Below are 137,516 nucleotides of genomic sequence, written 5' to 3'. Positions count from 1 at the left end.
TTTTTACATAAATATTGAACTATTATAATAAACATTGAATACTTCATTAGTGCAAAAAACACTTTTAAAGTCGACAGAGTGTTTCTGTCATGCTATTTCCTACTATTACTCACACATGCAAACAGTGTTTCCGTGATGCTTGTAGTAGACAATTTCATGCAGTGTAAGTATGCTGCAATGGCGTTGCGGTATGTTCGTGGAAATACGTGCAAGAGGATTCGGGTTCGAGACTGGTACGTCAAGGGTACTTTTTTTTGTCCTTTTTGTGTTATCTTATGTTTCTTATACCTTTTATTCTTCGAATTCTTGTCCGATTCCGATATAACCGAAATATATTTCAGTGATATCGGAAACGGCTCTAACGATTTCGATGAAATTTGCTGTAAGGGGTTCGATCTAGCTAGGTCTTATCTCTGGGAAAACGAGCATTTTTGAGTTTTTACTTATGTTTTCTTATTCTCCCAGATATTCAGTATTATTAATAAATTAGTTTATAACGTTTTATAAAAATATGTGACGTTTTGAACTAAAAGGTACCACATTGTCGGTTGTCGATTAGGTTGATTTCATTTTGAAGCTTTATGGAAATATGACAACAATAAGTAGGTACCCGTTTGGTTGAAAACGCCCACATATATTGAAAACCTGACTTGCACAAATCTCACCTTTTTGGGTTCTTCCAACTCAGAAAGGATGGAGAATACTGACGATTCTTAGTAGCACTAGCCCAAGGAAGTCCAGGTTTGTAAGTGTCAGGTATCAGTTTTTTTTTAAAGCGCTAAATATAGTTCTACAAGTAAAGCAATCCCTTACTGCCCAGCCTCTATAGTATTTTTCAAACTGGAAGGGTACGATGATAGATTTCATCTCCATACAATTTATAACCTAATAATGCCAAATGTTGCAAAATTATATTGAATTGAGATCTATCATCGTACCCTTGCAGTTTGAAATAGTTATTTACGATACAAGAGCGGAAAAGAGAAAATTCGAAACGAGTGGCGACAGATTAAAACACGACCGCAGAGAGTGTTTTAAATCGACACGAGTTGCGAATTACCTATTCGCACGTGTATCGTACAACGTTTTACAGTACATATGGCCCTTTAAACTTTCGACATATGCATGAAAAGTGCTCTTTACGCACTAGGGCGAGAAAGTTGCACCATATGTACTGTAAAATACTTTTTAGTACATATGGTGCTACATATACGTTACCGCCCTAGTGCGGTAATTAGTTACGTGCATATGTCGAAAATGTAAAGGGCCATAATTATGTACTGTAAAACGTTGTACAATACACGTGCGAAAAGGTAATTCGCAACTCGTGTCGATTAAAACACTTCCTTCGGTCGTGTTTCAATTTATCGCCACTCGTTGCCAATTTCCTACTTTTCGCACTTGTATCGTAATGTACTAATAATAAAGTAGTAATTGTAAAATAAAATTAAAACTTTTTATATATATTTTTTTTTTGATTCAAGTAGGTACAGTGAGTAACAACATTGCATGGCCTTCTAATTATAACTATTATAGAAAACGGGATATTTATCATGTTTATTTATATTATTTATTTCTCGATATTTTGGCCGGTCTTGCAAGACCAGTCGTTGTGGAGATCCCTGGGGAGGCCTATGTCCAGCAGTGGATGTCTTGTTGGTGTAGATGGATTCACACAACAAATGAAATAACATTTTTTCATATTTGTTATCCGTAGTTGTCCCTGTACCTGAAAGAAAAATAATATCATGATAGCACAAAATCTCTAATGTTATAGGAAGAAAGATGATGCAACAATATGGATTCTAATAAAGTTATCATTTACTTACCTAGTAATAATTGTGTTTTAACATTCATAGACAAAATTCCATAATTTTCATCCCCAGGAAATGTTTTATTTTACTTTATTGCAGTGAGGATGTCCTGATTTTTTCTGGCTAATGAAGGAAAACATTATATTTCCAAGAATGCCTCTTCATTTTGCACAATACCTAAAAAAACCTAGAGTTAGTGACACATTGACTATTCGGCAACCAAAACAGTAATAATTACATTATATAGGTATTGTTCACTGCTTATATCTACCATTACGGAAGAAGTGAGAATTATTTTCTAAAAAGATCGGCACGAGAAAATTACAATGTACAATGAAGGAATGAAACTGTACCTACCTTACGAAACTTCACCATCATGAATTCCGCTTCAATTGAGTCTGAATTTTTCTGGATTTTCGCGGACTAGAACACCGATGATTTTTGTAACTTGATTTAGACGTTGCTATCATTTTCAATTTATACAAACAAATTGATGTCACAATAAACATGACCCTATGTGTCAGTGTCAACACTGTCAAATAATAATGCACTAAACATGACGGCACTGCAAATCCTGCCAGGTCGGCCAGGCAACGTCGCCAACGTCATAGAGTGGCAACGCCGCACGCAACGTATTTGTACACGACATTTGTGACACACACATACGTAAAATTGATGAAAAAATTACGTTGATTTATGTATGATTTCTGTATGAAACAAAGTTTTTCTATTAATTTAGCGCAAACGAATATTCGAAAGTAGATAAATGAGCAAATATTTGTGTAGTAATAGTGTGTAGTGCCTTAATTAAAGCAGATTGAATTTTGTATGAAAATCGAACCACCTTAATAAAAAAGAAGAGAAATATCTGGGGGCACGGCCGTGCCCCCGCCAAGACGAGACAAAGGGCAAAAGGCAGTGCATATCTTTTCTCGGCACGTTTCACCGTATTTTCGAACCCTCGTAGTTTCGGCTTGGACAATGCTAGAGCTGAATTTTTTTGTATACTATGTACTCAGTAGACTTATCAAAAACACCAAGTTTTATTAAGCTACCTATTATACTTAAAATTTTATAGTACCTTAATTTTCACTGTCCGAAACACATGAAATTGGCGTCATAGAAAATACAGACTACTTCCTGAAGTCTTAGAATGCTGAAATTTGGCATGTAGAGATGGTTCGGTATGCAATCACATATGGTGACCAGAAATCTGTAACTTTCGCCCTGCAACCCCTTAAAATGGGGGTACCTAAAAATACCCATAAACCTGGAAACATTGGTTCCTGAAGTCCTAGAATCGTGAAATTTTGTGTGGTAGCAGTGATCGGAATGCTAATAAAAAAACAACGATAAAAAAAGACAAAAAGTTTTCAAAGTACAGATTTGAACCAGGTAGAACAAAAACCAGCCAGGTAGCGCCCTCTATATTGGCGCTGTTTCTTGCACGAATTAATAAACTAGTAAATATGAAATGACAGCTTTTTAGCGGCATACATTAATAGCAACTTTCCATTCCAATAGGGTTTTACCGGTTGACATTTTGAGAATGAATATCAACTGTAGGTAACATATACCACGGTCTAAAATATAATTTCAAAGTTATGAAACATAATCTGTTCTTTAATTATTTCAAAATAGCTCGCCTAACACTAATCTAATACAGCTACTCAACACTAGATGACGCCGTAATAAACTTTAAAAAATATATTAAAATCGCTTACTTATCACACGCGAGTGAAGGGCTAAACAAACCGGTATAAGTAAGCTCTCCGATTACGCTTATTTTGTTACGGAGCTTACGGTCAGGTTACACTGGTGGGTCCGAGATATCTACACGCCTACGAGTAGCCAGTTGTTGAGTACTCTGTCTGACACACCAGTGACGGCAGTGACGTCCGAAAATAAAAGGTCATATGTGAATGTAAGCTTCCTATCATGATATGACTATTTACCGTTCGCAGTAGCATTTGAGAAGCGTAAGTTATTTGACATTTAGGATATCGAATATTTTAAACAAATATAAAGAATAACGACCTGGTGGCCTAGCGGTAAGAGCGTGCGACTTTCAATCCGGAGGTCGCGGGTTCAAACGCCGGCTCGTACCAATGAGTTTTTCGAAACTTACGTACGAAATTATATTTATCAGTCGCGTTTCCGTGAAAGAAAACATCGTGAGGAAACGGGACTAATCCTAATAATGGCAATCGCTTTCGTAAAAATTTGTGCCTACGCTTATTACCTATTCTTGGAATTAGTTGCCAAGCGAACCCCAGGCTCCCATTAGCCGTGTCGTGGCTAAAAATGCCGGGATAACGCGGTGACGCGAGATGGTGAACTTTAAACACAAGGGAGGTTCTGTGAGCTGTAGAACCTCGCGAACATAGCCTAAATAATGAAATGAAATGAAATGAAAATCTTTATTTCAGGTCTGATCGGCCCATATTTTGTTAGTTTACAGTTCTTAAAAATATATTAGTAAACACACATAAATTGTAAAATAAATTAATTAAAAATTAATTAAATAAGTGTAGCCTATTAGAAAAAAACATAAAACTGTACTTTTTGTTTTCGGATGTCACAGTACCATCAAACAGTTCCCAACGATTGTTAACTCGCGCCGTGTAGAGATCTCGAAACACCAGAGTAACGCGGCCGTAAGATCCGTAACAATGTATGCATATTCGGAGAGCTAATTTATAGGTATATACCAGAATTTTTTACGTCTTGACTTGCGTCAAAATTGCTTACAAAATTTCGCGAAAATAAGTTGAGTAATGGAACGGCGCGAACTTCGCAGTCGCTAAAATCAAATTTTAATTAAAAAAAAAAATGTCAAACTAATCGTCGCACTACAAAGCCGCGGTTTTCCAACAGCACCACGATAACACGTAGGTATGTACCTACACACCAAGGTATCTAGATCCCTAGGTGAAATTTGGCTACTTATTCTCCATTAAGAATTAAATATCTAAATAGATAAAATTTCTGCATTAGATGTTTGCATGTAGATAGAACACGTCTTAAAAAGAAAAAAAAATGCTGAATGATATCGTAACCGCTACTTCTTTAGGCGCTGATCTACAATGACTCCGTCTTAGTCGTAAACATAAACACAAAATTCACAAAAATCGATTGAGTGAGCTGAATCGGAGACCTTCACTAACGCTTACTTCATTAAAAACAATTCCGATTATGGTAATAATGCTTTAAAATTTCTAGAAACATACAATTTATAATACATAAAATTCCTGACTTATAATTTATATAGGCCCTACATATATAGCGCTAGCAATACATAAGTTTTATAAAAATCTAATGTTAAAATATTTTAAATTATGCCTGTTTACATGATTCTGTATTATCGTAGATTCTATAAACGAATAATTGTCATTTCTAGCTGGTATATCAACTCTTACAAAAATGAATGGAATCCCACCAAAAACATTTCATGTAAAGTGTTGCCAAGACTAGGCGCATAAAGCTTTTACACTCAAAAGCTATCAGATCCCGTAGTAGGTACCAAGACTTACTCTGCAAGTCCTAACTTTATAAGCTCTAACTGTATAAAGCCAACATCTTGGTCAAACGTACAGTACGGCTTGGCCGTTTCGTTGCAGTCACATAAACACTCCCTCGGTGGACTTGTTGTACAAAGTAGTAACACAAGTCTTTCAAATTCTGAGTGTCAGTAAGGGATTGTCCAAATTGTCCATTTGACAGCAACGAAACGGCCAAGCCGTACTGTACGTTTGACCAAGATGTTGGCTTTATACAGTTAGAGCTTATAAAGTTAGGACTTGCAGAGTAAGTCTTGGTACCTACTACGGGATCTGATAGCTTTTGAGTGTAAAAGCTTTATGCGCCTAGTCTTGGCAACACTTTACATGAAATGTTTTTGGTGGGATACAAATTTCATTGAGTACCTAATACTAAGATTTAGAAAGTTAGCAATGTCACTTTTTTCACGACTAGTATGCGGAACCGATCTAAGGGTCATCAGAATCTGTCAATGCCATTGCCAATGGCAATGTCATTGCGTCTCACTCTCTCATTAATCAAAATGTGAGACGCAATACACATTGGACAAAGATATTGGACAGCTGAAACAGCAGCGTAAGGAGCAAGCTTGTGGTTCGTGACTTCCAAAATCTGAAGAAATGTGCCTGAACAGTAACTACTAACGCCATCCAGCGGCAAGTAGTGCAAACTATTAAGACGAAAGTGGAGGACGTAGTCCTCACTTTCCTCTCTGGATATTAATATAATTGAAAACATTTTGACACAATTAGTTGTATATCAACCACAGCAGAGCTATGCCCCTACGTTTCATTTTTTTTAGAATTTTTAATTATTATAAGTTAGAAGCATTAAAAGAAAAATTGTATGAAATCTGTTTTTCGCTCCTAATTTTTACAATAATCGAAAAATCTAAAAAAAGTCAAACGTTTCTAAAAAAAGTCAGCGTGTATGGAGAAGCGGCCGTCCCCTTTCCTCTTAAAGGGCAAAGTTAGAGTCAGACCAAGATAAATTTGCCGCGATTTTGATAGCAGACGCAGTGCAAGTGTTATTTTAAACTTCAAACTTCTATGAAATGATGACGTCCTAATAACACTTGTACTGCGTTAAAATCGTTGCGCCCCCTACGCAGAGTTTCGGGTAACATTCCCTATTGTAGTGCATGGCGGTGACGATTTTCAAAGAAGAGGAATTATGGCCAGAGCCAAAAATTTGTTATATTTTTTTGACATTCTTAATAAAACTTGATAAGAAACTTTTTAAAGATTTATTTACACATATTACCTTATTTAACTATAACTTTATTTAGTATTTAAGTATTTACATCAGGGACCGGACAACCCTTTCCGCGATAAAACCCTTTCAAAGGGCGACACTTAAACACGGCTAACACATTGAAAGACTTTCCCTTTTGAGCTGCAAGCACATTCATACCCTTACCTTTGACTAACCCTTACCGAAAAGCTAACCAAAAATAAGGCTAGCTCTTAATAAGGGTTACCCTTATCTTTAAGCGCTTTTTATAAAGGTTTCCCTTTGCGTGAAAGAGACAGGATTAGTATATATCTACGGTAGTGTATGAAAAGGAAAGAAAATACTTGCCTAGTCAAAGAACGCCGCCGTCGCCGCCGACGATGGCTCGGATTCGAAGTAATGTATGCTTTATGAACAAGGTAGACGACTTAAATTAGCACGCTTATATGCTAAAAGGGAAGCCCTTTATAAGGCTAACCCTTATAAGCAATATGCAAGGTGTTGGTGAGCGGATGATAAGGGTTTTGTAAGGGTATTTGGGCTACCGATTACTCAAATGTGGTAGCTTTATATAAGGGTTTTTAAAACCAAAACAAAGGGTTTCGTCTGGCAAAGGGTATGGTGAGTTAAGCCTTATGCAATACCCTTATAAAACCCCGATAAGGGATAGCGGGCCGGTCCCTGATTTACATAATGGGACCTAATCAAGTTAACATTTGGTATGGCTGCGGCTGCGTGTATGCAGCACTCTCTATAACTAGGACACCTGCGGCCGCCATATCTCCACGCGCCGCGTCCCGCCCCCGGCTTGCGGCAGCGCTTCTCATTTGCCGCTCACGAACGCTGTCAACATGGAAACATTTTTTATCATAATTTTTTGCACACGACCATTGGTAAATTGGTATATCAAATACGGTTAGGAATTGTCAGTGAAAAGAGGGCCCACCGCGAAGCACGAATAAAATTTTGCCTTCCTGTCGCACTTACGTAAGAATTTGAAAGTGCGTCAGAGGGGCAAAACTTCGCTTGTGGTTCGCGGTAGGCCTTGTGTTCAGTGTGTACTATGGAACATGGTACGCAGTACGCACAGCTGGAGAGGTGGTGATGTGTCTGGTGCAGCGAGGCCAGCGCCTCCAGGAACGATCCGAACAGGCCGAGTCCGGTCGTCGTGGCGTTGTTAAGCTGGCTGCAAACGAAACACCACACACAGATCACTCATTTAGCTATCATTATAATATTTAGTATTTTTTCATCATCATCTTCCTAGCGTTATCCCGGCATTTTGCCACGGCTCATGGGAGCCTGGGGTCCGCTTGACAACTAATCCTAAGAATTGACGTAGGCACTAGTTTTTACGAAAGCTATTGCCATCTGACCTTCCAACCCAGAGGGGGAAACTAGGCCTTGTTAGGATTCGTCCGGTTTCCTCACGATGTTATCCTTCACCGAAAAGCGACTGGTATAAATATCAAATGATATTTCGTACATAAGTTCCGAAAAACTCATTGGTTACGAGCCGGGGGTTTGAACCCGCGACCTCCGGACTGAAAGTCGCACGCTCTTACCGCTAGGCCACCAGCGCTTCTATATTTAGTATTTTTTATTATGTTTTAATTGGATTCCACAATTTTTGGGGCACTTTTGAATTATTATAACATTTAGTTAGAGAGACTAAAGATGATGATCTCATCAACTCATGTAGAATAACTATCGGTATATGGTGTCTGCTATAGTCATTGGCCTCTCCATATAGTGCCTAATTGTCGACTCTTAACAAGGCTTCTAGAAACAAGGCAATAGAAGTGTTATTTTTAAGATAATTATATGGAGTATATCGTGTAATGAATGTCCGGCGGCTAGCCCCCCGATGAGTACCCGTACATTCCACTGTTGAACTTTAATTTGTTATTTATTATCAGATATAATTATGGCAGTAACATGTCAATCATTAGCAATCTTGTTGCAATTTTCTCTGGAAGTTGTGTATTTTTACGTGAGTCGGAGTCGGTGAGAAATTTTTTAAAGTAAAATGTTTGAAGTTGAAGTTGACAATGGTGACATTTCTGACGATGTGACGATTAGTTTGAAATTGCATCGACTCAACTTGTGCGTTCAGAATTATATTCAACATCATAATAAAAATAAATGTTTCTTATGGAATTCTAAGGTTTATGACTTAAAATCATTAAATGAAGCTAAGGTATTTTTTATTAATTTAATATCGAACGAACTATTATTATGAGTTTGGTAGTTTTGTTATCTGTCAAAAGCTACTTAAACACGCTCCATCCAAGGTCAAATTACTTTCCACACTAGTGGATAAAATGCGTTTTTACCCGCTTGTTTTAAAGGATAAAAGAAGGCTTTCCGAGCTAGTGAGGGGAAAAGTACTTTCAATTTATATAGGAAGTCGTTAAACGATAGCGCTCTTTTGAAAAGTTCAACGAAAATTCCCAGAGCTATAACACATTAAACGTACGCATCCTGGAAGAAGGACCCGGTGCCGAAGAAAGCGCGCCCCTCCGCCTGAACCTGAAAATGCATCGGATATAATCCCAAAATGTAAATATTGCAATTATACAGTGATCATCAATATAGAATCCACTAGAAATTTCATATTATTGTCACTGTTACAAGATATTAGGGGCATTGAAAAAATTTGAGGCATCAGTCTAAGGGCCACTTGCACCATCCTACTAACCCGGGGTTAACAAGCCTGGAGTTACCATGATTATCAATACAATTTGACACTGGGTTAACGGTTTAACCGGTTAAGTCCGGGTTAGTGGGATGGTGCAAGGTAGCGCTAAGATAAGTAGTCCAACGAACTTTGTAAATATTAAAATCCCTAAAGGTGATACTGGATGATTCATACTGCATGCACCAGGTTTACTGCTTCAACAATGCGGCATGACATTGGTGTCGACTGCATTGCTGCCGCAAATGTCGAAAATCCAGATAATAACATACATTTGTAGCAACATCAGTAACGCTAGTAAAGTCAGTCGAAGCCCGAACGGTTCCTACGGACAAAAGACTTACAGCCAGGAAAGCTATGATGAGAGCCAGCGCGAGGCAGGGAAGCGAGTTGAGGCGAGGCATCGCTAAGTGGCGAGGTGTAGTGAGTGGCTCACGACGCACAGTGCAGTGATTGAGGCGCGTAGCTTACTTATAGGTAGTGCTCGATGTAGGGAGGGGACACGGTACCAATCGTTATAAATATATACTGCGTAATGGCCGGAAAACTCGTCACTTTTTCCTTTGATTTTAGACGATTCAGCGGTCCTTATGTTCGATTTTAGAGAATCAATCATAATCATAATCGTTTATCGCAACCATGGTATTACAAGGTGTTGGTTCTTTTATTAGACAGTACACACATGGACCCTACTAGGGCGTGGCAACATTTTTAAAAACCTTAATGAATCTAAAACTAAGTTGTATACAAACATAAGACAAAGATAGAATATAAACATGTAATGTAACATATTGTACAAATCACATAAAAAAGTCGATTAGGTTTGTTTTGAGCAGTACCTATTACCTAGAAATAAAATCGAATTATTTTATCTGAAGTGGAAATATTGCAGCATAACGAGAGTTCTCGATCAAATTAGAGTCAGACTAAGCTAACTTTGTGTCATAAAATATCATTTGACATTTTTGCATGTCATTACAGTGTGGCAATGTTATTCAGAATGAATGAACTGTACGTTCATAATAATAAAACTGCTTGGTTCTATTCAAGTCGGGGCAAAGTTAGTTTAGTCGGTCTTTAACACCCTTCATTTTCTCAACTGCGACAATATAAAAGACACTATTTTAAATCGTATCACACATACGTTGATTCCCATCACATGGTCTAAGCCTAGGTAAACAAAAGGGGTTGTTTCCAATTTAGAGTTTTTATTTAGTTTGTCTTTAGTTTGTCTTTAATTAGTTTAATCTAATGCATATATTATTTCAATATATCGCAGCATGTACAAGTATATAGGTACCTACAAAAAAAAACATACAGTTGAAGAAAAAAATATCAGTCTAAAATACAAAAGCCAGAACCAGATCACGCGAACATTGTTACGCATCATAAAACTCGTATGTTACAAAAGTCATTGATGCCCCATCTCTACTGCACATTTACATGAGAATGGGACGCACCGCACGCGCACGCGCACGCGTCTCGCGCTTATTATATGGGGGACATTACTGTAGCTGCTCACGCCGCGCCCAGTATTACGTCCAACTTTACTCATACTTATTTTAAATATCAACTTAACCCTTAATTTGACAACTTTCAAAATACTGGAAAGACAGACAGATAATCCTCTAACCCTCTATTTGTACTTTGTTCCTAACCATAATCTTTTCAAGTAAAATGGACTCCAAAGAGGTTAGATCGCACAATATTTTCTATTTTGTGTCGAATTTCAATGTCATTCATAGATACATTACAAACGAACATAAAATCATCTAACCTATTTGACTAAGCTTTTTTTTCATTGCTCGCTGAGAGAGACTGGAGTCCGTTTGGCAACCTCACTCCTCCTTATGCAGCTGCTTGAAGCAGTTGGCAACGGAAGCGCTAGACAGGAGCTACCCTGCCTCGCATAACTCTGTCTTCCTGCTCTGCTGCTGCAGTTGATCGTAACATATTAAGCGAAACGTCATCAAAATTATACGAATGATCCGTTTAAATTTTACGCATAGTTTTAAACCTCGAGGTCTCGTAACATTGATTCGCCACAAATAACAAGATGGATCTCGTTATATATCGTCTCGAGCAGTGTTAGGGAGTATGTAGTGAAACACCTTAAGTGTGATAGCATAAGAACGTATATTCTCTAGATACCAGCCTATATATACAAGTTAGGTTGCGCTGACACAGTGTGTTACTGCTAGACTCTGAAAGTGGCTACTTGCCACATTACAGCCCGAGGGTAAGACTCATTGGAAACACAACAGCGCAGTAATAAAGTTGAAGAGTGGTTGAAAACGAGCGTGATGAAAGGAGCGACCTCTGCTCCTACGATACTAACATGCATGCAGCCCCCACATTCATAAACAGTCTACTACTGCTCCGTGAGATTGACAACTCATTCGAGGTTTGTTTACATAACTAGTTTGCGTAGATAGTCTTTTCTTCATTATATTTAGGTGTAAAATAATTCATTATATATTCGAAACTTACTAAAGCAAATATATACATCATATACATATGTAAAAAAATTAAAGATAGCCCTTCTGTGGACAATAGTTAACAGTTTGTGTACATATAAGTAAAATAAGCGTTCAATAAGGAAATTGCCTCTTATAGAAATCAAGGTTTCGTTATCAAAAACCGGCCAAGTGCGAGTCGGACTCGCGTTCCAAGGGTTCCGTACATTACACAATTTAAACAATGTATCTTTTATGTGAAATGTCTTAAAAAAACCCGTAGGGGTCGGATCAAAAAGTAAGTAATTAAGTCCGACTCACGCTTGACTGCACATTTCTAATAGGTTTTCTGGTGATCTATAGGTAAAGATCTATTTTGAGTTATTTTTTTCAAAATTTTTGACCTAGTAGTTTCGGAGATAAAGGGGGGAATGTTCGTTTTTTGCCTATTTTCTTGAATAACTTCTAAACTATTTACTTTAAAATTATAAATAAAACATATTTGAGATTCTCACAAAGAGCTCTTTCATTTGACATGTAACACGATATAATTTGACAAACTTTATTTTTTAATTTTCTCATTTATCCCCCAAAAGTGGCCCCCGTGTTTAAAATTAATATGTTTACGTTACATGTCCATCTTTGGGTCACAAACTTACATATGTGTACCAAATTTCAACTTAATTGGTCAAGTAGTTTCGGAGAAAATAGGCTGTGACAGACGGACAGACAGACAGACAGACAGACGCACGAGTCATCCTATAAGGGTTCCGTTTTTTCCTTTTGAGGTACGGAACCAGAAAAGAAGAAAAAGAACCGCCCCAAATGGTAGCTAGGTACCTGGCTTAAATGTCTTCGTAATTGGAAATTGGAAATCAAAGTTGTACTGTGCTTTCTACTACTGACGTAAACGCCTTTGTGAATTACATCCCATTTAAGCGTCCATTATTACCATCATTTACATATAAATACTATTCGCTTCATATAAACATAAACCATTATATAAGCCAAGCTCGAGATCCTTAACGAGTCTGCGATTTCAAAGACCAAAATAACCTGGTTACAATGATGTAAAGCGAATATTCAGCGACAGTGACAGGATTAGGGTGACCACACATCCCGAATAATTTGCTCCCAATTATCTGCTATGAACGGATTTTGGCCATGTCCCAAAATTTGGGAAATCAAATCCAATGTTCCGTATCGGTACATCTGTATCCCGAAGTTGGATTGTTAAAACAAAAACCTAATTAAACACTAAGTAATTTTTAAGAAGGCTATAACTACAAAAAAAATGGATGAGAACAAAAATGTTCATTTCGTTCTCGATTACTATGGTAATGTCTCAAATGGGAAAATGCATATGAGTCTTAACGAGGTACTTTTAAGTAAGTTGTGTTGATTTTTTTCTTGAAAAATATGTTGATTTCAGGTAAACACCACAAAATCATTGTGTCCGGAATTCAAACTGTGAGTCCCGAATTTCGAATGTGGTTTCCCCGTAAAATAGGAAACATGGCAACCCTAGACTGGCTTAGAGAACAAAGCCTTATTGGCTGTTGTCGCTTTCATCGACGTTTGTTTGTTTACTTGTTTGGTTGTCGTCGAGGTCGGCTCCATTTGACGCGGTATTGCTTACCTATTGTTAACCTCAGACATTGACGGAAAGGTCGAAAGTAATTTATGCGAGGAATAATTACCATCTTATTTGAGTACAGCATATTATTGAAAATTCTGCGAAGTACGAAATTAAACAAGTGGGCAGTCTGTTGAAGATAAAGTGGGCCGAGGACAATATGCCAAAGTTTTCGATTGGCTACCTAGTAGGTCTATCGAGCAAACCTTCTGGAATCATGTGACTGTAAGTTCGCCTCGGCTTACTTTAACACAAGATGCAGTTGCCATATTTATCTGTTTAACGGCAAACATTATATTTTTGCAAGCTTATTGACTCCCGATATGCTTCCGTGTGTTCCTTCACTAACAAGGACTATAGTTGATTAAGTTCCAAAAACTCAATAATCGAACTGGAACTCGAATCTAAACCCTCCGATTTGGAAGCTGTATAATTATATCCCGCCAGTCCAGCGCCGGGCTACCAGCGCTTTTGAACATACCATCATACCTAAATATCATTTATTGAATGCCGTCGAGAATCAAAAGTAAATGTAAAGCTGCGGACTTATTCAAATAACTATGCAAAAGTTATCAGCGGGCTTCACAGGCGGGCTTAGACTACTTTGAGTAGTAGCACAGACACGTGAATAATACAGCCTTTATTTAATTCTTGTAGATGACGCCACTATCAATCAGTTTTACATTGTGTTTGTTAGAAAGACAAAAATTAACAGTAGTTAGTAGGATGTTGCTAAGTTTTATGAATGAGGGGTAAAATATCGCAAAGAAGTGCAAAATATTCCAAATAATATCACGGCTGAAATCTATGGCACGGTACCCAAAGGTTGTCAAAAAAAGATCGTTTTTTAGCGATAAGATCGGCTGTTGTCTACCATACCTAGTTTTATTTATACGTATAATCTGTGTATCATCCTTGATGAGCGATAAGGAATATTTGTATTGTATTTTATTGTATGGTACCTATATTACCCTGTCCGATTTCTAAGATAAAGTTCGCAATAGATTTACTATAGCGAACTTGATCTTAGCAAAACGGACAGACTATACGTTTGGTTAAACGACTCACGAATTGCGTTGAAGCCATATGGCCAAGAGTTTAAATGATGACCGTCTATCTGTATGGAGATTAACAGTCTTAATTATTGAGCAGTCTCTGACATTAGGCTTTACATTTACACCGCGCAGCAGCCCCCCGCCCCGTTAATGATTTACTTGTAATTGTATAAATATTCCGCGGCATTAGCATCGGCGATGAGTCTCGCCAGAGGGCTACCGCGAACATCGACAGTTCAACTTTCGTGTTCTGCCTCTCTATCGCTCTCGCGTATGTACCTATTCGGATAGAGAGGTAAATAGACGACCGATGGAGGGAAGTGGTTTGTGGTGGGCCCTCGGTGTAGTCGCGTTAATAATTCATGAGAGCGGCTTGTCTGAGTCGTGTCGCGGCTGTTATCATTTTTATCACGAATTTAACAAGCAGGATTACGAGTAAGAGGATATATTATTAGTGCTAACTAGGTACCAATTATATTAGCATAAATAGGTACCAATAGGTACGGTAGAGCGTAAGTAGTGAACAACCACCAATTAGCCACCATAGCCACCACAGGAAGGTTCACCCTTCATGGCCTTCATACCTTCAAGAAAAGGGCGTATTTCCATGTTAAAGGCCGGCAACGCACCATCAGGCGATTCGTCCGCCTCCTGCTCCTGCCTACTAGTTATATTATCCATACTTACTGCTGGCGGGCTGTGATCGTACGTTCTAAATAGAAATAGGTTTACCCTGGATTTACGTCCATAAATATATGGATGAAATTTTGTGAAAGACTGTCAGAAGAAATTCAGCAAAATCATTAAATTAGGGTTTTGTAAAATATATGATCTATATTATACAAAATAATATAGGTATAATATAGGTTGGCTGAAAAATAAGTGCATTCCCGTTCATGCCAGGGGGGTTTTGGGATTATACTGAGCAACTTTTACTTTGGGATCTAGGACCCACCAAGGAATCGCAAATAAAAATTAGGTACCTACCCTCCTGAAAATGGACCAGCCAAAATGTATGAAACAGCTAAAATTTTTTTCGCGATTTCGGGGTTGGTCCCATAGTAAAAGTTGCTCAGTATAATCCCAAAAGCTCCCTAGCAATGGGAATGCACTGGAATGCACTTATTTTTTAGCCACCGTGTATAGACAGACTGAAATAGGCAAAAAATAATACACTTAATTTTTTATTCTATGCCAAAAGATTAATTAATCTTAGCATGCAAAAAGTGTTCTATGTTCTCGATTCCAGTAAGGGGAAATATTCATTTTGGTGGTACATGACATGATTAGCAATGTCAGGAGGTGTTAAAACAATATCGAGTAGCGGCCCTAGATTCGGAAGCGCCATCGCTAACTTTACAATCGTTCATTTATCACAGCTCTTCCGTATTTAATCTTAACCGTAAATAAGCCGTATCATCTACGCCATAGGTATCAATTTTGAACCATCCCCGAATGTAAGATAGGTCTTTTAAGAATTCGGGGGAGGGAAAGCATTTCTCTTAAAGTAACTACACGTGCCAAGTTATTCATTTCTGTACCTTTTAAAAAAAACACAAGGTTGAAAATTGAATGCGTTAAATTTTGCAGTTACTGCGCATAGTCTGAGCGCAGACAGGTCAGTGTCTAACACTAGAGAGAGCATTAAAAGACGTCTCGCGCTCAAGGCTGTGTCTCCACCAGAAATGTGCGAGGATGCGTTAGCGAGGAATGTGTTAAGAACCAATATAATGTGTTTGATGTGTTAAGTCCACATACGTAGTTCAGTAACGTCCACAATGTTTATGACTTAGCTGCGCGTAAAAACATCATCGAAATCGTGTTTAAGGAATGCAAAATACAACATGGACCATTGCATCCTTTGTCAGCAGAGCTGTAAGTTGTTAACTGTTAAGTTTACTAATGTAGGAAGTGAGCAATGGTGAGTACCTATGCAACGGTGTGGGGTGCAACAGCGCAGCTCATACTCATGGCATATCGTATAAAAATTATATATCAATCAAGCAATTACGAATAGGTAAACAGCTAGGCTTACGAGAAATGCGACGTACATTTTGCTCATAATTTTAATTAACACAATGACATAACATAGGATATCTTTTATTTCGAGAATCTTAATGATAGAAGTAAAAATAAAAAGGTCTACTACCTTACCGTAACTATAGAAGTAGCAACGGAAAGCTGTCGATTTAGTTATATGATTTCTATACGGGCAAAAGCTTTTAAAGCCATGGGTCATATTGAACGATATATGAAGAACGATTATGGAATCAATCCCGAAATATTAAGAATGGCTAATTGATACATTTTGGCCAATCCGATCTCAAGTTTTCTATGAGATTGGTTCGCAATGTCGGTATTGGAGAACACCGGTTAGTATCCTACATGTTCAACTCGCGGGATATGGCTATCGATTGAAAGAACAGCCTGTGTGATTTAATTTATTTCGCGAAATCTATCGGGGCTGATCTCTAAAGCGGAAAAAAGTCTCAGCTGGGTGCTTGGGGTGGCGGGGGCCGGGGCGGGGGCGGCAGTTTGGCGAGCGCCTGCAAGCCGGGCGGACGTGCGCGAGTGCTTGTGACGTCATCCCCCACTGACATGGATCTCGCTGAAGTATGTGCTCTTTTACTACTCTACCAGGTTTAGAGGTTATCGTAGTGAGGTTTGGTGAAAGAAAATGCATTGAGAATTGGTATTAATGCTTTCGTGGTTTTCCCAATTTATTGAGGAAGACGTAGGAATTGGTGGAATAGGAATAAAAACGTATGTAGCAGATGCCTTAGCGCGTAAGTAGGTACTTATTGATCACAGGGATTGGTAACAAATAAAAAAAGTGACGAAATTCTATTCATTATACGGAAAAGGTCCCTGTAAGTACTTAGTTATCCACACGGAACAGATTATCTTTGATAATCGGAGGGAACCTCGTGTCGTGTTGACTCGTTCAGCGCTAATCACAACAGTGTTGAATGTGTCGTGACAACACATTGTCGTTTCTCAACTACGAAGCATTTTCGATACCCGCAGAAGTACTTACATGTTGTCGGCTACGATGTTTTTAGTAGTTTATGTATACAATACAATACAATACAATACAAACCACACCTAACAAAGAGAATACAGCAACTCAAGTAGTGGTAAACAACCGGCGGTATGTATGTGGGTGGGTATATTTTGTATTGCGTTCCGTGGTAGCATCAAAATTACAAATTGTTATTAGTTCGCTTGATAAGAACTACATTTTTGAATCTTTACAGAGTAGTCGGACCAACACTAAGCTAACTGCATGGCATTTACAATGTCAATTATGAAATGTCATAATTAATATCAAATTTAAGTAAATATGAAAATGACGCTGCCTTACTTTGTTCTATTCAAGTCAGTATAAAGTCAGCTTAAGCTTAGACTAGTTAAGTAAATACGCTTAGCACTTTTAATGATGACTTTTATTTTTACTTAAGTGCTTTTACATATTAATAACTTTAACACTAACGCTTAACGTTAAGCAAAAAAAAATCGCCTCCAAATGTTTTTAGGCCACGGCCTAACAACAGATGGTTTACTTTACAAAATACTATTGAGAAAAACTTGAAACCATACCAAGTACTTATGGCGTAGCATTTCAGTGAGGATCGGCGTCGGCGTCGGCGAGAGGAACGCATTAAGGATAAGAGAGGGATGGTAATAAGCTCCAAACTTCTTGGAACAGAGGATCACAAATTTTCTAATATCGTGGAAAATATCTTATTACAATAGATCTGCTTGCAGCGTTAGTGCATTGCACGTATATTATATTGCCGTTTATGTACCTATCTACTCGTATGTGTACTTGTCAAGCATATATATACGCTGATTTAACCCAAATACTTATGGTAATAAATATGGTATGTATGTCAAAAGACAAAATGAAAAAACCGGCCAAGTGCGAGTCGGACTCGCGCACCGAGAGTTCCGTACATTACATAATTTTAACAATGTATTTTTTGTGTGAAACGTGAGTGAAAGGTAAATTGCGGTTTACGATTTATGACGTATTAAAAAAAACTACTTACTAGATCTCGTTCAAACCAATTTTCGGTGGAAGTTTGCATGGTTTTGTACATCATATATTTTTTCCAGTCTTATCATTCTCTTATTTTAGAAGTTTCAGGGGGGGGGGGGACACATTTTACCACTTTGGAAGTGTCTCTCGCGCAAACTATTCAGTTTAGAAAAAAATGATATTAGAAACCACAATATCATTTTTGATGACCTATCCTTAATAGATACCCCACACGTATGGGTTTGATGATTTTTTTTTTATTGAGATTCAGTTCCAAGCATGGGGAACCCCAAAAATTTATTGTTTTTTTCTATTTTTGTGTGAAAATCTTAATGCGGTTCACAGAATACATCTACTTACCAAGTTTCGACATTATAGTTCTTAGAGTTTCAGAGAAAAGTGGCTGTGACATACGGACGGACGGACAGACAGACAGAAAGACAGACATGACGAATCTATAAGGGTTCCGTTTTTTGCCATTTGGCTACGGAACCCTAAAAACTGCTAGTAATATATGTACCCACTATTTCACCTCGATGACAATTGAATTGACACTTAACTGACACTGACAATTTATTTCTGGGCCGATAAGTAACGACGGTACCTAGCGTCAAATTGTAATTGGTCGGACATGCAATGTGCGGCAAATGTAGGGGTGGTGAAACAGGCGAGAGCTATTCGTGATAAGTATCACTTTGTTGTGTTATGAGAAAACGTTACAACTTGCACATATGTACTGTACCAGTATATACTAGTTAAACAGAGGTGATGACCCCCGCCCCCGCCCCCTTACCCCCGCCCCCCGTGATCACCACTGCTCGATTGGGTACTGCACTGTGCTGTGTGCACTCAGGTTTATTTGCAATATGCGATGCTAATGCAATCATTCGTTTCTGGCGAACTCGTGTATGAGCACTTTAGCAGTATAACACTACAGCAGTACGTATACAGGTTGGTACAGTCAGCATCTAAATAGCATTCTCTGATTGCTTAACAAAAAGACATATGAAAGTATATAATGCTTTAAAGAACAATTAAATTATTGCAAATACTTTTGAACTGTCGGATTATATTTCTATTTTGAAAAGTGTCCGAGGGTGGAAGATACTGTTGGTGCGTTAATTACGTACCAACGTTAACCGTCCTAAAGTAAAAAAAATCGGCTTTTTTAAGTTCGTATAAACGAACTTAAAAAAAAACGTCTTAAAAATTACTCTTAGTGCGCTATACCAATTCGTAAATTTTGAAATAATACGCTAAAGTTTAATCAATTATATGACCTTCTTGTAAATTAAGGGCTATGCCTACTAATAGGTCTTAGTGAGATTTTCATTTGTCTTTTGCTCCTGACGGTTAAGTTGGGAGTCCCCTTGATGAAACAAATGCTAAAAATTTTAACTAGTTGAGCCCAACACTACGGGTACATCGGGACCGATTTTAAAATGAGCCTCTGTTAAACTGTTGGGGAACAATAAAGACAACAATGTTGTGTGTGTTGTTATCTCTTCCTTTCGACCAATGAAGGAACTCAGTAATGTCAGAATGCGGAGACGCTACGTACTCGTCTCGTACGCCGTCGATACTATTTTCATGAAAGAACCCCCGCGACGCGACGGAAATCCCCGAGGAACGTTATCGTAATGAGGAATTGGTGATTGGGGGGATACGCCATTTATTTTCTATTTTGGTTTCTTTGTCTCGTCAACGTTTACAACCGACAACAATGAAACATTAATCAATTTTTTATTGACTCTATTTAGTGAGATGTTTTTTTTCCATAAAATGTAATCCTTGAAAGGAACTAGTATTCTAGAGCAGTGGTTCCCAAAGTTGACTGGGCCTCGACCCCCCTAACAGATACTGCCAGGGACCTCTACTTGGCCGTCTTCAAAAGGGGGCATAAAATATTATTGATAATAACGCTCACTCAAGATTCCCTAGTAATTTCAGGACCCACTCAATATTCTCTCGCGACCCACCAATGGGTCGCGAACAATAGTTTGGGAAATGCTGGTCTAGAGGAAAGGCGTGTAAGTTTTAAACTAGAGGTTGTTGAAACCCCTACTCGTACCAATGAGTTTCTTGGGACTTATGTAATGTACTTTATTTCTAAGGCCTGTTTTCCTTACTGGTTAGAAGGTCTGATGGCAGCCTCTGCTGTGAAAACTACTTAGTGCGAAGTGCCTGGGACAGTTCTTCAGGTAAGGTTGCAAGAAGCGGGCGGGGAATGGGGAAAAGGGTTAAATTAGAAAATAACATAATTTCAAACATGTTACGAAAATTTGTAACGTCTGGTAACACGCGTATGGATCGAAATTTGAATAAAGAGCTTCCGTGACGGAAATCCCCACGGATGGATATCGTAATGAGGAATTATTATTATTAGTGATCGGGGGAATCAAGGGGGAATTGATACCACGGTTTATTTTATTTTGCTTTCGATTCGATGTCGACACTTCTTTAATGTCAATGCCGAACACAAGGGAAAATAAATTAACAACTAAAGAATACATCAACTGTACTTCGATCCGGGTTATTAGGTCCTGTTCCCGAAAGTTGAGAAAATCGGTAAAATAAATGCCCACATTTTTGGTACAGTGGAAAAATACCTCGTGATTGGTTATGGGCGATGTACTTACTTAAGTTAGGCAGTATCTATCCTTTGATGTAAGACTTGTTCAAAGGAATTAATAATTTAATAACTTCAATCATTGTTACGCGAAAATAGCTACATATAAATTTACGTTATGATTTTCCTTCAATGCTTGCATACTGAAATGCAGATAATGCAGACTGAAATGAAAATACAAGAATAATCTGAAAATTTGTGGTATTCCCCCCGATTGTCAAAGCACAGCCAACGAAACTGAAGTTACTGAACATGAACACAAAGACTTGACGCAACAATATCCAAGCGCATATCGTTAGATACTTCGCTTCGTTCCTAGTCGCATTGTTCGGTAGCTACCTACCCTAGCCTAGGACATGAGAGACACATTGATAGCTATCTAGTGTAGTGTAGGGCTAGACAATGCAGCTTACTAACGCTTAGCGCAGATTGTCCCCGGGCGATGTCGCCAACTATCCGATACTAGATATTTAATTATGCCGGAAGCTACTTCAAAGCTAGAGAATACGTATAAGCTAGGCAACTGTTTTTTTCGTAGGACTTATACATACAGTAAAACGTGCTTATTATAGTAGCATCATTGGCATCATTGCTTTCCGAACTATTTACGCTGTGCGCAAAAGTTGGAAGTCCAGTCGAGTCGGCCACGAGTCCACGACAGCCCCCTCTGCAGGATCGATTCCGGCGCGACGCACCGCCGCCGCGGAAAACTCGCCGCTTCAAAATCGTCGCGCGGCCGTTTGCTATCTTAGCCAATCAATTCCGGCATTAAATGAATAAATGGCTATGAGCTGTGAACTGATCAAAATTGTCACTACACTTATAAAACAAAGTCCCCCGCCGCGTCTGTCTGTCTGTAGGTTTGCGATTAACTCAAAAACTACTGACCGGATTTTCATGCAGGTTTCACCTATCAATAGAGTGATCCTTGAGGAAGGTTTAGGTGTATAATTTGTTAGTTTTGTGTAACCCGTGTGAAGCCGGGGCAGGTCGCTAGTTTTGAATAAAAGTTAAAGTTGTCATAACGTTATTCTATCTGAGTAGTGAAATATTTTCGCAGTGTACAAAACTGCGAGGTAAAGTTTGTCGCGATAACCCTCTGCGAGATTAATCCCAACGCCACACACTGCAACTGTGGCAAATACGCCATTTCCGAGCCGCTGATACAATCTCAGTCAATCAATCCCGGAATTGAATGGATGCAAGAGTCGTCGTCAACCATTCAAAGTAATTTTAATTACAAATGTGTTTTACGTAACATTATTGTATACCTATCTGTGCTTAAGTGATGTGCGGAAGTTAGAAGCGTAGCTGCAGCATTCTATTAGTCTCACTATTCTATTACTCTCTGCTAAATTACTTGAAATTGCTTTGGCTTGGAAGCCGAATTTCGGCCTGATCGACTGATGGTATATTCCATAGCCTGGATTTAAAAATGTTACAATGTTTTGGTTTTGGTTACTATTGTTACAAAACATCTATCCACTACCACCATCATAATTCATAGAGAAAACAAAAGAGTTGCGTTATCAAAACACATTTCGCTAGAATGCTCTAATTAGACATCGGTTACACGCTAATTATGGCGTCAGTTCAGTCATAAGTCTTATTCGAGTTTTCACTGATGCCAGAATGATGGAAAATGGACGCGATTACACGATCAGTCCAGACTGACAACAGACTGATAAAATAACGACACAGTCGCTGTTTGGACACAGAGCGCAACACAGTACCTTTAGTCTTGTGGTCTAATATGGACATTATAAAAAAAGGCCTGTGCTATGATAATTATCGCTTTACTGTTAAAAAAATGTATAAAAAGAAAATGGTGGATGAGAAGCTATTGTTTATGAATAAATGAAATGAAATGAATGAATGAAATGAAATTTATAAGTTTAAATAAATAAATATTAAATATTATAAGGACATTCTTACACAAATTGACTGTCCCACGGTAAGCTCTATAAGGCTTGTGTTGTGGGTACTCAGATTATATGTAATATAACAAATACTTAAATACATACGTATTCTTTACTATTGGTATATTTCGCGTGTAAATGTTAGAGAAGTCAGATTTTGTTTTGTGTTGGACGTTTCGCTATCATCACATGAACGTAAGGTGAAATATGTATTCACTGTTCATTACTTTATTGTTTTAAGTAGGTACTGTACTGTAGGTACTTGTAGTAACGAAACGGCCAAGCCACATATTTTGACTAAGGTGTAGAGTTTGTGAAGTTAGGGCTTGTAGAGTTAGAAGCTTGGCTCTACATGTGATCTGATAACTTTTTGACAGTGCAAGCCTTATGGTTTCGTTTTGGCAAATATTTTACATGAAAATGTTTTTGGTGGGATTTAATTTTCATTAGTCCATCAGTTCGTGTTACAATATAATTCTCTCTTCATCTGACCAGAATGATGGACTGAACTGACGCCAGGATTAGCGTGTAACCGATGTGTTATAACTAGTCACCTTTACGCTACACGGATCCCGCCGGTAGGGATGGTGACGACGCTCCGCCCGCCGCCGCCGCCGCCGCCGACGCCGAGCCGGAACTCGCGAATAATACGCTGTTTCCGAGCGGTCGGATACCGTCGCCGATACCGTCCCGGCCAATCAATTCACCCCGCCATTGGTGGGGTCAGGTTAGCTTATATTATTATAATAGTCCTTTCAATTTCACACCGAAATTAGCATATCAGTCAGTACCTAGAGTGATACCGGTGTAGTTACCGTTTCTGCAATTTTTGGGGGTTTCAAAACTGTGTGCAATTAGTGTGTTTCAAAGTTTCAATAATGTTCTTAACTTCTTGGAACACAAAAGTTACATATCAATATTAATTCTGTACGAAATACCAAATAACTACCATTTACGAAACGCCACACACATATATATACCTACGCGATCTTCCTAAACTCGAAGAACTTCAACATCCCATCCTATAGATTCGACAGTCCCTCAGAGATGAGCATGTGCGACGCATACAAAATGAGCAACTGATTTAATTCCTGGTTTGAACCTGGCGCGGCGTATAGAAGGCAACTTCTTTCGTCTGGTTCCATATAAGTTTAGCTTGCGACATGCGCTTGCAACACGCATAATCAACGAACTGATACGAAATAATGTTAAATAGCAACTGAAATCGCATTTAGAATGGCATTATCAAACATTCCATACAAGAGCATTTGAACGAACAACTGTTCTGATTAAAGTCGGTTTGTTGCCATCGGCCTAGCAGTAGGTGATAATCAATTCGATCTCTGTCGCTCGGCTGCTGTCTGTACCTACCCATGACCATCCTTTATTTTTTATTTTTTTTGCTGGTTTCAAACCAGCGTTTATATCGTCTGAAAAGCTTTCTTAGCATATGGATGCCTGCAACTGTATAGGCATGCGCTTTCCTGACCATTTAGTAGAAACATGTACAACATTATTTTATTAACCCCATACTGTAGTATATTTAAAGGGGCCCACTGACTATCAGTCCGCCGGACGATATAAGCCTGTCAGTTAGAACAAAAATTTGACAGTTCCGAACAACTGACAGGCCAATATCGTCCGGCGGACTGATAGTCAGTGGGCCCCTTTAGTAGCTAAACAATTTTACCAAACTTCCAACATCCCATAGATCCGACAGCCTGTAGCAGAGATGAGCACATGCGTCGCATACAAAATGAGCAACTGATTTGATTGCGCCCTTTGAGCCTGCTAGATTTGTCGTGTAGTCTTATGCATTCAGAATTCCACCTTATTGCATAGTTAACAAAGTTCAAATTGGAAAGGTTCAAATTGGAAAGAACACCGACTAGACTATTCGCAGACAATGCTCAAAAGGCCTCAGTGTCGTTTGTGAGGTTCATCATAATTATCGTCATCTAAGCCGAAAGACGTCCACTGCTGGATAAAGGCCGCAGGCGCAATGGCCGCATGAGGTTAGCTAGGTTATTTATTCACTTCATAGATAGTGCGTTCGTAAGTACTGTCGTCCAGATTGTTAACTGACAATTTGAAACCTTATTGCAAGGACATAAGGGCCACTGTTGCTTTGATAAGAGTGTTGCTGTTAGAGTTCTATAATACTTGGCTTTTGTACGTAAGGAAAGCGCGTCGATACGGAAATATTGCATCGTAGTTGCAACTGTATACCTAGAGCTTGCACTGCTTGCAGGCCAGGCAAGGAAATATAGGCATAGCTCATTGCTTCAGTAGTATAATCTAGTCTCATAATATATTTATTGTGACTATGGTGTGTCTCGTCAGTTTTGACTATTTCATTTTTCTAGACATATTGACCGGGATATAGACCGTGATTACCTTTTGTATTATTTATGAGCTCCCGATATTTCGACGCAGTTACATGCATCATGTTCACGGGTGGCTGAAGATAGCGGGTGGAAGCTAATCTTGCAATAATTACACTTAAATAAATATTTGATAACATGTCAATCCATGCAAAAACGAATACTTAACTAAAAAATAAAGATACCTGGATAGTACCAATATTACGTATACGTACGACGTAATAGAAAAAATACTAATACCAAAAAATCTGATGCCTATTTCCAATATTTACATACAGTAATCGGTTTTCATTGCCCGTGAGTGTATTTCCGGATAATATATCAAAAAATCGCTTGGAACAAGTCGCTTGTCGTCCTATCACGGAGTGACGGATGACCGCGACTAAATAAAAACACGACACATTCTCGCCTCATAACATAACCTAAACCTAAACCACTGACCAACGGATAACATCATATCGCTGACAACATGAAAGAGAGACGAACGCTCAGCTCAACCGAAATACAAGTAAGTGAGCTCTCTCACGATGACGCTCATATTATACTAATGCAGTACTAATTACTCGACGTATATTACCGTCATAAGTTACCTTTATAATACCCATTGAACGTCATATATTGAAAATGTAACGAGTAACACTGTCTTTCTCTCTGTTACCTCTTCACGCTGAACCTATTATAGATGACATTTGGCATGGAGATAGTTTGAATCCCGGGGAAGGAACAAATTATACTTTTTATATCAATCAGTTATCATCTGCGGTGTGCGGACAAATATATTGTAAATATAGGAATAAATGTCTATTACTTTTTCACGGTAAAACCGCTGAACCGATTTAGTAAGGAGTTTCGAAGAGGAGCAAGTGATAATTTAATTTTCATCCCGAAAATCACCATTCCATACAGACAAAATTGCGGGCAGAAGCTGGTCGTGTATAAATCGCGAGGTATAATCGACTCGCAATGGCAGACGCAGTGAATACATCATAAACTAGCCTTTTTGCCTCAACCACATGATACGTTAGTTTTTGCACAGAAAGCCACATTTTCTGCAATATATTGCAGGGTTGCGGACTTTGATTTCCATCGCGCGAACACAAATAATGGAATATCGTTGGCACGATTGAGTGACCATACGTAAACCTTATTGTATAGTGATAAGGTCGGTTATTGGTTAGTTAACGTTGTACTCACAGGCGTATAGTGTTGATAATCTGGGGATCAATACAAAAGGTTTGGATTCTATCGAACGCTGTGCTTTACATATAAATGGACCAGTGGTTTTTTGGTATAGATATAGTTAAGAATAGTCAAGAGAATTTGGGACGGGTACCTCCGTGACCCGATGGCCTGTTGGTCAGGGCCTTAGCAGCGTAATCTAAAGAGGCCGGTTCTATTTCGGCCTTGGCAACTAGAAGACTTGGACACTTTTTTTTAGTTTAAGATATCTTTTTCTGTTTATGGTTACTGTTTTCCTTATTGTGAGGTTTGATGGGTAATTGGGTAAACTTTTATATTATGATAGAATAAAGCTGTTCCACGGAAGATGGGAACCCATTCAAGAAAATATTGTAATTTTTAGAAAAAAAGAGTTACCGTCAACCGGGTTAAATAGGGATGGCTGGGGTGAATAGGGACAAAACTAATTTTGTGATTTACCTGACAATGTCTTAAAAAATACCCACTCAAATTGTATTATTTGAGAATAATAGTAGATTTTGTATGATACAATTTGTGTGGGTAGGTATTAGGAAACAGTCTGATAAATCAGATTTAAAGTTTTGTCTCTATTCACCCCAGCCATCCTTATTCACCCCGGTTGACGGTATTAAAAATTATAATGCATAATTATCACCTTTATTATCAATTTAGCTCGACGTCATTTTAGTTATCTCGACGTAAAATGTTTCCAATTTGGTACCCTGTTCCATTGTATCAACCCAAAATTCTATACATATTTCTCCCTTGTCAAACATTGTGTGGATAGACGCCGGGTCGGATGTCGATGGTGCTGCAATTAATTTTATTTGCTTCCGTCGTATCTCTCATCTCCCCTCCGCGGACTATTCGCCGTTATTGCTATTTCCCCTTAGTCCTTCCTTTACTATCGCCTCGAGAGTGGGGTAAGTGTAGACACTGTAGACTTAAACGAAAATGTAACCTATACGAGTTAGTTATTACATTTATTCTAAAATGTCCATTCTTAGACTCTCTGTCATAATCATAAACTATCTCGTGTCCGCAATTTGATTTGCATGGAATGATGATGATGATTGATAATTGTGAAAGATAACTATTGTTTGTCTGTTACCTCTTCACGCTTAAACTGCTCAACCGATTTCTATAGAATTTGGTATGGAGATAGGTTAAGGCCTGTAAAAGGACCGATAGAAAAGTTTTTATTGCAGTAAAACTTCTTTAGCCGCGACTAGAGTACGAGTAGACTATACACCCCAGGCCTGAGTATATCGGTTCAGAAGAGACACTTCAGCTATGGGTTTTCCTCCAGAAGTTCGCAACGAAAACTATTTTATTGCAAAAGGGGAAGCTAGCCGGTTTAATTGGCTGACGATCCGTCGACAGTGTCGACACACACCCAGTCCAGACAGAATGGCGCGCGCGGATAAAGGAAATAAAAGCTTGTAAAATAATTTAACTCATGTATGGTTAGAGCTTACTCAGCAAAGAGTATATAATGGAAGAATCCTTCGCCTCGATGATGAAGTCTAGCCTGTTGAGGATGTAGTCCTGGGGGCCCTAGGGCCTAGCCAATTGACAATCGTTTTTATAGAAAATGCCAATCGAAACTTAACGAGTTCGCTTACCATTTTTTGCTGCAAATTGTACTATACAATATTAAAATAAATAACCAAAGAAACTTCGATCTTTTACTAACTTTGCAGTTTGAATTATTCATAAAGGATCTAAGAAGTTCCTAGACGCAAGCAAAATCTGTTATTTTAATTGTCTACCTGCTAACTTTAGCACGAATCATAGTTTAGATGCTAAGTAATTTAGTTCAGCGTTCAGTTAGATTTTAAACATCTTGCAATCGGCAGAGAACCGTGGACGGGGTAGGCGGAGATGACAGTCGACTTTTGATTCCTTACTTTCAAATAAGTAGGCGAAGAAAAAAATTATAATAATTGCAGTGCAAGTCTTATGTATATTCTAGAGCAGTCTTGTACAGATAATTTTGAGATCATTCCTTGCAATATAATTTCTCTTGACTGTATATTTCTGCAGTCAAACCTATCTTTCCACCCAGACATTAGATAGACCCAACATAGACAGTCCCACTCTATTTATATGTTGATTACCGCAATCGTACCTACGACCGGGACATGATGAATAAGATAACGTCTAGTTATTCCTTAACCCCTGTCCAGTTATGGCGTAACCTCGCCACCTTAACAACTGTATGTGACTGGGGATCTTATCAACTGGTCGCCTGAGGCTTGCCCTGTGAGATGGGAATGGCTTGATAGTGCTAAATTGTCTGGGGACGTACATTTTTACGATGCCAGTAAAAGTTGTGGGCTAGACAATGTTTCTATTAATTTTGTTTCATGTCTATAAAGTAATCAAGTTACATTGTGAAAAATTGTTTGCGTTGCTTCATTTTAAGCTTCACGAAACTGTTATTTGGATAACGATTTAATATAAAACAACCTACAGATAAACTACATCTATTCGTCTATCAGTTTTCCTTGCGGTGTAGGGTGTGCGGTGCTTACAAATACGATTCTAAAATTGTTTAAAATTCTTGAATTTTCCTTTTGATTTTATAATTTTTTTGCGCAATTAGTCTCTTCACGTACTTACCTACTTAGCACGGAAGTATAACAGTTCACTAAAATAAAAACAGAACTGGGATACCATCTGCTTGTAAATTCAGTCATGTTGTGTACATATAAGTATTTATGTTTAATTATATGAACGGGTCTACCGCGATCTAATTTCATTGTTGTGTATCAAAGTTCATCAATTACTGTAGACCCGTTCGTATAATTAAACATGTGCTCAAATCGCGAGAGTTTATATTTAAGTGTTATACATATATTTAGTTATAACGCGAACTAAATATTCCATAAGTAGATGGGCTCCTCCTGTGACATGTAGAAGGACAAACAAATGTTTGACGAATCAAATTTTACTTTACTTCATTATAGTTTCATCAAATCCGTCAAGGCTTCCATTTTGACACCACTAGAAGCTTTGTGAACACCAAAGGCAATCTCCGCCAATACAAATGATCCCGCAATATCTCTCAAAGAACTGCCAATCTTGCTGCTTTCTTAAACTCTATTGGCTTAGGAATAAGAGTGACAGCTGGTAGATTTAGATAGCAAAGGCAAGCGAGTGCTATATTTGTCACTGAACTCTATGGCCTTGGGAATAAAGACGGTTGAGCAAAGGCAAGTGCTAGTCAATTACGATGGCGCCCGCGGCACAAAGGGTGGTTTCGGGTCCCTAGCTCCCTACACACACGAACATACACAAATTGATACGTGTTGACAGCATCACAATCAGAAACACACCAATAACTTGATGACTGCAGAAGTAGCACTTTAAAAAGAGTAGATTTTGAAACAAGCAGTTGGGTTATTTATGGGTTCTTTTTAGGATTCCGTAGCCAAATGGCAAAAAACGGAACCCTTATGGATTCGTCAATGTCTGTCTGTCTGTCCGTCCGTATGTCACAGTCACTTTTTTCCGAAACTATAAGAACTATATTGTTGAAATTGAAATTTAAGTAGATGCATTCTGTAAACTGAAACTCAATTTTTTTTTTCTTCAAACCCATACGTGTGGGGTATCTATGGATAGGTCTTCAAAAATGATATTGAGGTTTCTAATATCATTTTTTAGGGTTCCGTACCCAAAGGGTAAAAACGGGACCCTATTACTAAGACTCCGCTGTCCGTCTGTCCGTCTGTCTGTCTGTCACCAGGCTGTATCTCATGAACCGTGATAGCTAGACAGTTTAAATTTTTACAGATGATGAATTTCTGTTGCCGCTATAACAACAAATACTAAAAAGTACGGAACCCTCGGTGCGCGAGTCCGACTCGCACTTGGCCGGTTTTTTTCTAAACTGAATAGTTTGCGCGAGAGACACTTCCAAAGTGGCAAAATGTTTGTCCCCCCCCCCTGTAACTTCTAAAATAAGAGAATGATAAAACTAAAAAAATATAATATGATGTACATTAGTTACATTACAAGATTGGTTTAAACGAGATCTAGTAAGTAGTTTTTTTTACCTTTCACTCACGTTTCACATAAAAAATACATTGTTTAAATTGTGTAATGTACGGAACCCTCGGTGCGACTCGCACTTGGCCGGTTTTTTTATATTTTACCTATACATATAATTGCCAATATTAAATATTTTTTCATACCTCGACAATTAATGAGTAAAATTTCAACTGCACACGCAGAAAGTTATAAAACATTGAGTAATAGAGCCTTATTTTATGGAGGTCACCTACATCTCCTAAAATCGGACCAATCATTTGACCTTTTGGGTTGTATTTTTATTAAAGTTCTTAATTTTGGGTACCAACACGAAACAAAGTTTTGGCCAAAACTTGCTTCCATATGATTCACCTACATAAAAATTGAAAGAAAATGATTAAATAAAAGTTTCGCCACATTGCTTATTTGAGATAAACGTTAAAAATATATAAACTGATAGATGATCAGTTCGGGGTCTCTCATACACACACTCACACCGAGGGTCGAAAACACGTCGACACGTGTCAAAGGCACACATCAGCGCCGTAAGTGTCGGCACGTGCAGGCTTGTGTGTTGGCAAATACGATCGAATTAAAATATTACCGACGCGTCCCAAATCTAAACCCAATCGTTTCTTTCCACGTCCTACATTCTCGCAGAAAAAGGGGGATTTTGGCTAAGAGGGGTAATGATAAATTGATGATTAGGCTAGAGATGACAGTCTGGAATTTTAAGTGAATCGTAATTTTGGGATCCTTGCTTTATTTGCCAATTTAAAGGCCGACAATAATTACGAGTACTAATTACTTAGTTTTTCATCCGACCCCTACGGGTTTTTTAAAGACATTTCACATAAAAAATACATTGTTTAAATTGTGTTATGTACGGAACCCTTGGAACGCGAGTCCGACTCGCACTTGGCCGGTTTCTATTACAAGTTGTGATTATTATTCTACCTAGCGTTATCCGGGCCCCGGCCTTTGCCAGGGTCCGCTTTCCCTACTTGCCTTTCTCCGTTTTGCGCGATCCTGGGCGTCCTCGTATCTGAGCCCGTTATTTACACTCATATCGGCTTTCACGACATCGAGCCATGGCTTTTTTGATGTGCTCCGGGGTCGGGGGCCGTCAAGGGCTAGGTTAAGGCATAATTATGTTTCCTACGTAGTCAGCTGGCCTGTGACAAACGTGGCCGAACCACCGGAGGCGACATTCTTGGAGCTTCTCCGCTACGTCACGGACTGCGAGGCTGCCACGGATGTACTCGTTACGGATGCGGTCAGCGCGCGTAACGCCGTAACGCGTAATTTTCAGCTCTGTAACGCGAAGCTTCTGAACGTGCCTCCCAAGAACCGGCTATGTCTCGGCGCCATAAAGCAGGACTGGACGGATAAATAAACACATATATAAACTAGCCCTTTGAGTATTTTGCGATCGCATATGACTCCTGTGACCTCCCGCCATTTAGACCAAGCCACGCTGATTCGGGCCCGGATATCGTGATCAATGGTACCGGACTCATGCAGATCCCAGGTACTTAAACTTGCCCGTTTTCCTTGGTGAACACCCACTGTGATCGGGAAGGGTTTTGTATCGCCAACGGACGTCCTTACTAAAGAAACCGTATCGCAGTACGTGCATGTCTCGGATAATGTCAATGTAGACTTTTGGCACGTTCTTCACCTTCAGTGCTTCAGTCACCAGATCATACGCCGTAGGGGAACCAAGGGGTTTCGCCAGAGTCCCGTTAGTTGATCAGCAGGATCACCGCGGGCAGATTAGGTTGGGCAGATCCTAAAGTTGTCGGTCGGACCTCATACATCCCTTTGTGATTATGTATTCTTTATTAGACGGTCATCAATGTCACGACCCACTAACCATGTTAAATAGAGCCCCACAGAGAGCTTCCGTCCATCAAAGCGCGCGCGCGGTGAGTCGGTGACGTGACGCGCTTGCATTTAGTTTTACTATCTTTTTATTGCCTCCACACGTCGTGTTACTTCCCTCGTATAGTGACGTTTTACTCCTTTTAGTTCCAATATTAGATGTATGAATAACGGAATGTTTGCATGAGTAAGTAATATATAATGTTTACCTTGAAAGACTCCTTGTTATGAGCTATTTATAATGTGCCTGCGACAGTGCACTGCTCGTCTTCATCTTACCGAAAACCTAATCGAAAGTTTAAACCAACCAGAAAACCTGTAGGCGCTAAGCCCACCTATGCTATGCGTTAGCTCAATTAGGTACGACCATCTACAACCTGTTTTATAGCTTCTAACTCTTATACGTTTGTACAGTGAGCATCAAAAGTAGCGTATCAAATTACGCGTCAATAATATCTACTTTTCTCTTATAGCTTAACAAAAAAAGATATGTCAAATCATCGAGGTATATCTGTATTTACTTGGAAAAGTATTTGAGGGTGTCAGATACTTTTGTTGTTTTAAGCGCTTCTATTGATGCTAACTGTGTACATATTCCACTTAAAGAAGGTTGGTAGAGCAGGAGGAGCGAAGCTCTTTCTTTCTAACTGTTGGTGAGTGACCACAGCTAGTGCAACCGGGCTGAAACGTCGGAAAAAAGGTAAAATAAAAAGACTTTTTATCGCGTTAGACCCGTTAATGGCATTATTTATGTACAAAACGCGAAAGTTTAAAGTCTCCTGAAATTGTTTACAAAATTACAATATTAGGTACCTGCCGATGACCCAACTTCACGTTTAATAGGTTTCTGTTGTTGTTCTACAGTGATCAAGTACTCGTGGATTTATATTTACTGTAGGTAGGACGTAAGCAACATATTTAAGTTACAGAACACAACAATGATAGCTTTTTCCACGTTTTTTTCGTGTTAAAGTATCCCTATTCATTTGAAATGATATGAATCGGTTTCGCTCTTTAAGCGTGCAAAAATAAACAAACAAACGAACAAGATAAAAATATTAATAAGACGTAATTCTTTTGAATTTCTTATGTTGTCTTAGTATTCTGGTATTACTATTACGGAGTTCACACCACGGCTTTCGATTTCAAATACCATATATTATTATAATTCTTCCTACTTTCGTTTTTCTTGTAATAAGGCAGAATTTAAACGATATTTCACGACAGAAATCGGTAATACCTACTTTACAATTGTGAGCCAGAATGCGTGAAACGGCCATAGTGCCTTCCAATTTCAATTTTCGGGAAATAAATCTACGTTTTTAGGGGTTCGGCCCTCATATGTAAAGCGGGGGAGCTTTGAGCACCCTCTCGAGAAAATTTGTTGGAGGCAGTTTGAGCACTTATGTGAAATTCGAGGGCTTGTGCGTTACTATTAACGTATTCCATTCATTTTCCACGACTATACGGTTTTTTTACCATTTTACAAATGATCATGAGCTTTTTGTTGCCAATATGAGCAGTCTCCACATTTTATATAAACTTTCGTGTCTATTTTTTACAGTACCTAGTATTGAAAATGGATTGTCCATGTGCGATGTGTTCTCAAAAAAATGCAGTTGTCGGAAACAGTTGGTTTCGAAATTATTTCTTGTTATAAACTATTATTTATAACGATAAGCTGTATTTATTTATTTATTTGGAGTGAAATTCCCTAATTGAAATGAATAAATATTTATATAGGTATATGGTGAGCCAGGGTTATTGGTTGCAAATTATAAAGAGTCTAGAGCTAGAGCCGCTTGTATTCGTGACACACACATACACTCTACTCTCGAGTCATAAAAAAAATCATCCATGGTATAAGTGGCTCTAGCTCTAGAGTCACTTTTTGTATGTTTAGAGTAGTTAAATTTGCCCCATAGTCGCAAGTAACCTGGCTAACGTTATGTAATTTAAACACCATTGCATTACTATCATAGCATTACTAAAGTAAAACTCTGCTAATCCATTTCCGGAAATGAACATTGAGTCTTTTAAACACTGAGATCACCTCTACAGTCTATTATAGTCCACTCTCTACAGTCTACTAGTACTCTACAGTGATGCACTCGTCGACTCGTCAAAATGCTCATCGTACTCCTGCTAGAGAGTTGAGTTGAGACTAAGCAACTCAACTCTCAGTCAGGGTTACCACATTAGGGTTACCACATAATTAAACGTGTAGGTATTAACATAGCTTTAGTTTTTAATTTATATATGGTAGTGTGACTACTTAAAAAACACAAATCAAAATATTTATAAAGTTGTTCAAAGCTTTAGGTTGTTTAAAATGTTGGAAGTCATTATTCATTAAAGAAAAAAGGACAGTAATACAAGTAGTTGGGGAAAATGACTGTTTATTCCTAATTAAACCTGTATTTTATAGCTATCTCTGGTAATACGGAAATTTTTATATGGTGATAAAGAAAGAAATAATATTTGGAACTGAAAAGAAAACCGGAAATAATACTAAGTTTACATTAGATTTACTAAATTGACCCATAATCTACCACTACTTACTTTATTATAAGAGACAAACTGTTCTTAAAATGGATTACAGAAAACATGTATTTTCATTATGATTAAATTATACCCTGTCGTTTTCAAGTACATAGAGCCCTAATGGCGACTGTAGTACCGTACGTTGAGTTAAAATTAATAGCCAATTGTACTTAAACCCGCACTTAAAACGTCAGGGCCGTATAAGAAAAATCACGAGGACTTTTAAAACTTGGTGACCCTACGTCCCAGCGCGGCGTAATCAAGTGCCCGGGATTATCCCATCCCTGCCCCCCCCCTTCAACCCCTCCCCCTGTCTCGTCGAGAGATAAAGGCGCCGCGTGAGTTATCACTGCGCAATTCACAAACGGTTGACGACCGCTGCCGGAGTAGGGAATCGGATTTGGGCCCCTAGAGAGTTTATTTGAAAATTTGACGTATTGGTATGAAATAAGGAGATTTGGGAGCATATTAGTTAGTTCACGTCCACAAAGCACCTGGGGTAGAAGCTAGGGGAAATATGATGATTTACGTACTTCTAACTACCACAAACTTTAAATTAAAAAGATAATATTTGGGGTAGGAAGTTATTATCCAATTTAAGTTTAGTTTTAAATATTAGTTAGTTACCTTCCTTCCTAAAATTAACCACTTTCATTTCATTTCCTGAATATTCATTGAGGAACACGTTCCTCCTTCGGATGAAATGTGTAAAGTTAAATTATAATATAGCCGTGCTCAGGGGTTGAAACGTTTGATGAATAGCCGCTCGGGGCGATGGCCGTCGGACTTTGAAAAATAGGCGAAGATTGCAACGAGAGTGGCGTTATGGTGTATCTGTATCTCTTCACACACAGTTGCGTTTGGTCGCACATCGCCAAACAAAAAATACACTGAAAAGGGGTGACAACGGGTCTCTTTCATTAACCCGACTTGCAAAGTGGTCGTTTTCGCCCCGCCCTTACATACGGTGCTGAATGCTGGCCAGTGAAAAAAGTCCATACCACTAAAGTGCATACGACGGAGATGAAGATGCTGAGATGGGCGGGAGGTGTCACCTTGTTAGACAGGGTCAAAAATGAGTTCATCCGTGGCAGTTTTAAAGTCAGACCCATTGAGGAGAAACTCGCTGAAACCCGTCTAAGGTGGTATGGACACGTAATGAGGAGACCCGAGGATCATATGACCAGAAAGGTCCTCAGTATAAACACCGGTCCGAAGAATCCCGGTAGACCCCTTCAAACTTGGATGTCTGTCATCAACAATGACCTAAAGAAAGCCCAAATCAACGACACGACGACCCAGAACCGAAGAGTGTGGCGAAGATTGACGAGGAGAGCCGACCCCAAATGAAATGGGACGTGGCTAGGCAAAGAGAGAGAGACACTTGAAACTCCAGTGCCCTTTAAATTTAAGAAGCGGATATTTGCTGACCTAAATAAGTTAGTGGTCCCGAGTTTAAATCCTGTTAATATCAAATAAGTATTAGCAACTTTAGAAAATAAGCTCAGCTGAGTGACGTGATGGCGTATCTCGTTCACACACAGTTGCGTTTGAGCGCCACCACACTTCGCTAAACATAAAATATCTAAATCATCCCTTTAGCGAGTTTAGCGGGCTTATCAAGTTAGCACGCTGCGGCGCGCTTAAGTTTTCGCTTTGTATTAAAAGTCCTCACTTTTTGTATCCTCATCGCTCTGATGGAGGAGATATTAATTTTGACAGTTAGGTACATGTATACACCAACTAGGTAATCATGATTTAAATTGCAAAAAAAATAATCAATCAATTCCGGTTCAAGGGTCGGCATTTAAAAACACCCACCTACACTTGGAAGACTTAGACCAGTCACATCAACTTTTGTGAGTCTGATATTCTTAAAACAAATGATTTCTAGAGTGGTTCTCTCTTCTCTCCAGTAATTTGCCGACCTGTGAGTTAGGAGGTTAGATACTTATGGCTAGTTATAGGTATTTCAGTCCTTCCGTGACTAAAATACCGCTTTTCAAAATATCAGTTATACTTGCTAACCCCCTTATGTATAAAACTTAGCAACCTCTTACCTCAGACCTCTGTTAAATTGTGTCTCTGTAACAAACAGAGTGTTTAAGTGACGGATAGTGACGAGTCAACGGTTTGTTAGATTTGCAAAACGTGTATGAGTAACGCCGTAAGCCGTTAAAACCAGCAGATATTCCTTGTTTTAGGAAGGTATGATACTACTAGTGTACTAATAGTTGCACAATAAACACGGTACATTTCACATCAGGGAATACTTTGCGCAGGAAACATTATCTTCAAATGTGCCTGCAGCCTGCAGCTTACTGCAGCAGCAGACAATTTAAAACATAACGTGATATTGCGCGGATGATACCTACTACACAACATTGTACAGTCGTGTTCACACATTTTTGAGCCATTTGTCTGGATCGATATTTTGCCTTCGACTGTACTGTAGTGCAACGTCCAAATACGTAACGTATAGTAATGCAATTAGGAGACAAATGCAATTAAGAAGTATACGATTTTATTACTCGTAGAATACGGTCAAAGACAAAGCTTTTAAAAATTGCATATATTATTTATTTAAGAAATTGGGAGCGTTACCTCCGGGCCGGGCGTTAGCCGCCAAAAAATATATTATTTTTAATCTACTTACTGTTGCATGTTAAGAGAGAAGACAATTTGTAACTTGGAACTTAAAAGAATATTGCTACGGGAATTGGACGGCGAATATTTGAATTTTAAATATCCATCTTTATTACTATGATCTTCTATTTTTAGGTGGAAACATTTATTTACATACAGTGGTACTACGTAAACGAAATTAATAACTAGCTTAAATCTAAAATAGGCCCTTGAGGCATTGTACCAAGGATGCTGGCGGCATTTCCCCGCTGTATCGCAATGCTACAGTTTCGCACTCCGCAGAAGTTGACCAGGTCCAAACACTTATTTAGTTTACCGCTTACGCGTTCTAACGCAGGCAAACGGGCTCCTTTACATATAATTTGCGACCACCACAACCAGCTACTTTGTAATGTAGATTTATTCTCATGCTCCCGTGCCTCATTCAAGGCTGCTGTCACAAAATTATATAAAAAATAGATAAGTAGTTTTAGATCATAACATTCATAAATCATAAATATGAATTTAATGTAGTTGTTGTAGTTAAAATAGTTAAGTGTTGCATGTTGCTAGGTTTACATTCTAATACCACTTATGTTCTCGGTGAGATATGCTTAAGGAAACAACATAATCTATAATAGTTATGTATATTCTGTCTATATTGTTCTTCACTTGGATGCTTCTGTTTTATCTCCTTGTAATAAAATAAAATAAAATAAAAATGCTGATACGTTGTGCGAGAAAGCCGCCAGCTCTTCGGTCACCAGTTACGTCAACCAGACGCTTCGCGATTTCTGCAAACAACTTATGCGCGCTGGGACCCAATGGACCTAGAGTTTCAACTCCAAATGGAACGAAATGATACTCTCTACCGAGGCTCTTATATTTATTACGTTTTAAAATTTCGGCGCTTTCCGCCGCTCCGCCCGCTTTTACATTAGTCCGTTGGAGGTGAGACGGTGCCATTTATCTTTAATTTATGTTTATTTGATATTGATATTATATTTTTGTCAGTGCGATTCGCGGCTCGCTCGCTAACATATTGGTTTGAGCCTGATAAGTTATATCAATATCAAATCCAGATACTATTTGTAAAGTTCGAATGCTGCTCTCGTTCCCGCCGGTGTTGCATTAGGGCAGGTGCATCAAAGTGCCGATTGCATAGAAAAACTTTTCTTCAATATGTTGCAAACTTTATACCCTAATGATGGACGAAATTAGATTGAGTTTAGTAGGAATCTACATATTTTTATAATTTTCCTTTTTTTTATTTAGAATATTTGATACTCTTTAAAAAGACAGGGTTTACTAAAGTCCCTAACTTTTAAGACAAAAATGAAACAAACTGCGGTTGGCTGACCAACCTAATTCGTTCTCGTAATTACACCCCGATACCGTCTCTTCCCTCTCACAACTACTTATCTTGTTTCATTTACTATCGCTCCCTGGATAGCACTTCAACATCTGTTTGTTCTAGAACAGATAATGTTTTTTGCGTTTTCTGGCAACACTATAAAAGATACAGTATTATGATTACGGTAGGTATTTAAAGGTACTTAGTAATAATCGTCAAGATGCGTCATGTCACATTCTCAGGCGGTTGGCAAACAAGTTGCGCGGAGATTTTCTAGGAGAAGGTATATTGGGACTCCCTCCTTGCTAAACTAACTAGTTTTTAAAATTAAATTTATCACATTTTTATTTACAAAACTTAATACAAAAACATCTTCATGCAGCCAAGCCACAAACCAGTCCGTAGCGTAGCTGACTATAACAACTTCCTACCAACCGACTGAACCGACTCGGTAAAACGGTAAATTTATAGTGACATTACATCTATTATAATCTTCTTCTTCTTATGGTGCTATCGGATGTCGGGGATCGTCATGCGAAACGTTTCTTTACTCTTTGCTGTTTTAGAGAGAGTGGCGGCGTCTTTACTACTGGTCCAATCCCTAATATTTCTACTCCATGTTGTTGTTATATCTCACAAATAATATAAGTAATAGTTTTACCTCATGGAAAATCGAATCAAAATTTTTACCTAACATAACTTGAAGTAGGTACTGAGGAAGTAAGTAACTTAGTAATTCCTGATAACATGAGTAAGTTTAGTCAGTTTTTGCTGTTAGATGTAATAACCCCAGGGAATTTACGTGCCGTTCGTGCCTAGACTTCGTGTTTAACTATTACATTTAGATGTCTATTTCTAGGTACAGACTACGAATGCTAAATAACATGTTGAAATGTTCATTATTAGCTTCTGCCCTCGACTTCGTCTGCGTGGAATGGTAGTGATTGATAAAAATCATATTCTCGGACCTCAAACTATCTCCAAACCAAATTTCACTTAAATCAGTGCAGCTGTTTAAGCATGAAGAGGTAACAGACAGATAAAGTTACGTTCGCATTCATAATATTAGTACAGATAAGTAAGGACGAAGCCAAATGAAAGCAAAATATGTCCCGACTATGTTTTATTATAAGGTGTCAAGTATTTAGATACCTGCCAATCCAATTATTATGAAATTCGGCAGATCGTATTTCACATAAATATAATTTTTATGTTCGAATAAACAGGGATACTAAATCTGTTGCCAATAATAACATACCTACTGTGTTAGTCTTGTATTTACCGTTTTCTAAATAGAGATGGTAAAAAAAATGTTACCTGTGTTAGTCTAGTATTTACCGTTTATATACCGTCTAAAAGACTTATTTTTAAAGGGTAAATAAATACCTTCTTTACTTAATTTATATGCAGCACCGCAAGTCATCTAGACTTACCGGAAGTTGGCTACTCGTGGATGAGATGATAAGAAACGCCGGCAATTTCCTGCTTGCCCCGAGATGACATGTTCATCTGGCATACGGCAGGAAAACATAAATTAACTTTTCTAATCTCGAAACTCACTGGAGCCTAATTTTTTGGCAGTCATTTTCTTCGGAAAAAAATCGGGCCAGACTTAGTTTCACGATCCCTATACCTAACAATTTCGTGCGCATTTGTTTCACCAATGAGCCTAACTTTAGGGAATTGTAAATTAGCTTATTTCATTGCTACGTTCCGGGTCAAGTAGAGAAAATTTACAAAATAAAACAAAAGTACCGAGAATTTAATTGTTTTTACATGCAGTTGACTACCCGGTGGGATCTGGATCATTAGTAACGTATAAAAAAACTAGCCCACCCTTATTTAATGTAAGGTTCCACCCTTTATTTGGAACAATTCCAATGAGTTAGTTACGCTTTATTTGTAAAACTTTGCAAACCACTGTTAAATTGTGTCAGTTTCGTTGTTTACAATAATAACAATGTCAAAAAAACAACGGATATTGTCATCGGCTTGTTAGATTCGACAGACGTCTACGAATATAGCTATTTATGCAACAAGTGCGGAAATCATCTTTACGCACGTGTATCATACAATGTTTTACTATGCATTGTGCGAGTAAATAAAAAAAACATATAATGGCAAATAAGTTTAATTATTAAATTGAAAACAAAAAACACTAGTGCGGAAAAGTGCTCTTTTCCGCACTAGTGCGAGAAAGTAGCACCATATGTACTGTAAAAAAAATTGAAAACAAAAAGCACTAGTGCGGAAAAGTGCTCTTTTCCGCACTAGTGCGAGAAAGTAGCACCATATGTACTGTAAAAAAAAATTGAAACAAAAAGCACTAGTGCGGAAAAGTAGCACTTTCCGCATGATATGGCTCCGTAGGAAACGCACTTTTCGAGCACATGCATTGTAAACATTATTATGAGGCTATGACCTACGTAACTACCTTATTTACCTACTATAGCTATTTGTCCATTACCCAAACCCTACTTAATTCATATATATAGCCCAAGTGAACTAGATTTAGATGAAATGTAGGCTACTCTCTGCTCTTCTGATAAGACGCAAGCAATTTCCTCTCAAGGGAGTAGGGACTCGCCCCGTGGTGACATGTCCATTTCCACTTCACAGCTCTCGACCCACATTTAACGTAAAAATTCTCTACATCTACCAAACAGTCGTTATTAGGGTTCCGTACCCAAGGATAAAAACGGGACCCTATTACTAAGACTCCACTGCCCGTCTGTCCGTCTGTCTGTCACCAGGCTGTATCTCATGAACCGTGATAGCTAGACAGTTTAAATTTTCACAGATGATGTTATTTCTGTTGCCGCTATAACAACAAATACTAAAAAGTACGGAATCCTCGGTGGGCGAGTCCGACTCGCACTTGTCCGGTTATTTTTCTTAAAATTTAATAAATAAAGCTAAAATGGTGGAGTTTGTTTTATTTTGCTGATAAGAGTAAGGGAGATAAAGTAGGGAGACAGTAGGGCGTGCATAATACCTTACAATGTTGGCGACTCAATCTAAATAAATACTGTATCGTTAAGTATAAAGACAAATAAAACCTGGTCTACCTGGTATAACTGTTGATATGTATATATTTTGTATTACTGTGTTCTAGAGGTTTGACCTCAGGGTATTTTTAGGCCATATCTGATGTATAAGGTTTGTTTTATATTTTTTCTTTTAGGGGCTTTATGATACTTTCAATATCGTCTAGCAAATTCATCTCGGACAAGCCTATCGAGCTTCATTTGAGACTATTTCTCTGACTCCTTGGTACGATTCAAAGAAACAAAAGGTTAATATGCTGACTAAACATGTTATCTAAGCGTCCTCTTCGTGATTACTCCATTGAGCAGCTGCGGAATAAATGAGGTGAACTTTTATTTTTACATAAATTCGATTTTTCACGTACGTTTTGGATTCCTTTCAATTTCCGACACAAGCGGAATGAGGGAGACAGCTACAAGAATCTACCAAAATCCAAAGCCTAACGAACATTCATGGCGTTGAACCATGGCTAGAGCAGGTCGATAAAAACGCTCCATGATAGTTATATTGGATGCAAAAGTAGGAGTTGTCGTAAGTAACATACCATATTCTCTAAAAGGCCACCATGCACAGATCCAAACCTTTTTTTTAACTAAAAGAAATGATTACACTACGCCCAGTCTCGCATTACGAATCATGTGTAATCGCGGCTCGCATAGTACGATTTTTTTGGTGTAATATCGTTTTGTTCGCACATCGTACATTTTCTTGTAGTATTTTTCAGACGTCGTTATTGTTACTCGGGATAATTGAGTAAATTTTGTCTAAACCATATGCTTTACGTCGAGCTCCCAGGACGAAATGTGTACCTTATTAAACCATTAATTAAACGCATGTGTAATTTTTAAATAAAAATATAATACCAAAAAAACGGCTAAGTGAAGTTGTCTTTATACTTAACGATACAGTCTTTACTTGACCTTTGTCATTATCAAAGTTTCTCTAGAGTGAATTTTCTTTTAGGTAAATGAGCTACAAAACAATGCACTTTACTATAGACAAACCATACCTATTTAAATATTCATAAATTAAAAAACAAAAATAATAAATATTACCAAGCAAGCTGTGATTGCAACAGTTGCATCAAGAACTTTGCTATCCCTTACTTTAAATACAACAAGAATGAAGAACAATGAAAGCCGCACGCTTTGTGTTGAAATGTCCACACAGAGAGACCCATTCTTATTGCTCCTAAGTGTACTACGAGTGTCCTCATTGTGCCTAATCCCATTCATCTCCGGGTTTTGGCCCTTAATCCCTGGCTCGTACACTTTCCGCCGCGTCACGATACCGACGCCATTTATTAATTAAGCTCTACATCAGCACAGCGTCAACAGAGCTTGTGTTGTAATACTATACTTAGTAACTGAGGTGGTTATATCACTTACACGTTTTCCAAAATCTCAGATGGAGCGTAAGCGATTTAGATTTACCTATTAAATATACTGCCCAAAAGAGGAGGAATAAGGTAGGTACCTATACTACCTACCTATATAGCGCGAATTGAGTATTGAATTGAGTTAGTCAGGCTAACAACACAGTCGCTTTTTTGATACAGGTATTACTATGTATACTCAGTTGCGCTTGGTCACTTCCCCCTACTATGAGTGTCCTCAATATTCTTAATTCGATTCATGCCCAGCTTTGGACCCTTAATCCCTGGCTCGTGCACTTTCCGCCGCGTCACCAGTCACCATGCGGACGCCATTTATTAATTAAGGTCTTCATCCAATCGTCAACAGAGCTAATATCATAATATAAGTCATGCATGGAGAGCCATATATAGTTATCTAATAGGCAATATCATTGTTCAGTCACGTACAGTCGCCATCAGATATATCGGAGCGGCCAAGGTGCTCACAAATATCTGAACACGCCTCTATTGTCAAGGCGCTAGGTGCGTGTTCAGATATTTTTGAGCACCTCGGCCGCTCCGATATATCTGATGGCGACTGTACGTTACGCACAGCACGTTAGTTAATTGCCGAATTCATGGTAATATTCTGAATCTACTGTCAGATGTCTGACGGTTACTTTTCACAGGCTCCTGACGACGCCGTCGATGTTTATAGTCTAGAGATGTGCAAGTTGCGGAAAGTAAAAAAAAAAATCGGGATTTTTTTAATTTTTTTTATGATGAATTTTTATTATGATGAAATGCAGGCGTTTGACCACGATCCCACCTGATGGTAAGTGATGATGTGGTCTACGGTGGAGCACGCTTACCTATAAGATACTGTAGCAATTTTGGGAATAAATAAAAAATATAAATGCTACAAGATATATACCTATATATTGATATTTACAAGCCACGGAAATCAACCTTATTAAATAAAATGCCACGGAAATCAATCTTATTAAATAAAAAATGGCTAAAGCCTACTGGTACCAGTGGGGATCAGCCAGGAGTGAAGGCTGCGAGTAATAAATATTTAACAGTGGTTTAAAATTATAAAAGATATAAAAAAGGAAGACGTTGAGTAGATTGCCTAAAATTGGTAGGTAGGAAATAGGTTGGTCACTTCCCTTAAGAGAGGAGAGTGAGCTGCTTGGAGAAACAGGCCCAGGCCTATACCGGTTCCGGTCAGGCGGATGTCGGAGCCGCAACCAGGGATCTATGCCGGACACTGTGGTATGGCGTGCGCCGTGATCCGTGTCCAGAAAAAGTAGGAGCAATATGTTCTCCAAATAAAATGAAAAAACTACGGACGAAGAGAAGGGCCACGCTATAATAAAGTGATGAAATGAAAACCTAAATGAAAAAATAAAAAGAATATGGAACGGACTTACCCGCGACAAAAAGCGGTTCTCCTTATTTCTAAAGGGTCGGCTATTCACGTTTAAAAAACTTCCGTGATTCTGGATAAACCCGGTACTTGTTATAGATGGGCAGAAATGGCAGAATTACTTTTATTTTGTGAAAAGATCAATCACTTTTTCACCATCTCATCCAATTCCTTCTCACATTGACAGTTTTCACACCTTCATCATTTTTTCATTCTTTTGGCAGTTGTCAAAGCAAATCAAAGAATTCACTTGTAAAGAAAAAACGTTTCTCCTAAAGCGTTATGCTGCAATACCTATTAACTCTTGCCTTGAAGAGCCCCAAATTGTACTCATGCGGAAACACAGACTCGGGCAGGGCGTTCCACTCATTGGCAGTTCGCATAAGAAATGTGGAAGCAAAACGCTTCGTGCGTATTTTTGGAGTTCCTACCATGAAGCGATGCCGGAGTGCCGTATGTCTTGTGGTCCGATGGTAAAAATGGGACGGAGGAATAAGGTTGTGCAGTTCCTCGGCACAATCTCCGAAATGTATCCTATAAAAGATCGACAGGCTGGCAACCTTGCGACGATGCTCCAGACTTTGGAGTCGAGTCGAGCATTCGTCAGATTGCTGTCATTGATAATTCTCTTGGCCCTCCTCTCAACTGACTCGAGCGCCTCAAGCTGGTACTTTGCAGAGCCATCCCACAGATGAGAACAGTATTCTACACACGATCGGACTTGTGCAGCTGCCTAGGTGTAAAATACTGCCTCACCTTGTTGAGGATGCCTAGCTTTTTTGTCGCTAACTGTACTTTCGACTCGATATGTGGGCCGAAGTTGAGTTTCGAGGTCAGCGAGATTCCGAGCAGCTCAAGATGGTCGGTTAACGGAAGGGATACATCTCGGAAAGTAGGAGTGAGATGGAATGGACTCCGTTTAGCGGAGATAAGACACGCCTGAGTCTTACTAGCATTGAACGCAACCAGATTGGCTTCACCTCAATCGGAGAATGCCTTCAGTGACACGTTCATGCGTGAACTAAGAAAACTGTTTGGCCCAATGGTTGACTGGTAGAGAATGCCTCAAGGCGTTAAGTCCGCCATTTGTACTCTTTTTGTGTAAATTTGTGCAATAAAGTTTAAGTAAATAATTAAAAATAAAAAACTTTCGTTTTGGAAAATATGAGAAGTTTCGGAACTTTTTCAATGTGGAAGTTTCGCAATTTTATACATAGCAGTCGTTTATTTATTAATTTTTTAATGAATAAATGACAGTAGCATGCGAGACAGATTATTGAGAGCAGAGCTGGGTGCCTAGCCAAAACGCTTTGTGTCTCTCTATCACTCTTCCATATTAGTGCGACAGTGACAGATGCGTTTAATTCGTTATGGAGCGTATACGATTGTCATGTTGGCTACGCAACCTGCTTTTTTAAACATTGTGACAGTTGCCCCGAATACGAGTGTCCTTATAGCACGTAATCCCATTCATTCGGGTTTCAGCCAGTAATCCCTGACCCACAGCGGCGTACACTCTCCGCACACTCGGCACGCTAACGCCATTAGCTCACGACAGTTTAAATTGGATCTGTTTTATTGCTCTTCATTCTTTTCCGTCTTAACTTCTAGAGAAAATCCAAAAGGCCTTTTTGAGATTTCTGTACAAAAAAAGATATGGGTACTACCCCTTTTTGTACCCAACAAAATTCTTACTAGGCTGCCTTGGATATAATTCTCTAGAGGTAAGGCGCAACAACATCTTGCTGACTACGGCTTGTCGCATATTGCGCGGTGACTCGGACTGCCCGGAACTGGTAGCTGGAGTCTTGAGGTTGTACGTCCCGGATATTCCTCGAGTCTGCTTGAGGCCGCGAACGCGTCCACTATTGTCTGTGCCGGCAGCGCGCACAGTATCGCATAGAAACTCGCCACTCCTCCGCGCGTTATCGCTGCTCAATGCACTCCTGACATCAGCACCAGAGTGCGACTTGTTTGCGTGGAGATGGGCGAATGTGTACCAGGAGTGTCTGAGGTTTTGTGAGATTCAGGATGATAGGCTTTCCAGCACTTGCATTTGACTTGACTATTTGTATTTTACTTTATATATATTTTGTATTTGTAATTTGTATACCCGTAACTAGTTTAATTATTCGGTGTATTGGCCTATGCTGTGATGCCGTGTAAATAATTTAAATAAATAATAATAATAATAAATAATGTACCTATATGTATATTTGTAAACTAAGACTTGAGTAGTATACAATCCATCGCTTAAAAGATCACACTTATCTATTGAAATACAAGCTTGTTTCCATACTTTTGGCTTGGGGTGTATGTGATGGTTTTATTGTGCAATGGCCATTTGAAAGACAATCTCGGTATATGTGTGCCATGAATTAAAAAAAAAGTATGGAGTACGTATAGGTAAAGTATTATTAATAAATTGATAGTTCGTTAATCCAATGACAGAGTATGGCTAAGAGCATACTTACCTAAGCCCCATTGTCCCTCATCCTCACAGTATCTGCCGCGTCACTGCAGGCGTTAATAATGACGTCTCTATCATCCCTCAGCAAATATCATTATCGGGGTAGTATTCACTGCACTTAGCAAATATGCGACGGTGTGACATTGCAACAATCATAGGGCTCTATTTAACTCGGTATAATTATATATCGTGACGTGACGTGAGTGATTAGACTGGCCACATCAATACATTTTGTGTCGTACACGAAACGTAAGAAATGACATGCCTCAAATTTATTTTTAAATGGCGCGCTATGTCTACTCAATAAAAATCGCAAATAATGTAAACAAACCAATTTAGGTACCTTCACTAATTCATTAATCTCGCATTTTTTAAGGACAACCATAATTTTATTAAGTAATAGTTAAAATTTAAAATAAGCAAATGTAATAAGTGGTATTTAGCAAACTGGACGACGGCAAACATGAATTTTCTCCATATTTCCAAAATCTACAGCTAGATAATCAAAATCCGTCATATCCGTAAAAATCATTCCTCTCCACAAACGAATTCTAATCAATCGCACCCTTCCACCCGCACAACTCAGTTGAAACGACATAACCATCAATTTAACATACTCTAGTGTTCCCGCTAATCAACATTGACATTGAAATAAACAGTAAATTCACCCTCGTTGTAGGAGTTCCTTCCCCCTTCCCCTGAGCCACCCCATTCTTAAACCGGATACTGAGATCCCATCCCTATTATAATTCGATCCTTGTTGTGTCATGAGCGATGAAATTGCCGAGACATAAATGTTTGCAAGCGGGCTTAGGATCGCCGCTTTTTATCGTCTGTAACTTTCTATGTAATAACTTACATAAAGTTTAGTTCAAGAATGATGTACGTTAGACGATGAAAGTGCAATTATCATGTTTCCTCATATCCGCATTGGTTTATGCGATAATAGCGCGGGACACTCAGGACAGTATGATGTCAGTTATGGTATTCTGTCGTTTTGACGCGCAAAGGTGACATTTGGGTGACGACTGCAGCAGTATTACCGTTACAGCGTTACTGCTGCGGTATTGATGCGGGCGATGTCACTGTCCTTGATAAAATTAAGTAGTAACGAGTTGAAAGTTTTAGTTGCGACGGCAAAGGCAGCAACGCAATTTATCAAGGAAATTGACAGTGACAGTTGTGGTTGCAAACCAAATGTAACCTACACTTAAAGCTCTCACGTTTGAATTCACGCGTCACAAATGAACAACATTGTGCCGTAATGGCACCGTCACTTTGAAACCGTACTTTACAAATTGCATCGTTTATGACAAGCCCTCCTCTTCTCGCCGAGTGATATTTCACGTTGCGAACCTGTCTCTCTATTAGTAAGGTAAGGGGGCTCAAGTGGCCGCTAACTGAGTGTTAGTGTTGTGTAGAGATTGCGAGGGGAGCATGTGCTCATTAGGAACAATAGTTGACGCGTGGAAGGGAATGAAAATATTTATTCATTCATTCCTTAGTGCCTCGCGTTGTTGGACGCTAGCGTTATATCAATAACCTCACCCCGCCTAGCATTGACGAATGTCGGTTCATTGCCTTTGTTTAATAATTGTAAGGAAGAGCTTACCAGAAAATCCAGTACCTTCTCCCCTCTTCTGTTGACATCCGAGCTTCCCCAGATGACGTGGTGTGCGTTCGCGTCGCAGCCGATGATCAGGTCGGTGTTCGCCTGGCTGCCGTAGACAGCAAGATCCCGCAGTTGCTCAGTGATTGGATCTGCTGCCTCGTAGGGAAGGTAGGCTGATGAGAAGATTAGAGCCTTACCCCCCCCCTTGTTTCGGATCTTGACCGTGGTCAGATCCCTGGAACAGAAAGCATGTAGAAGCATAGCGTCAATGCCATTTTTAACATAAATACATGTCCTCATATTACTTTCAGGGCAAACATACAATATTGTCCCGCCAGTACCGTTTAAGCCTCTTATCTCGCCTTTGTAGATATATGGTTCTTGAATAAGAGCAATATCGAACTTGTCGCTTTTTAGCTGCCTAGCCAGAAGGGCAGTGGCCGCTTTATTGTGCTGAAGATTTATCTGTACGCACCTTATACCCTCCATTGCGGCTTTTTAATGCTTGGTGGTGCTGAGATCAGCAGCCACTTCTTGGACCGTGTCGTCCCCGTCGTTGTAAGACATGGGTGATATGTTGCCGTCCAGGTAGAGTTCCGATAAACCGCTCAGGTACTCTGAGCCCGCCACCGAGTTCGGTGACGATGCCCGAGCCATGAACGGTTCAGCGTAGTCCCTCCCGGGCTGCACCACATCCCCCGTCTCCTCCGACCGGTCCCCAGCCACCTCCACAGGTGCGTCGCCAGTTGGTGGCGCCTCCCGTTCCGGGGCCTCCCCTGTCACCGTAGCAACAGTAGCGTCCTCGGGTACTTCCCCACAGGCCCCGATCTCAGCCCCCTCAGGCCCCTGCTCCCTCCCTTCTTCCAGGAGCTTGAAGTGGCTGGTGTCGAGCCCAGAGTGCAGAACATAGTCGGCCTCCTTGATGACGGCGGCCGACACCCGGTCCATCAGGACGATTCGCCTGGTGCTCGGCCCCGACCCCACGGTGTCGACTATCTTCCACTCGCTTGTGTGCAGCCTCGGGTTCCTCCTCTGCAGCACTCTGAGGGCTCTCATGATGTCCTGACTGCCATCAACCACCGTTTTCCAGGCCATCTTGACCGGTTTCGGCAGGTCTCTGGCACTCATGACCTTTAGGCGCAGCCCGGCAATCTCACCACCTCCGATTACCGTGCTGAGCCATTCCACGGTCTCCCTCCCCTTGCAGGTTACGCTGAGCGCGCCCCCCACAAGGTTGCCGAGTGTGATGTCGGGCATTGGTTCGGCGGCCTCATCAAGGAATAGGAGCAGAGCTCCTACGATCGCCGGCATATGCTCCTGCATCACCTTCTCTGCTGGAAAGGCCACTGGGACGATGGCCATCTTCTCGCTCGCCACGACTTCCGCAAACGATCCTCCCACCTTCGTTCTTTTGGGGTCGCTAGCGAGCAGAGACGAGTCGCCACTGGCCCCCAGTGGCCTCTTATTTGGTGGCCTTTCCGCTCCACTAGTGTTGGGTCCGGCCACCATTTGCGCGTCCGTCCTCGCAATTCGCGCCTTCGCACGCCTCTTCTGCCTCCTGGACATAGCGGCTCCTCCACCCGACTGCTCGTCCACACCCTTGGGCGTGGCCGCGCCGTCATGGGCGCCCGGAGCAACGCCAGCAGGATTTGGAAGTGGTGCTCCTGCTTGCCTCTCGCAGTGGGCCATCGTTCCGCTGCCTACTCCTCCAGCACCTGCGTTAGTCGGTCCCCTTACGGGAACTTGCTGAACGCATCCTCTTTTCAACCCTTGGGGAAAAGATCTGGTGGTACCTTTGGAGTGGCCTGCTCCACCATGGCCTCTGCTTTTCGCGCCATGCGCGCCCTCCGTCCTTGCGGACCTCCATGCCTTACTGCCACCTGCTCCCGTGTTCCTGTCAGGGACAGGTCCACTCCCAGCTGGTGCAGCAACCTTTGCGCTATGCGCCTTTGCCTCATCCCGTACGGGTCCGGCTTTTTCTCCTCCTACCGTCGTTTTAGGTATTATGTTATCCATAAACCACCAGGAAAATTTTCAGCAGCTAGGCTCCCCACCCTCCTTGGAGCCTCACATTTGGGATGCTTTGACACATCAGAGATACCTAGCTGATATAGCGTCCCAGAGTGCGTTGCCCATGAATCCGCACGGTGCCAAAACCTTAGTCAGCTCCACAGCCAACACAGGAATCGTGCTCCGCCGATTACAGACCCCTACACTCCAGGAAACTCGCCACGTGGCCATCTGACTGGACACAACAGCCGATTGATCCTGGCTGGCTAAGCCAAGACCTCCCGTGTGAGATGAATCTAGAGCCAAAGGAACTTCGTCTAACGGGGATAACGACTACAGACCCCCGCTTCGCACCCGCTCCCAGGATCTCCTTCTCCACCCGTACGGGTCCCCGCGCACGGCACAAACACGCGGGTGGCATTCTACCGCTAATCATCCTTCTTTGTGGATGAGAAGCCCGCTGCGACATGCCACGTCATCGCTTACGGTTGATTTTACGGGATATGGATCTTTATTTGCGCGCCACCATCGTTCTGCCCCTGCATGTTCGCCTCCGTTAACAAAGACGAACCTACAGTGGCTTCTCGACGTTGGCACGCAAACACAGATCCATATGAGGGATGGTGGGGGGTGTTCTTTGCACTGGTTCTCTTTCCTGGCCCAGTAGTAGATGGTGTCATGCGGATGACATCATCTACCTCCGAGCCTGGTGTTCGATCCGTTGCAAAGCTCACCCCAAGATGATTCAACTGGTTGTTTCTGTTCTGCCTGTTTCTACGGTAGAACCAGGCAGTTAACAGGCGGTAACCTCGGGAAGGAGCACAACCAGTTTTGCCTCGAGGTTCTCTGCAACTTGTGCTCCCCCCGAGACCATTCACCATGCCAACCACCGGACAGGTGGCTGCCATAGAGATAGACCCATCGCAAGCAGCGACCGGTCGCAAATTATTCCTTGCGTATGGACCCACCTCCGCCCAAATTTTATATGTATACTCATGGACAAATTTAGAGGAACGCAAAAAAAGGGTTAGTTACTGGATTACAGCACCTAAAGTAATTAGTAATTAAACTTTTTTTGCGTTCCTCTAATTTGTCTATGAGTATTTGAATAAAATATTTTTTGAATCGCTTTCTTAAGCACTTGTGGAAATCATCTTTAAGTACGACACTACTAACATCAAAGACCAAACTATTAACTGGCCACTATAATACCTTACTGCATCCACATAAGGTCCACTATCGTTCATTTCTCTGTTTGTACAGAGTGAAAGTTGGTAGACAGTGTAAAATCCGGTTGACATTAGCGGTCCTTCGGGAGCACTCGTCCGCGGCCATTCCATTCGCTTCGCGAACGCAAGGTCCACCGGCGTTTAGTTGAACCAGTATACCTACAGTATTTATATTTGTCTTTACGTTATGTATGTGTATTTTTTGACAACGTCAAATTTGTAATACCTCGCAAGAGGTGTGACATATCGAATTTTATTTTTTTCGTCTTTAATTCGTCTATGAAACGTATTATTTATTACAACTTTTTTAATAGCGGGGAATGTTATCTCTGACTACATGCAGTTGTTAAGTATCTAAATAAAGTATAACTTATAATAGTCCACCTGAAGCAAATGTTTGCCTAAAAATAATGCTCTAGCTAGTAGTACTGCTTCCCGAACAGCGTTACGAGTCCAGTATGAGACTTGCATTTACCTAATTACACACATTTGTTGTGACTACAAGGCTCAAGTTATACTAGTTACCGTGTCCTACATAGGAATGAAACATTCTGACTTACGACCAACGCCATCTGTCGGCAAAGTTTGTAACTCGCCACAATTACCACTTCGGTTATTATACGGGATTTGTTTGTGGTTTATTAAAGTGTAATCATGAAACTTTTTGGTGGGAATTTATGAGGGTTTTTGTTATTCATGAGGATATGTTAATAGAGGTTGTGTTAATAGAGGTTGAGTTTACCCTGTTGTTAAAACCAGTCCTGTTAGTTAACTTGGTTAGCATATTGTTTACTGAAATAAATACTTGTATAATATTTCTAGTATAAACCGATTTTAAACTACAACAACATTGGCAATCAGTACCTATATACGGTTAAATAATTCAACAGGCATGGCCAAAACTGCTTTCCACTGCACTGTTATTTTATTATTATTATGCAGTAAATTTTCGTCTACGTCAAGCTAAGGAATGAATGAATAAATATTTTCATTTCCTTCCACGCGTCAACTATTGTTCCTAATGAGCACATGCTCCCCTCAAATTCATATTTACTAGGGTCAGGTGGGGTAAATATAAAACACGGGTCAAAATAAGACTTATGGCGTTATTCTTAGACGCGTTACTGGCCTGAATTGTCTTTATCTGTCATTTCGACTTATGTATTTGTAAGAAAGAGATAAAACATAATTTACCTAGTTCGCCTTGGCTCCCACTTTCCGAAATGTGTCCCTTCCCGTGAACAACACTTTAGAGCTTCTTGGTCTAAGTTTAAAATCGAACTTAAACTTCGGGTCGACTATTGAGTCTAGGGCTAAAACTGCTGCCAAAAACTTGGTGTCCTATTTAAGGTGAAGCAGTATTTCACGCCGAATCAGCTTCTCTCCCTATACCAAGCACAGGTACGCTCGTGAATGGAATACTGCTCCCACCTATGGGACGGTTCTGCCAAATATCAGCTGGCGGCCCTGGACTCAATAGAGCGCCGGGCTCATAGACTCTTTGGCGATGACCCATCTGTCAAGGATACAGAGCCTTGAGCATCGCCGTCGAGTCGCTTGCCTATCGGTGTTCTATCGGATACATTCCGGGGAGTGCGCACAGGAACTGCACGATTTGATCCCACCTTCCCCTTTTCCATCATCGAACATCCAGACGCGGGGAGCAAATGCACCCGTTCGTGGACCACATTCCATTTGTTCGGACGAAACGTTTTGCCTCCTCCTTTTTGGTACGGACGGCTAAGGAATGGAATGCGCTCCCGCCATCTGTATTCCCTGATCAATATGACCTCGGTCTCTTTAAAACAAGAGTGAATAGGCTGTTACTGAACCGATGAGCTCCATCTTAGGCCCTGTCTTCACTTTCCATCAGGTGTGACTAGGGCCAATCGCCGATCAGTTTATAATTAAACAACAAAAAAAACAGGTCCGTAAAGCCGTTAATTTATGTTTCATCTCTTTCTTAAAAGTATAGACCGATTAAGACAAACGATTAATGAACGCTAACCGCTAACCGCTATTAAGTAATAGCCTATTATGAACTAGGCCATTAGTCATTTTGGAGATGTACCGTGAAATCTCGTAAACGTCAGCTGCGTTAGCTCGCTCTCAAAACTACTTGAAAAATCATTTGATAGGAACATGGTCATATAAACGATTTGTTGCTTGTTTAGGGTTCATATACTGATGATTTATTTTCACAATGTATTTTTTCTTTCAGACCCTGGGCGTGTGGAGATGAGCAGTGCCCCCCGCCCCACCCTTCCCCCGCCCCGCACCCCGCCCCGCCCGCGAGATGCTCGCTCTGCTCTCTCTACTGCTTCTTACAGGTAAGTCGACCTACTGTTTCTACTTTAACTGTGACAAAGCGATGTGATTTCTTTTAGCTGTAACGTAACATAAATATTTGTTAATGTTTTGATCTTGTTATGACACGAACTTCACACTCATGAGTGTTCCGTCATTCAAGGGCTATCGTGTCTCAACGAAGTGGTATGAATGGAGCATCCAGTTTACAAATAATGTCCTTGGGTACGAAGTCTGTATGGCCGGAAGTCGCTCCCGCTCCCGCCACTCCCTGTCATCCAACCATGAAAGTTGACAGTGTTATCTATGATCAGAGTCCAGCCTATTGAAAATACTATTATCGAAACATCGATAGTGATTTTAGCAAGTACAATTGGGCGTTTGTATGGTAAAATTGCGCTTTTTGTGAACTTCATAATGCAATGTCTATTTGTACGACTCTGGCTCGAAATAAACATTGTTGTTAGTGAGTTTGGGATCAAATTATATCAGGGACGTGCTCAAACAGTTCATAGAGTGTTGTGCCGGCGCGGCGTAACAAATGGCCGAGATTTATCAGTTGATTAGGTTGATTGCCTATTGTTAAGGTACTCTTAGTTTTGTTGTTGTTTGAATTGCTTCCTATTAGGTGAGTACAAATATGTGTTGTGCGAAGGTAGGGTTGTCGAGATAATATCAAAAATAAATGGAAGCTTTAAAAAATCTCTGGAGGCCGATTCTGATTCAATAATTCAAGGTCGTGTCAGAACGAAATCAAAGCCATAGCAAATAAACGAACGAATCCGGATTCCGGATTTTTTGAATCGAAGGGAATTTATTTGTGTGTTAATATTTGTTATTTATATTAGATTCTATAAGTATGTATATCTTCTCACGCACTAACGCCATGACAATAGAGGCGTGTTCAGTAATATGTGAGCATCTTGGCCGCTCCCATACGTATATTTGATAGCGACTGTACATCCTTTCTTTAGTTTCGGACTAAGTCGATCTGTGTAAGATTGTCCTCATATATTTAGTTATGTAATAATAATTATGTTTTCTTTGTTAAAACAAAACTAACTTCTTGACATTTTTAATTATATGTAAAAACGAAAGAAGAATATACTTGACATATCTTTAGGCAACACCATGGAAATAGCTTCAGATGTGTTGGGACCGTGGTGGGACCGTGGTGGGACCGTGGTGGGACCGTGGTGGGACCGCACCGCACATCCGAGCCATCATAAATCCTTCCACAGCGAACCATGAATATAAGATATTTTGAACTTAAGCTCTAATCAGTAAGACTGTAAATCGTGCAGATATTTACGATCGCGGGGTACAGTAAGATACGAGTCATAAATATGTAAGCAATTCTGAACTTTAACGCCAAGTAATAAGATTGTAAAGTACTAAATATTTATCATCATCGCTGCAAATGTTTCGCGTCATAAATATGTAAACAATTTTCAACTTTAACGGAAAGTTATAAGGTTGTTATTGTTCAGATATTTACGATCGGGGGATACAAATGATACGCGAGACTGATGGATGCGTCCCTCGTGCAACCCTCGGGATGGACACAACTTGTAATGGCACCGATCGAAACGTAACCAAATACAACAAACTGTAAGTACAGAGTGGTTTACACTTCATTAATAAAAACATGCGTGTCGGACCACGCATAATGAAAGGTCCGTACCTTTATATGCATGATATAAAAAGCCATACTAGCAAAAGGGCGTACCCTTCCGGCACGTAATTGTAATAAGAAGAGATTATTTGGAATAAACTCATTAAGTAATGGCCACCCATGGATCATGTTCAAAATATTTTTCGAGGAAAGTATTCATTAAGCTTTATTTTATTGCGCAATAAAATTGTAGAAATTACATAAAATGGAACTAAAAAAATTCCATACTAAATTGCTGCCATGTTAAGCATTTTACATCAAAAATGTGACAGTTACGTAGGAAGTGGCGCCCTCAATAATTTTCTACAATTTCTTGTCCGACAATATACTTCCTACGAAGAAATGGTGTTTATCTTCCAATTCCAAATAATTGTGTGCGGTATAAACACAATAACCGTCATCGGTCTCTAGCAAGGGCCTGACACTCTTTGATAGAGAAAGATAGTCTTATTGCGATTCTTATAAGAGGAAAGAGAAAATACAATGCTTTGTCCTTATCATCCGGGTGGCATCATAGGTACGAGGCAATGGCGAAATACCGAAATTTATAAGAGTGAAAGAGAAAAATCCTATGCTACCCAAATTTTATATGAATTATTTCTCTTATACCCGGTCACTGGGTGTAGCATCTATAACTACTTGTATATACTATGTCTATGGTCTCTAGGGACAAATCTAAGGTCGTTGAACTGAAACAGATGGCTACAAACAGTTTCTTATTAACATTCTTTAATTTTAGGGTTCATGACAAAAATGTCTGCTCGTATGTCACAGTATTTTTTTTGTTTGAATGTTGAATTATAAATAATAATAATTAGATATACATAGATGGCGCTGTACACAAGTGCTACAGGTTTTGTCGTTAGTAGATTGTTAAACGTCAGTGATGAGTATCTAAATATTTATCGTATAATGTACGGGATCCGTACCTACACGGCGCCATATTCTTTAGCTGTCAATTTGCGTCTACAATATTTTACACAAATTTACGTGTCTTAGTATTCCTTTGTCTATGTTTTATAATATTTTAGCTTGAATAGAATACGTACAAAATTGTTTGAACCAGAATTTCCGCGATCGCATTGAATCACTTCTCAAAGAACGGAGACCCCGATTGATAGCAGTAATAAGAGAAGCAATTTTCCCCAGTCAATGAAAGGTAAAACTCTGACCAAGCTAATTGAGGGGAAGTATGCCGCGGCACTGAACAGAGGTAGGCCTTATACTGTGGCAATAAGGATTACGAATGCTTAGTTAAATGCGTCGAAGAATGTATGCGATAACAACGCTCCTGCTGACCATTTGTACACTTTATGACGTAGCAGTAAAGATTAAGATTGATCAAATTATTGTGTCGAAAAAAGTATGCGGTTCTGACACGGACAGATCACGGTTATCCGGACCCTGGGGATATTAGCCCCATTATTTAAACGTAGGCAAAATGATGACTCAACGGAACCAGTATAATTTAACGTACTTACTTTGATCTGATTGAAAATGATAATATGAGTTAAACTAACATTCAAATTGCGACTGCAGCGACTGGAAATGTTCGATGCCACTGCCACATTGAAAATTTGTGTTGATGCCGTTGCCGCATTACTGCGTGCAGTGATTAGAATGTTCAATCCATCACTCATTTCAACATTTTCAACTGCAGTAGTAACCTTGCAACAGTAACGCTGCTGCAGTAGCAACCCGAATGTTACCTTTAAATACTCGTAGGTATATGTAGTTCAGTGTCGATGAAACAGGGCGCGTAGCCAACGTGCCAATCGTTAACGCTCCGTAGCGTATCGTAGTCATATTTCTCTATCACTATTCCCCACTAGTGCGACAGTGACAGTTGCGTTTTGTTCGCGAACGTTAATGATTGTACGTTGGCTACGCACCCAGATATAGATCATAAATTAATATGATTAAACAATTCCTAAACATCAGTTCCTAAAGTTCGGGTAGAGGTAGACCCCTTGTGACTCGATGATGTCTCGACAACCCAGAATAGACTCGCCTAGAGAAGAATGATGAAGAGCCGACCCGAAATGAAATGGGAAAAATTTGGACAAAGAAGATGAAACAGGCATATTTGCTACTAATGTCTAAGGTCAAGTTATATGTATGGGACACCATCGTTATAGTGCCGAAATGTTTTGTGAACTAGCTGAGCGGTCTCGTGGGACACAGGGGAGACCCGCGACAATCGCCTCCGATTACATGTTCATTGCTGGGAGATTTGGGAGATTTGTGGGCTGTGGGTAAACAGGGGGCATAAAAATCGTCTGTTTTAGGAGTTGATTTATTGTATTTAAATTTTCATTTCTTCGATTTCATCATTTATTCTACGGTTGCAGACGATAAATGGAGTTATCCACATTTGACAGCGGTAGATGACAGAAAACAATTTGATAATTGGCCATATTTTCCCATTTTGACAGTTCAACTTTGTTCATTATTAAGTATTTCTTAGGTGACGATAAGCCTTGTCGTGAAAGCAAAAGTAGTGAATAAACCTATTTTAAGATTTAAATTAAAATATTTAAAGCTTCCTAAGCATCATGCCGGCCAAACCGGCTGTCCGATCTGGAAAAAACGATTATATAAAAAATATCGCCATCCCCCGTTACCATGCTAAGCAAAACGACAAATTTTACGATAACGTAAGAATTAAGACAACAGTCGATTCCACGCACAATATGATAAAACCGTGCTAAGCCCGCTGGTGATACTTTCTACCGAAACTAGGGAAAAAGGTTTTTACTGAGGCGATATGGAAAACTAGTTTTAACTAGGGAAAACACTTTTTCACTAAAAACGGGTTTTGACAGTAACATACAATGTTATTTAGCCCAAAGTAATGGGGTAGAAGACACGCGAAATCCGTCGTTGCGTGAGTAATGTCGTTGTTTACGAGTTTCGACGGAGCCAGTGAGTGGACCGATCTAATGTAATCTAACCGGTTACTCCTAAAAAAGGGTTCTGCTGATCTAATTATCTAATACCCTTCGATCTACATATATATATAATGTATAGGTAAATATGCCTTCGACTTCGTCTGTGTGGAATGATGATAATGATTAATGAAAACTACCCTGTGTCGTAATAGTTATTTGTGCAACAAGAGAGGAAAGTTGGTTTTACTTGCGAGTGTTTATTTTGAGTCCCGAGAAAGCGAAAGATTCTAAGTTAGAACCTTGAGCGTAGCGACGAGGGACTCAAAAACACGAGATGTAAAATAACTTTGCTCTCGTGTTGCACACATAATTTTTCACCACAGTAATGAGAACATATTAAATGTTAAAATGTAATTCGAATTACACAGAATAATAAAAAAAAATGTAATAAAAGTATGAAGTGGCAGTTCATGGCCTTCAGTAAATTAAAAAGCTACTTTGTTTCACTCCGTGGAGTGAGGAAAGTCGCACTTTCTTCACTCCCTGGAGTGATGAAAGTCGCACTTTCCTCACTCCAGGGCGTGACGAAAGTAGGCTTGTTCGAGCTGCTGATGTGAAAAATTGATTTAATTAGTGCTAAAACCCGTTTAAGGAAGTTATACATTTTTGTACATTGTCATTCATTATGAAACTGGAATAAAGATACGACAGTATGATAAAGCAGGGTTCTCTACCATTAACCGTTGTTTTTCTTTTCAAAATTCCTGTAGATACGAAGTTTTGGAAATACGATGGAATAAAACGTTGGCAATTCCGCAATATTGTCTCAGGTGCGACGGAGACATCCTTCCTATCTAAGTACCACAAGTGTGAGGGAGATGGGTGACGCGGGACCAATTCTGTTGATTGTACGGATTAGCTATTGCGGCATATCAAGTTACTCTGAAACCTGCCTAAGCTATAATACCTTAAAGTCGAAATTCGATCGGATAGCAGACGGGAATCACAACCGTGGCTACCGTATTAATTCTGCGCTCACTCCAAAACTTACTGTAGCGTAAAGAGTTTAAGGTTGAAATTAGATTGGAGCCGATTCCAGGATCACAAGTAAGGTATTAGTTGCAGTAATCTGATCCAAAACAGAGCGAAACGTACTCGTACAGGAGGCGACGCTCAAGTACTTATGAATACGGTACATCTTGACTAGGCCCCTGATGTGCTAGTTGCGGAAAAAAAAATTGGAACAGTTCTCGGCAATTTTAGGAAAAAAATATAGGAAATTAAGGAAACTCTCATTTCGGAAAACGGAAAACATCGATCCCCATACAAAACTATGAAAGTTTGTGATAATTTTCAATAGGTATTTCATAGGTAAGCGTGCTCCACCGTAGACCACATCATCACTTACCATCAGGTGGGATCGTGGTCAAACGCCTGCCTAATCATCATTAAAAAAATGTGGAAATTTCGCAATTTCGAAACTTTCTGACGGCACATCAGTATTTGTGTCCTTGAGAAGCTGTGAATGACCCACTTACTATAGGTACCGCTTTGTCCTTTTGAAAATGTCCCCTCTTTAAATTAGCTTGTGGGATTATCCATTTTTAAAATTCCAATATGCCACATTCGAAAAATATTAAGATTTCATCTGAGTTATTTCACAAAATGAGGTCATTTATTTTTCATTCATTTATTACAAAAATATTATTTTGACAACTAACTAGCTATTTTGGCTCAGTGATCCAAAAAGAATCTTGGCCTCCGAAACGAGAGCTACTTAACCACCTGTCCCGATTCTGCGCAACTTCCTATCAATTACTGACGCGAAGCTGAAGCAGATCCGCCGTCACACTGTCTTCCCAGCGATACCTGGGCCGACCCACCGGACGACTACCAGTCGGTCATCCCATGAACGCCCTCTTGACAGCCCGATCCTCTCCCATTCTGAGCAGGTGACCGAACCAGCGATTATTGGGTATAGCCACTTACTTAACTCCTCGATCTCGGCATTTTCCGGATCCTCCAGGTGCCGTCATCTCTCTCAATAGGTCCCAGGATCTTGCGAAAATCTTTGCGCTACCAGGAGCTCTTTCTTCTTTCAGTGTTAGGGACCAGGCCTCACAGCCATACATAAAGATAGGCTGTATAATGGTTTTGTATATCCGTCACTTATTATGTCTACTGAGAAGCCCGGACACCAATACTTTGTGGAGGGCTGCTCTGCACTACAGGGCGTTTTGGATGCGTATGTTGGAGGAAGACCTGCTGATGTTTGTGTCGGTAACAGTGCATCCAAGGTACCGAAACTTGTCAACTCCACGGTAGACGGTAACCCCATCATGAAGACTATCACGCTGGACGCGTCTATTTTTGTAACGTTTCATGTGGAGGTATTCAGTTTTTGCCTGGTTCATCCTGAGACCTAGTCTAGAGGCCTCTCGTTCCAGGACAATAGCTGCCTTTGCTACCTGTTCACGGCTCTCCGTTAATAAGAGCTAGGTCATCTGCGCACCCTACCACCTTGTACTTGCCGTTCAGCTCTACCCCTATGACCAACACTAAAACTTTCCGAACAACATGTTCTAGGGCTAGATTGAAGAGCACAGGCGGTAGAACATCTCCTTGCTTTAGGCCGGTTATAAGCGTGAATTCTTCCGACAGCTTATCACCTACTCTGACTCGCATTCTACTCACTTTACTTTGACAAAATGAATTTTTTGCGCTGAAGTTGTGAAATACAGATAAAAGTATATTTCAAATACATATAGTTTAACAATAACATCTCACAAAACCATGAGGTCCCGACCTCATAGAGCCACTAGTGTAAATGACGATTTTACCTTGCACTCGCACAAGTACTGGTTTCCCTGAGCTTACCTAATCACATTGGAATGGCAGTGGGGGGGGGGCTATTATGTAAATCTTTAAGGTTACCTTTATACTCGTATTAGTCTTGATGAGGCTTTAATGTCGGCAATCAAATTATACGCACGGCTATTGTTCTCGAGTGTGGGGGGTGGATGGCGGCCGGGGGGGGGGGATCGGATTTTACGTAAATTGGAGATACGAGTAAGATGAGCGTAGATAGAACGAAAGACAAGTATTTGGAATTCGGTGTTATGTGACTTTATTGTGTAATAAGACTTAGAAACCATTTGGGGTAAGTGGCAACTTATTTTACCTACTACAAAAGCACCCAACTGTGCCTAAAGTCAAAAAGCTCCACAATGAACTCTAATATTTTCGTTCAGGAGTAACAATTATTTGAATGTAGTTCTATGGCAAACATTTCCTTCAAAATTTCTTGGTTACACTCACGTTCTAAACCCCCTTTTTCTATTTCCTCCTGTAGCATACAGTATGCTAAAAATTCTTACTTTAGGCGCACTTGTAATATGAATAATGAATCGCTCAATGATATAGATATTTTTTTTGTTCATAGTTTGTCCGTTTTCAAGAACAAAGTTCTATTCGGCAAATTTTGCTTTCTAGAAATTCATTACTCACTTAGTTATGTTACTCTTTTTTCGTGTAGTTACGTTAGCGTTAGTACTAAACGGGTTATTTATAATTAAGTAATCTACAATTCTTTGTAATAGTTTTCTTAGTAATGTACAAAACTTTAGACCTATATTGAATTAATTTTTGTATTACATATTTCTAAAACTAATTGAAATGGGATAAAACTCTGAAATAATTAAAAAAGCACTTTAGTATTTATACTTAATCAGTTATCGAACTTGTGGCCCATAGTTGTAACTTATAACTTAAGTAAGTAGACTATGGTTGGGTAGTTTTTCGGTAGTCTTTATTGGTGGAAGGCCACGGCGGAGAGGCCTTTTACCTTTAAGCGGCTCTGAGACGATCAGTCGCATTTTTAATCTCACGTGACACAGTTTACAACTCAACTGTGACTGATGCGATTGCCAACATATGGTGGGTCCGTGATATAATCCAGCTTAAGTTGTAGTTCAGTAGGTAGAGCGGTGGGCTGATATTCTGGAAACTGAGTTCAACGTCAAATCGATATTAGAATGATCTAATCTAATCTAATGTATAAACCTAAAAACAAATTAAAACCAACAAAAATAAATTAAACTACGAACTAAACAAACTAAACTAAAACTACCTAAAAAGTCCTATAAATAAAAAATTGGCCCCAGATCTGTGCCGTCCGGTAGGGTGCCCAGAACGCTGGTGGCGTTCCCGCGCTGAACGGCAACGCCGATGCGTTGGGCGAGGTATGCTCCAGCCTTCCGGTCACCCGTTGCGTCTATTAGGCGCTTGGACAACTCCTTATATATGCTGTGCGCGCCTTGACCCCACGGCCCAAGCGTCTCCACACCAAACGGCTCAAACATGCAGCCGGTGTCAATGGCTGCATATTAGCGCCGCTTGAGACGCTCGGCCGCATCGACATCTAATGACATGTAACTGTAACTGTAACTGATATAATTCCAATATCATTTAAATATCGGTTTGATGTCAGTGCACGTTGGACGCCTGTTAGATTAGACATGACGTGACATTCAGGCCGTGAAATGAACATTAGTTTTGTTGTTTCGTGATCTTTTGTTCCTTTCTTTTTATCACAAATTACAGTTGTATTGCAGAAATTCCCTTACAATGTGACTTGTTTTAGTGCTCTTATGTGTACAACAGCCATTATTTCCGATTACGATATTAGTTCCTCACTAACGCGTTGAAACACGTAGCCAAACTCATATTATTATTCGCTGCCAATAATCGGCACACGTAGGCACTGCCCCCCCCACCCCCTTTCCCCTATAACCCCCCTGATTGATCGTACGTCAGCTGATCTACGAATTCCGATTAGTAGGCGATCTGGCGAACTATGTTATGTGTCAAGAGAGGCTGATTCAGATTAAAGTATTTGTTATGGCGTTGAACTGGTTTTGACACACACGACCTTGAAGATCGCTCACACTGATTGGTGAATGCGAAATTAAGTGAGTGCAAATTCTTAAATCTGTATCGGGCTCCAAGTAAACTAAGGATTATCTCGTAATAAGTACGCATAAGGTACCATATCGCAGCAAAAGTCAAGTTGCAAATGTCCCACCGAAATTTCGGTATCGACAGGTGTCGGCATAAAAATTGTGGTGCAGCCTTAGTTCGGTTCTGACGAAAGAACTGCCGAACCATTCTGCCACGCCGAAATTGTATTTTCGGTGGTGTCCGGCCGATGGTTTGTTTCGGTTACGGCAGGTCTCGGTATAAAAATATTACTGTTTTAGCCAAAGGTTCGGTTTCGGTTGAAATTAGAGCAGAACCTTCGGTTTCGGCAAAAAATCCGGTTTCGGTCGGACACTAATTATCTATAATACGATGGTGGTAAACAAGCGTACGGTCGGCTAGTTATTTCAAATGACTAGCCGACCGTACGCTTGTTTACCACCATCGTTTTATAGATAATGTAATTTTACGACCGTAGAGTGCGAACTAAGCTCGCAGTGTAACGGCCATATTCTTTTGCACTATGTTTTAGGCATAGACCACTTCAATACTAGACGGGGCATAAAAGACCAGGTACCCATGTGGTCGCTCCCGATTGTATTAGTTGCGTCGACGTTTTTGTAGTTGTGCCGTTCTATCTCTATCACATCCGAGCGATAAAGAGGCAGGTAACGAAATTTCCATTTTAGATTTTCGCGGTAGTAAGTAATTAAGTATTGGTATGAACAAGAAATTCAGTTTTAATTGCTGAATATTGACTGTTCTCTATTATCTAGATTATAGTTTCGATATTGATTTTATTAATCGACATTATTAAATTATAAAACGGTACTTAATCGCGTGTAATTAAGTTGTAAGATTTACCTCTGGCGTTTCGAGGACGGCGTTGTCCCCGGGCGTGGTCTCGGAGAAGCTGGCTAAAGTTGACATCAACATCTTCTAGCCGCGCGAGTTTTTCGAACTACCCGCACTTGGTCTTGTTTATCAACTTGAACGTTTTACGCACTAGGGATGTTACTCTGTCGACAGACAACACTAACGATATTCGATTTATCGACTGTCGATATTCGTCGATTCCATGTGGATGAGATCCTAAAACCCTCGTCCCGATTGAAATTGCAATGTTTTTGACCGCGGGCACAACGCCGTCCTCGAATTGTTGGAGGTAAATCTTACATCTTAACCCATTATAGACTGAGTTTTTTTGAGGTGTCCAATTTTTGTAATTTTTTAATATGTTCTTTATTAGAGCTTATGTAACGAAGTTTTAGTAATAAATTTTTGTGAGACCTTTGGTTTTGAGAAAAAACGCTGGTACCATATGGGACCGCTAGGCACGTACTGAGGTAATAATTTGGAAATACTATGAAATTAATAAGAGTACAAATATGTTTAAATTATTTATTTAATACATCAGCCTCTTCGGTTGTAACTTAATAACATACAGTACGTATGTTTTACTATATTTATTTAATAAATGAGCTTCCGAGACGTTACAAAAAATAGTTTAGGTACTTTGGTAGTTGCATGCAGCATATAATCCTACATAACATTTCGAGCATTCCAATCTCGACCGAGCCTGACAGTTCTCGTACGCACATCTTCGTCGCTTCTGAGAAGGAATGAGAAGGTGGTTTCGACCATCGTACCTTATGGCGTCACTGAACGGCTGTCAGTTCGGGAAAATTTAGACGTTGGCAGACGTCCACCAGTAAGAGGTAGGTTTTGATATCTGGTTAGATACGTTTGAGTTATTTGCCGACAAAAGTCCAATTGACCAGCTGCACTTGCAGCTTGCTGCGGCCTCTTAGTCCCTTGTCTTCTCCATCTTCTTGGCTAGATACGGTATTCTTTTTGCGGCATGACCGACGCGGTCGTGAGGACTGACGGAATACATTTTCGCATATGGCGTTGAGTTGTCTGCTGCTCAAATTATTTATTAAAGCACCAGCATCTTCTTCGCCTGAATCTTCATCGGAAGCGATGGCGGGATCTGGAGGTTCAATATAAAATTTTTCCTCAGCCTCAATGTCCTCATTATCCTCTAAAATTGCCAATGCCTCGTGTACGCAGTGTACAAAATATGACAAAACTTTATAAAAAACGATAAAATATGATTACTAAATAATATTCCATTTTGATCTTTCGATAAAATGTAAAATCACTATCGTGTATTGCTAAAAACAATAAAACTACTTAACAGATAAAAAACGAAAGGTTGCTGAAAAAATCGCACGGGAATCGCCTAGCGATCCCGTACGGTACCAGTAACTTTAACACGCGGTAGTTATAATATTTATACATACCGGCACTAGTTAAATAAATTAATCTAAAGCAATGTTACTAAATTAAACGATTTTGCAATAACATTCGTTATTTATCTGTTAGTAAACTAAATATTGTAACTTACTTGAACGGCGTAAACATTTTTCCGCGAAATTTGCGATGCACCTTCTTTGACATTCAATCACACGCAACTGATGTAAATAAGTACTGTTTTAGCTTAACAATCGGCAGCGTTATGTCTCCTAGATCAACTTTCGTCAATAAGAGCCCGTCTTACGCGTCGCAATTTGGCCAATCACGCGAAAATAAAAGTCGTAAATTAATGGTACCATATGGTACCGCTAGTCTATAATGGGTTAATTATACGCGATTAAGTCCCGTTTTATATTTTAATAATGTGTAAAAATCGTGAAAGTTTAAATTAGTGTAATTGATTAATCGAATCGCTCACAAACCTCGGAGCTCGGACCCCTCCTTATCGCGCATGTGGCTCACTGTCAACGGATAAGGCTCGGTAGCTTAGTGAGTAGAGCGGTGGGCTGGTATCCTGGAGTGGAGTTCCAATCTCGCTCGAGACAGTGAGTTTTTCACTTTTCCTTTACCTATTTCTAAGCATTCCTTATAAAGCGTAGTCTGTGCGAGTTCGTCTCTGGTTCTAAGGAGCTATCAAGTTTTACAGCCCTCTCGAGGGCCTCTTATCGATAACGCTATAACAGCCTGATAACGCTCAATGGTACAGTCGACAGCAGATATATCGATAATGGGCCTAACAGTTCTAACTGAGACAATAAAAAGAACCGACGCGTTATACCTCTATTTAAACTTAAACTATCGTGAGACATATTTCAAAATATTTAGATCAGTACGGTTTCACGACGTACAACCGCCGAGGACACTCGTGCCTGAGGAAGGATTCCCAAAGAATCCGAAACATGTCGCCAAAAGCGACTAAAAATAATAGTGAGTAAAAACCGTACTGATCTAAATATTTTGATACCTCTATTTGCTGGTTATACCACAATAATCGTCAAAGGTACCGATACAAACACATACGAGCATAATGTAGCCATCTCTAAAGATTCCTCTTTCTTACGATAAGAAGTATTTGAGTTATCCTATCTCTTACTCGTAAAAGTTAAAATGTCTAACTCGTCTTTTTGTAAAATACCCACTTCACTGCACTAAGAACTATTGCGATTGTCCACAATTCTCGAAATGTAAGCCACGACAATACAAAAGAAGAAATTTAAACACTCGAATATATATCTTAGTTCTTTAAAATAAGGTACAACGTTGCATTATCAGTCAAAAATCTAGTTTTGTACTCTATGCCATTGAAATAAAGCAGAATGTTGTAAGGCTAAGTATACGAACAAAAGAGCATTATTGCGAGAGTGTAAGTTGAGCCTCGAGAGTCCATTGCTATTTCCTTGCGGGGTTGTATAGGAAATTATGAACATTTTACGGCTGTGGCTTGTGGCTTAAGTTTTTCTAAATGACAAAAAAAACCAGTCGCAGGTGTCGATGTTTCTGAAAATAATTTCAGGTTCCGTTCATTGAAAGAAATGTTTGCATAACAGTAACATAATATTTTGTTAATACTTACGCAAAAATGGGATCTATGTACATACATCGGCCAACAGATCGGTTTATCAATAACAAAATCGGTTTTAGAATATTGACCATAATTTCTTTCTTTCAGTAATGTTTTGAATTACAAAAAAATCGGCTAATATTATTATTTTTCAGTGTAGCGGAAACTAATATTTCAATACACAGTTTTGGCCATTTTTAGCCTCAGGGTCGAAAATGCTAGAATTTCTCAGTAGAAGTGGCCCAAAGGTCACTTTATGTGTAAAGTTCATACAAAGTGGCCTACTTTTGTTGCCAACAAGTGTCCGCCCCCAGTGGTCGGTGGATAACTTCGTTAATTACAGCCAAATAATTTCGAGAATCCGAGCTCGAGGAATAGGCTGAACTCTGCTACGATATTCGTAGCTACGCTGCTCGTAGCCGATAATTGCTACGCCGTAGCTGCTACGAACCTTTTGAAGCGATTTGTATTAATTAGGAGCCAGGAGGCGTACTTTGATTCTAATAACAGGTTACGAATTTGATCTGGACTTATTATGAATTTGGTATGTCAGTGACAAAAGTGACATTTCGGGTTGAAGAAACATATAAACGTACAAAACAAACAGGAGGTCGATTCTAATATAACAATTAGTGATGGTTTTGAATTGATTTTGATATAACTTTGAGGATCGTCTTGATGATAGGCGCGCGTGCATCTCACGCACGACTTTCACTTCATTCCGAATGCACTAACCAGCGTGAGCGATCTTCAAGATCGTATCAAAATACGATCAAAACCTTAACAAGTTGTTCAATCTGAATCGGGCTGTAGGTTTGTGCTGTTGCTGTAACATTGTAACACTCCTGGAACATACGCATATTGGCTCCGATTCGAAGTGGTTCGATTAATTGGTGTCGGTGCGAGAATCGAAATGAATGATTACACACACAACTACATAAAGTAGATAATAATTATTAAAATGTTAATGAATGTAACTTGAGTGCATGATATTTATTTTGATTAACCTTTAAACTATTAGCAAAACAGTAAATTCTCAATAAAGTATATAAATAGCGTGTACTGAATATTTTATAACTAGAAATTATAAACAAAATCATCCGTTTTTGCAACCCTTGATTGCGCAATAATAGAAATAATAGAAAATAGAAATCACAAACAGGAAAACAGCACATGTTTACGACATGTGTTAGGGGGAAGGATGTTGGAGGAGGGGGGCGACCCAGTCATCGCAGATTAAAAAGCGCATTAATGACGACCGGTCTGGCCTAGTGGGTAGTGACCCTGCCTGTGAAGCCGATGGTCCTGGGTTCGAATCGATTAATCCCGGTAAGGGCATTTATTTGTGTGATGAGCACAGATATTTGTTCCTGAGTCATGGGTGTTTTCTATATATTTAAGTATTTATATATTATATATATCGTTGTCTGAGTACCCATAACACAAGCCTCCTTGGGCTTACCGTGGGACTTAGTCAATCTGTGTAAGAATGTCCTATAATATTTATTTATTATTTATTATTAATTGATAAATAATGTATCGCGCTGAACGTGCCCTTGGGAAAATACTCGTACGATATGTAGGCCGATGTCTGTGTCGAGGTTAAACGAGTAGGTATTGAAATACTGAAATGCATTTCAGTATTTCAATATTCTATACTTTATTAAAATACTGAAATGCTTTATTATACTATATTAGTATTGAAATATTTGGAAACATAAATAACATGCATTTAATCTAAAAATGACTCAATTTTGTGTAGAAAAGCACACTGCGTGTCATTGAAATAAACCAAAATGTTGTAAGGCTAAGTATACGAACAAAAGAGCATTATTGCGAGAGTGTAAGTTGAGCCTCGAGAGTCCATTGCTATTTCCTTGGGGGGTATTTCCCCTTCGGTTTTTAATGAAATATTCTCAACAGGGATCTTTAGACATTAGTTATGAGTAAGTAGTTAAAAGCACGCGAATTAATATGTTTATTAAAAAAACTGCTCTACGAGTATATATATCATCTGTCCTATTTGTAAACTTCCTGCAATCGATTAAGCTTCTAGCAAGAATATTAGTCCCGTGAGTCCCATTCGGTATAAACTACGTAAGCGAACAATTATTTATTCTTATTATGTCATACAACAACTTTAAATGCTATTAATAGTACTACAGGAAATATCCACGCCGGTATTTAGACTTTCTAAATCTAATAATAATTTGATATAAAACTAGATAAACGGCAGCGTAAGTTAGGAGACAACTTACTCTGCCGCTTACGGATTTCATTATCTACAGATTCTAGCACCCATGCAGATCTCAATTCTTTTGTCAGTGAAATAATATTAAACTTGGCGCCTATTTCCATATGGGATTTGGTTTAGAGACGCTTTAACCCAGTTTAACAGACGGATAGGATTTATCCCATTGATTACAGGATTCTCAAAACTTAAATTCGTTGGAATAGTTATCGGACGAGTTAATTGAAATGGTAAGTAACTGAAAAATCGGCCCTTACTTATTGTGCATCTGGTTCGTACCAACAAAGAGCAATATTCACAGCGAGTAACATAATATCAGTATCAAATTTAGATAATGATATGGAGTTGGAATGGTTCCGTGGGGCGAAGGGTCGTACTCGTAATAACATACCGCTTAAGGCTGTAGTTGTATTTGATTTCTGTTATTATTGCTGACACGTGTTCTTTGAGGAAACATTAATAATATAATACACAGTTAAACGGGAACTAACACTACGCCCCACGCTTCACATATCCATACGATGGTTTCAAACGATGTTAGATTAAGGAATATTGTAGACCAGGTCGATTCTCATTTACTATTTGTAATCTTTTTGAACTGGTTTTGATACGACCTTGACGATCGTCACGTCAAAAGTGATGTTTCTTCAAACAAAAACGTCACTTTTGACTGACATATCTAATCCATATCGTATCTAGACGTAATATTTGACGTATTTTGTTTGAATCGGGCCGATTCCCTTAAGTATATCTGTCTGTCTGTTAAAGATTGTCTTCATATCAGAACGCAGCTGAGCTGTTGTGTGCAAACCTAAAAAGCGCAATGAAAAAGCAAGCAGATAGTTTTGCCTGCTCGCTTACGGGAAGATACGGAGTGATGAAAGACATAGCAATTTAGTTAAGTGTTTGCGTCAGTCATTCTTCACCGTTTTCAGCCCAAGTTCTTTGCTGTGTTGTGAGTTGTCAACTATTTTAAAACTTGTTTTAGAATAAAATTATTTGTTTTCTTCTGTGGCACTGTATGTCCAACAATAGAAATCTCAAATTTCGTAAGGGACAAATCAGACAAATGCCACTTTTAGGAACAAGATTAAAAAATTTAAAATTTTACCATGTGCTAACTTCATAAGCTATAAAAAAGTCTGTTATACAGATAGAAAAACACTGATTCCAGTGGTATAGATAGTCAATGTATTTACGACTACCATGACCTTGAGATTAGGAACAATTCGTATTTGTTACACACGAATGACCCGTTACTTTTTGTAGTTGTAGATCCTGAAACTAATAATAAATAATAATAAAAAAATGACCCGTTACGTAACTAAATACGGACTGTTGGAGTTTTCGTTTGTATCATTCAGTATATTTTCAATGTTAATCACTTGACTATATTATTTATTTCATTTCATAATACGAGTATAGTGTAGAGCTATCCAAGTAATTACTGAGAACAGACATTCAACGTCGGTTACGATAAAGGTTACTTTCCTAGGCCACTAATGTCATTATTCAAAGAGGCCAATTCGAATGTACACTTGGCATCAGAACTATATCTAAACGAGTTTAGTTATCATTCGCGTGTTCATTTAGCTCAGACTTGTCCGTACATGGATTACCGCGAGCGAGACGCACGAGTGAATGATAAATAATTGATATCATTCAGATGTCATTTTGATGTCAATTCTAGGTTCGGATTGGTCTCTGTGCCACAAAACGCTTAAATGTGAAGGGTGCTCTTATGCTGGTTGACTCAAGCTCGCCAAGTGTTTCAAATGAAACCCAGGAACTGATAAATGACACGGCTGTTTCATGTAAAAAGTTTTAATATTTTTAAGTACTCGTTGCGCGAGATAAATCGTTGCGGATTTTTGTGAATTCGAATAGAATTTGATTAATCTGACACCATAAAATGTTACTTTAATGGATTGTTTTTACTGGTGAAATAAAAGTTCAGTTTTGGCATCTTTATACGACGATATCTTAAGTACCTACGAGGAGCTAAACACTAACTGCACGATAGTAAAACAAAATGACGGATTACAGGTCGTACCATCGCCCACACTGTTAACTGTACATGGGTGTACCTTATGCCTTTTGTAATAAGTTCCACCGTTGTACAGTTAAGAGTGTTGCTGCTTGTATTGTACATACAATAAGATTGACGTAGACAAGCCAGCTGGTTTACAGGATGTTGTAAGATGCAACCGCGGCAACTTGTAGTTTCGCCGCCATTTGCAAATTACTCCCTTATCCTATTAGCGGATACCTACACTACGCAGACCGCTTCCGTGCCCGGGGGCGGCATACAATCTGGTTAGATTTTGATATCGTTATGATCATAGCCCGGTTTTAGGGGCATACACGTATTTGTCCCAGTGATTAATTAAATATCAAGCTAAGTGTGCTCTTGTGGCACGGACGTGGACCGACTGGGACACCATGGATTATTTTGTCAAAAAAGCGCCGGCCGTTTTTCAAGACATGCGTCGCTTAATGACATAATCCGTCGGTCTCTTGCCACCATCAATGTGTCTGCTCATCTTGAGCCGACTGGCATTATCAGTGTTGATGGCAAGAGGCCTTGATGGGGTGTCCTTGGTTCCTTGGAGCATGGGACGGATGTTGGTGTGGGATGCTACCTGCGTGGACACACTGGCACCGTCCTACCTCCAACGGTCTAATGTAAAAGCGGGCGGAGCGGCGGAAAGCGCCGAAATCTTAAAACGTAATAAATATAAGAGCCTCGGTAGAGAGTATCATTTTATTCCATTTGGAGTTGAAACTCTAGGTCCATGGGGTCCCAGCGCGCACAAGTTGTTTGCAGAAATCGCGAAGCATCTGGTTGACATAACTGGTGACCGAAGAACTAGCGGCTTCCTCGCACAATGTATCAGCATTGCGATACAACGAGGAAATGCCGCCAGCATCCTTGGTACAATGCGTCAAAGGCCTATTTTAGATTTAAGCTCGTTATTAATTTAGTTTAGAAGTACCACTGTATAAATATTTCATGTAAATAAATGATTTTTATAGCTAAGTGTTAGCGATATCGATAGCAAGCAAATTCCAAATCATAATAACACATTTAATGTGACTCATTTTTGAAGTAAACATTGTTAATTAAGAGCGATTGTCCTTTCATTACCTACAAACCTTTTTCACAAAATTTTCATTTATTCTTATTGCAACTCTAAAATTATGCGAACATGTTTAATTAAAACTACGTTAGTTTTTAATAGTTGACATCCAATATATCTCTTACTTTACCAAACCACATATTAAATGTTGCTAATCTTTGTTTACTAAACTCAATCTATCTCTTGTCAGTCACCAATCCCGAGCCCTGTCGGCAAAGTGGCAAGTTTCAAACTGAAATCCCCATACACGCGAATTATATCCACAATCCAGATCCAAAACGACGCAAGCGACTTTGAACTACGAGTAATTATACCTTCTCAAAAATAAAAAATAAAATCCCAAATCTATAGGCAGTTTAATCCGTGTGTGAAACTTGACATTGAAAAATGATTATTTAGTTAGGACATTTTGTTAAGGACTAGGATTAGGTAAAGGATAAGTAATTACCCTTGGAACTGACTGTTCACTTTGCTGTTAGACACTTGGGAACTAGGGAGTAGGGATGAGAGGGTCAGATACCGGCATACCGGTTTACCGATACCGGTACCAAAGCAAAGATGAGGTTGTGCAACGATTGCTTCTCTTCAATAATTATTTTTCAACCGAGATTAGACTATTTATTCAAGACTACGAGTATACATTCAAGACTCAGGAAATGATCGAGTACTCGGGCCCGCGCACGGCCGCGTGGGGAGAGGAGCGCGCCGGCCGCCTGCTGCAGCAGTGGCAGTTTGTATGGCAGGTTTTATTTACTAGGTCAACAAGGGTCGTAATCGATGGTTTTACTTTTTGCACTAGAGCATAAATCTAATTTTATGCCGCTTACACGAACAATAACTATACGAGCATGAGAGGTGAAAACCTAATTTCTATGTATGACCAGTGTAGGCCTAGCACATGATTGGCGAGACAGTATCTCGCGGCGAGATAGACTACCCGTCTTTTTCTAACTATATTAATATAAGAGGGACGGGTAGTCTATCTCGCCGCGAGATACTGTCGCGCCAATTATGTGCTAGCCGGACTGGGTTCAAATATTCCAAAATCGGTACCGGTATCGCACCAAAAAAACACGGTATCGTGTCATCCCTAGCTCCACGCGTGTGTAATTGAATCTCCGATCTACGAGTAGATCCACAAATTCGCCAAAACTGCAACATGGTCGCTCGCTGCTCGGACACGACGGGTTAAATTTTACTACCGAGATAGGGAAAAATATTGACTGGAAATTGCATACAACTAGTTTATAAGAAATACAGAGAAAATTGCAATGTATACCTACAAACGCGAACCTATCTGGTGTGAAAGCCTTCCTGCCGTTTCGCGTTTGTTCGGCAAAGATTTGGACCCTCGGAAAAAGGTACAGCCTGGTTCAATAACTATCACAAATCGTTTCTTTGTGTGAAAGAATAATACCTATCTTTATGTTTAACACGTCCCGGATAACGAGCATTCATTTGCAGCGTTAGCTCGTTCGGGTTTTTATGTAATTTTTTGTAATTAAGCGAGCTGTTTCCTATTTTTAAAGGAATCCTTTTTACGGAATTTGCTTTGTGTGTGATTTAAATTCAGTATTCTGGCGCTGCAGTTAGTTATATGACTACGAGTATGCTCTTTATTATATAGCAAACAATGTCTTCCATAAAGTACCCATTTACTGTACATATATTATATAAAAACATTTTAAATAAAAATTACTATTACAGTATTATTGTTCTAGAGAATGATGAAATTACATTACTTTTGGTGCGAAATCTGATCCGTTACTGTACATTTCGCTTTTACTTACTTATAGCTATTAGTTTGTACATAAGATATTGAAGTTCGAATTCCTTCTAGTTTATATACATATATTATGATAATAATGATCTGTCAAAGTGGTGTGTCCCGCGTCGCCGTCGCGCGCCGTCGCCGACCCTCCACTCCGCTCCGTCCGCTCCGTTATTTTCACTATTCATCAATCTGGAACACAAGTGTACACACGATATGTATCTGAGCTTAGTGTAGCACCAAAATAATTTTCTTTTTGAATCATTTGTACAGTTTAACTCACATATTTCACACGCATCTAGCTGCCGCCGCCGCCATACTCGTACAATCGAAGTTACGCATTCCGGTATAACATTAAAGACGAGAAATTACATACAAAATTTGCAGGCACTTGCTCTATTACCATTAATTTTGAACACTTCGCCCGCTCGGCTAATTTTTTAGCGTGTATAGTATATAAGTACGTACTGTAACATAACCTAGGCTTAAAACCTAGAATATTTATTATACATGTTATTTAAAACTAGAATACTTATTATACAACTATTGCATAAACTACTATTATATGCATTACAGCGTACCCTGTGTAAAATGTGGCAGCTAATCTGGATAAACACTATCCAATTAGGTCTAAGTATAAAATTATTTGAAATAAGTGATATATTACAGTGTAATACTAATACTAATAATACTATTTTGTGAATATTGTAGGAAATGAAATAAAATAAATTATGTGTTGTAATTATAGTGCACTCAAATTATTTAATAGACCTTGGATTATATTGTGACTAGGTATTATGTAATTTTATGATTATATGTGTAAATGTTAATCTTTAGTGTTTTTGTTTTGTTACAGGTAAGTCGTGGAAATCAAATGTCCAGTACAACACAATAATTATAAATTAATCATCTTTTTAAAAGGTAAGCACGCTCATGCTAATGGTGCGCGTGCGACGTGCGTGCGAAGCGCGCGCCAATCACCAAGAGGATTGTCAAGTTTGTATCAAAATCAGATCAAATTCATAACAAATTGTCAAATTAGATTCGACGTCCTATATAGTCAAGTAAAAATAGCTTGGGACTAAATATACAGAAAATTAAACAACTTTTTCTATGAAACCAAATACTGTTTCGGAAAAACGTGCATTTTGCTGATCTCCATTGTATTTTTTCTATACTTAGAAGTTTTGACTGAGTAGGTAACTTTCACAAATCATAGACTTTTGTCTACAAATTTCGTTATCAGAACCCAAACGACGTTCACTCAAGAGTAATAAAGGGGGATAACTTTGTACCTAATTATAGCATAGTACCTTAACAAGTAACCAATTTCCAGTATAAAGGGCGGCCAAGTGCAACTGTGTAACTTGAATCGAATGCCATTCAGAACTCCATTATGAACTGACGGAATTCCAAACTTCATCAGGAATTCGGGATTCCGTAAATCGGCACCGTAATATAATTCCGGAGTCGTCAGCAAGTTATTATTGATGTCGATTTTCGATTGGGCGAGTTATATGTGGAATATTAATGGGTTTTGTAAGTTAATTATTCTGGTACATTAAATTTAATTCTATTTAGCAGCAGTGCTATTGGTTATGTGCGTGTATGGTGGGAAAAATAAGGGTAAAACATGATTGAATGACTCAATTCAAACACTATACCATTGTTAATACAAATTATAAAAGAGCATGTCTCGAACTGTACAGTCGCCATCAGATATATCGGAGCGCCCGAGGTGTTCCGTTGAACACGCACTCTAACGCCTTGACAATAGAGGCGTGTTCAGATATTTGTGAGAGCCTTGACCTCTCAGATATATCTGATGGCGACTGTACTAGACTTTATTTAGTGCCAGGAATCTGTTTTAACGTAACTCCCTTTAATAGACTAAATACCATCCAAGAAACGTACCCTGGCTGTAAATAAGAAGCTTTAACTATGTCATGTTTCTGTACTGCTTTTGCTGGAATATTCTGTTTCTAATTACGATTCCTTCAAGCACGTGCTTCTGAAGTTCTGCGGAGTCTCGCAACGTGTTCCTATTGCTATGCGAGCGTAGGTACCTCTACCTTATGATCCGTAAGGAAACCTAGATACATCCGCAAAGAAATTCAAAAATGTATGTGAAGTCCCCAACCCGCATTGGGCGCATGAGGCCTCCTCTTGTGCCCAGCAATGGAACGTATTAAGAACACAACATACTGGTTAGTCCCAGGCTGTGCTTGGGGGGCGATTGGAATAAGGCTCTGGAAGTTTGGCGAGTGTCAAGTCGACAACTTTGACCTGTAATAAGTTAGGGAATATTTTGTAACGAATTTCGGGTGCTAATAAATTACTCTGTTCATCTTTTCACCTTGTTTGGGCGATCGTAACGGAAAACTGTTTACATTTGTTTCTCTTTCTGATGCTTGAAACTTGGGTCCCGTAAATTTTACAGTCGAATTCACAAACATCCTTACAATCCTAAAATATATTTTTTAATACAGTTGCTCAAAAAGTGGTACTTTTTGTGGCTGCGTAGCGTGCGAGAAGCTAAATTTCTCGAACTAGTGCTTTTTACTTTTTAGTTCCAAACTATAGTTTCGAAACGCAGTTAAAATGTAATTTAGCTTGATCAGGTACCAGGGCCTCGTGAGTTATGAGGAGGTGTCGTTGAGCAACCCGCGCCGGGCCCGCGGCGGCCGCGGCCGGGGCGCGCACGAGTATGAAGGTATCGCGGGCTGCGGCAGCTCAAGTATCGCGGGCTGTATAGGTACTTTTGGTTTTGGTTTGGTTTGGTGGTATGATTCTACTAATGATATATTAATTTATTATTTTTTCGCAATTGTATTAAAAAACGTCGTTTACAACACGTGTGAAATGTCTTTTTACCACTCGTACTAGTGGTAAAAAGACATTCTTTTCACACTAGTTGTAAAATGTACTATACACGAATTTAAACTGTTGTGAGACATACTAACATTAAATCATTTGACGTTTTAGACTCACTTGTTTTAGTCACTCGCGCGACATGTTTCGGAGAGTCTAGGTCTCCTTTCAAGTACTCAGTACGCAATACACGGTCGTCGTGAACGCTGCTCGCACTATTAGTGCTTGAGAAAGGAGACCTAGGCTCTTCGAAACATGTCGCGCGAGTGACTAAAACAAGTGAGTCTAAACTATACTTACACGCCTCTAAGCCACTGGCAATAAGGCTGTGTAAATAATCTTTTTGGATAGTCTGCTTGTATTTAGAAATGTTTCTGAACTCTACCTTAGGTATCATACATAATTTGTATTTAAACGAGAAAGTTTGTGAGTATAGAAGTAACACTTTCATTCAAAATCTCATCATCATCTTCCTATCATTGTCCCGGAATTTTGTCACGGCTTGCTTCGGAGCCTGGGTCTATGCGGTAATCTAATCTCAAGGTACCCCCCGCACTTGTTTTACGAAAGTAGCGACCAAAACTAGTCAAGTATAAAAATGAACTAGATATTGTAGTAGTTATTGTGATTGCAATAAAATATGAATATGGATATATCAGAACTTGGTTTTGGGTAAGTATGTCTTAAATTTTATAGCGATTATTATTGGCTAAAAGTTTTGTATTTAATTTGAATATTGTAAAACCTAGTACCTATAGTACCTCAATGCGGCCAATGCTGCGCTTTAAGGATTGTGCGAAACGTGACATGGTTGCCTTTAACATCCCATGCAACCAATGGCAGAAGCTGGCTGAAGACCGACCCATGTGGCGTCGTGTTATTCATGATGGTCTATCCAAGCACGACGATGCCTGGTTCTCCTTACTAAAAGAGAAACGCACGAGGCGCCACGAGCAGTCCTCCAACCCCCGCCCACCTGGGGGAGCATACACCTGCTGCGTGTGTGGCCGAGGGAGCCTCTCTCGTATAGGGCTTTACACCCACGAACGCAAGTGTCGTAACACTCGTAACCGCGATGCTGCCTGAAACATCTGACACAGATGACGAAGGCCTATTTACTTATAGTACCTAAGTACAGTCAAGTGTAAAAATATGAGTGCTCACATCTTACTAAAAATATGTCCCATAGCTCTTATGTCGGCGAATTAAGAGCTATGGGATGTGTTTTTGAGTAAGTTGTATGCAACCATATTTTTACACTTGACTGTAGGTACAGTCAAGGACATAAATATAATTATATACATTCCCACAGTTCTCGTTCTTAAAACATAGATAATAAAGTCGTGTTCACATATTTTTGAGCCATATTGTCTGGATCGATATTTTTGCCTTCGACTGTACATATAATCCAATCCCAACGCTATGGTCCAAAAGCTCATTACGTAATTAATTAATTAATGTTGTTGTCGGTTTATTCTGAGTTTGTTCTTTATTAATATATTTCGCTTTAGAATTGGTTCGTTTAAATAAAACAAGTTTCAAGTTAGTTTTGGGCACTTTTGGGCCACAAGTGGGAGATCTTGAACTATAGTCGGGTGGTTTTACGTTAACTTTAACTTAATTTGAAGATGCTAAACCTTGTAGTTCGACGGTTCGACGTTCGCAGTAGTCCCCCAGATGTAGTTATTGCACAACACTAATATTTAAAGCTGAAACTGGAACGCTGTTATTTGCACCAGTGCAGTTATCTGCAATGATACCTTGCACAATGAAACTTGTAAAAATATACAGAATGCTCTTATGGCTCTAAATAAGATTGTATCATATTTTAACACATTTTCTCATGCAAGATATTATGCCTATAATAATATCGATTGATACTGCTCTATTTGTGTAAAATATAGTTCAGAAGTATGATTATACTTCTGAAGTTGACTATGCATACGCCTACTGATAAAACTATCATAGCTAAACATAAAAAAAAATCAGTATCAAACCAAAACTCGGCCTTCAAAAAAGGAGAGACTTGCCTCAGTGATAATCTGTTGGAATGCCCCAAATCCTTTTGTTTTCCTCCGGATGATCATTAGCCACGCCTCGTTAGCCACAAGGCTGTGTCAGCAGCTGCTGAATTACTGCCCATAATTTACTGGAGGCCAGTAACTCACCCGTGCGTGTGCTTGCGTGCAATGCTGACTTTTGCTGCAATTAAAAAGTCATGGCGCAAATAGGGAACCGGCTGAATTCTAGCAAAATTATCAGCTGTGTCTATCTAGTAAGTTCAAGCCTTCTTTGTGCGTAATGGTTTTGAAAAAATGGTTGGTTGGTAAAAATGCAAACAGTGGTGACGAAGTTATGCTCTGTGTTTTAAACGTTGCTAAACAAAACAACAAATACTTTTACATGCTTTAAAATATTTCTTTTTTAATACCATCGATTTTTAATCTTCATTGATAAGTCACATTACTTATTGATATAATCAATTAATCATATCAACAACCTGACCCTTATCAATCAAAAAGAGACCAAGTCTTGAGTCAGTTAGTTTGACGTAAAAACTTTTATAGACGTCAATTTGCTCCAAGTTTTTTATGCCGACGTTGTCACACATCAAAATCGATTAAAGTTTGAGAATTTCTCCCAAGTTCCGGCGGTTTTCACATATATTGAGTGCCACTAACGAGTGTTGACTCGGCAATTTTCGTTCTTGAGCGACATTTGAACATTAGGAATCGGATCTAAATTTGGCGTTAGTTGATAGTGAATTCGAAATTCGAAATAAATAAAAAATATGACTACATATTACAAGCTTTTATTTAACTTGCCCTGTTAGGCAGCTGTTATTGTGTATGTTAATTTGTTCGTGTGGGTCAAATCTTGAAAGCTAAATTTGTCCCACTTCCTGATTTCCGATTGAGCTGAAATTTTGCATACATATGTAATGTATGATGACACACATGGAGCTGATCTGACCATTGCAAAATAAATATTTCAATTCTGAATTTTGAAAGTTTCAAAAGTTTATATATAAAAAAAATACAAATAAAATATATTCTATTCTATTCTATTCTATCCTTAATGTGCTATCTCATCCTCCTATTCCACGAACCTCATGGGATTCTCCTAGCGCAGTCTACCTACGAATCCCGGTAAGGGCATTTATTTATATAAAATCTACTCCTAAAAGTTTGAGTTCCAATGTCCAAGTTCCACCATAATGTGTACACATATGTTGGGACTCCAAGTGTCCACTTCAAGTGACCTTAACGAGCGGACCGCGGAAACACTCAGCAGTTTGTGTGCTTGCGTCAGCGACATTCACATATATCTCGGCTATATGGTTTTCTCCTTAGTATATCTTGAGATCTGAGACAATCGAATAGAGGAGTATAACAAAAATATATAACAAATAACCTTTTGTTATATAAAGCATAACAAAAGGTAGGGATTTATAGTATAAATGGGCACTTCTATTTAAACTTGTATTGTACCTTTTTTAGATTTTGGATTTTTTATATTATTTCCACTCCGAATCAGTCCTTTCGATCATAATACGCGATAAAAATGTCCGCAACATTTCATAATTTTTTTGTGTATCCGTTTTATTTATTTATTTTAAAATTGAATTCAGGCAACAAGGCCCATATTACATATACCTACCTAGCTTATAAGTACTACTTAGACTAACATACTTACAATATAAATTTCATAAACATAAAATCGAAACATTATTTTTGCGACAGAACGGCGTGACTCCGTTGAATCGTTTGGTCTTGTGTCGGATTCGGCAGTTTGCCCCGAAACCTCCGAAACACGACACCCTTCGGCCAGAAGTCGGCGGTGCACTCGATGGTCCCCTGCAGCGGTCGCGGCACGCGCACCACAAAGCAGTTGAAGTGCACGTAGTGGCGCGATCGAAGCTGGGACACCCTCAGCCTGTAACCGGTCTTCTGGTATACATACTCCACCACTTCAGCAGCCGTATTGTAAACGTAACCAAATGGACCAACAAATTGGGGATATTTTTTTCTCTTGGGGATATTGATTTCTTTCACAATACATAAACAAATGGCCGGGCCGTTAACAAGGGTATATAAATTCCACTTGTATATACTGAATTATGCTGGTTTTTATAAAATAGTGTTCAGCAATTGCAAATAGCAGCAATCCTGCAAGCGACTGCGGCGTTCCGCAGTCGAATGGCATAAGAATAGACTCGCATTTGCTTACAGTTCTGCTCTCTTACGACAAAACGGCGTATCTTATTACATATGTCCTATCTAGATACGCCATTTGGCCGTAACGGGGCAGTGTTGTCACAGCTTAATGCTGTGTGTTCGAGGTTCACCCTTATTTAGGAAGACAAACAGTTTGCAGAAACTTTTATTTCTTGAAGTATCCTTAATACAAGTTTCTGGAGAATCGTTAAATGTTTAAGATCATTATAAGAGTATATAAGTAATAGGTAGAACGCCTGAAGGGTATCTACCCTTACCTACTTCTGTTCAGTCAGGCGTTCTACCTATTACATATATTCATGATACTCAAAATCACTTTTTTCATTTTTAGTGGTTATATGATCTTTTACGATAAAAATACTACAAAATTGCATGTTATACTTAATTATGATCTCAAAAAGAAGAAAATTATTCATCGCAATATTATCTTCAAGTCTTTGATGCAGACGCAAAGTTCGTTGAACTTTCGTTCGCTGAAAATATAAATTATCCGGACGATGTTCCAGCGCTGTAAAAACCAAAAGAGTGAAAATAAACGAGGTTCTAATAAAGCTGTGAAACTTTGTGGTACCCGTCTTTGGCGCTATATTTTGTTTCTCTTTATTGCACAGACCAATATAATGAACTGTTAGCAACAATAGTAGGTACCTAGCGGATAGAACAACTCGCCGAAAATACAATCCTCCTACCTTCTAATACTTTTACACATGGAGCTAAATCTTGGCAATCCGTTTTCAAAGGATCTACATACCAAATTGTAATTGTATACTTAAAAGTCTTATCCCCTACTTCTGATGCTGACTGAGCTTGCATTTCGCGTGATGCCGTTTCAGAAGTGCAATCTATATAATAGTTTAATTTGTGATTTTTATCTATGGGTTTTTGCCTTATATAAACATATTGATTGATTCATTTATTGATATTCGTAGTACCGCTTACTTAAGAATGTTAGTTTCTTTAATAGAAATGCTACATATATTTAATACTACAAATTTATCAATTTGTCAATTTCACAAGTTGCTCTAGTGAGGTCATTGTAAATATCAACACTGTTGGCTGTCATACCGTTGAGTGTGAATGCGGCGAATCGTCTAGTTAGACCTTTGGTCTGTGCTTTATTCCTTAAAGGGGAAACGAAAGTGAATGTAATCGAGCACTGCAATTAGTGGGGGACGGAGGGGTGGGGATGATTGAAGATTGAGGGTTGAATGATTACTTCATGCTGTAACTATTATTCTTGCGGCCGTACAAGCTTTTATTTTGTTTCATTTGTTTCGGACGCTAATTTAGCAGATTGATTTGACCCAGTTTCCGATATGCAACAACGGGAAATTTTTATATATAATTGTTTTGATTGTTTTTTATTATATTAAAGAATACGATTCAGTCAATTCTTTCACAATACTAAATCCTGTTTTATGAGTAAATATTGTTTCAATAATTTACTTTCAAGGAGAAGGCGGCATTCGACTCCCAATTCAGGAATGTTTATTGCCATGCCCTAACGGATGTCGGTGGCCACCATAAGAGAAAAAGGAAAAAAAGGGAAGGGGGGGGGGGAGCATCGAAAACATTCTACGAAAAATATATTCCACAAAATACGCGCAAAGTATTTTTGAATAAACACTTTAAAATCAATCCACAAATTTTAAATGCGCCTAACTTTATAATAAATTAAACTTTCGAAAACAATCAAATGAAGGGGCCTATCAGCTATGTTTGATATACCTACGTACGTACGTACGTTGTACGTTATTGTGTCAAAATATTTTCAATTATATTAATTAATCCAGAGAGGAAAGGACTACGTTTGTATGGAAATGTCTTAACCTTAATCGTGACCAAGTTACGACGCCGTTAACTCCCGGGGGCCTACCCAACATGACAACGCTACTACAACGAAACGCTTTGTGTTTCTCTATCACTCTTCCATATTAGTGCGATAGAGGGTTTCGTTGTCGAAGCGCAAACGATTGTCATCTTTTCTAGGCCCCCAGGAGTGTTGTGTTGACAACTCTTATATCCTCTAAAGTCATTTGTGAAGATCTATAACCCCCAACACAATAACAGCATCCCAAAACATGTTCGTTGATCGTTCGTATTACGGAAATTTCTCTGAAAAGTTGAAAGAGCGGTGATTGTCTCAAGGGTAGGGGGTTAGGGGGTGGGGGGTTAGGGGTGAGGGGGTGATTGTTAACATCTGTAATGTATTCATGAGCAGGGATTAACGTTAACGGTCAGGACGGTGTTTTTATGATTTCATTATGGTTGGGGGTTGTTACTGGATTTCTTTGGTGAGTGAAAGGTGTTTTAAAAACAATTGCTAGTGATTTGCAATATAACATTTAACCCTTTCGCGTTTTGAACACATATTAATCACATTAAAAATGAATTTATTTTGTTACCTTTATTTACCGACGGTTCGACACAGGTTTCACTGGTCGTGGTCGCGGCTAACACTGATGTCCCAGCAAAATGTTGAAACAGAAATTTGTGTGACTACCCGACTAAAAGTGTATTTAAAGTTTGGGGTAGACATCACATTTTTAAACCACCTACTTATTTTATGTATTTTTTATACTTATGTTATAAAATGATTTACCAATAATTTAATATCTTACAATTTTTGGACTGACATCTTCTGTATTTCACAGAAGATAATAACCATTTGGAAACACAATATCAAACCTGAATAACTTGAACTGGTTTTGATCCAACCTCGACAATCGTCTTGGACGTCTTATTGGTGATTGGCGTGCATCTCACGCACGACTTTCATTTCATTTCGCGTGCACCAATTAGCGTGAGCGATCTTCAAGGTCGTATCAAAATAAGATCAGAACCGTAACAAGTAGTTATATCAGAATCGGGCTCCAGATCAAATTCATGACCCATTATTACAATAAGAATAAGCCTCCATGTACAATATTTTGAGGACGGTTATAACAAGATAACAAATATGGGCATCCATCTTAACTTACATTAAACTTAAGTGTTATGTCCGAATTGTCCGAGATACCGAAACGAGCCATTTGAGGATCACCCTGTATGGCCTCTGTTGAAACGGCTTTAATTAAACTGGGGCAGATTTATGGGGGTTTTTCTCGTTTTATTGTGGGCTTATTTGTGCCACTTGATATATAACATTTACTTAATGTTTAGCGTCGAGGCTAAACTTTGATCTCAAATCAACTTTAAAAAAAAAACGAAACGAAACATGAAATCTATCTAAATATCAAATCAGGTCACAAATTTCACGAGAATCGTAGCATTAATTTGTTTAAGAGACATTTAACAAAATTATTATTGGAAAAATGTTATTATAATGTCAATGATTTCATTAATGATATTAGTTTTTAAGTCAGATGTACATTAGTTAGTATTATTGTTATATATGTAATTTTAAGGCATGTCCACAGGTTAGACTGTTACTGTTGTATAAATACGAGTATATTATAGATAGGTATTTATATATTTTGTACGCCGAAACATGAAGGATTACTTTGTACAGTATAAATAACATCTCCATATTACTTTACTCATGTTTGACAAATAGATTATCTTTATCTTTATCTTTATCTTTATCGGTTGAAAAATGCGGCCTGCAGGGGAGAATATCTGGATATACGAGAGCATTTTCACCCAAACTAAAACGGAGACCTTCCGGTCAATTATTACCTGCTTATACCAAAATCTACCGTACCGGAAGACGAACTGCCGGTAGGCCTCCAACGAGATGAAGCGACGACCTGGTGAAGGTCGCGGGAATTTGGTTGATGCGAGCGGCACAGGATCGGTCGGAGTGGCGAGCCTTGGGGGAGGCCTATGCCCAGCAGTGGACATCTATCGGTTGACATGATGATGATGATGATGATGATGACCAAAATCTAAGTCAAGTAGAATCTAAGAATTAAGTCAATGTCAAACACACTATGATTATATATTTTTCAAATGTTTGAATAATCCTTTGGAGCTTCATGAGAAAATTATAACGTTTTTAGTTAAACAATATCACTTTTGACACTGACAGATCATTATCGTATCGCTGTGACATCTTATAAGCACTGTTAGAATAAAATTGCGCCGTAAGTTTATTCTTTGTGACGTAGCGCGCTACGCCGTAGCACCTACTACGTTGTGTCGTAGCTAAATGATATGCATTAAGTAATTAAACTTTTATCCAATAATGGTTTGTGCTTTTTCCGTTAAAAAATGTTTTTTTTTTTAATTGACGTGTGATTTCAAAGGCTATTTTGTACAATAAGCAGACTCGTAATGAAATCAAACAGTTAAAAAAGTTCGTTTTCGTACATATTTGACGCAGGCATTTGCAAATAAAATCCATGGCTTATTTTTTATTTAAATAAAAAACGATTGCTCAAAAGAAGCATCACCTCGCCAATTTTTGCACAAAGATATAGCAAAAATAAGATTTAACACAACACAATAGAAATGGATAATTTCAAGACGCTTCGAATCGAGGCTGAGATAACATTTTTTCGATAAATTCAATCTGCGTCTCGAAAAAAAAAAACAAAATTAATTTGTATTTTGTTTGCATTTGTTTTGTTAACGATTTCGTTGCGTCAATATTTGGCGACGGCTTGATTTCGGAGGACAAACAGACGGAGTGAAGTATGTTTACACTGTTCAAGATAGAAGTAGCAAGATGTTAACTAAATGTTCAAATTCTCCATCGTGAGCTTATTAAAATATATTTATTACGTAATGTTGTCTTCGGTTACCGCGATAGTTACTCATGAAATAAAATTATGGAAACGGATTATATCGCGTATATTTACGTCAGTCACCTGTTGACCACGAACGCTGTAAAGGGTCCGAAACGTCGGGATGTATTATAAATTCAATATACGCGATATAATCCGTTACCATAGTTTTATTTCATATACCTATAATTATTACGTTTCAACACGCAATTTTGGTCGAATTTTGGACTGGAACCCAATTCAAACTTAACAATTTGTTACTGTTTTGATTTTATTTTGATACAGCCTTGAAGATCGCTCACGCTGAGTGGTGCACGCGAAATGAAGTGAAAGGAAAAGACTGAAGACTGCTATGACACTAGAGTACCCGGGTGCTTGAATGAGGTCTGGGGACGGGATTGCGCCTTTATCCAAATAAAAATAATTATCGACTACAAACAAGGGCCTGACATTCTTTGATAGAGAAAGATAGTCTTATTGCGATTCCTATAAGAGGAAAGAGAAAATAGTGCCATGCTTTGTCTTTATCACCAACCGGGCATTTTTTCATGGGTCATGGCATCATGTAGGCATCATAGCAAGGAGGCTATGGCGAAATATCGAAATTTATAAGTGAAAGAAAAAAGACATGCAAACCGGATAAGTTGCGTAGTATACATTTTACACAACAACAAACACAGAAACAGAGGCTCAATCCAAATGAAACTGTTACAAACCTAATATAAGTTTTATTTTGTAATTAAGTCTAAGGCTTACATAATGTATTAGGTTTCAAGTAAAATAAAGATTTATTATTTATTTATATGAATATTCTTTCTCTTACCTCCGGTCGCTCGGTGGCGCGTCTATAACTACTTGTATATACGATGTCTATGATTACAATAGAGGTGATATTGCAAGGGTCTCCATTTATGCCTCTCGATGGACTGTTCATGAACGTGGTAGGCCGTCCGCTAGCTAGCGCGGGTGCACGGAGCGGGCGCACGCACGCGGGTGCCATTGTAGGTAAAATCCGTCGCACGCGTCCGCGCCAGTTATCGATGCTCATACTATTTCGTTAACCCGCTCATCCGCTCCGTTCAACCGCGCCAGCTAGCGTACACCCTTAAGCTGTGTGTAGACAGATAAAGCAGTCTATGTAACTGTAGGAACATAATTAGGCATTATGTAATAGTCACATAAATTACTATTAAAATAACTTTATACTCTACGAATGCCTTGATTAAAAACTCTCTCCCTTATCCTGCCAATAGCAAGATAAAAATGTAAAATATTAAAATATTCACGGGCAGCCGCCGGTGTCGTCGCGTCGTGCTCTGCTCACTATTCTCATTGCCTGGCGCAAAACTTAGAATGGTAGGAAGAACTGACTGGGGAACAAATCAAGGTATTTTATTAAATACTAGCTTTTGCCCGCGACTTCGTCTGCGTGGACTTAGTAACCGCAGCTAGAGTAAGAATAGCGCCTGGATAAAGTGTAATAGCAATCATGCAATATGAGCATTATGCTTAATTGCTTATGTACACAAATTATCAGGCACTTTATTAATTATTTAAATTCCATCCCGCTTTCAACCCTCTTAAGGGATGATTTTCGGGATAAAAACTATCCTATGTCCTTCTCAGGGACTCAACCTATCTCTATGCCAAATTTCATCTAAATCGGTTCAGCGGTTTAGTCGTAAAGAGGTAACACACAGACAGACACACTGACAGACTTTCGTATTTATTATATTGGTATGGATTTTGATTTATATTTTTAAGTAGTCACACTGTTATTTAGGTAGGTATAAATTATAAGCTGAAATAGATGTGTCATATATGTATACTAAAGAAAAACTGACGAAGCCCTCCAGTGGCCGAGGCCGGAATTAGACGTTACGTACGTAATTTTAATAACAAAACTTCCGTGAGACACAAGATATATTTAATACGTACGTAAACCGAAGACGAGCCGTTCGTCTTCGGTTTACAAAATACAAAATAAAAAAAAAATACAAAAATCTTTATTTGTTTTAAACACAAATTGCCAAGATTTAGGTGATGGAGCCGCCCGGTAAGCAAAAAATTGCCTGTGCCGGGAGGCACCGCTCTTCCCTAGGTTAAAGCAAACTATTTTGTACAACTATTTGTAACCTATTTGTACAAACATTTGTATTTGTTTTATTTATTGTGACGTGAAAATAAATGTGTATAATTATGAAAAATAAATAAATAAACTGTTTGTACAAATAAAAATTTAAAATCTAAAGATTAAATTCTAAAACTAAAACAACAAAAATGACCATTCAACTTACACCAAATTTTAACAAACTTATGATATTGTAACTTAAATAATTTATAATAATGGCTATAAATGTTTACGTCCGTAACGTCCTGACCCACTGGTCACCCGGCCCCGGCCACGGCGCCCGCCCCAAAAGGCGTTTTTAACTAACTCTAGGGCGAGTAGTTTGCACCTCACATACGAATATTACGAATCCCTTGCGGAATTGCGGTATAGCGTGAGAGATGGTTCTGTCACAAGGGAACAAATCAAATGATTTTTATTATATTGTTTGGTCACTTATTTTAGCAGGTATATGATTTCTCTTTCAGTTTATAATTTATATAAATATACATATATTTATAGTGCGAGTATTTAAAAATGTTACATAAAATATTTTTGTTTGTTTGTTCTCTAGTTGGATTTGAATGTAAGTTAGACATTACTCACGAATGTTTTGGTAATTTTGGATACTTTTGTGATAGACGAGGTACTTAGTTATTATGTTATTTATAATAGACATAAATATTGTTTTATCACTCGTATCACTTTATAAAAAAATAACAATTCTGTTTTGTTTCCTGAATGTTGAGTCCCAAAATCCAAAATATCTCCCCCTTGCTCTCTGAGCATTTGAAACAACACAATGTCCACGCTAATGAGTACTAATGAGTGTTGCCTCCCGCTCACTCTCACAGGCGAGACAAGGACGGGTGTTATTGGCTTAGTGTTGATTAACGGCCTGTCGTGAAATATTGTAATATGAATAATGTTGTCTTTAATTCGAGATTATGGCGGAGTTTCCCCTTGTTTGTCCTTCAATTTTGACTTCTTGTTCTTGTCGAAACTAATGATATAAAGGATGTTTATACAAATGAATCAGTGAAGAAAAATCAGAAACTGTAGCTACTATGATGGGTACGATATACATAATACATAAAAGACGCAAAATAAATAATACACAGTTATCAGTAATTAATATAGTACAAAATCATCACTTACAACTTCAAAAAGAAGGGACTTTAATATACGTATTGTTATTTTTGATAATCGTGCTCAAATATGTTTTACTACGTAAACCTTATAATTCACCAAGCAACCAAAAGATTCTGCTGACGTCTGTTCTACATAAAATCCTGTTTATAATTCTGCTAAACGTACGCGTAACTCGGCCAACCAACAAAGTTACATAACTCAATAGCGGGTAACTTGACCAACTATATATTCTTAACGCTCGAAAATTAGCGAGTCGAGATCTCGAAACTAGTATAAATTGATCCCCGGGTGCCTTAACGACAAACAAACGTAACTTCGCTTGATTAGAAGTCATTAAATTCAACCCTATTTTCATCCATTCACCCATTCATCCCTCCCCCAATTTGTTATAGATAATAAATACTCAGTGTCAACAGTAACAAGTCTTCAGCCAGAAATGTCACTTCTGACCTGACAGTTCATATCCTGACAATCTTGTTATGGTCATGATATGAACTGTCAGGTCTCTTCTTCTTCCTTTCTCCATCCCACTTCAGGTGGGGTCGGCTCTCCTAATTATTTTGCGCCACGAGATTCTGTCGAGGGTTGTCGGATCGGGTAAATTGTTCCTCTTAAGTAATTGGGTCATGCTGGTCCACTATGTTGACGGCGGGCGTCCCTGACCTCTCTTTTTCTCCGGCAGGTTCAGAGCTATGAAATGTCAGGTCAAAAGTGACATTTCTGGCTGAAAAAGCCGCATTTCTGGATTTGTATCTATATCAAATTCGTTACCTGTTATTAGAGTCCGACTAGGCCACCTGGTTTCTGGTCATAAACATGTAATATTTGCAAAATCCGAATATTTACGCCTAGACCCACAATGACCGCCTGCCTGGACAACGAATTCACCCGCGTTAATTGTTGCCAACTTTTAACTTGTTGTTCCATTACCCCCTCCCCTCTCCAGCCCCTTCCCCCTCTCCTACGTGAGACGCCTGCTCATTCGCCATTATGGAGGCTAGTTATTTAATTAATAATTCATAACCTACGCCACTGGAAAACCAGCTTGAATTTGGACCTTATTGCTAGGAAGTATGGTATAAAATTGAATGTATTTTCCGATGGCTGTTACGGCTGTTGAACGATTTTATGGAAAGGCCTAAAACAACGGCTTTTTGATCGGAAATGTGGCTTATTAGGTGCTTTTATTATTCTGTAATTTTACTCTGATGGATTTATGAAAAAAAATAAAAGCTATGCCTAATTATTCTAAAAATGTTGTACGCAGGCATAATTTTTCTAAAAAACTGTGTGTGCGCGTGTGCGTGCGTGTGTGTGTGTGTGTGTGTGTGTGTGTGTGTGTGTGTGTGTGTGTGTGTGTGTGTGTGTGTGTGTGTGTGTGTGTGTGTGTGTGTGTGTGTGTGTGTGTGTGTTGTGTGTGTGGTAGTCCCTTTGACTAAACTGTGCTAAAATAATAATTGCTGTTTTCAAAGTGATTTGTTTCAAAGAAATACAGTTTTGTAAAGTTGACATTCGGATGTCAACCGCAGCAGAGCTGCATTACTGTTGCCATAATGTTGCCGCTGTATCTGTCAATTTCCTTCATAGAATGAGTGACGGATTGAGCGTTATAATCGGGGCAGTAATGCGGTGGCAAATGTCACTAAATTTCGATACTGCGGCGGCGACGGCGCAGTGCCAATTAATAACGCTCAATCCGTCACTCATTCTATCAAGGAAATTGACAGATACAGCGGCAACATTAACGCCGCTGCAGTAATGTCGCAACAGTAACGCAGCTGCGGTTGACATCAGAATGTCAACTTTAAGGAAGATTTTCTCTTATTCAACAATATCGGACACAATCTGATTTGCAAACCCATAAGAGTGGTCATATATTTTTGCGAGATTCGTTATTCTGCATTACTGCGTTTGATACTTAATATATTTGATATTTGATTTGATATTTTATGAGCGAATAAATTATATCGATAAAATTTTATGAACCATTTAACGTTGAAAACGGCTGTGATCGTTGCCAACGCATCAAAAATACCGAACTTATCATTTAAAAACTTACGGCCAATTTAAAAACTGAAATAGGTGTCATATATTGAAGAAAAAGTGCCAAGCACTTTAGTGCCCGAGACCGGAATCATAGAGGAGTTTGATTCAGATTACTTACAATTTGTTATGGCTATGGCCTGGTTTTGATACGACCTTGTGATTTTTAGTGTATTTTCTCCATTCCTTTTTGTGTAATATAGTATATGTTTATCCTATTAAATTTGTATGTATTTATATCCTTTGTCTTTCTGGTACTTTGTTGTCCATTTTGCTACATTTGTCACCCTCTTTTCACTTTCTCCTCTCATCTACTCTAAGGTTAACTGGAAGAGATCCCTCAAAGGGATAAGTTCGCCTTTGTACATCTTATTATTTGTACCATGTAATTTTTAATATGTATTTTGTACAATAAAGAGTTTACTACTACTACTACTACTACTACTACTACTACCTTGACGATCATCTTAGCGATTGGCGTGCACGTGCACCTCGCGCACGACTTTCACTATATTTGCCATGTACCAATCAGCTTGAGCGATCTTCAAGTTCGTATCAAAATAAGATCAAAACCGTTACAAGTTATTTGTTTAGTAAAATGTTCACGCTAAACTGTTCTTGCGACCTATTTACTAAAATCCTCCTTTGTATTCAACCTCAGAGGCTCCCAAATCACCCCACCCCTGCGCCAATAGCGTCAAGCATCCCTTATCTCTCTTTAAGAGCCTACGTCCTTTGCATTGCTAATAATAACATCGGTTGTTCCGTCTAACAATATTTGTCTTACTAATTGACCAATCTTAAACCTTATTTCCACGTAATACAGTTTATAATGTTGCGGTTAATAAATAGTAAATGTCAGACTAATTGTACAGAGTGGCCCAAAAATACGTAAACAAAGACGTTTACAAAAGGCCATTAAAAATTAAAGTAAAATCATTTAACTAAAACAAAACATAGTATTCTCAAAATATTCTACTTCAGCTTTGAAGTCAACAAAACACAAACGTTTGTTGAAATTATCAATAATGTGCCGCTTAAAAACAATTGTTTTTGACAATGTCGACGTATGTTTCGGTGATAACGTAACTTTTAAAACAGTTTAGACGGATACCTAATATAGCACATAAAAAAATATTTGTTTGAAACTACTCACTCTTCTTTCTCCGTGCCTTTCCCCATTTCATTTGGGATCGGTCCTCCGAATATTTTCCCGAGATTCGGCTCTGTCACACGGGTGAGCTGGGATTTTCTCTGATAGTCTTTGAAGGTTTCTCCACCAGGTTGATTTTGGGCGTCCTTTAGGTTGTTTACCTATGTCAATATTTAATGCAATTTTAAACTGGGTGGTCGTTATACTTTTTCTGGGATTAGCGCCACTTTAAAGCTACCTCTTACATACTCATTTCTGACTGTCCAGTTTAGTCACCTTCACCTCTCCAGCCCACCTGAGCATTTTCATCTCAGTCGATTGCAGTTTCTGTTGTCTCATGTTCTGTCTTAGATGTCCAGCACTCTGCTCCGTATAGGATGGCAGGTCTGACGCACGTCTTATAGACTTTCCCTTAGTTTTGATCGTCATTCTACGATCGCAGAGTACCCCTGATAACGATCGCCATTTTAACCAGCTAGAATTCACTCGGTCCATTGGGTCCCAGCGCGCACAAGTTTATTGCTGAAATCGCGAAGCGTCTGGTTGACGTAACTGGTGACCGAAGAGTTGGCGGCTTTGTAGTTGTAAATACAACTCACTTACAAAGCGATCCTGTTATTACTTTCTACTTGAGATTTTGCTGTTCCTCAACCAACGCCATAGTTTGTATGGTAAATCTACTAATATATAGGTATATGCGGGAGTTATAAAACCTCAATCCCGGTCCCTTATCTCTCTTTAAGAGCCCACGTCCTTTGCATTGCTAATAATGAACGGTTGTACGTAACGACGCGATGCGCATGTCCGAACTATTGTTAAACCCGTTTCGGTAAGACAGCTTTTGACTGGTATATCTTGACCTCTAGAAAGGGCAATAGACGTAATATCTTCGAAATCGATAAATGTATACAGAGTAGACTTACACTAAAGCTAATGTAAGACATAAACGCTATTTTCTACTTTAGCAAAGCATTGCTGAGCAGTATTACAGAATAACTGGAAATGGGTGATGTGATGTTACTGTCAACACTTGATAAACTGAGCGACAACAGCGATGCAGCAAATGCTTGAAGGAGACTGATAGTGACATGTCCCGTTACTGGCAGCTAAAAATATACCTAATAAAATGCTACGCAGCATTGCTGACGTAATCAGAACGTATACTTAATTGAAAATAGTTCCGCAGCCCCACGTTGGGCGCCATTTTAACATATTTTTTCTCGAGCATGAGAAGGTGGGTTTTCTGGCCTGGGGGTTGACTGACATATAAATTTGGCTTCTTGAAGATACAAAATACTGCAGTTTTAAATAGTTGTACGAGTGAATATTAAGTGAACCTTGCCGCCAGTTTATAGGGCATATGCATATGGTTATATAAAGGAACACTATCTTTAACATTTTTACATTGCTTTCTAGAATAATAAGTATACTGTATTTTGATCTAAAGAATTAAGATCATTTATTTTCAGCTAAAGAATATCATATATATCTAGAGAATATTTATAATATTTTTTATCACAGTAGTATTATCACAACACATTCTTTAGAAAGTTGGAATGTACAAATTTCTCTTAACAAATCGAGGACTCATTTTATTTGAGCCCATAATTTCTGGACCCTAAATAGTTTCTAGGGATATATTGGTTTGTAACAGCAGTGCCTAGGTAACTTTGAAAATAGACCCGAGCGCCGTCCGAAGAATCCTCATTATTTGTAAATAAGTAAACCCGAACAATACATTATTCATAAACCACCAAGCTTGTTTTTACCACCTTGAGCTTTAATATTCTTGTAATAAAGGCGTAAATCCCTTGTGTAGTAGTCACAGTCTGTTGCCTGATCTTCGTCTTCAAAGATTTCATTCAGAGCTCCATTTTCGCCATATTACTAAACCTCTGCAGGTTTTGTTTAGAATAAGACTAGGTTTCGTAATTTTGTCTTATCAGTTCTATGTAAGCTCTGCTTTTAGGACCTAAATATAGGTAAATATTTAAACGCTCACTTTGAATATATTGATACGTGAAAGAAACAAAATAAGTGTTTTGTATCACATAGATGGGTAGTAACTAGCTTTAGATTTTTCTGTGGTAACCAAAAAAATTGAAAATAAGAGAAACAAATAGCTCACAATTTTGGCTATAGGTATAATATGTCGAAGCTGTTTTAAGGTGATATAGTTAGAACGTTACTAGGAACTCTAATTCTCCTTAACTTTCAGGAACATTAGAGGAAAGTTTGGGTTTTTTCCATACCTAAAATTCGTTAACTAGAAATTCCAGACGTCAAATAAATTTAAGTCTCTGTGAAATATAGATCCAATAAGAACAACGTTGTTTGATAGGCTTCAACTAGAAACTAAACTAGGGGTAACAAATGAACACAAATACAAAGTAGTTGAGCCAATAGATGAACGCCTGCAATAACTTTGGATTGCTCCTGTGTTTGTCTTCGAACACAAACACTGGAACACGCAGAAACACAAATACTAACGCAACACACATCAACATAGCCGCATAGTCATAGATTAAAGGATAAAGTAAAAGACATGAAGTACATGAAGTAGTTTAAATCGTATTAAATAAGTTATTAAAAACTTATTGCGTAGAAATGCACTACAAGCCTCAATTAACTATTAATCGTTTGTCTTATTCTGTCATTTTGACTTAAATATGTACTTGCAAGAAAGAGATAAAACAAACATAACCAATTGACAAAGTCTTGTAACTATTTGAGTGCGTAAGTACACAGCAACATTATAAAGCTTGGAATGTAAAAATTCCATACAAAAGGAGGTAAGCATTCATAAGTGTGATTAGATCATAAGGAGCTTTTATAAAAGTCTCGTGGTTTTAGATGTTTGTATGGAGAGAAGCTACTCGCTGTACTCTGTTAGAGGGCGGTCTGAGTCCTGATTTACGGTCTGTCCCGCGGCCGGCATAACGCTATTTACATCCGACCACGCACAGCGCACACAATGTTCAACGTTCGGAAAATAATACCCACAACGGGTGAGAGATTGCGACAAATACGTTGTGGTTCATAATCCGACCGGAAAAGGGTAATGTTTTGGAGTGTACGACTTTTTTTTTCTAGCCTCTATTTATTATTATTATTATTTATTTAACCACCATTTTACCAGTTTACGGACTAAATTATGGGATGAGAACTATTCCATGTTTTATTTTATATGAAAATTACCAAATCTGTTTAGCGGTTTGTACATACGAATACAAGATTTATTTGGTACTCCCTATCTGGTTTGATGTCATTTAATTCACAGAGTGAAGTTTATAATCACTAACTATACCCAATCGAGTTCGTTAATATTTAAACTTGTTAGTTAAGTTTAGAATCCTTAAAAGCTTACGATTGGTACATATATATGTAATCGTGAGTATGTAATTGACTTGATTGAGTATAAGTTTTACATTTGAGGTCATAAACCTAAAACTGTTTGATAAGCATTCACAACGACACTCATCATGTCTAGTTTGTCTAAAAAAATCTAAACGAAACATACGTAATCTATACGAATGCATTTGGTATACCTCAGGGTTCCCAATTAAGCCACACTTTAAATGAAACATCAGGCCTTTTGGGTTCTAAGGTAGGCGACCCTTTGGTAGATCTAATTGAAAATCTTCTTTTTTTAACTTCTTCACTTTACTACTTTCTGTAACAAACATAACTACTTACAGTAGCTAAAAAGAGTAATGAACTCGAACGACAAAAAGTTTTTTACTCAAACATCTCATTAGGAATTTAAATCTTTAAGACTAATTTAGTAGATTGGTCCTCAAGTTCTGTTTAACTTGATAAATTAGACGAGAAAGTATTTCAATCCGATTCCTAAAGTCAAAACAGTAAAGTCAAATCCTGGCAGACGGTCCACGGTGCAATTTGGATTTTATTCCCCGCATAAAACCAAAAGTCCTAACCTAATCTACACAGAACGTAACTTAGAAGAAATTGTTGCTAGTAGGTATATATAACTTGCCGTGGAGATCCGAGGCAAAATATGCGTAACTTAGATTTAACGTAATCTGGTTTGTTTAAGGTGATACTATATGCAAGCGTTTTGAACATTTCGGGTCGTGTATTCTCATTATTTGTTCACCGTAATTTAGTCGAACTCTTCAAGAAAACCAATATTTATGTGACTTCGAGATTTATATAAAATATTAGCGGTTGAAGACCAACTAATACTAGTTCGTCTGAGCTTTAGACTTCGCTTATTAATGGAAAGAATAACACTGAGCGAGGTCGCGACAGACCGGGGAAGGGAAGACCCGCAAATGACTACGCAGTTAAATAATCTCGAGAATTTGCTCTCATTCTGTAAATATTTGAGATTTCTTTATGAAAATGAAGTGCAGGATTTTGTGCGGTGTGAGTTAGCTTTGTGGACGTTTTTTTGGAGTGAATGTCTGAAGTTTTAAAATTGTAACCTGTTAGCAATTTTGAGGTAGCGTCTGACGTTTTTATACGAATGTCGAAGGAAGGTGATGTTTTTCATGTGTATGTATTGTATGAATTAGATTTAGATATGTGAGGTGTTTTTCCCAAGCCCAAGCTTTTTATCTCTGTACTAGAAGATGTCACAAAAAACCATAGAGTAACTTATACTAGAGCAGTACTGTCACAGTAAATTTTGTAACCCCAGTAAATTCACTGCCATCTGTCGACACACTTTAAAACTAAAAATGAAGATTTATAAAAATACGATCGAATGTATTTAAATATAGATAAATTATTATTTTTATTTGCATTAATTATTTTTATGATTTTGACTCATGTTCTTTCACTGATATGCGTTAAAATTGTTAAATAACAAACGAAACCGTCAACGCCATCTATACGACTGTAGGCCAAAACTAGTAGCGCCCTCTGAACGAGAATCAAATTTTCTTGATTTTCGAGGCACGTTTTTTCCTTAGACTGTATCCATCTATTACGGAGTTATATCTATCTTTGTAAAAACGCTTGCATGGGACAGAACAGCCGGCCTAGCCAAGGTGACAATCGCTATCGCTACGACAACGAAACGCTTTGTGTCTCTCTATCACTCTTCCATATTAGTGCGCCAGTGACAGTTGCGTTTCGATCGCTACGGAGCGTAAGCGATTGGCATGTTGGCTACGCGGCCTGGTATCAATATCCATGGTGTCTTTTTGTCGCACCTGAGATTTGCCGATGACATTGTATTGTTTGCCGAGACCCAGGAAGATTTTCAAGGCATTATGATGAACATCTGGTAAATCGATTCCAACCATTATGGTTCGAAACGAAAGTCTGGCGGATGGTCGAGCAATACGTGTATCTTAGACATATTCTATCATTTAGAAAAACACATTAGCAGGAGATCTCCAGGAGAATCCAGCTGAGTTGGGCGGCATTCAATAAACTAAGAATAAGAATAAGAACTACGCGGACATCCTCAGACCCGTTAACATGACACAATGCCTGAAAACTCGCCTCTTTGACCAATGTGTCCTGCCCACCATACGGCCACCTACCGGTACGATCTACGGTGCCGAGACATGTACGTTCATTAAGAAGGCTGTGTATAAAATCCGAGTGGCACAGAGAGCCATGGAGCGCGCTATGCTCGGCATCAAACTTCAAGATCGAGTTAGGAATGTCGAGATCCGACGCCGCGCCAAGGTGCAAGAGTTGCAAGATGTCGGATACGTCATTACCAAACTTAATGGAGCTGGGCGGGACATGTTGCCAGGCAGAGTGATAGCAGGTGGGCCAAAATGTTAACGGAGTGGTGGCCGCTTTCAGACGAAAGGAGTGCCTGGCGTCGGTTGGCTCGTTGGGTGGACGACATTCGGAAGATTGCGGGTCACTTCTGGATGAGATTGGCTCAGGACCGGGATAAGTGGCGTAGGTACTCGAAGAGAGTCCTATGCTCAGCAGTGGGCGATAAAAGGCTGATATGATGATGAGGTGTTTTTATTTATTGTGTGTATGGTATGTATTGATTTTAGTTAAAACGTTTTTTTGTATATTTCTAACAAACTTAATTGTTAATGTAATATAAAGATAAACAAAATATAACTAGTCTTAATAAGTGCTTTTGAATAATTATCTACCCTGCTCGCAATATTACGTATGTAAGCAGTTAATAAAATATATTCATATTTTACTTTTGCTGAATAGTAAATTTGACTAACTTACCTTTGAATCTTTGAAAGACAATGCAAACTGCAAACTCTTTAAATTTTTAAAACGTGTACAGTTCTGTGGCTGTACAGCAACTTGCTATCTGCCATGATCTCTAAACTTCGGTAAACTTTTTAAAGCGTCGGAATAGTTGGAACAGAAAGTTTTTATGATCGCTCTGTGAACAACAGCCGTAGTTGTTACTTGTTAGTTGCTAAAGCTTTTCACATCCGAGTTAAATTGTTGGCCATTAGACCCCGATATTGTATAGAAATGGTTGTGGTGAATGTTATACAAATCTATTTATTGTATTTATCCGTATAATGGTTTTGTACAATGACTTTGAAATGTCTTACTCGCTCTTTAATGATTTCATTTCATCTGTCTTTATCTTTGCTAAGGTATTGACCATTGTCTGTGACTTTTAAGATTCGACCTTTTCATTGATTTTTCATTATTCTCATATGATTTCCCATTATAATTACATATGTAATCATAATTTTAAAGAATAGCAGCAATAATACAGGTTTCGATACAGGCACGTCGCATTATCTTCGATTCGACAAGGCGAGGTTACTAGTACGCGAAAAGCGCCCTGTTAGTGCTTGAAAATGGAGACCTAGACTCTCCGAAACATGTCGCGCGAGTGACTAAACACACGTGAGTTAAACAGTAAAACTAGCTTAGCAATTATATTGATAATCAGGAGGTAAATAAGCGCGCAATTTATTAATTTAGCAGATTTACTAAAAATTTATAATGACTGCTGCACCATTCTTAACTACCCATTGGTGGATCTTATCTCATTGCAATAAGGTTTACAAATGGCCATGGACATTGGACGATGTTATAATCAAGTAAATTGCCCTCCACAACTGCAATTTAAATTATCCATGGCTGCAGTGTTCTCGGATTCAATTATAAGACACGTGCTAACTGCTGGCCATAGCAATAATATTATTAAATAAAACGATGCTGCAAGATCCTTCTGATAATGCTCTTTGTGTAATTAAATAGAAAAGGCTATTATAGTAATGATGAATTTAATTGTTCCACTGCAGTTATGTAATTTCATATAGGAAAAGATACGGACTAAAAAGTCAAAATACTTCGCTCTTTCAACAATTTTTGGGTTGGATAAGAAGTCTCGTTATAACGTCACAGTGTGATGTGAATATCTTCTGGTGTTTCATAAAGAATACTTTTCTGCTCGCCATAATTTTAATTATGCTTGGATCTCACTTCTGATAACGTTCGTGTATAAGTAATTAAGTAGAAGTGAAAGTTTAAATCAGTATAAAAATAGCTCCATCTACAACAAGCGTTTGAAAGTCACACTCTTTATTAGCTTACTTCTCTCTGGTTGAAATTCTGGTTGAAGAAATTCGTGGGCTTTGAACGTCTGAGGTGTAATTAGCTGTTTCAGCCTACAATTAGCCTGATTACGGGCTAATTTGCGACTTCGTCTGTATTTTACTTTTGTAACTTTTCGTTGCTTGATGAATGAATGAATTGGATAAAATAACAAGAATAAAAATTGAAGAAAGGGAAAATGTTAGGAGTCGAAATTGTTGAACACTGTCTTCATTTTAGACAGTTAGGAACCGCTATAAAAAGGATTTAATAAATATCCTCCTCTGGAGTTGCAGGCGTACATAGGCTACGGAGACTGTTTACCATCAGGCGGGTTGTATGCTTGTTTGCCACCGACGGAGTATAAAAAATGTGCGTAAAACTTTTGAAAAGTTATAACCTGACTAGGTATTTTTTTTATACAGAACCTGCGTTCTTCTTTTAGGTTTTCGGTAAAAACCTGGCTCTTGGATAAAAATAAAAACATACCTACCCACCTCATATCATACCATGCATACAATTATAATAATTGTAAAATGACATAACTAATACCATTAGATAATTGCACTATTATGCAAAAGTATAAATTTTATTTCAGTATTCGTTTTATTACAAAATGGCAATGTATTTTTTATGTGTTCCTCGAGATTTTCATTGGCCGAAGCGTTAGCGAAGGTCTTCATTTTACAGGGTTTTTAAGGACTTAAGCGCCAACAGCATCTATGGCGCTTAAGACCATTGTGAGTTCACTGTGATAACGACTCAAAGAACTAAGTATTTTTTAGTTTTACATTTCCCAAGCTTAACGCGAGGTCCAGGTGAACAGCTCACAGAGCCACTAGTCGGTTGACTTCTTTACAATTGATTTCATTAATTATTAAACATTTATTATACTACATTTATGGTACTACGTAAACGAAATTAATAACTAGCTTAAATCTAAAATAGGCCCTCGAGGCATTGTACCAAGGATGCTGGCGGCATTTCCTCGCTGTATCCCAATGCTGATACGTTGTGCGAGGAAGCCGCCAGCTCTTCGGTCACCAGTTACATCAACCAGACGCTTCGCGATTTCTGCAAACAACTTGTGTGCGCGCTGGGACCCCATGGACCTAGAGTTTCAACTCCAAATGGTACAAAATGGTACTTCTCTACCGAGGCTCTAATATTTATTACGTTTTAAAATTTCGACGCTTTCCGCCGCTCCGCCCGCTTTTACATTAGTCCGTTGGAGGTGGAACGGTGCCATTTACTTATTGTAGTTATGCATGTTTAAGGTAAAACGTAGATATTAATGCAAAAACGATCCAATGGATCCTACATGAATAAATGAAATTTTATCTTCATACCTACTTACATAGACTTGTTCGTCGGAATAAAAGAAATCGTTAAAGTTAGGTTATTTTTCAGGCCATTAAGCTTCGCGTAGGTACTAAACTTTAATTCTTTCATAAGAAGAACTTCACCTTGCCCATTATCCGGTTTCATCCGGAACTTTTGCGATTATGTTCCCGGGGAGTTATTGCGAATGCGTGTCGACCACAGGGTAGTCAAACGATAAAGACAACAAAACAAGTTGGGTATACCTAGTCTCCATTTTCCTCCCTAGGTATTGTCATTATAGTTTTTTTTATAGAAAATGATTTTATTAAAATATTCTCCAATAATGTCAATAATATCCAAAGAGAAAAATGGGGGCGTTTGTATGAAGAACCGGTCGTCCCCATTCCATTTAGTGCGTGTGCACCATATTTCTGATGTCATAGAAATAGTCAAGGTCAATGAAGGTATAATCATCTCATACTGGTTTGCTTGAACATTTGCCTCGGCCCCACTCCAAATCAACACGAATAAGTACCTATCTGTATCGAGCTGTATTTACGGGCAAAGTCCTAATGGTTGTACTTTACACTGCGTTATTGAAATTTCCGCAACTTTGCCCACTCAACTTACAGATCGCCCTCGATCGCTACTTGCCAGGTTTTCTCAACTTTAATGTGGTAATTTATTGTACCTGGAACTTTTAGCCTTGCGTTTAGCTTTCGGTCTATTATACCGTCTCTTGTTGTTTCTGTATTTAATGAATGTTAATTTTGTAAGCATATTGTTGGTTGTTTTACACAATCAAATTAACTTTGAATACTTTTAAGGTTATATTAAAACCTGCTGCCATGTTTCTAAACATGCGTGAGTACTATAACTATACGAGCGGCGAGCCAAATCCGTACAAATATTATAAATGCGAAAGTATGTCTGTCTGTCTGTCACCTCTTAACGCTTGAACCGCTGAACAGATTTAGTTGATATTTGGTATAGAGATAGTTTAAGTCCCGGGGAAGGACATAGGGTAATTTTTATCCCAGAAATCATGCTTTAAGGGGGTGGAAGTTAGTATGTTTGTAGATTGGATAAAAAATAAGCACCCAAATTACTTACTCCACGCGGGCAAAAACTAGTAACAGTATGAAGATTAATTCTTAACTACATCGTTTCTTTTAAAAAAGACCCTGACCCCATTAAGATTTGTTACGGTTTTGATCTTGATCGCTCACTGATTGGTGTATGCGAAATGGAGTGAGTGAGTTGCGTGAGTTGCACGCCAAACATCAAGACGATCGTATCAAAATCAGTTCAAAACCATAACTCATTGTTTAGAATGTCGATTCTACTCGTGAGTGACTACTTCCTATAACATTTTACAAATCCTGCTCTATTGTCGTTCGTCTAGTTCGGCTAATAACTTGTTGTATAAATTACCTTTGTTGTCTAAATACCAAACTCCTGTTGATTCTCTTCCTAATTGATCGGGAACTTTGGTAAACTCCGCTTCAATGCGGGCTAATAAATTAAATTCCAAAACAGATGAAAGGAGTTTCTGCCTGCCTAGTTCCAAAACAAAAAGACTGACTCAAATGAAACAAACATTAACAGTTTCAAAGTGTAACAACTTTGTTATGTCTTATTTTAAATTTTGAAGTTTGACTCATTATGGAAATTAATATTCAATTATTCTTATTTGGATATAAGGGATAAATTTGATCAAAGTCAAAGTATCCAGACAGAAGTCAAACGGTTGTACCTTGTTTTGCAGAAAATTGTTTCGTAGAATGTAATGTTTCGCATAATTTTCATTTCATAGAAAACATATTTTTTCACAAAGGGTCGCAGTTGCAACCTAACCTAACCTACTTTTCTGTTAGACCTAATGACTTCTACACGATGACCTTTGAGCTGTACCTAAAAAGTTAACGGTTTTTGAAAAAAATAAAGTTTCTATAAAATGCGAATTCTGCGAGAATGTAATGTCTATGAAACAATTTTCTGTAAAAGAAGCGGACACCGGTATTTTTAAATTCTCAATAACATATATTACTGAAGCTCAAGACGTCAATTGAAGTGTTACAATAATCTACTCCACTTGTTGCAGACTCCAACTTAATGAAACCCCTTTAAAGTCGGCATTTAAGCTCTTTTTGACTGGGTTATCTTTGTCCCCCACCGCCTACCTTGCCGATCAGAGTAGGTATATATAACAAGAGTAACAAGTCCTTTTCTTTACAGCCCCTTTTGCCCGCGCGTCTTCCAGCTCGGAGCGCGCGCCTTCCCCCCGCGCGCCCCCCGCGCTCGACGAAGAATTACTACGCGATGCGCCTCTCTACCCGCCGCTACAGGTATGTTTCTATTTTTACTAAGCGCAAAATACTACCATTTATGCTGCTTATATATGAAATTTCATGTTACCAGTTTCTTTCCAGGTCTGGTTCACATTATCTACTTGCAAACTTAGTTCAATTCAATGAATTGGCACAGGGTACCACTACTTTCAACCCAAACTCAAATGAGGGGGGTACTCATGATGATTCCCTTCACTAATAAATGGTTGGCGGGGAAAATTTAAATTTTTAGGGTTAGGTCACTGAGATAACCGGAATTAATGAAAATTAATTAATTCTTTCACAAAGTAAAAAAATCGTCACAATAGCAGAAAATTGAAAAGATGAAAGACAGTTATATATTGACTTTTCCCCTCAGTATGCCTCTCCCGACTACGACCCTGAGGACCCAGAAGCCAGCATCGAAGACAGCAGCATCCTCGTCACACCAGAGCTGTCTGAAGACAAAACAAGCGACAAGATTAACATTCCCGACATAGGGAATATTCCTGACATTGAGAACGTTCCTGACATTGAAAGCTTTCCTGACATAGGGGATGTTAATGATGTTCAGCAGGAGATAGATAGGAGTGAAAGTGAAGTTGAATTTGAAGAGGGGGAGAGGAGAAAAAGGAGCAGTGGAGCTGATTGGGATAAAGGTTCAAAGGTAAGTTTAACTTTGACTCAAAAAAAACTTGATTAGTAAAATTATTCAGCAGGATAACCAAAGAATTTTCGTCATAATAGTTAACATCACAAAATTAAGAGGAAAACATGGCAAAGACAAGTTCAGTCGAAAAGTTAAGAAGAATTTTTGAAGATTTTTTGTCTTAGACGAGACTTGAAAGCACGGTCGTTTTTCGCAACGCGATGTTTATATAAAAGTCCGGTCTAAGCTGACTCCACGCCGACTTGATAGCGAAAAATTATGGCCACTATTTTCACGCTATCGCTAGTCAATTTGGCGCAGATTTAGCTTAAAAACCGGCCAAGTGCGTGTCGGACTCGCGCTCCATAACACAATTTAAACAATGTATTTTTTATGTGAAACGTAAGTATGAAATGTCTTTAAAAAACCCGTAGCGGTCGGGTCAAAAACTAAGTAATTAAGTCCGACTCACGCTTGACTGCACATTTCTAATAGGTTTTTCTGGTTGGGGTAAAGATCTATTTTGTGTATTTTTTTCAAAATTTTAGACCCAGTAGTTTCAAAGATAAAGGGGGGAATGGTAATTTTTTGCCTTTTTGCCTTTTCTTGAATAACTTCTAAATTGTTTCTCCTAAAATTATAAAAAAAATATATTTGAGATTCTCACAATGAGCTCTTTCATTTGATATGCAAATAAATGATTATGATTATGATTATGTAACACGATATAGTTTGAAAAACTTTATTTTTTTAATTTTCACATTTACCCCCCAAAAGTGGCCACCGTGTTTAAAATTCATTTGTTTACGTTACATGTCCGTCTTTGGGTTACAAACTTACATGTATACCAAATTTCAACTTAATTGGTCCAGTAGTTTCGGAGAAAAAGGCTGTGACAGACGGACCGGACACACAGACAGACCGGACACACAGACAGACGCACGAGTGATCCTATAAGGTTTCCGTTTTTTCCTTTTGAGGTACGGAACCCTAAAAAACGAACTTCATATACTTCTACTTCATATGTGTCTTTTGATGCAAATAATTTATTTGCACAGAACATGTACAGTCATTTTAATTTAGAAATATTCGTTAATATCTTTAGTATGCATCCTCTATATTTTTGATGCATTTAAAATTGACCATTAGGGAGCAAACCGCCGAGTTCAGACAGCGGACACGATCCTCAACATCCGCGGCGCGCTACGCGACGCGATCGGCGACGCGGGCGCAGCGCCGGGCCCGCGCGCGTCTTCACGTGTGGACGCGTTTGTGATTAGACCAGCTGCGCCGGCGCCGCCGCCTCAAGCACAAGCGAGACAAGCGCCTAGAGTGCAGCCTTCTATCCAGGTATCATCATCATAATAGCCTTGTGCCTCAATGATACCCAAAACGGCAGGTTGTGCGCTACCCTTATCCATGCTCTCTGCTTTAACCAGATCATGGTCCACCTAGTTGGGAGCCTTTTTTGCTTCACTACTTATGAACCTTTTTCCACAGCAAGGATTTTAGGATAAAATATTGCGAATGTCTGATATTATTTTGTCACTTTTAAATAAAACTGTTTTGTTCAGTTGAATGAATGAATGAATGAGGGAATGAGCGAGAATTAGGAAAAATTATTTAAGTTTCAATAAACATCACATACTCGATTATCTATTTGTTAATGTGCTTCTATGTAGTAACTAAAGTAAATTATTAAATTATGTTCTGCAGCCGAAACATCGGGAGCTGCTAGTAGAACCGCACGCCCGCGCCCGTATCCCGTGCGAGCTGGCTAATGTCACGGATCTGCGATGGTACCGCGACAGTGAGGTACGTTGCACTGAATTTTCCACATCTTGTGACCTAATTGTGCGAAATTTCTTAGTCGCGACAAGTCACTAATGAGATGAGACTACTGAAATCTCGTCTCGTTTACTCATTTTACCCTGGAGATGGATTACTTACTCAAATCACTTTTTATATGATAAGTATTACATATACATTTATCAAAATTGTTATTTCTGTAATGCTGTCCGTACCCCTTAATCAGAACTTTTTCTATGTTTATCAGCTCGTGAACCTGCCTACCTCTGCGCGTGGTGGGGAAGCAATGTGGGCAGAGCCGGGCGGCGCAGTTATAGCACGAGCGACGCGAAGTGATGCCGCTGTGTGGCGCTGTGAAGGAAGAGATGTCAATGGCAATAAGGTTTCGGGGAAGCCAACGGAGCTACTAGTTTATGGTGAGACTTATATTTCAGCACGTACCTATGAGTTTCTTGGAACATGTACGAAATATCACTTGATATTTATTTCACTCACGTAGTTTTAGTCACTCGCGCGACATGTTGCTATTGCTATAGGTAGGTAATACTACTTAGCGCTCTAATAGGCACCCTCATAGTCTATAAAACTTTAATATCTAGTTTGCGCATTTTTCCTCGCTGCTCGTCTCCTGTTTTATGGTTGGACGGTTTCTTAAAGCCCTGACATGTAGCACATTTGGAAGGCTCACTTCTTGCGCACTCCTTGATGCTGTGCTCTGGTTAATATCAGAATTAAATTGCTGGGCAGGAATCGCCAACACCGACATTTAAAAATCTATCTCCCTCACTCTTGCAAGCAAGAATAAGATAATCATTTTTCAATTTTGATTTTCTGCTGAGTAGATACCTACCTAGTTAGTTTAGGAAGCAACCAAGGTCCCGATAATGGATGGCTTATTTAAAGAACTAATTCATTATTTTTGTTTGGCACAGAACCGGTTCGTTCCCTGTACCTAGCTGTGGATGGGCGACGACTAGACGCGAGCAACACATGGGTGCCCGTGAGAGACAAGATGGTGCTGGAGGTTCGCTGTGTGGCTGAAGGTATGTGACACCAATTCATCTCTGAAACTTGAAAATGTACATGAGAGACGTCATTAACCTCATTGATCGCTCTTGGCCGTTTCCGTCTCCTATCATAATTTTGAGCCAATAATATTCTTCAAGGTACGATACTTTGACCTGCGTAGTTTTTTTCAGCCTTCACATTATTGTCTCTTAGTGTCTTCTTAATCATATCATAAGACAATCCTTGGCTATATTGCTTTGCTTCCTGCTTCTTTGACATATCTTCTCTCACAGGAGGTGTACCAGCACCCGAGCTGTCATGGCGACTGCTAGCGCTAGAGCCAACGCTCGACCATCGGCCCTATTTGCGGACCAAGCCCGCTAACTACTCACGAGGTAACAAAATGCTGACTTTTTGACCTATGATCCTGTAATTGACGTAATGATCGAACTTTTAATGTTGTGGCATGGTTGTGGCTGTCACTTTTTAACAAGTTTGTAAATAAATAAGTATCTTGGATGGATGATAAATGTTATTTAGTTAACGAGTACTTGGATATTATATAGTTCAAAATCAGTGTTAAATTAATGTATTTGCTTTAGCAATTAATTTCAAATTTTACAAAAACTGTGTGTAAACTAATTAAAATGGTAGTATGTCATCAATTATCATCTAACTATATATTACTTGTATTTATTAGGTAACTCAAAATATCGTCATAAAAATCTGTCTCTCCAACAGAGGGCGTAACCTGGTCTGGAGCATCAGTGACAGCGGCACGCGAGTTACACAACGCCAGCCTTCAGTGCGACGCCAAACAACGCAGGCCTCCTACAACGGAAGAGGCGGAATCCCCTCCCGCGATACACTCTACTAAACTCGAGATACATGTCACTTGTGAGTATATCATGCGGCCTTTCACCTCAATATGTTATTTGCGCATTTTCCTTAGTAAGATAATCTTACTAACGCAATTCCAAGGTTTTGGTTAGGTAGTTAGGTTATATTGTCAACTTCATGTTTAAAAAAATTACTCGTAAATTTTAATAATTTATCAATTCATATACCGTTCTTAACTCTCAAAATGCCGTGTTTTTCTGGCAGACCCACCATCATTCGTGATCTCCCGCTGGCCTGGCTTCGGCGTGGCGCTTTGGGCTGGGGGCGCAGCTGCGTTGCGCTGTGATGTGGATGCGAATCCACCAGCAAGAGCTTGGTGGAGACGAGACGACGCTCCTCCAGATAGGTTTGTGTTAGAAGAAATGCAGATCTTCCATATTTTAAACCTAGTAATGATAATTATACTCAAGATCTGACACAGATATTTAAAACACCTTTTTTACAGCGCACCTCCACAAGGTGGTGCTGAGCGCGGTTCCTCGACGTCTCTCCGCTGGCCGGCACTGTCAGCTCAGCATGGAGGCTGGTATCGTTGCAGAGCCTCATGGCTGGACCAAGAATATTCTTCCATCGGCTACTATCTGAATGTGCTCTGTAAGTTTTTTTGTATATCTAAAACACGGTATAGGTGGTCTACTGTTTTATTGGAGCTGGTAGAGATTAATAATCTCATACCAAGATAATTTTTGAGCTATGAAACGCTGAATAGACCCCGCTGTTCTCATATTTTGGATTAAAATACTTTACACCCCCTTAAACTTATACCAGTTATAACCGTCTGTCTGTAGTCCGGGATTTTATCCTGAAAACCATTAGCTAAGGGGGAAAATAGAGGTTGATTGTTTTTAAGGCAGTGTAATGACTCCTATGCGGATAAAGTACTTGGTAGTTACAAGTCAAATTACTAAGAGGCTTATTTTCTCTATAGCCCCGGACGAATCATCTTCGGTGTCATCGAGCGCGTCCAACACTGAGGGCCAGAAACCCGAGGAAGCCGAGGAAGAAGAGGTGGACCATCAGAAAGTCGACGTGCCACTGGGAGGGAGTGTACAACTGCATTGCCCCAAAGGTAAAGGTTTTAAATTAAGTGTAAGTTCTCAACGTTTAGTATAGTCGTATTTTCATCGAAATCAATATAACTGTTCATGTTCATACTGCTGAACAACTGCACCCGTTTCTCAATAAGAAAAGTTAATCATTTATATTTCAAGCATAGGAATTTTAAATGTGACTTGGTTTTGTTAATATTGAAGTGCTATTGTAGGTAGCGTTGGTTGCTGGTGGCGTCGCGTACTTGGTAATGCTTCGGATGGTGCGTGGGCGCCGGCTGGGTCTCATAATGCGCACGGTGTACTCGGTAAGTTTTCTTGGAACTTTTATCATCTTTTGCCACGGCGAGGACACTAGGTCTATCCTACTGGTCAGTTCACTGCGAGATCTACGCTTGTCCTTCTGTCCGAGAGCTGAGATGTCTTACCTTCCATTCAGCTTTGTACTAACAGACTGGTGTGATCGGTTTTTACCATCACTTGAACTTTAAAATTCATAATCTGACTGTCCAAGATAGCTTTTAACAGTCAAACTTTAAGATTTATCTCAAGTTTAACAATTGGACACATTTCTTCCTCTTTGCAAATATGAACATATTAGTTCAGTGAGCCGTTTAAATTATCCTAAGAAGCCGTCTCCGACACATCTCTATGACTATAGCTACAATTTTGATTTTAAATTGAAGAGCCGGTTGGATTTTCAAGTAAAAGGCAGAATACATTTTTATTCAAGTCTACGATTTAATCTGTCATGCAGGGATCAAAGAAGCATTATACCAAGAAGGAGGAGAGTACCGCTGCGTTGGCGCGCGCGGTTCGGACCTCGCACGCTTACAAGAGCTGAAGCGTGTCACACTGAGGGTCACTGGTAAGAAAGAACGGATCAAGACACAAAACTGGTTGATTTTCAACCAAAATTATTCAAAATAAGCATTAAAAGTGCCCAAAAATTTGCAAATAAAGTTAATTATGACTTTGCGCTATTGGTAACGCATTGGACCAGCAATCCAAGGATGTGGGTTCGAGTCCCACATTGACCAGAGTTCATCGTTGATTTTTTCATTGTGATTGACATCTGTATAGATTGTAATAATGTGGTACGTCCCACAATAAAAAATAAAAATATATATTAACATTTAATATGACTAGCTCGTAACTTTTACATGTATACTTACGATCAGTAATTGGCGCTCCCATACTAATATGGTATAAGAAGATTGAGAAGGCTACTCTACAGCTTGAAACAAAAATAATATTTGTCCTTTGCCTAATTCATGTTTTGAATACTTTATGAGTCACGTGTGTTTACCACAGTTACTAAGTAGTCTAAAAGCAAGTTCTGATCAATATGAAGAATGAAGATTCAATAATATGCTTACCTAGAATGACAAAATAAAAATGTTTGATTCATCATCATCTTCCTCGCGTTATCCCGGCATTTTACCACGGCGCATGGGAGCCTGGGGTCCGCTTGACAACTAATCCCAAGAATTTCTTTGAACCTTTGAATCCCTGGTTCTTACGAAAGCGACTGCCATCTGACCTTCCAACTCAGAGGCGAAACTACTTATTAAGATTAGTCCGGTTTCAAATGATATTACGTACATAAGTTCCGAAAAACTCATTGGTACGAGTTGGGGTTTGAATCCGGATTGAAATTTGAAAGTCGCTAGGCCACCAGTGCCACCACGCACACCAAATAAAAATGTTTGATTGATTGTTAAAATATCTTAGGTGCCGCAACAGCCCGTGCAGTATCAGCAACAGCAGTAGCCGGCGGCGGCTGGCGGCTCGAATGTGGCGCTTGTGGCCGAGCGCTGCGAGTGCTATGGTTACTTCGAGGCAGGGCTGTACCTGCAGCACTCACTCCAGACTTGCCTCAGCACTGCTGGAGAAGTGTACTTCACGTGACCGATCCTGACGAGGTGAGCAAAACTATCTCTTATGTTAGGTGACCGCAGTGACGGTGACTAGAAGTCATATGCAGGATCGAGTAATGGGTTCTTTCTTCTAAGAAATGTCATCGAATATGAAATAAGTGCTTTTTTTATACATCTATTTTAGCTAATAAATGAATACAAATATAAATTCAAATTATGAAACAGATATAAGCGACCATGTCACTTCTTTACATCTAGTATTTGCAAGAGACCCGTGTTTAAAGACGTTTCACATCACAAAGATCAACCTCTTGTTTGCGCTTGAATAAATTGTATTAAAATTTCATTTATGGAAGATTCATATTATTTTTTTGTATATGGTACTGTTTGAGCGGAGCCGAAGACAGAATCTTATCTGGAATTTAAAACTAAGGTAACCAAGGAAGTTCTTAAAAGTTTGCGTTACTTCGTCCCAAGTGATTTTCATATTGAATGTCACAGAGTGGCACAGAAATCAAATTCCTTGAATATACACTGCTACTCGTAGACATGAAACTTACTCTGTGTTTACTTTTAGGTGTGGTGCGTCGCCGGCGGCGCGGGCGGCGGCGCGGTGGCGGTGTTCCCCCCGCGCGCCCCCGCCGTCGCCCGGCAGACCGTGCGCGCCCTGCACGGCGCCTCACCCGCTTACCACGCCTCTCTAGCCTTACTGACGACGGCGTTAGCTTTGCTACTTCAAAACTAGGCGATAAAAGGATAGTGACGCTGCTGCCAAAAAGTGTAGATCTGAACTGAACTGAATTTTACTTTTCAATCCTAAGAATTGGATTGAAGAAGTCATTTACACTAAAAGATGGATCATAGAAGGATAGTGTTAATTTCAATCCTTAGAATTGGACTAAATAAGTAACCTAAAATAGAAAACTTAAAAACATGCGACAGAAGGATGGAAAACCGCTGGTAGTAAATAAGTGTAACATATGGAATAAATCTTTGAATTTGAATTTGAATTTTAAATTTTACTTTTAATCCTAAGACTTGGATTGAAGTACTACCGAAAGATAGATCATTGAAATATCTCAAAATCGCTGCCAAAAAGATCAGAAGTGGATTTTACTTTGGCCCTAAGATTTGGATCGTCAAAGTAACATGAACTACAAGATGGACCATTGAAATATTTCAAAATCGCTGCCAAAAGGAGTGTAAGATCTGAAGTATATTTTATTATTAATCCTAAGAGTTGGATTGATGAAGTAATTTAAACCAAAAGATCATAGAAGGATGACGAATCCACTGTCAACAGGAGTATAAGATTTGAGTGATTTGAAATGTTAAATGACGTGTAACGCTTGTTATAAACGATTGATTGATTGATTGATTGATATTTGAATCCTAAAAATCAAATAGAGAATACGGAGGAGGTATGCGATACGGCATAATGCCGTCCATTTATGAGTTACTGAACAAGCCATTTGTACCATTTGTAGTAGCGAAATTCAGAATAAGAAATTAAGATGTACTGCTAAGCTGTAAGTAACATTTGGAGAGACGAGACATGAATTATAACCCCATGATAATGATGATCACTAAGCGGCGATGAAAGACAAAAATCGGTGTAGTGAAGTGAAAGTGTAAATAGTTAATAGAGTGCTAGACTAGAAAGAACCAAGTTTGAAAGTATCTGAATACTTAAAAGTTGGAGCAAAGATTGCAGAAAGTTTCGTAACCTAGTTTACTGATTGCATTGATCCAAGGAGCGAATTTAAAGTTGTGCCAACACTGGAAGGAAACTTAGACTGGGAACTGGAATCAGAGACATGTTAAAAGTTTCAAGCAATACTCAGTGAATGGAAACTAATAATGACCTAGGATAAGACTACGCAAATGTTGCGGATATTGTTGTAGACTTGAAAAGTTTATTGCACAGAGTTGATAGACAGAAGAATTGCTATTATAAACAGTGATCGGGGTTTTTGTTTGCCACTCGAAGAAAATGACCTAAATGTTATTTTATTTATTGTCGTATATTTTATAAACATATTACCAACCCTTAAATAGCATTCTTTTCTAGCAGTTTCAAAGATATCGCGGGTTTAAAGGTGTATCTATGTTACTATTTCAACTTGATATACCGCGGTGTGGCATCCAAAATCCTGACCACTGATTATAAAAACTGTGATTTCATAACATTTTAATTAGGGCAGTAACACGGCAATGATATCAAAGCGATTTTTCAAGGACATAGACATCGCTACGTCAACGCTGTAGCAGTAACTTTGCAACAGTAATGCTGCTACAGTTGACATTGTAATGTCACTGCACAACGATACGCTCCTGTTTACGCACAAAACGCACACATCCACAACTTAGCAGTGAATGGCTTAAGCACGATAAGTATGTGTGCGTGCGAAATCGGCTTGCCATGAAGTCACAGTTTAATCTTAGCGACCTGTTTCTATCTATCAACTTTGTTTTATTGTGGTCCCCGCTCCGGGGGTGTAGATATCCTCCCGCCTGCTCTCTTTCGTGCCTGTGAGGCTAATGACGCACATGCGTTGTTGCCCGACACGTTTCAACACATACGTGTCGTCGATGGCACTCTGACTCTCTATATAGTAGCTGTTTGTATCTAGGGCACCGCCCACTATCGTACGGGACACGTCCCTCTAGTCTTCGTAGGATCTATATGTATTCGTTATACTTAACTATCTCTTTATGCCGACATTTCGTTATTAAGGCATTCTTTCCTAATCTTTAAGCTTTCTTTAATGGGTATTTTGAGAAAACAGGAAGATAATGTGCCAAATTGTTGATATTTTAAAATAGATTTTTCTTATAATTGATGACTGTGGAAGTTAACATAGGTACCGTAATCGGTGAGTAATGTATTGTAACACCAATTGAAATGAATTAGATTTTATTGTAAGTTGGAGCGAGCGTTGTGCTGGCAGGCGCTTAGAAGCTTCGCGAGTCCGAATGAGGCCTTCCGGCCCCGCACAGTCTAAATCTGGAGGCCGATTCTGATTCAACAATATGTTAAGGGTTTCATCTTGGTTTGATACGACCTTGACAATCGCTCACGCTGATTGGTCTCCGCGTGCGTCATAAATTTGTATCATAAGGCATTCTCTCGCTTTTATTGGTGAACGTGAGATACGTGACAAGGTCGTTTCATAGCAACATTAAAACAAATAACAAATTGGTAAATTAGAATTTAGAAACCGTATAATTTCTCTTTTTGGCCTTGGCAGGCCTCAAGCGGACTCACAAAGAGCGCGACTGGCTAGCACACCGCTATATATTTTATATAGATGTCAAATTCGTAAAATTACCGTTTAAAACATTATGTATCATAGCTGAATCTAAATCATGTAAATTTCGATGTCAATTTTAGTGCCCGCGTAGCTCGGGCAGTTTTGTATGGACAAAAGTTTGCTACCACCATTTTTGCAAGTAATAACACTAGTGTAAATGAAGAGGTCAAATTTTTATCGAATGTTTGGTGTTGATGTTAATTGTTAGTTTTTGACTGTCCGGCGGGGCTGCGACTAGTCGCAATCAGCCTGCGACTAGTCGCCTTTAGTTTAGTTGTAGTGAGACGTATTTTTGTACCGTTAAGAGCCGTCAATTGTACGATGATTTAAAATTGTATTATAAAACGATGTACAACGTTTGGTTACGTACCTGAGTGGAAAACGCAATGTTCCGTCCATCGGAGTCCGAAGTAGATTAAGAGCTAGACCCTCTCCTGCGCATTGCGCCCTTCTTATCTAACCTAACAGTGGCGGCGCGTCAAAAATATTTATCTGTCACTAACTTCACTTTCCTCATCTCCATGAGCTAGTCTGGAAATTCAGAAAATCGGTGGGATTGGAGTTCTACCAACGCCCCGCCACTGATAAACTATGTCCTTCTGTAGCGAGTACGCCCTTCAATAGCATCTTTACCCTTCAGTAGTGACATTAGTCAGTGCCTGACTGCACATATAAGTTTAACTGAGTGTATTTATTGCAGTATATTCAATATCACGAAAAACATAAATTATAACTACCTAACTTATTTTTGTCTTAGAAAAATCTCGCATAAGTAAAATTAATAGCTTTTCTCGCACTGACAGGTTAAAAGAAAGAAGCATTTGAAATGCTTATTATTTTACGCTGGGGCATAAGACTATTGATTTCCAAGCTAAGCCGTCGCATTGACTAAAATATCGTAAATAATAAGTAAAAACGTAAGTAAAATCAATACCTTTTCCGCAATTGAAATTTTCGACGTGATTTGATTTATGCGAGATTGATACCTGATGTCAAATTAATATAAGTAAATTTTAACTTTTTTAGTCCCATACAAAAAAATGTTTCACGTTTCTGATCATATAAGCAGCAAATTGATACAAGCATGGATACACTCAGCTGTGCGTCAGGCCATCTCACAGCCTGTACCGCCCCGCCCGGACACTCGCCCGACCCCAATCAATACGCAACTTACAACTTTCACAGCTGTAGGATTTCTTTTATTCGCGGGTGTGGGGGATAAAATCAATGTTGTGTGTGGTTAGAAACTAACGTGTTTAATCCTTTAACGCGTACAACATTGCCAAGGTAACCTTAAGCCTGCCTCAGATAAACTCCAAAAAGAGAGTCAACATTTTTGCTACATTGTGTTGTAAAGGGTTGATATTATAATAGTAAACGGGGGTGTTTGAAAATTATTGCATAGATGTACTGTGTGAAAATTTGAATTTGAATATGGATGCTTTAGCAAGCATATACAAATTAGGCATGTGGAACCGCTATTTTAACTAATATTTGGTCCGTTATTGACATCAGTAAATTGAAGACAAGTCTATATTAAAGTAACACATTATTCCTAAAAACATAAAAATAAAGTACTTAACCGTATCTGACTAAATTGGCAATTCTAATGTAGGAAGAATGTCAACACAACTAAAGAACACATCACAATGTAATATCATACTTTTATTCAAGACAAATACTTAAATATTATTTCCTAATGTCGATAATTGGATGCCTATTATGATAAACTAGCACTAGAAATAAGAAAAACTGATGTATTAAATCAAATCTTCGACCGCGTTTAACACTTATTAGGGATATTATGAGTTTAGAAGAATGCCGTTGGGATTGGAGTCGGGCCGAGGAATTGTAGTTCTGTTGTATGTTCCATAATTAGCGTCCATTTTGATACCACATGTCACGTATCAGTGCCAACATAATTTAAATAGATCATAATATATATTTACATTATTTACTAATATACATTTTATTGATTTGATATTGAATGTACAGACCATAATATTCATCGCAATGTGTTTATGGAATAGTATACTGGATAAAATAAACGATACAAAAAAAATATATGAAGTTTTCTTTTCATCATTCCACTTGACTTTATTCGGTAAATTTCAATAATCCGGCTGGCTAGGGTCGGTGGTTCGAAAAGGCTCTTTAAGTCGTGGGGATTAGAGTAGAATTTCGTTTTTAAGGAGGGTTTTAATAAAATTAATCCAGAGAAGTGCGTGAGGGGGGACGGTTTCCGCGCCGCTGCTTGTCGACGAAAGACTCAAAAATCAAGGCCCCTGTGGACAGGCATACGGACGACGGCACAAAAAATATACGTTAAAAATCCTTCTTAAAAAAACTGGTAAAGTGTTCTACAGTGATATTGTTCCTAGCTGAATTTGGGACAGAATATCGAAGTTTAGATCAGCTTCGGCCATGACAAACTTTTCGGTAAGATACTTATAATAGGTACTATATTAATTCTGTGATCTGAGAATCAGATGCATTTTTGAATATTCGATTCGATGAGTAAAAAAATGTTAGAGGTTCCGGCGTGTGGTAATAATTATTATGGAAAAAGAAGTAGGAAGTACCTGGTCCCCAAATTGTATAATGATATACCGTATGATATAAGGAAATGTAAGTCATTTAGGATGTTTAAGCGTAAAATAAAAATGTTTCTGTTAGACAAAGTTAAATTGAAGTTACCGTAAACACTAAGATGTACCTAAGTAGGCTATGTTTAACTTAGTATGTAATTAGATAAGACTACCCACCTGTTTTAAGGGAGTCCCCTCTGCCAACAAACTGTCATGCAGTTTGGCAGAAGAAATTAATGTAAGATAAGGTTTATTTCGTCTGAATAAATGATTTTTTTTTTTTTATTTTTTTTTTTTTTTAACTCAAAAACTTTATTTTACGAAACAACACGACAAACACTACTACAACAGATTCATCTTAATTTAACTACCTAAACAACCTAATGAGGATTTTTTTAATCACAACCAAAACTCACTAATTGCAAAAACAAAAATAACCTCGTTTTGGTGCTAGTAAGGTCGACTATAGCTCTGAACTTGTGGTAGTAATAAGTGAGTTTGTTATCACCTAACACACACACACACACCACACAAATACTTTCTTCCCAAAGTCCCTTGAATACATTGATTTCTGAATATTTCAAGCCCAAATTGGATTGGCTTGATGAAAGTTTATTGTCATACAAAGTTATCTCATTTGCCCATCAACTGAACCGTACCAAAGGGGGTCATACAATCGAAGAAGTACAGTTTAGCACACATTTTTTAGTAAGCTAAAGAACATTATTATCCCATGTGTAAAATAAAAAGAATTTGAGGAGGATCGGTTTAATCTTTGCCATATACCAATATTCTTCAATTTTCTATCCCGAATAAAAGGTTCCACTCAAACGTATTTTACTGTCTATCATTATGTTACCCGTAGATCGTATTATATCCTTGGAAATCAATTATTTCCTCCAAATTCTTACATATTGTGCCTTAAAATTACTTTCATTTTTATCCATCCGATCTCGCATCCTTCCTTTCATCCCTCTTATTAATTCTGAAATGAAACCTTTAATTATTTGTACTCATGAATGAATATAGAAAGGGCTAAACAAGACGGTATGACCTTTGTAATTTATTATAAGGGTCTTAAGGTTTTAGAGCCTGTGCACACTGGCGTTTTTCGGCGGAGTAAGATATTTGGCCTTGCAATTTAGAAAGAGGGCAAATGAATAATAAATTAATGAAAGTCCTACTGCATGCCTATTGCCTATACACGACTGGTGATTTCACAGACACAGACATTTAAACGAGTAGAGTCACACCAAGGCTTGGTGACCAAGCTAACTCGGCAGCGATTTTGATAGCATAGATAGTGCAAGTGTTATTTTAAACATCATAATTTCATGGAAGTTTGAGACTATTTATGATAAACCACTCATCATCACCACCATCATCATCATCATTATCGTGAATCATTTAAAACTCTTACTATTTATGATGATGATGGGACGGTCCGGGTCCGGGCCGAGTAATCGGACACTTCGTTTTCTATAGAAAGTATCACGTGATCACCGATCACCCATAAGTGTCCGACGCCTCGGGCTGGACTTGGATCTTTCTGGCGTAAGTCATCCTTTATACAGACGAAGTTGCAGGGCAAAGGCTAGTAAGTATTATTTTAAATTGAATACAAATGAAAGCTATATTGTTCTGTCGAAACAACGCCGGAAAATCGGAAGATCCCGACAAAAACCGGCCAAGTGCGAGTCGGACTCGCCCACCGAGGGTTCCGTCCTTTTAAGTATTTGTTGTTATAGCAGCAACAGAAATACATCATCTGTGAAAATTTCAACTGTCTAGCTATCACGGTTCGTGATATACAGCCTGGTGACAGACAGACGGACAGAGGGACAGCGGAGTCTTAGTAATAGGGTCCCGTTTTTACCCTTTGGGGTACGGAACCCTAAAAAGAGAAAAGGATTTAAATTTAAACGCTAATGTGCGCCGCGTTTAAGAGATTAGAACTCTAATTTGTGTGTAAATTGTTTGACTCGGGCCCAAAGCCTGCGGCGTGACGAGCCATGTCGTGACGAGATTAGCGAGTCAAATAGAGTCAGTGCCACGTGCTTGCTTGGGTACCTACTTGCAAGAAGTTATGTAAGGAGACAATGCCTAGTCTTTACTTAATCCTTATTTAAACGATATAATAGGTAAAAATATAATATTCAGAAATTGAAGTAAGTACCTAGCGTAGACGCTCCAGTGCCCGACACAGCTCCAATAATCGACATTTTCAACAAAACACAAACACAATACAAATTTGTATCACAAACTTATACGTATTTTAAATAATTATCGTCAAACATCATAATATTCATAATTATATAAGTACATATGTACATTACAATTTATTTGAACTTAAACTAAGGACAAATTATATTTACCTACTTACACTATTTTTTCTTTAAATAGAATAGAATAGAATAGAATAGAATAATATTTATTCAGGCAACACATCATTATTACATTACAAAGATACATTAACAACAACAAGAAAGAAAAAAAAACAAAGGTGAAAAATACAAAACTAACAGATAAGGATGTGAGGCTGAAATGGTCTCCACTCAGCAATGCAGTTGGCACGACTAAGCGTTGTCAACGGCGCTGGTTTTCTGTGGAGCCAGGAGGAGAGGAGGTGTGCGGAACGGCATACTGCGCGACTTGTGTGTCAGGTAATAATAAATAAATAAACATTTGTCAATAGTAAATATGAAATATAAATACTTGTATATTACAGCAAAGGTACACGTATTATTCGACGTCAAATTTAGAGTAGTCATTTGTGAGGTATTCTTTAACGCTATACAGTGTGCGGAAATAATAGCAGCGTTTTCAGGCGTATACGAAAAGAACTCTCACTTTAGATATTCTTCACATGGTAAGGTAGATTATTGTAAAGTTCACAGCCCATTGCATTTGGCAAGCGTTTTGAAAGTTTCAGCCTGTACACATTCGGTACTATATCAAGGGATCTTTTGGTATGGCGAGGGTTGCATTGAGACCGTGTCTCGTAAACATACTTACCTACTGAATGTATGTGAAATGTGTTTTATTTATTTTTATTACTTTTCATGCTCAACAGTTCCTGTTTTTGGTAGTATGTATGTATGTATTGTCAAAAAAGAAACATTCTCCTGTACCTCAGTACTTATGCTCTTATATGGCTGTTTATTTTTGTGTAAGCCACTTCCCAAATAATACCTTTTATTTGAGAATTTGAGACATCCGCAGTATTGAACGAAAAGTGTCATCTTTTCATACCATTTGGCTACTTGTCACCCCGCCACTATTCACTTCTATTTTGAACTGTATTTCTAGGGAATAAGGTTCACTGAATGGTCAGTTAAAGTTCTTGTACAGTCAGCTGGCACTTTGCCATGGCTGCAGACGCAAAGGCATTTCCGGCAGGAGTAAGAAAACTGAACAGAGTCACAGAATAAGTAATAGCCACCGCAGGCCGCACCACGCCGTTTTTAATTTAAGTAGCTTATATGTTTGTTTTGTTTGTTTTTATTTTATTTTATTATTATCACTAACATAGATTTATATGTTTTGCTGTGCCTTGTACTAACAATAATATGGATTTTTTATTCGAAATATTGAATTGAATAGCATTATTATCATACAGAACGGCCACGCACCGCCCCGCCCCGACTCGAATTACCTCGCCCAGCGATAGCAGATTGACAGCCGTTTGCCGGCCGCTCAGTACTATTTTTAAGCAACTTACGCACACTATGACGTGCGTGTACAGACGTGCCGTTCACACATAGAAAAGCAAGTGTTTTTTGATGAATAGCGTGTCCGCCCTGTGACAGAGTGACAACTTTACAACTGCATGCCCAGCTGCGATAAAGTGAGTTATTATCGAATATTTTCTCGTGTAAAGACGTACGTAAATTTCGTATGAATAAGAGATGCTTATGTCACTTTAAAAACTCGTTTTAGTAAAAACGTGTTTTCCCCAGTCAAAACTACTTTTGCGTATCAACTTAGTGAAATCGCGTTTTCACTCGATAAAACTAGTTTTCTGTAAGTCCTCGGAGGAATACCGAAAACTTTTAACTGGGGTTTCTCGGTCATAACTAGTTTTCATTAAAAACAGGTTTTGACGGTAATCGCTGGCTGCCAATGCCGGGGATTTCTTTTACAATACATGTATTTCGGTAATCCCTTCCTGTTGGACACATATAAGTTATTCAAAAATCTACGGTACTGCTGTATATATATATATATATATATATATATATATATATATATATATATATATACTTCTTTGATGCACAATATTCGTTCCGTGCAGATAAAATATCTAAAACCATCACTAAATAATATATACTCTGTTACTCTATTCCTGTTACATACTCCAATATTTCCTTTTCCGTACAACTTTTGTGGCAACAATAGCGATAATACACCAAATACACTCAAACCAAGCAATATCGAACCTTATATTACAATGTTAAAGTATATCTGACTGCATTGTGTTATTTTTGATATGAACTGTTTTATAAATTGGCTGTCTTAGTTGTTGTTTGTGCATGTCTTCTGCATGAGACTAAAACTGGATTATTCTTTATTTCTGACAAATATCTGCTTTTATTATGAAACTTGAGCGAATATTATTATCCGGTGAGGCAGTAACTTGAAACTTAAAGAATATTTAAAATCTCGGAAGAGTTTATAAACGTATCGGTCACAATATTTTAGAACCAAATCGCAGATACTTGTGTATGATATATATATATATATATATATATGGTAATTTTACGACTTCTACTTGAACGAAATTGCGGACAGAGGTCAGTAAATATAAATATTTTATAACTCCTTTGCGTCTGCAAAGGCCAGGTCAAATAAAACAGCTGCCAGGCGCTTAATCGGATCAGGTTATCGTGTAAAGCAAAGTATTATTGTCTGTCGCGATAGTTATTCATATTCCCAGAATGTCGTGTGGATTACGGAATATTGTAACTTTAATAGGGAAGATGGCTTTTATCTACCACACGCTTAATTGGGATCCAGCTAGTACTCCATCCTAATAAATGAACAAGCAAGACATAGGACTGTGAGACCTTAGTGTTGGACGGTGTGGACATTTAACTAGTTCCCGCCAATACGTACGTATACGTATGTATATACGTATACACATACTTATAGACAGTTCGCTTAAGAGTCCGTCTAACGGTCAATTCGAACAACGTTGAGTGACCTCTTAGAAGCGTTACTCGAATACGGCCGTGAGTTAACTTGACGCCAACATGAATAGAATAAAGTGAGGAAATGTCATAATGAACGTAAATTTTCAAAGAACTGCTATTAATGATGACATTTTCCCACTTTCATTGCAAATGACATGCACAGTTAGCTTGGTCCGACTATAGACAGATCTGTAGGTAGCTCACGATTACCTATTCCTTTAGGTAACCACGTTAGAAACATTCTATTGAAACTCCCAACTGGAGTCAAATAGGAGCCATAAATTCTGTGTGTTTGTCTGTCGGCGAAGTTGGGTGGTTATTTAAATAGTTCGATTTTAGTTCCGAGCGCGCACCGCGCCGCAAACTTATAATACAGTATCTTGACTGAGCTAAAGTATGGCCGCTAAGCTTGACCCGCCATCTCTATTGCACGCCGCATGCGCATAATTATATTACTGTCTCGCTCATGATGCCGGCGATCAATGCCACCGTGCGAGCGAGGCAGCAATATAAATGGCGGATCAAGCCTCAATTTACGAAATTCTTTAATAATTTTCATATTTTTTAGTCAAAAAATATTGTCATAAAATTACCCCATCTAGCCCTTAGTTATCCGACTTAACGGTACTTATATAGTCATCGTACCGATAAATAAAAATAAATAAAAATAAAAAACCCTGTTTATTTCCTTATCAATTACAAAGTTTAGGTATAGGTACATAAATAATTTCTTAATTAATTTTGACTAATATATGTTTTCTTTCTTGTTTACTTATTTTAATTTGTTAGTGGCATATTTAAACTTAATTTTATATTTGTGTATTTTAAACCAAATAACTTGATAGGAACCCCACTTTATTAGGTAAAGACCTCCTCCAATTTATTCCATTGGTCTCTGTCTGTAAATACTGTTTCTTTTTCTTTTCTTCAAAATTGAAGGGTTACGACCATCGTACCGATACCGTACCACAGAATAAGTAATAGTATTATCATACAGAACGGCCACGCACCGCCCCGCCCCGACTCGAATTACCTCGCCCCGCGACACCAGATTGACGGCCGTTTGCCGGCCGCTCAGTACTATTTTTAAGCAACTTAGTCACACAATGACGCATGACGCGTGTACAGACGTGCCGTTCACACATCCGTGCCGTTCAAACCAAACCCAAGTGATTTTTGATGTATAGCGTGTCCGCCCTGTGACCGTACACTAAACTTGTATTGTGTGCGCTCGCGCTCGGAAACAAATAGCCATGTTTTACAGCCCAGCGAGGCGAGCGTCTTACTCGGATCTCACGCTTAGCGCCTGTTACGGCAGGTCGTTCCGGTAAACACGAGTTGTACTGTTAGTTCAGGTAAGGCAAGTTATTGTGCATGTTGCTATACTGTCTTATTTAACCACGATAGTTTGAATTTTGTTCAGCGGCGGAAGCACGGGCGCATTTTTATCGCTTGTCACTATGCCTGCCACTTTCTAACAAGTAAGTGCGAAAGTGACGGGCATAGTGACAGGCGATAAAAATGGAAACATGCTGCGCCCGCTGGTTCCATAAAAATAATTAATAGAATCAGGCGTAACTTTGCGGAAATCCATAATTAATTAATACCAAAATATTAATTACTTTGCTAACCCGCAAAGATAACGTGCTAATTGTCAATCAGTGCTAAGCCGTTATACTTACTTGCGTATTTTTTACATGCAATTAACGTTCCCACTTCTACTATTTACCTAAATAGTAGAAGTGCAAAGCGTTACTAAGACTACTAACGAGACTAAAAGCTAACCCGGCATGCAAATGTTAACAAAATTAGATCAGCGTTATAAAAAATATCTGTGCTCATAACACAAATACATTCATTTACCGGGATGCGAACCTAAGACCAGGCCATCGGCTTCATAGGCAGGGTCACTGCCGACAAGGTCAGACCGGTCGCCGAAAGTTTAAAAATACTGTAAATGCCCCTCTTAGACACCGTTTTGGAAAAGAAAACGACAAAATTTGGCAAACATAAGTATAAATACATAAATGCCTACCTTAACAACATACCGTATAAGAAACCTAATATGCGAAAAGCAATTGCACGATAAATTTCTATGAGTAAGAGGTTAATCTCAAGCACCTAAATCCACGCCTTCTCTATATACTACCTTACAAGCACACCCCCCCCCCCCTCTTCCCTTAACCCCCTTCACAATAAGCAACGTAAGAAGCAAGAAAAGCATCCGTTACATATGTCATCGAGCCCCGTTGTGTATATTTTTGCCTTCATTGTAACCACAGATCATAGAATAAAATAGATGCCTCTAGTAACACCAATATAAGTAGCATGAAATCCACGCCACCCGGGTCGATTTTATGGATAAATTCAACTTATCACTCGTTGCCATGTTTACGGTCGTCTTGTTCATTCGTAAAACCCTTACTTTATGGTATTCAAAATATCCACACATAACTAAATTTTTTATAACAATTTTTATAATGTCCTTTCTATAAACAATAAACAATACAATACAATATAATGAGTCATCAACTAAGGTTATTAGTAGATCCATAGAAAAATAAATAAGCTGACTTGATGGATTAAGACAAATGGGTCATAGCTAATTAAGAGCGTTTATGAATAAAGCCATAAGTACGTCTACGTATAATTAAATTTTACATATTTACACACTTTAAATCTCTTAACCGTTAAGACTTAGCGTAACCGCGATCATAATATATATTTCTATGACTGTAAAAGTACCAACGAGCATTTGCTGCGTCTATTTCAATATAAAGGTCTGTGTTACGTCCCTTTTTGTATGTTTTTGCTTTCATTGTCACCGAGGTCAATCCTGGCAAGATTGTTTTCCGATTCTGGGGAGATTCTGTAGATCCTGTAAGACTATTGTTTGTTACTAAAATAAGGAAATTGCAGTATTTTTACATATATCTTTACGTGTTATCTGTCGTGGCATCACCGAATCGGCCGCTTAGTTTAGTTTAGTTTTTAGTTTAGTTTTAGATTCGTGGCGCACTCTTAATATTATGTTTTTTCTGCTGTTGATGCGTGTACACAGTACCTATGTTTTTTTTACGAATAATTGTTATATCTTTATTATTGATGACACTGACTGTTTGAGTCCGAGGCGTATACACACTGTGATTTTTTTGCAGCTAAAAAGAAGATATTCAGGTTCGATGTAGTGGCGATAAAGTAACATAAATACTCGTGTCGTCTTGATACAGTAACTCATATTGCACATACATATAAAACAGAGGGGTGCAATACATTTTTTATAATTACTTTTCATATATTGGAGTTTGATATATCGTTATTTACATACAAGATATATACAGTGGTAACCTAAATTAATAACTAGCTTAAATATAAAATAGGCCCTTGAGGCACTGAACCAATGATGCTGGCGGCATTTCCTCGCTGTATCGCAATGCTTATTTTGAATAACGTAATAGATGGCACTCTATTGTAGTACCTAATTAACGGGATACCAAAATAATGATATTTTTGGTATAATGAACATATCATAAGGTATATTTGCACTTCGTTTAATAATAATAACCATAATTATTAGCTACTCTAACATAGGATTATTTGTTCTAACAAGTGACATCACATAATTATTTGTGTGGCATAATTAGTTGCATGACATGAAGGGGTTAGGTTAGGTTAGAACTGCGACTCCGCACAACGATAGGTAGGTAGGTACCGAGAAAAAGGTGGGTTATGTTAGGTTAGAACTTTGACCTCCTGTAGCATAAAATACCTAGCAAAAAATAATTTAAGGTATGGTTAGAACTGCGTCCCCTGAATCGAAAACCAATTGATACAGTAAAAGGGTGCCTCTCAGGGGTGCTTACGGCAACCTAATTGTTCCCTTCCCCTACTATCAACTTTTGATTCTTTTGACCCGTAAATCAAAAACAATACATGACAGCAAAATAAATAATGTTTTTCAATAGTATCCAATCAAACATTGCTTTTATCACTTTTGATGTTACTAAAACGCTATCAAATAATTTATAGGTAGACAAATATATAGTGTATAATCTACGTTTTGCACTTTTGTTTAGAATAATTAAAGCAGTCCATTGAGAAAGAAAAGCCAATATAAAACCAATTAAGTAAATAATGACCCCAATACCCTGTCCCTTTAAAACCATTTAATTGGGGGGTAAAACCTCCCAATGCCCCCTTGTTGCTGGGGGGATTAATGTAAAGCGATGGATTTAATGGGGCCATTTGGCGTTTAAAATGTAATCCCAATCTAACGAATATTAAGTGCATCGTGCATCATTTCATAATTAGGTAATCAACTGATTCATTTTATATACGAACCATTTAGGCTGTGTTTCCACTGGTACGAGTTGAGCTTTCCCCGGCTTAAAGCTTGATGCCATGCTGAGTTACTAGCCTTCAAAGAAAAATATAAAAGATCTAGTATTATGGGACCTATAAATTCAATCTAGATCGAAAAGAGGCCAGACTTTTCTTGGGGCATTGGTAAAGCAATCAGGAAAGTAGGTATTTCAATAGGACACCTTTAAATTGAGTCCGGAAAAGGGTTTGGCCGAGCCGCAAAGCTGCCGTGGCTAAGTATTACCGGCGCCAGGCGAGTCAAGGAGGTCAATATTCCAATTTATAATATTTTTCAAACAGCAAGGGTACGATGACAGATGTCATCTCAGCACTATTGGTTAGATTTTGCGTTTTAAAGTTATAAATTGCGTAGAAATGATAGGTTCGAGCGGAGTACGTACTCCGAACGTGACCTACTCAGAAAATGACATACTCAGAAAGTGACGTACTCCGAAAGCGACGTACTCTGAAAGTGACGTACTCAGAAAGTGACGTACTCCGAAAATGACGTACTCCGTCCGAAAACAATGATATCTGTCGTCGTACTTATGCTGTTTGAAGAATACTATAAGGATGTGTTATTGTTTTAAACAGGTTTTATTTAATACGATGTTGACAGTCGTCTTGGTGATTGACGCACATCTCACGCTCGACTTTCACTTCATTTCGCATCAATCAGTGTGAGCGATCCTCAAGGTGCTATCGAAATAAGGTCAAAAGGACATAGGACCCTTTAACATAGGTAATTTACTGGTTCGTCCGAGCATTTGGCACGATAAGCGATAGCAATGGCATTCCTGGAAGGAACTCAATCATCCCTCGAATAAAGAGGACGTTTTAAAATAAATTGGGTCCGGTAAGAAGCTAGAGGTGTACTGATAGTCGTCTGTAGCTTTTAAGTCAGATAGGTTGTTATTAAAGGCAAGATAGAGTAGAAACAATCTTAGAATGCTTAGAAAAAAAAGAAAAAGAAATGAGGGGAACTCCTCAAATCTAGAAGGCTTCAAGTCCAGACCTTGAAACTTGAAATTTACCCGCAAAACTTTTTAGTGGCAATGATTGCTTGGCCAGACAGGAAGGAGTCGCTGAATGCTGCGCTGCTGCGTCACAAGTCACAATAAGACAAACTTTAAACTAAAAATTAAAAAATAAAACAAACCTTTGAAAAATATCCAATAATGGATAGCTTTCTTTTTTATCGAAATGCACCAGGGTTGACATTCGATTCGACAGTGTATTGACGATTTTAAACTTTGGCTTGGCACCGACTTCAAACGTATCAGTTTGAATTATATCATATTATGTTACTCTTTTTTAAGTTGAAAAGGACTGTTATCTGGTCTTCCAAGTTCCAACCCAGAGGGGAACTAGCTCAATAAAATAAGGCCGTGTTCATAGCGATAACTGTATCACATTATATTTGAAGGAGTTTGTACCTGCGACCTTTGGTGTAGGCCACAATCGTTTAACTTCCTTCCTTAATTCTGTTACGGTCAAATAATGAGATTACCTACCTACCCTACCTCCAAAGACTCACCTTTCGCCCTGTCCTCATTTAAAAGTTTAAACAGACGCGATTGGCAAATTATTTTGCATTTTGTCGGCGGTTTTTATCTTATCTGGTTTTCTTAATCCGGTTCGAAAGACCAGAAATGTATACGCGATCTCGAAGGACCTGCGGGAGCGCAGCCCGAAGATAAAGAGGGGCTATGGCTGTGAATGAATCTATGAATTTAATGGGGCCGACCTTACCTGCTCAATAAAATTCTGTCCGGTTGCGGCGGCCGCTGAATTATATTATTGTAATTTAGTGGTTCGTGTTCGCTTCTGAATTCTTCTCACATTCCTTGTCATTCACATTCATCCATCTCGCTCACTCTTTCTTTCATAAATATATTCGACCTCATTTTCATATCACCCGCCTTCTTGCCGACCTTCTTAAACGCTATAACGAAAAGCAGAAGGATTTGAATGTTCTGTCATTGCCAAAATTGTCAGTCAAAATAAAAACTTTTCTCGGTGAAGATTTAAGTAATTTAAGAGAGCGATAAACGTGAGTGTGAAGGTGAGAACTGAGAAGAACTCAGAAGCAAACACGAACCACTAAATTACAATAACATAACTTGGCGGCCGCCGCAACCGGACAGAATTTTACTGAGCAGGGTAAGGTCGGCCCCATTAGTTCATAGATTCATTCACAGCCATAGCCCCTCTTTATCTTTGGGCTGCGCTCCCGCTGGTCCTTCGAAATCGCGTATACACTGACGATGTATTAAGGTGCTCACTGACTAAGAGTTCGCCGACCTTAAGCGGTATCAAAACTGTGTATCGGAGCTCGAAAGAGGGGTAATTTTGAAAGAAAGAGAAAAAACTACTTAACTTGCATGGGCATGGCATCTTGCTTATAAGTAAGCAAGATGCCATGATAAGCGTTGACGTTGCGTAATAGGCCAATCAAATTAGATCCATAAAAAGCGTTGAATGGATATCACCTGGAATTGCGCAAACTCGGACTTCTTAAAAAAAATCTAATTTGATTGGCCTATTATAAGTGTTGCTAAAGTATATAATAGTGCTCCTGGTTTAGTAGATATCGGCCATCTTTAAAATTATACCGCTTTCGAAGTTACCCCAATGCAGCATTATAAATACCTACACGCAAATTTAACTGATCATTGGTAGACATTACCTACTGCCGTTTATGGTAAGGTCTGCCAACTATCCAGTCAAGTTCATAGTACCGGCTTCTAATTCACCCGGGACTCCCGGGAGTGATTCCCGGGTGAATCAACAGCCGGGGAAAAATTAACACGAACACCCCCGATTATACCCGGATGGTCCCTTCGTAATGGTCGAATTTTGGGTAGTTTGTACAGATTGGCCCCTGCATTTTGTTATTCTAACTCAAACAAATCCTGCAGGATAGTTTCCTCTGGATTAACTAACAAATTTTACGAAAACACACTTATAGTATTTTTCACATAGCTTGACAGCTGTCGTCTTAATATAATGTTGAGTTATTAGGTTATAAGTTATAAACTGAAATAGATGTCATATATTAAAGAAAAAGTGACGATGCCCTCCAGTGGCAGTGGGTTGGTAGTCTCAAAAATATTTAATAAAATAATTTGATTTGTTCCCAAAGTTGTGTAGGTTATAAGTTGTTTGATTTGATTGTTGAGATCACAGCTGTCACTGTCCCGAGCCATGTGTTTTTTTTTATAAAAACAAGATGGGTACTTTTTTTTTCAGTTTTTATTTATTACATGGATTTATTGTGAAGTCTTCATTTATTACAACTGTATAATAATAGGAGCCCGATTCACATTTAACTTGTAAATAAATAGGAAAAAACTCAATTTGATAGCTGATAAACTTAGACACGGACGCCAATTCAAACACATTTTGAAATCAAAATGATATCTAAATGTCATTTTATTTTGATTTGCCCACGCGTTTCGCTCGCACCAATACATGTGCGACTGCTACCTAAACGACATAATTTAGATATCCTTTTCATGTCAAAGTGTACGTGAATTGACTTCTCAGTATAGTTTCGAATTCGGTAAAAAAACGAAAACTCCCTTTTCCCCTTTGTACCCACAATGTAACAAGCCGACCGCTTCCAATCACATCCCAGTGAGAATAAAAAATGTATGCGGCAATTTTTAACGAACTGCCTGTTGTAGGAGTTACCTCAATAATTTACTGCTGCCTCTTTGTCGAACAAGATTTAAAGGTACGGACAGACGTGCTTAAAAAAAAGCATGCTCATAAGCTTGCTTAAAATTAGCATGCTCTGCAAGTGTTCGCATTTGTTAGCAATAAGCATGCTTGTTTTAAGGATGCTCATAAATAAGCATGCTCAAAGCATGATCAAACCTGTTCAGACGCGCTCGGAGCACGCCCCTTTCCACCCGCGCCTCAGGTAGCATGCTCGAAAATTAAACGTCGGTTGATTTTTAAGCATGCTGTAAATAAGCATGCTCAGTACTAGCAATGTGGTGACACACTTGCTACTAATGAGCACTTGCTCAATAAAAGCATGCTTTCGTGCTAGTAATGAGCACGTCTGTCTGTACCTTAACTACCATAAAACCACCCCAACGATGATCCAAAATTTAATACTACGACCCTTGAAATAGATTTCAATCGAGCGACGTAAATATTAAATGATATGAGACAGTCGTCAACAGTTAAGAATACCTATGAGTAATAATCCCCAATCTGAACGGGAACATTCTAAGTAGAAATTTGCATGAGAATTTTCTCATGTTACCAGAAATTTTGAGAATATTTTTTAAGTTCTGCAACTTGCACATTGCTTTAGGACGACTTCACGTTAAACCGGGCCGGGGCCGTGATCACCGATCGGCCGTCATAGAAAATTATATGTCCCGCCTCGGCCCGGGCCGTGCCCGGTCTAGCGTGAGTCATCCTTTATTCCAAAATTTTTTTCGGTTATGATAACATTAGCCTTAGAAGTACGTCTTTAAAAATGTAGTTACATACAAAGTACCAACTAGGGTGATAGCATAATACTTGTAGTGGAACAATTAATCTTGACTATAAATTTATCTTACGTTTACTCTATAAACCTGCACCAAACTACTGTTTTCGTTCAGCCCAATGGTGGACTGGTAGAGAATGCCTTGAAGCGTTAAATGCGCCATTATTTATATGCAATAAAGATTGAATATCTATTAATAACCTACTACTATATCCCGGCTATACACTTGAACACAAGTTCATGAGACGCGCTGGTGTATGCATGTATGCCCGGCAGGAGGTCTGCTGTCGCCGCCTCCATGCCTTTGAAGACAGGGACCTGTCAGTTCTGTGGGTGCGTGTGGACTACAGCGGCCACACTCGTGTCTACGCGTGCCTGTACAGGTCTCATAGCGGAAACACGGAGACAACCCGGCTCTTCGAGCACCTGCAATCGACGACTGACAAACTTCTAGAGCAGTACCCTTCCGCAGAGCTGGTGATTTTAGGGGACTTTAATGCCCACCACGTTGAGTGGCTTGGTTCCCGGTCCACCGACCACGCGGGGAGGTCTGCTCACGAATTTTCTCTGGCCTATGGATTCTCGCAACTGGTACATTCTCCCACGAGAATACCAGACATCGAGGATCATACTAGCTCTTTACTGGACCTCCTGCTGACTACACGTCCGGACGGATATTCCATCTCAGTGAATGCACCTCTCGGTTCGTCCGATCACTGCCTCGTCCGGACACAGGCGCCTTGCGCGCGGCCCGATCCACCACGGCCAACTAGCTCGCGACGCGTGTGGCAATATAAATCAGCAGATTGGGACGGACTGCGTGAATTCTACGCTTCGTACCCATGGAGGCAGCTCTGCTTCACATCAGAAGATCCTGACTCCTGCGCAGCCAATGTTGCCGAGACCATACTGCTGGGAATGGATTGTTTCATTCCCAACACGGTAATAGCAGCGGGAGCAAAGCGACGACCTTGGTTTAATCGGCCTTGTAAAGAGGCTACAGTTCGCAAGCAAGCCGCTTACAGGGCTTGGACCAAGGCCGTAGCTAATAAGGATCCGAACGTTTCTGATGTGAAACGCGACTTAAACGCTGCCTCGAGGTCCAGTAAAAAAGCCATTGCCAGGGCTAAATACGATTTCGTCGGCAGAATTGGCGACAAGCTAGCGGGCTATCCCTCTGGGAGTCGCGCGTTCTGGTCGCTCGCCAAAGCTGCCGAGGGAAATTTTTGTCAGTCGTCTTTACCACCTCTGCGAAAAGCTGATGGTGATCTGGCCCACAGTGCAAAAGAGAAAGCCGATCTTCTTGGTACTCTTTTTGCCTCGAACTCGACCTTGAACGACGACGGTAGCGCCGTGCCGCCCACCATCCCGCGGTGTGCATACTCCATGCCCGAAATCTCATTCACGCAGAGGGATATTCGGCGGGAGTTGCTATCCCTAAACGTTCATAAGTCGAGCGGGCCAGACGGCATTCCAGCACTTGTGCTTAAGCAGTGTGCTCCTGAGTTATGTTCCGTGTTGGCGCGTCTCTTCACACTCTCTAGCAACAAACGGCATGTTCCATCTTCGTGGAAGACGGCCCTTGTGCACCCTGTGCCTAAAAAGGGCGACAGATCGGACCCATCGAACCCATCGAATTACAGGCCTATCGCTATTACCTCCCTTCTCTCTAAGGTCATGGAGCGTATAATCAACGCAAAGCTCCTGAGATACCTAGAAGAACACGACCTGATCAGCGACCGTCAGTATGGTTTTCGCCACGGTCGCTCGACTGGTGATCTTCTAGTGTATCTCACTCACCGCTGGGCATCAGCCATTGAGAGTCAAGGTGAGGCATTGGCAGTTAGCCTAGATATAGCGAAGGCGTTCGATCGGGTCTGGCATCGGGGTCTCCTGTCGAAATTACCATCTTATGGATTGCCGGAGGGACTATGCAAATGGATCGCTAGCTTTTTGTCTGGCAGACGCATACGAGCCGTAGTAGACGGAAGCTGCTCCAATAGCATGGACATTAACGCTGGCGTTCCGCAAGGCTCTGTGCTATCCCCAACGCTGTTTTTGCTGCACATCAATGACATGTTGTCTATCGACGACATTCATTGCTATGCAGACGACAGTACTGGGGATGCCTATTACGCAGGCCGTGCCAACATCCCTCGTTCCGTGGTGCTAGAGAGTCGTGAAAAGCTTGTGTCGGATATTGAGGGCACTCTATCCAGAGTTTCGGTGTGGGGCCGGGACAATTTAGTGCGATTCAACCCCACCAAGACACAAGTTTGCGCGTTTACCGCTAAGAAAACCCCATTTACTGTGGTCCCACAGTTCGAAGGCACAGCCCTTACCATGTCAGGGAGTATTGGGATCCTCGGTGTCGACATCTCCAGTGACGTCCAATTCCGTAGCCACCTGGAAGGGAAGGCTGATCTGGCATCCAAAAAACTCGGTGTGCTCAATAAAGCACGGCGATACTTTACTCCGGGGCAAAGACTGCTGCTATATAAATCGCAAGTCAGACCCCATATGGAGTACTGCTGTCATCTTTGGGCAGGAGCACCTGGATGCCAGCTTGGACCCTTCGACTCAGTCCAAAGGCGCGCTGTACGAATCGTCGACGATCCCAAACTCACAAGCGGTATCGAACCTTTAAGTCTAAGGAGAGACTTCGCCTCCTTGTGTGTGTTCTACCGCTTGTACAATGGGCTGTGCTCTGAAGAATTGTTTGACATGATGCCAACGGCCGCTTTCTATCACCGCACCGCTCGCCATCGGCAGGGTGTTCATCCTCACACCCTAGCACCTAAATGGTCGCGTACTGTGCGGTTTAAGAGGAATTTCCTCCCGCGTACGCTTCGGCTGTGGAATGAGCTCCCTGCCGAGGTTTTCCCGAGGGGCTACAGTATGGGGTTCTTCAAAAAAGGAGTGTACAGGTTTTTAAAGGGTCGGCAACGCGCGTGTAATATCTCTGGTGTTGCAGGCGTTCATAGGCTACGGTAACTGCTTACCATCAGGCGGGTCGTATGCTTGATTGCCACCGACGTGGTATAAAAAAAATAAATAAATAAATAAATAAATAATCTATGAGTGCACAAAAAGGGCTAATGTTTGGATTCGCTCGATTTTCTTAGAGTTCTCACAAACATATGTGACGTTTATTCACACATTACAATTCTCTTCCCGAAAACCAAAAGTCCAGCCGACACAGGCGTGCGGACAAGTCCACAAAAGACTACAAAAACTTTGCTAAAGTTACTCGTGTCCGCAACTCCTCCCCCTTAACCCCCTTTCACAGACATATTTTATGTCACAGGACGGACAAGCCATAGTAGGGACAGGGAAATCGTTTTAGTGTTTATATTCATAGGTATTTATTTATTTAGTCTTGAATAAAATTAGTACCTATTGATTTGTCCCCGCCAGGAACAGATGGGAATAGGTGCATTGACATGAATTATTCCCATCTATCCCCGCCTCATGGCGGCAGTCGTGTGAGGCGCGGATAAATGAGAATATACTCGTACCAAAATAAAAGTGACTGTTACATTTGATACATTTTCACTCAGATTGGCGTTAATTGATAGGTACTGTCTTACAGTCCCAGATTAGGAATTGCTCAGATTAATTCCTCTCGCTTCTTTCCGCCATCGCTCTATGCGATAATATATCCATCCTCACCTCTTAATAGTTGGCAGTCCTCAACTGTGCTGCGTTAATCCAGAAACTTCCTGCCTGACACAAACTGTTTATCTGTCGCCCGCGGTATTTCCGGACCGATATGACCTTCAAACCTACAAGAAAAGAACGCAATCACATCTCGAAAGTCGGCTAGTGAAAGGCCGACAACGTAAGTACGTTGTTACGCTGTGTCCATGGCCGTCGATAATTATACCATCACGCGGATTCGTCTGCTCGTTTGCCTCCTATACATAAAAAAATGAGTTTTCTATCCAATTGTATATGTCTATGTGCATTTCCCCCCAGTCCCCCCGATAGCGATGATTTATATCGTCACAAAAACTAGCGAAGACAGCAAACAGCGCGATATTAAAGTATGGAGCGTGTGAAGGAATTATATTTATGGGGTTTGACTACTCTGTTTTTTTATTCCGTAGACTAAAATGACGTTTCATGTGCAAGACATGACATTTCTTAGTACCAACATGAAATGTCATTTTAGTCTACGGAATAAAAAACAGAAAGGTTTTGTTTATTTAGCTTTTCATTTTTTTTCTTTATAAATTTCGTTTGTTTTTAGGGTTCCGTTCCAAAAAGGTACAAAAGGAACCCTTATTTATTTAAGGTATCGAGGTAAGATTACGTTGGTATATTGGAAAATTAAAAGGAAGATTATTTTTTATACAATTTGGAAAAGATAATTTAGATTTATAAATATTTTACCAATTTCGTAGTCGTACCTACATTACTAGATTATTAGACGACGAGAACGATCACTAGAGAGATATTTTATATTAACCTTTTTTAATTTGAATGATTTTAAGAGCCATGCTTATTCTAAAATATTGAAAACCTGATTCTTTAAAATCTTGACATTCTTGGGCTCATTCTACTCAGAATCGACAGCATTCTCCATCCTGATTAAAAAAAGATGTCCCAAAATGTCCATTCCATTACGTCACGTTTTAGTGTGAATTTTTTTTTATTTGTATGTGCGTGACGTAGTGGAATGTACCTACAATTTTCATACAATTTTTTGGGACATTTTGTATCATCAGGGTTGAATATGCTAGTGGTTCTGAGTTGAAAGAACCCAAAAACACCAGGGTCTGTGATCAGGTTTTCAATATTTATTTTAGAAACGCGAAAGAGTAGCATCAGAAACTATTAATATCAAAACAATTTAAGTTGTTGAGAAGAGAATGGTACAATAATTATGTCATCTCAACTTAGCGAGTACTCACTAGGGCTGATAGGGCTTCACGAGTAGGTATTATGTTTCTCACTTCTTATTAAATTGTGTTATCACTCGGCACCATTTTCTCGCAGCAGTTAGAAATAATAATATTCTTATCGAATAGGGAGCAATCGTGTTCCACGTCCCAGGATAAGTATAATCGCTTAAATAAGGAGATTGTTAATTTAGTTGCGCGGTGATTTCTTAGAAAAAGCTAGTCTAGTTTTAGAACTTTGTCTTTAATTTTGACTTACATACTTTAAATAATAAAAATCAGTCCGCACACGGCCAGCCCGTAATAAAATTAAGTTTTAACTTTTATTTGCCTGTAGGGGGCCGGTGCTGATTTAACATTTAGTTTTGATTTAAGTTTTGATATTATAATAATACGACCTTGACGATCGCTCACACTGATAAGTGCGCGTAGATTATGTAGCATAGACACAGTATAGTAGTTATAGACATGAAACCGAGCGACCAGGGGTAAGAGCAAGACATATTCATGTATTGACAGGTTAATGTATGGCAGCATAATCCTTTTTCTCTTCCACTCTTATAAATTTCGGTATTTCGCCATCGCCCCCTACCTATGCTGCCATAACCCGACCATGAAAAAAACCCGGTCGGTGATAAGGACAAAGCATGGCACTATTTTCTCTTTCCTCTTATAGGAATCGCAATAAGACTATCTTTCTCTATCAAAGAGTGTCAGGCCCTTATTATATAGTGATAATATATAGAGCACGGGATCCTAGTGACATCAATAACATACTATGAGGG

The 137,516-nt window shown here is 39.0% G+C and overlaps 1 protein-coding gene across 1 annotated transcript; it reads left to right on the top strand.

Annotated features, from left to right (window-relative positions):
• Positions 1 to 16,953: 16,953 nt before the first annotated feature.
• LOC134751910 (uncharacterized) lies at positions 16,954 to 112,640 on the top strand. Its single transcript, XM_063687463.1, has 17 exons — positions 16,954 to 17,045; positions 54,428 to 54,536; positions 104,475 to 104,584; positions 104,946 to 105,233; positions 106,365 to 106,565; positions 106,932 to 107,030; positions 107,272 to 107,440; positions 107,957 to 108,067; positions 108,326 to 108,427; positions 108,774 to 108,929; positions 109,137 to 109,278; positions 109,378 to 109,526; positions 109,861 to 110,001; positions 110,197 to 110,289; positions 110,739 to 110,849; positions 111,716 to 111,906; positions 112,439 to 112,640. The coding sequence occupies exons 2-17, from the start codon at positions 54,503 to 54,505 to the stop codon at positions 112,604 to 112,606; spliced, it is 2,265 nt and encodes a 754-aa protein (XP_063543533.1). The 5' UTR covers positions 16,954 to 17,045; positions 54,428 to 54,502; the 3' UTR covers positions 112,607 to 112,640.
• Positions 112,641 to 137,516: the final 24,876 nt, after the last annotated feature.

The sequence above is a fragment of the Cydia strobilella genome, chromosome 23, assembly GCF_947568885.1.
Source record: "Cydia strobilella chromosome 23, ilCydStro3.1, whole genome shotgun sequence".
Lineage (NCBI taxonomy): Eukaryota > Metazoa > Arthropoda > Insecta > Lepidoptera > Tortricidae > Cydia > Cydia strobilella.
Note: the sequence above shows the minus strand (reverse complement) of the source record. Positions and strands in the feature narration are given on the sequence as shown.

Coding starts and splice junctions, on each gene's coding strand:
- LOC134751910 (XM_063687463.1), top strand. CDS start 54,503: ATGCTCGCTCTGCTCTCTCTACTGCTTCTTACAG. Junction 104,585..104,945: donor CTCTCTACCCGCCGCTACAG/GTATGTTTCTAT, acceptor TTTTCCCCTCAG/TATGCCTCTCCCGACTACGA. Junction 109,527..109,860: donor CTACTATCTGAATGTGCTCT/GTAAGTTTTTTT, acceptor TTTTCTCTATAG/CCCCGGACGAATCATCTTCG.